Source organism: Amphiura filiformis, chromosome 5, assembly GCF_039555335.1.
Source record: "Amphiura filiformis chromosome 5, Afil_fr2py, whole genome shotgun sequence".
NCBI classification, from domain to species: Eukaryota; Metazoa; Echinodermata; class Ophiuroidea; order Amphilepidida; family Amphiuridae; genus Amphiura; species Amphiura filiformis.
This window is the reverse complement of record NC_092632.1, coordinates 24600937-24721822: the sequence shown is the minus strand read 5'-3', so window position 1 is coordinate 24721822 and position 120886 is coordinate 24600937. Positions and strand designations below refer to the sequence as shown.

General features: G+C 34.9%; 4 protein-coding genes and 2 long non-coding RNA genes across 6 annotated transcripts; 3 read left to right on the top strand and 3 right to left on the bottom strand.

Moving 5' to 3' along the window:
• Nucleotides 1–8012: 8012 nt before the first annotated feature.
• LOC140152083 (ATP-binding cassette sub-family C member 9-like) lies at nt 8013–45721 on the top strand. Its single transcript, XM_072174382.1, has 32 exons — nt 8013–8364; nt 18855–19048; nt 19764–19837; nt 20330–20507; nt 22573–22734; nt 23562–23730; nt 24236–24267; nt 24515–24649; nt 26844–27014; nt 28155–28385; nt 29609–29773; nt 30008–30086; nt 30221–30323; nt 30535–30633; nt 31223–31388; nt 31584–31721; nt 32067–32313; nt 32682–32887; nt 33089–33252; nt 34499–34566; nt 36341–36512; nt 37246–37338; nt 38157–38259; nt 38550–38666; nt 39759–39870; nt 40125–40252; nt 41796–41874; nt 42059–42167; nt 43097–43200; nt 43969–44102; nt 44653–44715; nt 45469–45721. Exons 1-32 carry the CDS (start codon nt 8013–8015, stop codon nt 45604–45606), a joined length of 4485 nt encoding a protein of 1494 aa, XP_072030483.1. The 3' UTR covers nt 45607–45721.
• Nucleotides 11018–14290, top strand: LOC140152847 (uncharacterized). The gene is made up of 3 exons (XR_011859051.1): nt 11018–11283; nt 13537–13624; nt 14137–14290. It is a non-coding gene; the product is annotated as an uncharacterized lncRNA (long non-coding RNA).
• A 7826-nt stretch (nt 45722–53547) lies between the features above and the next one.
• On the bottom strand, nt 53548–55853 carry LOC140152082 (uncharacterized). The gene has a single exon (XM_072174381.1). It carries the CDS (start codon nt 55804–55806, stop codon nt 53548–53550), a length of 2259 nt encoding a protein of 752 aa, XP_072030482.1. The 5' UTR covers nt 55807–55853.
• Nucleotides 55854–64123: 8270 nt separating this feature from the next.
• LOC140152080 (uncharacterized) lies at nt 64124–89029 on the bottom strand. Its single transcript, XM_072174379.1, has 3 exons — nt 88919–89029; nt 83972–88594; nt 64124–64139 (listed from the first exon to the last, which is right to left on the bottom strand). The coding sequence occupies exons 2-3, from the start codon at nt 88048–88050 to the stop codon at nt 64124–64126; spliced, it is 4095 nt and encodes a 1364-aa protein (XP_072030480.1). The 5' UTR covers nt 88051–88594; nt 88919–89029.
• A 1170-nt stretch (nt 89030–90199) lies between these two features.
• Nucleotides 90200–99005, bottom strand: LOC140151832 (uncharacterized). The gene is made up of 5 exons (XR_011858974.1): nt 98859–99005; nt 91826–91942; nt 91367–91483; nt 90938–91054; nt 90200–90614 (listed from the first exon to the last, which is right to left on the bottom strand). It is a non-coding gene; the product is annotated as an uncharacterized lncRNA (long non-coding RNA).
• A 3946-nt stretch (nt 99006–102951) lies between these two features.
• Nucleotides 102952–106754, top strand: LOC140151831 (multiple coagulation factor deficiency protein 2 homolog). Its single transcript, XM_072174159.1, has 5 exons — nt 102952–103039; nt 104082–104273; nt 104616–104702; nt 105148–105290; nt 105949–106754. Exons 2-5 carry the CDS (start codon nt 104122–104124, stop codon nt 106068–106070), a joined length of 504 nt encoding a protein of 167 aa, XP_072030260.1. The 5' UTR covers nt 102952–103039; nt 104082–104121; the 3' UTR covers nt 106071–106754.
• Nucleotides 106755–120886: the final 14132 nt, after the last annotated feature.

Below are 120886 nucleotides of genomic sequence, written 5' to 3'. Positions count from 1 at the left end.
ACAATGAACAATGAGAGGATATTTCTAAACCTCGTTGACTTGGGGATGATTTGAAATGACCGCCAATTATGACTGTTGGATATTTATTACCAGAAATGTAGAAAAAGAGACACATGTACAACGGATAAAAAATACAATTTTGTCGAAGGAACAGAGTTCAACAAATCATAACCCCGCTTTTGGATATCGTTTGAAGTCAAATGATATACCATTTTAAAGCTTATGGTATATATTTTCTAAACACGAAATAAAACAAGATTGACCGGGGCCGACTTTACGGCTGATTCGCCGCGTCCAGTCACATATGTATCAAAACTACTCCTCTTTACGCCAAATGCCAAGTGTTTCTGAAATACTGCTAAAGTAAGAAAACTTTTAATGCTAATGTATTGCACATTCTAGAGAAGCGTGGTTACCTTTTTTAATAAAAATTCCTTTAAAAGGAATAGGGTGGGCAAATGAAAAATTGTCAAGAGAAATGAAAGAATGAGTAAGTCAAGTTCACAATAAATAAAAATTCCTTTAAAAGGAATAGGGCGAGCAAATGAATTGTCAAGATAAAGGTGTAGTTCCATGTTGATAAGTCCAATTTTTTAAAAAGCCGAGTGAGAGGGTTTTCAATGAAATATTTTTAATGTCAAAATTGAAGCATCCTATGTATAAAAGAATATATGAATATTTACTGATACCCAATTGTGGCACATTTGATATCGTTTAAGAGGCAGAGAATTGTATTTCAATTTTATATACGCCAAAATATTTTTTAATTGAGCAAGAATAATGATAGAAAAAACGTTGAAAATTCTATGTAAAAATTACATTAAACCCCGCCAAAGATTACTGTTTCGTTTTTATGGTAATCTAATCTTTTATTTCCTGAAAAAAAATTGAGGTATAATGTGGATTTTTTATATAATTGATAAAAACATCGAACGTGTATGCAAGAAAAATGGTAGACTCCACTATAGTATTATACGGCGAGTCAAAATCGATATAACGTATTGTCCATGTAGAGGCCCATTTATTGTCGGATTTCTGTAAATCTCCAACATCAATTGAGCGCTATACACATTAATGTTTTTAAGCAAATAAAATTCCCAAATATGGTACGTTTTCTGCCTTTGCTTGTCACGTGGTAGGCCTATGTTGAAGTTGCGATTATATGTTCAAATAAGTTTCAAATAATAATAATAATAATAATAATAATAATAATAATAATAATAATAATAATAATAATAATAATAATAATAATAATAAAGCGCCCGTATGTATAGTTCATGATATGCAAAGAGTCAATTAAAAGCATTTTGGAACAAATGTGTTTTCAAATTTGTTTTGAAACTATACAAGCTCTTGGCAGAGTTTGCAGCTGAAACATGAAATGATCTGCTGCCCCACTGGTTTCTGGCAACTGTTTCTTGAAGAAGTCCTTTTGTAGCAGAACGGAGGTTACAAGTAAATATGCTGGAGCTGATATATACAAGATCTTGTAGACAAACAAGGCTATTTTAAACGTGATTCTTTGTTCAACTGGTAGCCAATGCAAGTCATGTAAAACAGGTGTAATGTGCTCATGTGGTTTTGTGTATGTTATACGTCTGGCAGCAATGTTTTGAATTCTCTGTAGTCTGTGCAGTTGGGTCTTTGTGATGCCATGAAACAGAGAGTTGCCAATGTCTATCTTGGATGTTATGAAGGCATGTACCATCATTTCGGCAGTCTCCCTGTTTACATGTCTACGAAAACGACCTATGTTTCTAATGGGCGCATATGCTGCTCTACACACTGTTGTAATATGGTATTCCATAGAAAGGGATGAGTCAAAAATAACACTCAGGTTTCGAACCTCTGATGACGGGATAACATTGGCATTTCCTACCCTGATATGTGCAACATGGACTTTTGCAGTTTGATATTTTGATCCAATTAACCATGAACTCTGTTTTGTCATCATTTAGTTTCAAGTAGTTATGTGACATCCACAATTTTGTGGCCGAGCGGTCTAAGGCGCTAGGCTTATGGAGTATCCATGATAGCGGTGCCCACCTCTGCCAAACTTATTTTTACTTTTTTTTTTTAATTTCATATTTTTGATCGTAGTCTTACCATGGATGAGCAAGTCAGCGCCCTGTGTCGTAGTATTAATTTCCACCTGCGTAATCTTACAAGAATACGCCGTTATATTGACCAAACCACTTGTGCACATGCAGTAAGATCTTTGATCCTTTCTCGGCTGGACTATGGCAACTCTCTGTTAGGTGGCCTTTCAAACCGTGGCATGCAACGTCTCCAAAAGCTTCAAAATCGCGCGGCGCGTCTCATTTTCCGAGTTAACAAGCGCACTAGTGCTGCGCCTCTGTTGCGAGAGTTGCATTGGTTGCCTGTCCAGCAGAGAATCGATTTCAAGATCTTTTTTTTTTTTTTTTTTTTTTTTTTGAAGTTTTTATTCCCTGTTCTTGGAACTGGTGGAGGGAGAAAAAACATACATAATGGGCCACCAGTTCCCAACGATCATGAATTAAATCATAATATTATAGTCAAAATTTTTAAGAACAGGTACAAAGGACAATCACAAATGAGACAAAGACGATGGACAAAGAGAACGTTCACTCTTACAAACAAAACACAAGCACCAGTCTTGTGTCAAACAAGTGCACACATTACTTGGTTACACCCATCTTGATCCTGCCATAATCAGTTTGAAAATAATTGAAGAAAAGGACAACAATTTAAGATGCTTCAAGATCAATGGTCCATTTTTGAAATGGAGCCGCAGTTTACCTTTACTTTCAGCAATTTTATACTCAATTTTCTGCTTCAATTTGACCATATTCAGAAAAGCATTGAAACTAAGGTTAGTCTGTTTAAATCTGCACTTATGAATGTAAAATTTAAGGCACAGAAAAAGGAAATTAATACAAAGGTCATGTTCTGAGGTATCCCTGATACCAAACATTTTATCAAATTTGGAAAATGTAAAAGAATCCCCAGTGACACTGTTGATATAAAAACATAGTTCATCCCACATGGGAGACACATTCTTGCATTCACAAAATAAATGCAAAATTGTTTCGGGCAATTCATTACAAAAGTAACAATTGGGTGAATCCACCCTACCAATTCTGTGAAGAAAATTATTTGTACAAATTGCCCTATGAAAAACTTTAAAATAAAAAGATCGTAACTGGGTTTCAATAGTACATTTAAAATTGCTACTATGCACACAGTTCCATTCAATTTCATCAAACACATCGAGACAATCAACCCATTTGTTTTCAGCTTCAACAGTGGCTTGGTTCCTAAGAGTTGAGTAGGCATGTTTTGAAACCTTCTTTGCATCTAAAAGCGAAGCAGAAATAGTATCAAAAATGTTTTCTTGAATGTTCTTAGGGTTCTGGAACCAATCCAAATAAATCCCATTCATTAAATAATTGTATTTTCTCCTGTCTTTAATGGAAATATCAAATTCTAAAACCAAATCTTCAAAGGTTTTAACTAAATTGTGACCCATATAAAGATCTGAAATGCAATGGATCCCTTTTTCATCCCAAGTAGGGTAAAAGAAAAACTTTTTTGTTTTTAACCGAACATCTTTGTTCCACCAAATTGGGTCCTGGAGATGGAAATCAGACCAGTTTAATTTTTCCTTCATCTTGTATTTGTATAAATACCATAATTTGATAGTCTCAATTAGCTGACAATTTCAAGATCTTGGTGCATGTGTACAATTGTCTTCACGGTTCATCGCCAATATATTTGCAGGACCTTCTTCACAAGTACAGTTGTAACCGTGGTGGGCTTAGGTCCATGCAAGATGTTACCCGTCTTGCAATCCCCAAAACTAAAAGATCTTATGGGGATAAATCTTTTTCTGTTCAAGGACCTAGGTTATGGAACAATTTGCCTTCCAATTTGCGCGAGGCTCCTAATGTGCAATCCTTTAAGAAACTTTTAAAAACCTATCTGTTTCCAAAATATTAGGTCTTTTTATGTATTTTCGTAGACCTGTTTGCAGGTATTCACTCCCATGTGTAGTTTTTAAACATTGCTTTTTGATAATAATATGTATTTTATAATGATATATGTCCCTATTTGGGTTCAAGTGTATTTTTAATTATTTTAATTGTGGTTCAGATTGCTGCGCATATCTGTTTTATTCAAATTTTGATGTAATTAGGAGTATATTTTACCATGCTGTGATATATTGTTGTTTTTAATGCCATACTGTGTATTTTTGATGTATTTTTATTTTCTTTGTACAGCGCATTGATCCATGGGAAATGCGCTTTATAAGTTCTTTGAAATAATAATAATAATAATAATAATAATAAATAATAAACATTGGGGAAATGTGGCTGGGAGAATTTATGTATGGCGTGGAGTGGTGTGTATCAAAACCAACCACTGCCGGCCGATAGAGTACATCGCAACATGTACAAATAAAAAGTCCTTTAAAAAAGGAATGGGGCGCCCAATGTGAGCTTGGTCGTGATGTGGTGAATTTCATGGTGTTTAGATTTGGTATTATTATCTCTTGCAAACCCGGTGACACCTCATTATAGAAATCAGACCTGTTGATATAGTTGTAAGAGGGGATAGCCTTTTCCAGGCACAAATTGCACCATATATAAAGGAAGTTTTGCTACTTTGCAACACAATAAAAACTTAAATGCAAAATGAGATCCTGTAGGTGGCTCCCGATGGGGGCTGAAAAACTAAATGCAAAATAAGGTTTTTAAAAAATATTGTTTTGCAGAGTCAATACGCAGATATCATTATTAAGCCTCATATCACTTATTTATTGTCGAATAAGTGCAGAGTAGGTTAGATATGAATATTAAATGTTAGACCAAAGTATAGCTCAAAGCACATGTACTATACACCTGATCCGTGAACTTGTCTTTTTTAAAGACAAATTCTTGTTTAAAAAAAAAAAAGAAAAGCGCAGTGATTTATAGTGCGCTACGCACAGGCACAACGCCTAGACGTTGATCCACAAGCCTCAGCACACTTTACAGGTTGTCGCTGACCACTACGGCCCCACATCATTCCACAAACCATTAAACAACAAATCAGGGACTTTGCTGCTTCAAGAGCGCACACCCTATACATTCCACAAATATCCATCGCAACCAGGATCAGCTCCCCTAGTTTCGTACGGGTTACAACGAGACAAATTAGCAGTGAGTTCCTTGTCCAGGGGAATTTCAAGCTAGCTCAATTTTTCCACGTGAGCGTACTAGGCACCGCCAGGGTTCGAACCCGCAACCTCTCGCACCACGGTCGAACGCCTTATCGATTGAGCTAACTTGACTGCTGTTTAAAGGTAGTTCTTGTTTCTGTTGAAAAGACAATATTGATGTCTAAGATCTTAATTATATCATTCATAGCATTTAAATTCAGGATATAATATTATCTATAAGACTTCCCCTATGGACAATGGATCTATTCCTGATCCAGCATGTCTGCAAAATGTATATCATTAGAATTAACACCTGATAACGACTGTTGACTAGTATTATAAAACTTCGAACATATTTCATATCTGCCTAAATTCTTCTGGTAGAATAAACAACCTTATCTCTGTTTCTGATAGCCAATTTATCTTGAAGGTCATCACAAAAATAATGCATACGTAGTGGTGATGATTTCTTGTTGGTAAGAAGAAAAGCCCAGCATTATTTCAAAAGAAAATATCACATTTTCATCAAAATGTACCAACTTTTAATGTGTTTGGTATCAATCTGGACTGAAATTGAATCATTCGCCAGATTCCGTTGATTACAGCAAAATTCATCCACAAATAAAAATCATATTATTGGGTCACCATATTGTAAGTTTGGCAACTGTAGTTTGACAATAACCACTATATGGATTTTATGGTAATTAACAAACAAAGGCCATCGGTTTAACCCCAATACATTTGTACATTCATTGAATGACTTTGAAACTTTGGGTACTAAAACTCATACTCTGCAACTTAGGTCAAATTTTGCACTATGATTGTTTAATTGAGGTTATTGGACTATGCCATTGAGATTAGGCTATTGTGGTCCATGGTGTTGGTCACCGTCTATCGGGTTCTAAGAGGCGGTAAACTGATTTTTAAACCAGTTTAAAAGCCTTACAAAGGTACAAAGGTCACGGATTATTTGGTGTTTTTACAAATCCATTAATTTTGTGTTTTAAACAAAGAATAATTATACGCACACCATTTTATCCCGTGCATAACAGAAAACAATAAAATAAAATCCAAGCATATTGTGGTTTTATTTCTGAGCAAGGGCATAATTTTAGCAAAACAATTGCGGAGTAAATCTAGTAAGAGTGAAATTAGAAGCTACTCACAAACTCATGCCTATATTGTGGGACGCCTCCGTAGAGGGCGCCCCAAAAATGCTGTCTGGGCATCGCAGGGTCATGATGAGGGTCAGTGGTTTCATAGATAATAACAATTTTTGTACCGACCAGCTGCGGCTGGTTTACTCATTGTAATTCATCTTTTTGCCGGTACATCCCTTTTAAAACTGGACTTCGAACTTTTTGCGCAAGATATATTGTGCAGTGGCGTTTCCATGCATGCGATTACAACCACGAAGAGATACCATCTATCCTTTCATTCTTCTTCTCAGATAAATCGACAGGGCTTTTATAGCATCACGTCAACTCAGTTGTGGGGTGGTCCTCCTTCTCTTTACGAATAGCTCTGACACTTTAAAGTGCACAGGGATGACTGTACTTGGAACCTACAGCTTTACGTGACTTCCGAACCACGTGACGTCGCGTCGTAACCTAGGCCTATATCTACTTGTGCTTAGCAGTGTATGGAGGTGAGAATAAATTCTACATTTATATTCTTTAAAAGTAATTGAACACAATTTCAGGATTTCCGACCTTATTAGTCTAGGAGCAAGGGGTTTTAAAAAAATGATCGAGTTCAAAACCCATGTCAACGAATCTTTGATACCATGGGGTGTTAGTATAGACACTCAAGCTTACTGCTGGGGGTGGGTGGGGTAAAAACGCAGTGATTTATAGTACGCTACTCACAGGCACAACGCCTAGACGTTGATCCACAAGCCTCAGCACACTTTACAGGTTGTCACTGACCACTATGGCCCACGTCATACCATAAACCATTAAACAACAAATCAGGGACTTTACTGCTTCAAGAACGCACACCCTAGACATTCCACAAATAATCATCGCAAACAGGATCATCTCCCCGAGTTTCGTACGGGTTACAACGAGACAAATTAGCAGTGAGTTCCTTGACCAGGGGGAATTTCAAGCTAACTCAATTTTTTCCACGAGAGCGTACTAGGCACCGCCAGGGTTCGAACCCGCAACCTCTCGCACCATAGTCGAACGCCTTAACGATTGAGCTAACTTGACTGCTAAGGTACCCTACAATTGGACTCCAATTGTATGGTACCTTATTTGCTAGAGGTCTTGAAAGGTCACACCCCAGCAAACACAAAACGTTTTCGACATCATCCGCAAAAAGTTAGAAAAGGTTGCCAGAAAACGTTTAAATGTCGGGTCATATAAAGGGCATATAAAGGATATAAAACATTCATATTATTGAAAAACATTTTTAACAACCTACTGCAAATGTTCTAATACAATTTTTTATAATCAATTTTTAATCATTTGCCATAAAATGTGTATTACATTGCGAATTTCAAAAATCAAAATTATTTGACATCAGAGGGACATTCTTCGTATTCAGAATGCAATTCGATATTTTTGATGTGCTCTAATGTCCCACAATATATACTGTCCAAACGTTCATACCCCATCCCTTAAATCAGAGTATAAAATAGCACAAATGTTTCCTTGGGTAAAAGGTACTTTCTGTGATTGGTTTTTCTCTTACTGTGTCGTACTTCTATTTAATAGTAAACCAAGACAATATAGGAATCATGGTAAATTACTGTTTGCCTGTCATAGGCTACACCTTCTATATTCTTTTCCTACTTCTGTTTTGGTGTATTTATAGGTCTACAAGAATGGCAACCGAGGAAGAGAAGAGATGGTCCTGGTTCTGCAAAGAAATCAATGATTCATATGAATCAGACGAAAATCCAGCGTATATGAACGAATGCTCGGTTAATTTTGCTGCCTTCTTGCTTCATTTCATATTCGCAATCATTGCTTGCTTAGTTTTAATCGGAAAATATTGGTGTACCATAATTGAGCCACCTTCAAGGTATCTTACAAAATGGACAGGGCATACATGCAGATGGACTATACTATTGTTGGTGATGTTATGTGCATTAGCCGGACTAGCCGAAGGCATATTAACAGAAATGCTAAGAAATGAACCACGGGTTCTACAATTACAGTTTTATCTGCCATCATGTATGCTTTTCATTGCAACCTTTGTTTCACTGATCTATTACCAATGGGCTGAAAAATGGCGGCAACCTCTCATGATTTGGTTGCTGTTTGTGTATTGGTTATGCTGCATAGCAATTAATGCTTTGAGAATAAGTTTACTCTTTCAAGAAAATGTGGACATCAGTGTGGTAATACTCTGGAATACATTCGTGATGATGGTCTTATACGTTTTCTTATCACTATTGGATTTGTATCTTATAGCGTTCAAGGTAATGTATAGTAACATAATTACCGACATAAATTGGTTCAAAGTTGTGATTAATAATTGCTTGATTTGTTTCTAATATAAATTTGACATCTACCCATTTCCGGACTGAAATATATAATATATATATATATCACTGAATAGATTCATCAGGTTTGTAGATATACATTAAGGAAAATTTTCATTGAAACAAAACCAAATAATTTACTCACTATTGACGGTTTCGCCTATCATGGTCGACAGGCATCATCAGAATGATGATGGATGATCCTTACTTCCGGTAGGACGAATCCCGACTGTAGAGGGTGTATTTACAGCCAGGAGAGGATCATACACGTGACTCAGGTAGTGGGCCCCTCGTCTCTGTTCATGACGTTGGTTCCTCTTCTCCTGATCCATATTGATTCTTTGACATGTCTTGCGTTAGTATCACACTCCTTGCATAGAACTTTAGCATTGTCCCAATTGATAACATGGTTTTGTTGTACTGCATGGTCTGTTATAGCTGACTTAGACTGCTCACTTGTGGATTGTTTACGGGTTTGCCGGGTGTAATTAGCTTTGGTTTTAGACACCCTGTCCGTTTCTTTTCGGTGCTCTTTTAGGCGTGTCTCAAATTTCCGACCAGTTTCACCAACATAGGAGTGATTGCAGTTAGCGCAAGGTATTTCGTAAACGCAGTCAGTAGTGTTAAGTGGATCTATTTTGTCCTTGGGATGAACTAGCATTTTGCGGAGCGTAGTGTTGGGCTTCATGGCAGTGGCTATTCCGTGCTTCCGGAAGATCCGATTGGCTTTGTCAGCGAGTCCCTCCACGTACGGGATCACCACAAAACCCTTAGTGGGATTACTAGTACTGTCTTTCTTGATGTTAGGCTTGTTCTGTTTGTTAGCCATTTTGTCTTTCACTTTCTTAAATGACCAACCGGGGTAGCCACAGCGCCCGAGTTCTATGCAAGGAGTGTGATACTAAAATTTTCCTTAATATATATATATATATTTGTTTATTTATTTCCTTCTTTTTTCTATGTGCAAATCATTCCATGATGCCCAGTGTAGTATACACAGCAAAAACACTGTTTAAAATGTCGCTGTTTAAAACGATGTTGTTCAAACTTTGAACAACATTGTTTAAAAGTCAGTCCTTGAATTTTAAACAGTGTGTGTTTAATTCATGAATAATACCAAAAAAGGAACGTTGTTTAAAAAATATCGAATTTTGCAAAAGAGGGGTTTCCTTCCTTGAAATCAGGGTCAGATTCATCATCATGGCGGATGACTATGTGATCGACTTGCTCCAAGTGGGAAATGCCAGACCTAATTGATACATTCAGGGGTAAGTGTTTGGTTTAAATATTGTTTGATGTGATAGAGTATTATATGAACACACAGTTGTGTGTTGTACATGCTAAATGATGCAAGATGTGCAGTAGTATATAGCCGTGACAAGTACAGTGTGAGTGTATAAGCTTAACCACATCAAACAATATTTAAACCAAACACTCACCTCTGAATGTATCACATTCACACTGCTCATGCACAGATGCATGGGGCTGATGTGCAGCAACTCAAAGCAAGTAGTTATTGATTTATTGATCAAATATTGGTTTTCCCTCATTTTTGACTGTAACTCCACAAATGTTGTCTGTGCTGAAATAAAATTTCCAGTGCAGTAGTTGTAGTCCTTGCCCCTATAATATACATATCTTACTTGTCCCCAATGCGCTATAATTTTTGAGAAAAATGCAAAATGGGCACAAAATTGGGCAGGGGTGTAGTACCCCCTTAATATAACTTTTAAATGCACCTTTCTATTTCTTGAAATTTTCACAGTGTGCAGTATGAACATGTAGATTAAAAAGTCCTATAGAATCCACAATAATGATAATAATAAGTGTGCATCATGAAAGAGATCATAACTTTTATGGTAAAATTTATTATTTTCAATATGAAGCTTTCCACTGAAAATATGGAGAATTTGCATTAACATAAAGCTTCAGAAAATATGACCTTTTATGATATTACAATTTTAAAATCTTTCCAAAGAAGAATTTATAACATACATAAACCTTCAGAGTTATTCCACAACATACATATGCAGCATTGTGGTAAAAATTTTATCGTAACGGTTTATTGTCATCGTCACGCATGCATGTTTTTTTTACATCGTTAAATCATCGATGTGTTTTAAAATGTAAATATTTAGTGAACTGTGCATACCGAAATGATAAATTGTGATACCACTCCATCATTATTATAAGCCAAACGATCTTCTGAATGAAGCTCATACAACTTCAAGTTCACCTGCCCAATGATCTTTAAAATATCAAAGTTTTTAAAATCATTATTATAAGATTCCCTACTAATTATAGGTGTGCAAACTTGATGGAAGACAATTGAATGAAGACCAGGGTCCTATTTCATAAAGCTCAACTTAGGATTCATCCTAAGTAACTCTTCCTAACTTATTTAGGAAGAGTTCCAATACAATTCATCCTAAGTCAGGACTTATGATTGATCCTAGGATAGGAAGAATCCTATTTTGATTCTTCCTAAATAGTTCAACAGTATGCCATGTATTTGTGGAAGAAGCTAATTTGCATATTCATGAGTTTGCTCCTCTAGAGAAGAAACCAAGATGGCCGCTTTTTCAATGTGCACACAAAAGTGAAAATGGTGAGTAAATTGCCTCAAATCATGGCTTATATGTATGATTTGAGGATTTTTCTTCATTTTTCTGCTAGTAAATGACATTATTTTACCTATGTGCTTTTGTCTGGCCATAAAAATGTCAGAAAACGTGAAATTTTAAAGGAAGTAAATCGGCGTCTGTGAGCTTCTGTGGAGGCACACGAAACCCTATGCAAATGTATAGGGGTAAACTTCAGCTTTTTAATGTCTTCACGGCAGACTCGTATTTATTGAATAGGCCTTTATTTTTGCTTAGACAGTTTACCATACACATCACGGTCAGGAATTGTAAAGTTTTCAGGCAGTAAATTGCGATAGGGAATAGGGGGGAGTAATTTAAAATATAATTTATAGGCTAGGCACGCAATGCATAATTTTGTACCGGTACTTGTAAGTTGTTTCAATCATGCATGTACTGCCATGTCCTTTTTCAATCATGCATGTACTGCCATGTCCCGACTATTGTTCCACCGATAGCGTTCACACGTACAATGAGAACTGTTATCGAGATTTTAGGCCTCGTAATTAGCTTTGAGTAAAAGCAACAGAACATTGAAATCAATTAAAATTGTCAACTTCAATTTTATTGAGAGTTTTAGTTTAGGCTTTGTAAAGCCCGGTGGGGTTACTCAACTTGCAATACTGACCGTCGATCGTTACCAAAATCGAGGAAAAAGGGGTCATTTTTGGGGCTTGTCCATGGACAAAATTGTCTGTGAAATTGGAAAAATAGGGGTGTTTTAGCACACAAAGGTCAGCGAAATTGAAATAAAGGCCAAGGGGTTCTTATTATTTTCTCCCGATCCAGTGGATAGCTGGCCAGATAAATAAATCACAGGAATAAATTTGGTTTCCTACTTCGTACTCATCCCGTGATCAATATTGTTCTCGGTTCTATTTCATGCGTAGCCTTAGCATAGATTTGGAGAAATTTTGCAATAATAATTGTTTGGTTTATTTCATGCTGTCAAAAACACCCAACGCTAACGGGTGTAAAGCTTTAAGTTTAAGAGGCCTAAAAATCTTGATAAGATTTTATATTTCAATGTTCCATAAATTAAAAGCTACGGCACATTGAAATCAAGGATTTTATCAAGATTTTTAGGCCTCTTAAACTTAAATTTTTTCAACAGTAGAATCAAGAATTTTAAACTCGTAAAAGTTTACAAAACCTAAAATCTTGATAAAATTGAAATTGATAATTTTAATTGATTCCAATGTTCCGTAGCTTTTACGCAAAGCTTTACGAGCCCTAAAATCATCAGTAAAATCAAGATTTTATTGAGATTTTAGGCCTCATAAACCTTTATGAGGCCTAAAATCTTGATAAAATTGAAATTAAGAATTTTAATTGATTTCAATGTTCCGTAGCTTTTGCACAAAACTTTACGAGGCCTAAAATCTTGCTAAATTCCTTGATTTCAATGTGCCGTAGCTTTTATGGAACAGTAAAATCAAGGATTTTATCGAGCTGTTAGGCCTCGTAAAGGTTTATTAGATCTAAAATCTCGATAAAATTGAAATTGAGAGTTTTAATTGATTCCAATGTTATGTAGCTTTTATGCAAAGCTTTAGGAGGCCTAAAATCTCGATAAAATTCTTGATTTCAATGTGCCGTAGCTTTTACAGGAACAGTAAAATCAAGAATTGTATCGAGATTTTAGGCCTCGCAAATCTTTATTAGGCCTAAAATCTTGATAAAATTGAAATTGAGAATTTTAATTGATTCCAATGTTCCGTAGCTTTTACGCAAACGTTTACGAGGCCTAAAATCTTGATAAAATCAGTAAAATCAAGAATTTTATTGAGATTTTAGGCCCGTAAAGCTTTATTAGGCCTAAAATCTCAATAAAATTGAAATTGAGAATTTTAATTGATTCCAATGTTCCGTAGCTTTTACGCAAAGCTTTAGGAGGCCTAAAATCTCGATAAAATTCTTGATTTCAATATGCCGTAGCTTTTACAGGGAACAGTAAAATCAAGAATTTTATTGAGATTTTAGGCCTCGTAAAGCTTTACTAGGCCTAAAATCTTGAAAAATCCTTGATTTCAATGTGCCGTTGATTTTAAATGTGCTTGTGTGGACATCAGCACATGAGTGAACACTAGCAATTAGAAGCTGAGCCCAATGACCCAGTGGGCAACTGGCAGTCGAGTTTTGAAGCTGCCCCTTATAAAGTTTGATTTCTTTTTAAAAATTAACTGATCATAATGCTTAATTGTGTGTTTGATTTGCAGTTGATGCTGGTTATCAATGTGTTAAGTGGATTGGTTTGATTTCTATGAAGAGTCTGTGAAGACGCAGTGGTCAGTGGATCTGTCAATGGTAAGTAGAATAATGAATGCAAACAGCAAACCCATGCAGATAAAAGATAACAGAGAATTTAGAACTCTTTATTTACATGTAATGATGAAATCCACAATATGAAGAAAAAATTTACCTTGTATTTCTTTTCAGTATCAGGTCCATGATTTAAATCAAAATTATTTTTAAAATTTAAAGAAATTCAAAATAAAATTAATTGGGATCTTTTAAAGGTAAACAGACTTCAGTACAAATTATGTAATAATATATGTGTCTGTGTCATGACTTAGAAAGTTGGTCGGTTATATTTTAAGCAGTACGTTTCACAGATTAGGCGTTGGAAAATAATTTTAGATGGTAATTAACTAATTTCATTCGATAAATTGAAATTCACGTTGGCAGAATTCATTGCAAATTGCATAATAGCTAGCTAGCTGAGACCCAGAGACCTAACCTATTTAGAAACATGTCAAAACGTTTTCCATTTAATTCACGCGTTGATATGTTCTTACTATTTTTGTCTTATTTTACAGGGGCATGATTTAAAAATCAACCTTACAGCTGCCATGGTTGCAGGAGAAACAACACAATTTGTGACTCAAGAGACTGATCATATTCTTGATGATTATGCAATCTACATGTCCCGGCTACATGACTGGTACAAAGTAAATTTTTAAATGACACTATAAATATTTTTATAAGGATTGGATAAATTTATCTCTAAAATTGGAAGTAAATGACAATACATATTACCTGACTATCTTTAAGATGGACTAGAACTTAAAGTTACAAATGTTATATAATTTACAATTGCAAAATGCACCTACAGGTAAGTGCAATAACACTGTTCATGTCCATGGTTACATGAAAAAATTGTTGTGATATTCTCTCAAGTGGCAGAGCAATTAGGGGCTGTGCAATAATTATGAGCTCTGGTGGGAGAGTAATTTTTTTTTTTTTTTTTGGGGGGGATATATTGGCGAGCCAGGGGGAGAAATTTCTGGCAAGCCAAGGGGGGGGGGATTTTAACATTCATGGGGGCTGTGCATGTGCAATGAAATTTCCGAACGGCTCTACAAAAATCACTTGCCCCCCTCACGGCCTGCCAAAAATCGCTTGCCCCTCTCAGCCTGCCAAAAAATCTTTGCCCCCTCCCCCCTTGTTCAAACCTTCATTGGTCTAGATACATGTTGCGAGCACAGCGAGCAGGAAAATTTGCATATTTAAGCATTTCCGAACCATTTCCTTTTTTTGGTGCCCCATGAATGTATGCCAAAAATCGCTTACTACCCCCCACTCGGCTTGTCAAAATTTGCACACACCCTCCCTTTCAGCTGGCCAAAATGTGTTGCCCCTCCCACCTGACCCACCAAGGCTCATAATTATTGCACAGCCCCTAAAAACAGTACGGAAACACTTAAATATGCAAATTTGTCCACTTTATACAGCAACACCATGATTTCTATTTTATTTTCACTCCTATCTTTTCTATGAGTAAAAGAATGGCACTCAGTATTATTTTGAAAATTGAATAGCTTTTTGATGGAGGAATTGTTGTTTTTACTAGCCGTGTGAACGGTGTGATAGAGGTAAGGCAGGTTCAATATTTTGAGTTGTGGATGCTGAATCATGCTGGCACATTTGCGGTAGGCCTATCCATTAAGGCAAAACATTGGACATTCCTACACACAGTTGATGATAGTAAAAACAGAAATTCATATAGTTTATTCTCATTCTTAGTCAATTGAGAGGGGGGTCCATTGGTCTTTGACACTGGTGTAGGAGGTCCCCGATCAAACACTAAGGCCACTAAGATTAGAATATTAGTATGTCTTCCTCCAATCCTCGCACAGAATTACTACATGAAGGTCCATGTCTATTAAACGGGGTCTGCGGCAATCATAACATTATGCCTTGTTAGAAAAATAATTATCAAGCATGAATCACATGGTTTTATTTGAAACAAACTCATATTGACCATAAAAACGAATAAAAACAGTCGGCTCTCAACACGCGATATTCAAAATTCCCACACCAAAATTATCTAAGTGCAATGACGTAATGGTTACTTGTGCTCCATTGTCGTCCGCCTTCATTGTATTACTGAGACGCCATTGCACTCGACGCTTTTATGGTCACTATGAGTTTGTTTTAAATAAAACCATGTGATTCATGCTTGATAATTATTTTTCTTATATATAAGGCATAATGTTGTGATTGCCGGAGACTTCTTTTAAAGAGGAACCCCCACCAGAGCAGTTCTTCCGGGTGAACCAAACCTGCCTGGTTATCAAATTAATCAGTGACAAGGTTATCTCTGAATTTGATAGGTGCTAATTGATGCAATTGCCAATAACATTAAAACATCAATAATTTTTAGCCCTTGTCAAATTCAGAGATAACCTTGTCACTGATTAATTTGATAACATTGCAGATTTGGTTCACCCCAGAACTGCTCTGGTGGGGCTTCCTCTTAAAGGTTATCATAACAATCAAAATGTGAAGCAAGTTTGTAGTGAACGTTTATGCAATAAATAAAATGATTTCCAAAATGTACTTATGATTTGAAGTTGCATTATGTTTTGTGTGTTTTAGTGTTTTTGATAATTGGTTTAAAAACTACTTAAGGTTATAGACCAAATCACCCACCACTAATTGCAACAGAATCCATTTTGCATGCATTGCATCCATCTCCCAAAAGCTAACACAAAAGCATATCAAAAGTCCCCAAAAATACAAGTAGTGGAACACGGCCTAATTTGCATAAATCCAAAATGGCCGTTTATGGGGGGGGGTGAAATTTCAAATTTGGTCAAATCTTGCTAAAACCACAATGTATTCCTCTCGACCAGTTGGATTAAAATTGGAGCATATTTCCATTGTAAACGACTGTGGACCCAAAATGTGACCTTTGACCTGTTTGCCTATAACTCAAGAACTTTATGTCAGAGACTGGAAAAACTATACTTTTCTGTATCCTTATGATGAGAGCAAAACATTGGTATGGTTTCTAACAAGATTTGATTTGACCAACTTTGAAATTTCACCCCTGCATAAGCGGCCATTTTGGATTGATGCAAATTAGGCACTGTTCCACTACTTGGACTTTTGATATTTTCTTTAATAATAATAGGCCTATACTTTTCTGAAATGAATGGTGATGGTGATTAAATGGTTTCTGTTGCAGTTAGTGGTGGGTTAAACCCTGATTTTCCTTAATTTGATTGGCCTATTAAAGAAGCCATCCCACTTTTTGTGTTCAAGTTCCTCCATGTCAATTATGTTCTCTACGATGAGAAAATTTTATCTCTCCACAAACAGCTTTTTTTTTTTTCATCCAAAATTTTTTTTCATTTTGGCTGTTTCTCATCAAAATGCCTGTTTTCTCATCATAACCAAATCTGTTAACACCAAAAAACCTTATACACAAAGTAAGGCTCTCACCTAACGGCTAATTATGTACTTGGGTACCGGATTGAATTTTCGAGCGGGCATCCAGGTCTCCCCCCCCCAAAAAAAAAAGAAGAAAAAATTACTTGTTATACTAAAAAAATCAAAGCTGGATAAAGTTGTATATTTAATAACTTTTGCTTCTATAGGGCCAGGGACACATTTAATTAGTATGCATTGCTAGGATTTTTTAAGTAGCAGAATTTCTACTTGGAACTAGCTTTGATCAACCTTGACACACCTGCAAAATTTCAGGTTCGAGTTCCTAAAAATAACGGAGTTAGACTCATTTTTGACCTAATTTGTGGATTTTAAACACGTTACCATGGCAACAGAAGATAACGAAAACATGTTTCACTTTACTCTACTGTTTATGGTTAGCTATTATCAACCTTGACATACCTGTAAAGTTTCAGATTTGAATTCCTAAAAATAACGGAGTTAGACTAATTTTGACCAAATCTGTGGATTTTAAACATGTTACCATGGCAACAGAAGATAGCGAAAATATATGTTTCCCTCTTTTGACAATATATGTATAGCTTTATGTTTCACTTTACTCTACTGTTTATGGTTAGCTATTATCAACCTTGACATACCTGTAAAGTTTCAGATTTGAATTCCTGAAAATAACGGAGTTAGACTAATTTTTTACCAAATCTGTGGATTTGTAACATGTTACCATGGCAACAGAAGATAGCGAAAATATATGTTTCACTTTCTTTGACTATATATGTATAGGTTTGATCAATCTTGACACCCCTGCAAAATTTCAGGTTCGAGTTCCTAAAAATAACGGAGTTAGACTCATTCTTTACCAAATCTGTGGATTTTAAACACGTTACCATGGCAACAGAAGATAACAAAAACATGTTTCAATTTACTCTACTGACCAAGTACTAGATGCAGTAGATGAAGTTTTGAATGAGAAAACGGACATTTTGATGGTTAGCTATTATCAACCTTGACATACATGTAAAGTTTCAGATTTGAATTCCTGAAAATAACGGAGTTAGACTAATTTTTTTACCAAATCTGTGGATTTTAAACACGTTACCATGGCAACAGAAGATAACGAAAACATATGTTTCAATTTACTCTACTGTTTATGGTTAGCTATTATCAACCTTGACATACCTGTAAAGTTTCAGATTTGAATTCCTAAAAATAACGGAGTTAGACTCATTTTTTACCAAATCTGTGGATTTGTAACATGTTACCATGGCAACAGAAGATAGCGAAAATTTTTGTTTCACTTTATTTTACTATATATGGTTATCCTTTATCAACCTTGACACACCTGCAAAATTTCTGGTTCGAGTTCCTAAAAATAACGGAGTTAGACTCATTTTTTACCAAATCTGTGGATTTTAAACATGTTACCATGACAACAGAAGATAGTGAAAATATAAGATTCACTTTATTTTACTATAGATGGTAAGTTTATATCAACCTTGACATATCTGCAAAGTTTCAGATCCAAGTTTTAAAAAATAACGGAGTTAGACTCATTTAAACCCTTTTCCCCCTTGATTTTCATCAAAATCACAAAAATCATGTTTTTTTTGACGTTTTAGCTAAGATAGGGACTCTAGGAAGAATCCCCTAAAGTTAGGACACCTCCTGACCCCTTCCTAAGTTAGGAAGAAACTTAGGAAGGATATTCTTCCTAAGTTGCTTTATAATATAGAAGATAGGATCAATCCTAAAGTTAGGAAGAGTTCAAGACTTAGGAAGAATCAATTCATCCTAAGTCCGACTTAGGATGAATCCTAAGTTTTATGAAATAGGACCCTGGAAGTCAAATTCCATGATATGAAATACACAGAAGACTATGTCTCGTTGCCTTACAAATTCACATTTTGGTGGATCAATTGGCTCTTCAAGCTTGGATTCCGATACCCTCTTGAACTGAAAGATCTTGGAACCTTGCCTGAAAATCATAGTGCGGAGCATTTATACCAAATCTTCAAAGAAGATTTCCAACAAGAAGTGGTATGTTACCTTGCTTTTTTCGTTAATATGGTCTGTTAACACTCGATTTAAATGAGATAATCTATATAGGTAAATGAGATGGTTTTAGTTATAGAGTTATTAGAGTAACAGTAAATGCAATGTGTGTACATGCCATGCGCAGAGCGCCAGTTGTTCAATATCTGCTACCACACACACGTGTGATCTGCTACAGTGTAGTAGCTTTGTTGTGTAGAAACTCAATTAGCCAGCAGGCACTGAGTTGAAAAATCAACGTCAATGATCGATGACTTGATACGTCAACATGGAATCGACGTCGATTCGATTAGTTTAGCTGCTAAGCTCCCAGATTTGTGATAAAAGTATGGGAATTTCCACACATGAAGTACATGGTCTAAAATTTATTTTAAGATGTAGAGCACGAAAGGTCACACAGGGTAAAAATTTGAGAATGCTCCAATCTTGTCGACAGAAACACCAAATTATTCGCCTGATCACAAGGATTTCAACAATTTATAGTTTGTGCTATCTACGAGCTATCGTTACAGTGTTATTCTACAAAAACCTAATTTTTAGGTCAAAACAGCACTTTTTTGGTTGTACAGGAGTGACAATTTCAACTTGTTCCGATTTTGCCAAAATTGATGGCAAATTGTTTGTCTTGACATACGAATCAAGAAACAGTATAGTACTTACCATCAAAAATGTACTCTTTACTTGTTATTTGCAATGGAAGTCAATGGTCAATAGGGCCTATGGCCAGGCAATGGCATTTGACATTTTTAACATCTATCTCAGAGGGTTAACACAGTAGATATGCAAAACTATTCTTTTTATGATTTGTGTCAGCTAAACGGACAATTTGCCATCACTTTTGTAAAAATCGGAGCAAGTTGAAATGTGTCATTTTTACCCCAAAAAGAGGTTTTTGTAGAATAACTCTGTAACGATAATTTGGTATATCTGTCGACAAGATTGGAGCATTTTCACATTTTAAGCCCTATGTGACCTTTCATGACCTCTTGAGGTCACTAGGGGTCAAATCCAAAATGGGTCTACATCTTAAAATAAACTTTGGATCATGTGCTTCATGTGTGGGCACTCTCATGCTTTTATCAGAAAGTGCACATTGACTCAGCTTAGCAGCAGTACAGATAGCGACTTGTCAACTTATTACCACGGAGCATTTGGATTTGATCTTGGGATTTGTGGATTTTATTTCGAAGAGTTTAAAAAGTTAAACTTCCAGCTTTTATACATATCCAGCAACCTTTAATATCTTTTTACTGTTTATTTTACCAGGATAAGAAACGTTCAAGCGGTGGAATTCCATCAGTATGGAAAGTCTTCAAGAGTATACAAGAAGGAAATCTTCTTTGCTGGGTTGAGTCGTCTTATGTATGATTTGTCATGTCTTATTGGTCCACTAGCTCTCAGTGGTATTGTAGACTATATCATTGACTATGGAGAACCAAAACAGGTAAGTATGATATCAAATCAAAGACCTTCCATATCTGCTGTTATGTCATTGAAATGTCTTGACAATCAGTATGTTTCGACTATATTATGAACACGGATTTATAAATACGCACTTGACCCATGGGAATTACATAACAAGACCAGCGAGCGTGACTAAATCCCCATGCATTTATTACTCTACAGAAAAGGATTGGAACTCTTTAGATAAATATCATCAAATTTAAGTATTGATTTAAGAGCCAGATTATTACACATGGGGGATTCCGAATTTATAATTATGTTATCAAAAACAACATTTTAAAAGTATTTGACGCCGGAAAAAATATTCAACGACGGAAACGTTTACAATATAATCACAAAGTTGAGCAAAATTTACAATTTTGCTGCACAGTAGTGTCATGTTGTTCCGCTTTGCATTCAAATGTATAGGAAGACCCGCTATGTAGAAGGTCACTTCGAGACTTACTGTCTACAAGCTATTATGGCAGCGCGGAGGTGGTCACGTGTGTATTTATAAAAAACGTATTTATAAATTTAGTCGAATCATACTGCTTTTGGGAACAAAACGATTCAAACCATATCAATTTGTAAGCGCTCTTTAGCAAAGTCATAGTATGACAAAACAGTTGCAAATTGTAACGTTTTGCACACGATTTGCAATTTAACATGTTTAATTGATCATTGCTCATTCTAATGACGCTAGCATATGGACAATATAAGTGTGCTTTTTCATTTAATGACATAAAATTTGAAAAATATTGTAAGGAACACTTGAGGTTTTATCTTTTAAAACCTACCTTTTGGTCAAAAGATGTGCTTGGATTATTTTCCACATTCGCCTTACTATAACATTGAATTGCGTTATCTCTTGACCTAGTGACGAACAGTGTTTTTAGGGGGAAGTGTTAGCTTTCGTTTGATATGAAAAAATTCTGATTGGATGAAGAGAACACTTGAGGTTTCGACAAAAACCAAGCAAAGGGGCCATTTTTCAGCTAGAAGCTCCACAGCTCTTACATTGCTATGCACTCAACCATGTAGTGTAATCAAATACTGTGCGGAGACAATTCACTGTTTGCTTGAGAGCTCTTGGACGAAAATGTGTGCTCAGGTGCATCGAAGTGGAAAAATACAACGATGTACTGAAGAGCTTTGTTGCCACTTTTTGACTTTATGAGAAAAACAGATATTTTTTTAATTGTGCAAGTATTACTTGTTCGATTTGATTCAATTTGGGTTCGGATAAAGTGTTGATAAATAGAAACTAAAAGAATAGGTTTGGTACCATTTTCGTATTTATTTGATTATTTCTCTTATATCGCGACTTTTGTGGATGTAAGGGCTTTTGCAACAAAATAAATTTACCCTTTTCTAGAAACCACATTTGCAATCAAATTTGAGCACATTTGTTTGCACTACTTTATGTAACTTGACTAATGCTATCAAAATCAAAAAGAAAAATTGAAATATATTATTTACATTTTTAATTATGAATTTTTGAGCATTTCCGAAGCTACAACTTCTGTTAATTACAATGATTTTTTTTTAAACATAGTTCCTTTTGGTTTTAATAGTCAAAGAACATTCAAGGATATTATTATACATCAAAAAATATTTTCCTAACATTTTATATTCATTTTAAGTTCAGATTTCCGGAAATTGTCTAAGATTTCTCAAACAAACAGGAAATATACGAAAGGGAACGTGGTATGAAGGTCAAACAACCACCAAAATGTGTATTTTTACCCACACTATAATGTCATGTCAATAACTCAATTTCAGCCAAACGTGGATGTAAGGGCTGTTGCAACAGAGCTCTTCAAATATAGATACAATTTGTGAGACCATATGTCAATTATACAAATATTACTACCTGTAGCTGCTTATTGCACACTGTTTCACGGAGATGTGACGGCCATAATAGTACATTCTACAGACAAATCAACATGGTTAGCTACCGGGTTAGTTAACAGAAGTCCTCATACTGGTAATTTTTTCGACGGTATTTTGTCACCTACTTAGTATGTTAACAGTATCTCTCTTGTCTTCTGTAATTTCATCAACAGGTAGACTCTTCATATCAGTACATAACATTGAAAGATTATTTCTCCAATGGGTACATTTTGGTGGGAGTCATCTTCTTTGCTAACATTATCCAGTACTTTTCATTCCAACAAAACATCTATCAGAGCAACGTGGTCGGTGTTCACATACGGACGTCACTCCAGGTTTGTTCTCCGTGGGGGTGTGTGGGCGTTAAGTGGTGTGTGAGGGTGGAGGTGTTTTATCTGTGCTTGTTTATCTGCATGTCTGTCGGTGTCCTGTATCTTTTTCGTTTTGTTTCACAAACTTCATTCATTTTAGTATTAAGCATAATAAACTGCCAGCGGCAACATCATCACCACATTGCAATGTGGCACCCAATGTGAGTAGTAGAATATGCATGGAATACTCTTCATCATCTCATGTTTAGAATCGTGCAACAGTATCCTCTCTTCCTCTGGAGGACAGCATCACATGTAAATTGCCGTCCTCCGTTGGTCAGCGTTACATTAACTGTACGAATGGTTTTGCTTTACTGCCCTACGGGGTATTTATATATTGGAACTCCTAACGGGCTTGCGGCCTTGATGTTTTTTTCTTGATACTTGACCCAGCCCGTCAGGGCTTAAAAACGCCAAGGATGTAAGCCCGGTAGGGCTGAGGCCAGAAACTCCGATAGTGAGGACTTGCAACTAAGGGAGTTCCGATATGTAATGGCCCAAAGGTGAATGCGTAACGAAATCAAATCACTAGTTTATAAATTTTATGGTGTCAAAACGTTTTAAATATGCACTAAATTTAATATACATGAGATGCTGTCCTTCAGAGGAAGATAGAATACTATTGCACGATGATGAGCAGTATCCCGTGTATTTTTGCATGTTCTGCTACTCAAATATCAACATATCACATACTACTATTTGATCAGTCCTGTTGCTTATCTCATAAATGAATGAACTGAAGATGTAATTTGCGATGTGTGATGCAGTCTCTTTCCTCTTTCCTGTTACAGACAATGGTGTACGATAAGGCATTACGTCTGTCCAGTTATACTATTTCCGGAGGGAGTATGACAGTTGGGCAGATCACCAATCACATGTCTACAGATGCTTTCAATATGTTCTTCTTTTGTCAAAGAATGCACTATCTATGGGCCATACCACTGAGGGTAAAAATAATATGCAACATGTTGTACATAATCTATTATAATCAGTGGTAATTATTGTACAATTATACCAGAGCATTTAATCCTTCCAACATTATACAAAACAGCTATATACAGGAATTGGTGCAAGAAACTAAAGAGCATTGAGAGAAACAATAAAGATCAAGAAATCCTTAAAACGGCCAATGAACTCTAATTTCTGATGATGAAACATCAATGACATCACAACTTTGCAATCTGTACACGCTTTTCTGAGACTGTGGGAACTATCAACATGGTTAATCTGGGCACATACACCTACAAGACTGTGCACGTCCTTAAAAAATGTTAATGCGGAACAAGCCAGGTAGTGTCCACACCCAACAATGGTTTTCAATTTTTTTAAAGATTGAAACTGTGGCCGGGTGTGGGCACTACCTGGCTAAATCTGCAACACATTTTTATTCTAATAAATATTTGGGGTTTGAAATAAATGATTAAAAACACTGCATTTTCATTTATTTCAAACTGCAAATGTTTAGATGAAAGCCGTAGGTCTGCAATTTCTATCAAAGTAAGTAGCAGATTTATATTGCACCGCGTTATTAACCCGAGATTTTCTGATAACATTTTGCATGTTTTGGGCGACTCTATTTGTTAGTTATAAATACTTAATTATTGATGTCTCATTTCATCTATCATCTCTTCCCTTCTCTCGGTATCATATTAGTCTTTTTCCTATTTTTAATATTTCCCTCATTCATTCGTTCCTCCTTTCATTTTCAATTTCATTCTTGTTTTCATGCTTTCTCTTGTACCAGCTTATCACAGTATCGTGTCTTCTATACCTCCAAGTTGGATCAGTTGCATTTTTAGCACTTGCAGCCCTTCTTATTGCTGTACCGTTTGTGTTGCTAACGTCTCGTCTCCAAACTATACAACAAGAAACGCTAATGGTAAGTAATTATCGGATGGTAGATATCATAGAGATTATTATATACAGCTCTATGATCTATACTGGATTCATACCAAGATCTTCATACATGGATGTCGCACGTCAAATGTCAAAATTCATCCGGTAAACATGTCATTATGAAAGTACACAGATCTTCAGAAAAATCCTTGTCAATATTGATGCCATGTAGTAAGGGGGCGGTCACTATTTACGCCAGGGGGGGGGATGGAGGATTTTCCAACTTTTCCCTCAAATTTTTTAATGTTCCCCCTGTTGGCTTCAGAAAAAATTCAGGTTCCCCCATCGATCAGGTAAAAAATTCAGGTTCCCCTCCCTAACAAAAACAATACTACGGTCTTCATGTATTTTTACTTCGTACTTTTATTGTCTCTCTTTTAAAATAATGAAATGCACTTGTGCAAGTCGATGAATGGATTGTAGACTTAGAGAAGAAAAAAGACTCACAAAAAACAAAGGGGAAAAAAAGTCAACACATTGACAAACTACTTTGCTTCGACAAGTAAACAAAATGAACATGAATCATGCTCAGATTCAGAAAGTTCAGATTCAGAAAGCTCAGCCTCAGATACAGACTCAAGTAGCAATTGAGAAAGGTTATAAAAAATAGTTAACAATTTTTGTGACATCCTATAACATCATAGGCCTACTTGGGTAAAAATTGCTATTTAAAAAATGGTCATAATCATCTTTATTATAAAGCAATTGTCTAGGATCAGGGACTTTTTTCCACCACAAAAATGGTTAGTTTTCAAGATATTGATGAAAACTGTCAAAATTTAGATTTGTTGATAAAACAATTTAAATTTTGCTTCTTTTTGGCCTATTAAGGCCAACTTAAATTAATTGTTTGTCTCAAAGCCCACCTATTTTTCAAAAACTTTATTGTTGTTGTTTTTTTAAGATTTTTTTCAAATGTTTTTTCAATTGATGTCAAAAGGCAAAACGTTTGGGTAAATTTTCAGTATTTTCGGGATGTTTGTAAAATAAAATTAAGAAAATTAAAAAGAAAACTTGGATTTGTGGGATATGAGACAAACATTTTTTAAATTTGGCCTAATTGGAAAAATCATTGGTTTGTGTGAAATTTGATGACGGAAATTGAGTCTAACACTCTTGCCCTTTCCAAAAATGTATGATTTGAGTACATAACTTTGAAAGGTAAAACTTGACAGCATTTTGTATTTTTCACAAAATTTAGGTTTGACGTACCCCATGCCCCAGCAAAAAGTAATTTACAAGCCAAGAAAAGTAGTGGGATCTGTCCTTTTGTCAAGATTAAAATTTGAATAGTAATAATTATATTTGTCTTCATATACTGGTTAAAAATTCAATTTACTTTTGGATCATATCAATAATACACATTTTTCATTCAAGAAAAGAGTTTAGAATTGTGGGTTAGTACATTGATACTTTTGTATATGATTAATATTTTCCTGGGTTAGTCAGGCTGTAAGACTTTTTTCTCCATCTGCTTTCAGATTTGCACATACATTTTGTATTTTGTACTTTAATGGTTTTGAAAGAGTGTACTGTACTGTTTTGTAGGTGTAGAATAGTAATAACAACATCTGTATTTGTAGCAAAAGCAAAAATGAAAATACTTTCAAATTTGTTTCGAAGCTTGTGGTGAAAGTGCTGGCTGCGGGGCCATGGTGATAATTGCGTAGCACCTAACATGCACGTACATTGTAAGTATTTGCACATTTTACACATTAAAAGAACGAGGCCCTGTAGCCTGCACTTTCACAAACCTGGGAACAATTTTGACTTTCACTGTAAAAATCAGTAGTGAATCAGCCTTGTTTGTACATTGTATTTTATGTTACATGTAATCCAAGAAAACATGTCATGCCACCAAGGCTGTCAAAAGATTAAATAAAGTAGTGAATATGCACATGCTTTAATATCAACATGTACTACCGCTCTGTCACTCTGCTTTTCCTGTTTTACAGTGTTTTTTTTTTTTTTTTAATATACTGGGGGGAAAATTCATGTTCCCCCAAAATGGAATAAATATAATTCGTGTTCCCCCCAATCATAATAGAATTTTTTTCGTGTTCCCCCCTTCAATCCTCCATCACCCCTCTGGCGTAAATAGTGACTGCCCCCTAAGAAGAACAATACTCAAGAATTGGAGCAAAGAGATAAAGAAATTTTCTTTCATTATATTGTAGAAATTTTCAGACGACCGTCTCAAACGTTCCAATGAAATGCTGCTAGGAATAAAACTGCTCAAGATGTACGGCTGGGAGGAGATGTTTTGTAAGGCCATTGAAGCCATACGGAAACTAGAGATGTCCTCTTTATTTCGCTATAATGGGTGTTATAGTTTCGGTGGTAAGTATGTATGGCATTAATGGCAATAATAGGTAAAATCTAAAGACAAGTAAACCAAGTTGATCTAATAATTTTAGCTCAAATCAAGCATAAAGGATATCATAGGTTCAACAAAGAAGTAATCCTCTATAGTCATGATAGTTATCATTATAGGTTTTAACGTAGTTTGTATTAATATCCCGTAAAGGTTATTCATCAGCCATTAAAGCTATGTAATTTATTGCCAACAAATCAACAATGCATCACAAGAATTCAAAATTATTAAATAACAACAAGGATATCAGTAATAAAAGAAAAAACACTGACAGAAGACACTGCCAGTCCTAATACCCCTAAGTCGCAGTTGGCTAACGTGGTCTTTTCCTGACAGTACAAACAGATTTAATGCTCCAGTTTCTTTCAAAGGTAATGTCTTATGGTCCAACAGTCCAATAAATAATTCATTGTCACGTCAAATTTGAAAGAATGGATAATTTTTCATTGAAATATGCAAAAAAGTCACGATTTTAGCTTTGTAATGCGTTTTTGACAATAAATCATATTGCCCATAAATATAGATAATTTGTGCATAATATCAATCACAAGTTATTGTCAAAGCTTATAATGCCAACTTTGATTTTATAACCTACGAGGTCCTTTCCTCCGAGAACATCCTTGAAGATATTAATTTTACTAAGTGCGATTTATAAATGGGTATTTTGAATTCGAATTTTTGACAAGTATACTCGCTCTTCTTTTACGATGCATATATTTCTGTTTTATTTCCTTTGTTTACTGTAGTGTTTGTTGTTCATTGTTCTCCAGTGCTCATGAACTTGGCGGCAAGTATTCAAATACTTCGCTTTAAATTTTCATTATAGTTAACTAATAATCATTTGCCTAACATTTTCCTAAATATATTGACTTTCTCTCCCTATAATTTGTACAATGGAAAGAGCTTTTATCTCACTGAGACTTGCTATTGAATTTGCATATACCATCCCTTTCTGTGATTTTTAATGCCAATGTATAACTACGGATCTCTATCATCAAATGTTGGTCAATTACTCAAAAGTTCTATCAAGTCCCATGGATACAGCCATAATTTATTGCCAAGAAAGTTACAGATATAAGCCTCCCTAAAGACGTTTCACGTGATTGCATTACAGGTGTTCATATCCTATCCCTATATAACCGGGAAACCATTGGAACCAACTAATACATTCACTGCGCTAGCTTTGATGAACTTACTCCTGGAACCGATGTACTACACGCCCATTGTCTCTTCACTCGCAGTAAACGCGTTCATAAGTACCAGAAGATTACAGAGATTCTTCATGACAACAGAAATGGAAACGTTGGAAGAGATTGTTTTGAAAGAGCGTTTAAAGGAAGAACGGGTATGTCAACATGTTAATACAATGTTTTTACTATTTTCAGATTTATTTCTGAGGTATAACGAAAAGTTGGACAAAATTAATTGGTAAAGGCGTAGCATGATGCAGTCATGTCTACAGTAGAATTCATCTCGACCTTTGCAGGACTTAACCCCATTAAAAGCTATTAAACCAAGATAACACTCATTGAAACAGCTCAACTGATTAAATCGGATCTTCTCTGGTTGTGCACAAGTGACTGTTTTCATGTGCGATATCGCAATAAAGCTGGTATTCATAGCTTCAGTTGGGTAACCGATTACAAAGGAAACGAAAGGAAACAATGTTATGTGTGGCTTTGTTCACGAAATCAGACAATGTCGTGCTTTTTTGTAAACCAGCATTCTTGAAAATGAGCAACATAATGATTTTTGACTTAACACGGTTTAGAAATAATTTCTTCATATTTTTGGTGTTATCTGTCGTTTACATGTCCTTCCTAAAACACAAAAGTACGACCCTCTCCAAACACCTAAATTAGCTAAAAATTTAGGACATGTTACAAAACTTTATTTTCTAGAACCTATTTAGAATAATTTAAATGTAGCTTTTACCGGTTTTTTGTGGCATCCTTCAGAAGTGAGCGGTCCGATACCAATATTTTCGGTCAAATCTCCATTCAAATAACACGGGGAGTTGGCTAGCTATGCCTTGCCCTCACTCATATTTTACAAAAGTACGACCATTTCTGAACATCTAACCTAGCTGTAATTTTTGGTCATGTTAGAGAAATATATTTGCTAGAAGTTTTGGAGAATAAATAAAATATTGGCTGGTTATTTTTCACACAGTGATGTTAACTAGGCAAGTGTCCATTCTCCCAACATACATCATTTGTAGGGGTCACGCGTCAATGGTGAGAGCACTGTGTATTGTGTATAGGAAAACGGACAGTAACTGCAGTATGGATGTTTTGGAAATAAACAAGAAGGGATATACATGTCCAATAGCTTCATATTTCCTGGTTCCGAATGTTCCAAGCTTACAGTCGTATCCATATTGCAGAGGAACGTGCCAAGGCGGATTACAAGCTAGCCTAGCTCGACACATCATGGCCCTATTGGTTCATTCCTCGCCATAGGCTTTGTTACGGAGAAGGCCAGTGGAAATCGTAACCTTGGGCTAATGCTAGCCCATGAATATTACAAATATTAGATAGGTATTTTGTTTTGCTTCATAATATATAGAAAGATAATTCAGGTCGATCAGAGAAGACAAAAGTTTACGACGAGAAAACTCCGCTTCTTCGCCATGTTCACGCAGATACTACCGAATATGAGAGTGTTTTGTCGCAAACAGATCAGGAAGCCACACAAATAGCTGAAAGATCGAAATTTGATTATGCGCTCAAGGTAACGTAATGCTCGGGAATGTGTCTCGTTTTTAATATTTTCCATATCTTCTATGTATCACCATGTCTATGTTTTATTTTTATACATTTCATCATCTTGATTGTATTTTAACTCGGCTCCTTCAAATTTTCCGTTGATGTCCTCAAAAGAATTTGTTTTAGAAACACACGTATTCAGCAGGTCTATTTGAATAATATTTTCTTCTTGCATAATCATTTTCATTTTTATTTTTAGATTGAGAATGGAGATTTTGCATGGGGTAGTAGCAGTTCTATCAAAGTTCTCAAAAATATAAATTTGGCGATATCACAGGGTAGGTAGGCTTTTAATATGTTAGTGGGGAGTGGTTCAATAAACTTTGCATTAAAAGCAATACATTCTAACAAACGTTAAGTATATAAACAGATTTACTAGTTTGTATCTTGTCCATACCATTTCTCTTTGTAGGGGAGCTAACGATGGTTGTGGGAGGTGTTGGTAGTGGCAAATCATCTTTACTCTCTGCCATTCTGGGCGAAATGACAACTCTTACAGGTTCTGTGGCACTTGGTGCAAAGGGGTAGGTTACAGACTCGTATTTCATATTTAATATAAATATAATCGATAACAAATCGATCGGTTTAACATAGACAATTAATTACAAGTTTGTCTAATTTAGAAGGCATAATAATATTATTATATCATCACTGCATGGATATCGTTAACATATTTTTAATACAAAGTATTTTGATTTTTTTTAGAAATAAAACTAATTTGTCATCTACATCGACGGGTGTTGCTTACGGAGCTCAGAAAGCGTGGCTAATGAATGCAACGTTACAAGATAATATATTGTTCGGACAGACCTTCAATCAAGGGAGGTGTGTTTGTTCTGTTGTTTATGTTGTTCTTTAAAACATTGCAGGGCGAAGGGATATCACAAAATATTTAGCTAATTTGTCTTCAATCAGTTAATGTATTTAGAAAGATAATGTTGAATGAAACATAAATTATACGTTTGTTAAGATGAATCCTCGTATTGTTCGAACTTTTTAAAGGTAATAGATTAAACATTTTTTTAATATGTTTAATAGAAATTGCATAATTTAATACATGGTTTGTACTATTGAAAAATCCTCTTAATTTATACTATTTATTCGCTAAAGAGATAGCCATAATTTAATATTTAGGTTTCTATGTTATAACTTGATATTTAGGTTTCTATGTTAATCTCACGAATTATTCTTGATTAGTGAGGGTCGTCGCTTTACAAAATTGCTGTTCCAGACTCCCGCCCCACCCATTATGTGGACATTCTTGCCAATACATTTTGGGGAGAGATCCCATGAAGAAGATTCTCCAGTCACAGATATTTCAAATATATTTCCAATATCTGTGCTCCAGTAGTGTATACTGCTATCGATATTACATAGGTATTATTGTGATATGCCTATTTTAACCCCTAAACAGATATCGCAAAGTAATAGACTCTTGCGCCCTGAAACCAGACATCGACATTTTACCGGGTGGTGATATGACAGAAATTGGTGAAAAGGGAATCAACTTGAGTGGCGGCCAAAAACAACGCGTCAGTGTTGCAAGAACAATATACTCCAACAAACCTATTGTGTTACTGGTAAGTAAAGGACTGCATTCACTATATTTTGGCAACTACAACATGCAGTGAATCATCATTTATCAATAGTGGATGATAGAAAAAAAGTGTCAGTATCCAAACCAATTCTGTACTGCACTCATTTATCATTCTCTTGCAGGTAGAAAAATTTCATGGCTATAACGCGTTTGAATTATATATATATATTCATTTTAGGACGATCCATTGTCAGCATTAGACGTAAATGTAGGAGGTCACTTGTTTCGTGAAGGCATCATGGGAAGGCTACGGAAGGCAAATCGGACTGTGGTTCTTGTGACTCATCAGCTGCAGTATCTTCAGCAAGCAGATAAAGTAAAATCAAAATTTAGTTATAAAAAATGAAAATGAAAACAACAGTCGGTGAACAATACAATCTGGCATTTACTATAATTGACTTCTCGCTTGAATGGTACGTTAGATAAGGTAATTCCAGAGAGGGTGCGAAATCTGGTATGCTATAGATAAATGAAAATAAACATTTGAATATAAGCCTATTGGACAATCTACGCTGAAAACAAAACAAAACAATTCAAATTCACAAAGAAAAACTACCAAATAAAATACCATCAAACAAGGAAACATAAAAACAGCTGTCCCGACGAAAAGTTTGTAGGACTATAAACCCATACCATTGGAACAATTTGTGTTTAATTCCAGATAGTGGTCATGAAAGAGGGCCAAATTAGCATCCAAGGAACCTTTGACGACATCGCACGCGCAGATCCAGATCTTTACCAAAGATGGCAACAAGATATAATCTCTGCCACTGATTCTGAATTATCGGATGGATTTTCAGCTTTTGAAGAATCGACGCTCGAGGAAAGAGAAACTCTAAGAAAGAGGGTTCAACTTTTGAAAAGTCAGGAGGATATAAGTATGAGTAGATCTACATTTTCTGTCGAAGGTAAATAACCGGGGTAAATAAGATCGACTCGACCTATTTTTGTTTTGTACAAGGACCTTGTAATCATCTTAATGTACAGTGCATTGAACATGTGTTTTAGTATCCTTGTGGATGACACATCTTACATATGAAGATACTTGACAGTTGTTAACCAAGACTAAATATTGCTTTACTCATTGCGACTTTATTCATAAATCTAAACAATTTTGCCGGATGGGCGGTGCAATAGCCTAAGAAATACAGTTTTCGCGACGCTTTCAATTGATAAATTTCCAAAAAAATAATCATCATAAGTAAATTTGTTCCTAAAAGTACTTTCAATAAAATGTTCTTACATTGTCTGCTTTATCTATGTATTTATTTTATAGAGTCAGTTAAAGGGAAGCTTATTCAAAAGGAAGATCTAGCCCGCGGTTCCGTTGCTGCCAGTACATATTGGTATTACTTTCGCAACATGGGACTATTGTGGGCGTGTTTGCTACCGTTCTCACGTATGATGTTGGAAGCACTTAAAGTATCCAACAATTTTGTGTTATCACATTGGTCTGAAGCGGGACTAATACCTAACAGAACGGTTAGTTTGGATGTCAACTTGTTATAGTTAAAAGTGGACAATCACTTTGGAATGTCTGTGCCTGGTTTAAGGGTTTATTACTTATCGATCAATCTGGTCTTTTAGAAGCGTGTCGTCCAAGTCAAATTTAGTGTTTCCTTCCTTCCTTTCTTTATTTCTTTCTAATTATATTAACACGTTATTCAATTTTTCTTTTTTAAGTTGGCAGATATCAGTAATGAGTTTGTAGGTCCATACGTAGCACTAGCCTGTGCTGGGTTTGTAATGGCGGCCATATCTGGTGCGAGTCTCCTGGTCTCAACGTGGAATGCGGCCAAAGCTGTATACTTACAAATGATACGAAGCGTAAGCAGATCACCGATGAGGTAGGAAGAATGTGGTGGGACGGCTTAAAGCTGTTCTCCTTAAAAACGTGCAGGGACTTAATTACCCAATAGTGGTGTGCCGGTACATTGTAACTCGTGCATTCTGCTATAGGCAAAATTGATTTTCGGCTTTAATTCGCCGAATTATCCGCTAAATATGAGAGAACATGCCTATTAAGAAGAGTGCCTTCATAAAAGCAAAATGAAGATCATGGATTTTACTTTGGAAGGTTTTAGCTCCCCTCCCTCCAAATGGTAAACTGTGAAGGTCAACCTTAACCATTATCAACACTTGACACTAAAATGAGCACAAGCAATGGGTATATATAATTAAGTTAGGCGGGCAGCCTAACTTATTTCTTTCTTGCCATTTCTTTCTTCTTTCTTCTTTCTTTCTTTCTTTCTTCTCACAATTCGCTACTACTTCCACATCGTTGATCGGATTTCGACCAAACTCAGTCACAAGCAGTATTGGGTAGCTGGCTACAAAAGTTATGGGTTGTTTAATGCCAGAGGTCATCCAATGGGTCACAGGGGTCACAAAAGGTCATTATAACTGAAAATGCTCCAATTGAGCTGAAATTTATATGCATTGATCCTTATGACATTCTAAACTTGTTTAAAATATTTTAATATTCATTTAAGGTCATTAAGGGGTCATAAAGGGATCAAAGGTCAAGTTTTTCAAAATGCTCCAATTGAGCTGAAATTTAAATGCAATGATCCTTATGACATTATAAACATTTCAAAAAGATTTTAAAATTCATGCAAGGTCATTAAGGGGTCATAAAGGTCAAAGGTCAAGTTTTCAAAATGCTTCAATTGCGCTGAAATTTAAATGCAATGATCCTTATGACATTCTTAACATGTTTTAAATATTTTAAAATTCATTTAAGGTCATTAAGGGGTCATACAGAGGTCAAAGGTCAAGTTTTCAAAATGCCAGCTTTCCACGATCAAGGTACATTAAAACGGCAATTAATGAAGTCTTATTAAAATTAATACTATCCAGCACAGTATTGCTGCTTGATCAGATCGTCACAGTCATCAGCAGCCTAACTTACCTCGTGCCCTTGCAAAGGGCACAGTTGCTCTAGTTGTGATTACTTTTAAAGTCATTTAGGTGTACGCCGGATGAAAAACCTTATTGGTTCAACCCGCCTCCTTCGTAGGCCGAGTTGGTTAAAGAAACTTTTTTTCTACATGTACGAAGTCAAGTTTTGTTTTTATAACATTTCATAAACAGGTTTTTCGACACTACACCAATAGGAAGAATAATGAACCGATTCTCTAGTGACGTACAAATAATAGATACGGTAGGTTGCAATACCATGAATAATGTTGCGAGAAAGACTCAAGGCCAAAAACACCTTTTACCCGAATTCACTTCAGAATGCACAACAAAACACACTGTTTGTTTGAATTATCAAAATTAGAATCTATAATTCAAAGTAGAGTATGATTAAACAACGATCTTGCACATGATAAACATAAATGCAAACAAATTACAATCTCTGTCCAGTGCTAGTGACCCGAAGAGACGGAAAGCTCTTGCTTGGACAACCTTCTGGAAATTTAATAGAGCACCTGTAGAAAAGTCCTACTATCTCAATTTCCACCAAGGTGAAACTGTTTCACACAACCTGCGTCACAGTTTTACTTTACTATACGGCTGTGAGTCGAGGGTTATCTCTAATGATATGGAAACTCGTTTGACACATTCTGCTACCGTATTATGCTGAACAACAAGAAAGTCAACAGAGTACCATATACTACAATCTGACAGAGACAGCATCACTTGTTGAGAAAGTCAGGAAGCCAGGACTCGCCAACTGAAAGCTGTAGGGAATATACTCCGCTTGCCTGACGATGAGCCAGTAAAAGAGTATGCATTGTATGTCTCAACTCATGGCAAGAGAAAACCCGGACGGTAACGAACCTTGTTCTGAGAATACACCCAGTGTCTTTTGAGGGTTCGAACCCTGGCGGTGCCTAGTACGCTCACGTGGAAAAATTGAGTTAGCTTGAAATTCCCCTGGACAAGGAACTCACTGCTAATTTGTCTCGTTGTAACCCGTACGAAACTCGGGAAGCTGATCCTGGTTGCGATGGATATTTGTGGAATGTATAGGGTGTGCGCTCTTGAAGCAGCAAAGTCCCTGATTTGTTGTTTAATGGTTTGTGGAATGATGTGGGGCCGTAGTGGTCAGCGACAACCTGTAAAGTGTGCTGAGGCTTGTGGATCAACGTCTAGGCGTTGTGCCTGTGCGTAGCGCACTATAAATCACTGCGCTTTTTCTTTTTTTTTGGGGGGGGGGATGTGGACAGCATGCCGAGTCGATGTCAACTATCAGCAATGGCTCAAGACTGATGTAGCTGGAGGAACCTTGTAGTCGCCTGCTCCGCAGCCGAAGGAAGATGATTTCACTCGTTGCTCTTCAAGAATGGATCTGCATTCCGTCCACTTGACAGACTTTAGAAGCTTGTTGACTCAGTTATCAGCATGACGACAAAAATCAAAATAAATCCCTCTTTTAGAGATGACTTCACAATATCTCCTCGCTTCTCCTTCGTTCAGAGGCTGAATATATATACCTCCACGATAACTCTAAATTGACAGATTCCAAGTATTCAACTTTATGAACACATTGCTGCGCTTTACATAAATACATCGCAGCTTCAGTACTTCATATTTATGAAAATCTGCCACGAATATATCTTGCTTTTTCTCTTTTATATACCAAACTTGTAAATATATAAATAGTTCATTCTGTCACATTCACTTTCTTATAGCCACCGGAATTTTCCATACTATTATCCAATACAATGAACATGATGAACATTCTAGAATATTCTGGAAAATTCTGGGGTTTTCCAAAATCTGTAAATAGACATGATGTAATTTTATATTCTGATCAATAGGATTCCCCTGGGCCTCACGAAAAAACAGATGAATAATTGTGTTTTTATCTGATTGGGAAGGAATAAAACTTTGTGTGAAAGAAGTGAAATAGTGAATCAAAAGAAAATAGGTATTTTTACCAAACATACCAAAATAACAACAACCAAAAACAATAATTGAAAACTTTGTTTTGTTTTCAGAAACTGAACATGACTATGTGGTCGGTTACTCATTTCATTTCTACAACTTCGTTTACAATAGTCGTGAATGTAATCATAACGCCTATTTTCTTGGTAGAAATTGTCCCCATTGTTATCGTTTATATTATCTTAGCTGTATACTTCATTCGAAGCTCTAGGTTTGTATATCTGTGCAAAGAACTAAAATGTTTTGTATATAATGTTATTTTGTCTTCCGCTGGCTAACTGAACCCCCATTGAACACTAGCTGTAATGCTATGCAAGTAATGTTAATCTTGATTAAAGAGTTTAACTTCAACACTACACTATTTTTAGCTCATCTGGGACGTTTTCACTAGTTTGACTAGCGTCTTCAGCAGATGATGATGCTGAATCTTGATTTTCATAATCACAGAACGACTGTAATCTGAGGTATATAAAAAGCTGCACAATAATGAAATTTGACAAATTCTTGAACGTTTGGGCGTTTATTTGTCTTAATGTTCGAACATTATGTGATGCGATCAAGCAACGTCAGTGACGTCGGAACTTGGAAGTATTGATTTTCAGATATAGCCAAATAAAGGAAATATTTCATATTTATTCCTCCTATTTTGCAAAGTCTTTAATTGCTCATATCTTTGGAACTGGTTGTTCAATTTCAATGGGATTTTCTGCAAAATCCAGCTGTGTAAATGCTTTTTACTATCCTATAAGAAACTGAAAATTTAATATTTCCGAGTTCCGACTGATTTTGCTTTATCTCATCACATAATGATTCTCATAACATCTGGAAAACGCGTTTTACTGCCCAATTCACTTTGTTCTCTTATGTTTTATGTTACGTTATGCTACGAGAATTGTAATTTTAATAATTATTCCTGTTTCATAATAATTATATTCCATCCATAGGGAGCTTCAGAGATTAGACAGTGTCACGAGATCACCAGTATTTGCCCATTTCTCAGAGACTCTAGGCGGACTTACTACATTAAGGGCATACAGGTATGTCTCAGTGATCATTACTAGAAAATAATATGTTTACATAAACAATAATATTTTTGACATGTTTTGAAATCTCTCGTAATATTTAGAACATATTTTAAATATGTACGCCTTGAATTTCTAGGTCATTTTAAGGGGGCTGATCAAAAGTTATGTAAAATTATCCATGTAAGATTATGTATTTAATTATACATTTTGGAAGAAAATAACCATTTTGGAGAAAATCACAAAAACCACAAACATTTTGTAACTCAAATGTTTGTAAACACACTGTAGGCTGTGTGCATTTTTTTGCAATCTATCCACTCTATTCCAGGAACTAGTGTTTTTTATTGTTTTTTTAAAAATATTTTTAACCAAATAAGGCCAATATTGGACTATAAGCTAAATACATTATAAGCCAAAATGATAAAAAGTCATTTTTTTTGCCTTATTTGGTCAATTATTGAAAAGATAAGACCAATATCCGAAAAACGGATAAAATCGTTCCTGGAATGGAGTGTATAGATCTTGAGGCAAAGCAGTTGCTTTTTATGATTTTCTCCAAAATATGTATTTGTACCCTTAAATCTGTGTTTATATTTAGTTTCCTTGACTAATTTTTCTAAATGTATACTTTTATATAATTATCTTGCATAAGTAATTAAGAAGTTAAAAAACACTTTTAACTAACTAGTCGACGTTACGTTTGTAAGACATCAAGTTTATGTCCTCGAAATGATACAATAACTGAGAAGTAGGTGGTATTTTCTTCCGTGCCATATAAATTTATATAATAAAAGTTTAATCCTATAAAAATATTTTCTTGTTATTTACAGAGAGCAGAAGCGATTCTTTTCCACCTTGCTTAAACGGATTGATACCAATAATACAGCTTTTCTATACCTACAAGCTGCATATGGATGGCTGGGGCTACAAATGGTATCATAATTTCAACTAAAAGCTGTTGTTTATTATTCATTCATTATATTTTCGAGGTTCTGTTGATAAGTTGCGGTACTTGTTCCTTATTTAATTTTCGTATCATACATATGAGCAGGAACTACTATTTGAATGAAATACTCGTAGTACTTGTAGTGGTATAAAAGTGGGCATAATGACTCAATGGTTTTTAAAAATGGGTAAACTATCCTCAATTTTGGAGGCAAAGGTATAGCTGAAAGATGTATAAAATTCCAAGCTTGTCATTCTCTACGGTTTTGTTCTTACAGAGTATCTGTGGTGGGTTCATGGTACTGATGGTTAGTTTAACAACGTTACTTCAAGCTACAATACTTGGCAATTTAGATTCCAGTTCAGTTGGATTATCTATCAGTTATGTTCTAATAGTAAGTACTATTTGTGAATGGTTGGTGGCCAATAAATAAATGCTTGCAAATTGCTAAGTCACGATATCGTTACATTTCACTTCCCGACCTATTGTATAAATCGCTCATTTTAAGATTATGTTTTCCTCAGAATTTCTATTTCTCCCAGATGAGATGAGGCAAATAAGATGAAGAATCTTGCTTCAACATATTCACCAAGAACAAAAAGTATTTACCTCTTTAAATAATGGTCCTAAACGGTTCCTAAACGGTTGCTTGTATGTCAAATTTGGGATATGCAGTCGAAGCAGAATTTAATTCTGCGCATTATGACACCTCGTTTGTTGCAATGGTCTCAATATTGAACAAAAGAAACCCAAGATTTGAAAGTTGCAGCAAAGTCCTATTGCCTTGTATTCATTGTCCATAGAAGGAAATGTTTTCGGCACTCATTGGATACTTGTTTCGTGAATATTTTGGAGGCCAAAACATGTAATAATCAATAAGAAAATGTCATTATTCACATCAGTGGTCATTGTTTACTTAACCCATATTAAAACATTGCATGTTTCCTGTGACCAAGAAGTTCACAAGAAGTGGAAGACCAAGGGTTACATCTATTTGTGAACACCTCCCAAGTAAGTAAATTTTGAATCTAACTTTACCACTGAAAGGATAACTTGCAATTGTAAGCCATTTAGGACCTTGTTTAGTCATTGAAATCTTCATGTTTCAATTTGACATCACGTGAATAATGATCACTGATGATGTGAATAATGACAATTGACTTGTTATTGATTATCATATGTTTTGATTCTCAATGCATGAAACAAAAAGAATAATCCAATGAGAGCTGAACAGATTTCCTTCAATGAATACTGAATACAAGGCAATAGGATTTTGCTGCAACTTTAAATTCTTAGGTATACCTTCATTAAAATATACGCCGTGACATCAATATAGGGACCATTGCAACAAATGAGGTGTCATAATGCGGAATCAAACTTTTAGGAATAATGGCCATTATTTAAAGGGGTTAATTACCTTTTTGGTAGATGGTTACATGTAGATAATAATTAAGGTGCTTCAACACTTTTGTGTGTTCACTTTTAGATATCATATTCATTGTTTGAATTGGTACGATTTTCCGCTGACACTGAGATGCAGATGAATCCTGTTGAACGTGTACAATTCTATGCAGATATACCAAGTGAAAATTATGAAGGTAGTAATGAAAAGGATAAACCCAACAACCACCCCCCCCCCCCACCCCCCCACACACACACACACACACACACACACAAAATCATGCTTGTTCTGAAATATGTGTAATTCAGGAAACGAGTTGTATCACATGCGTGCATGCAAGTGTTAGAAGTCCAATATACTTTTGGTTATTTCTCTCTAGTCCTTGCACATAAATCAAGTAAGGCTTATTCTTTGAGTTGCAATTTGTCCTGATGTTGTCACTTGTTACAGGTACGGAACCTCCATCTGATTGGCCTAGTCGTGGTGCAATCCAAATCGAACACGTATCTGTTCGTTATGCTGAAAATCTGCCACCAGTGCTACAAGATATTACTCTATACGTACAACCCGGAGAAAAGGTAGGCTCAATTAGTGGCGTAGAGCCTGATTAAAGGGCACCAGCTCTTTATTGGTATTTTCAATGGGATTTTTCTAAATTTTCACTTCCGATTCGGGAGCACGTGTAACCCTCCACCTGATCCTATTTACATTGGGATATTCCAGTTAAAATCCCTTTACACCCCTTATGGAAGACATTACCTTTATCTTCTGCACAGGGGTATAGATTTAATATGTGATCCCAATTAAATCACTCCTTGTGTGGACGGTTATGGACTCTTCTATATGAGATGTGTGAAATTCAACTGGAATAGCATTACATCGTTTTGTTTGATTTAGGTCTACGGGTAAGTGATTTAAATCTACGGGCAAATGATTTAGGTCTACGAATAAGTGATTTAGGTCTACGGGTAAGTGATTTTAGGTCCATGGATAAGTGATTTAGGTCTACGGGGAGTGGATTAGGTCTACGGGAAATGATTTAAGTCTACGAGTAAGTTATTTATGTCTATGGGTAAGTGATTTAGGTCTACGGGAAAGTGATTTAGGTCTAGGTCTAATGGCCTAGTGATTTAGGTCTATGAGTAAGTGATTACGGTATAAGGGTAAGTGGTATAGGTCTAAAGGTAAGTGATTAATGTCTACAGGTATGTGCTCTAGGTTTACGGGTAAGTAATTTAGGTCTACGGGAAATAATTGAGGTATACGGGTGAGTGGTTTAGGTCTACGGGTAAATGATTTAGGTGATTTTAAGTGATTTGGGTCTATGGGTAAGTGATTAAAGTGCAAGGGTAATGATTTAGGTATACAGCTATGTAATTTAGGTTTATGGGTAACTGATTTAGGTCTAAGGGTAAGGTCTACGGGTAAGTGATTAGGGTCTATGGGTAAGTAATTCCGATCTACGGGTACGTGATTAAGGTATACAGGTAAGTAATTTAAAGCCACATTATAACATTTGCTGAGGAAGACGCCCTCACTGAATTTTTAAAATTCCTTTTTTTACACGATTAAATTGTACTTTATTAAACCAATATACCCTGCAAATATCAAGACTCTAGGTGCTGTAGTTTTATCAAAATCCGAGATTTTGAATAAAACGCCAGATCCGGCGCTTTATTATTACGATGGAATTATATATTAGTCGAACGCATACACGATGTTCATAACACACAGTACATCGGCGTGCGGGACACAACATAGGGTCGTACCACAACATGACCAAAGGAGTGGTACGTATTCGGACATGTGCGCTGGTAGTAAATTCCAATTTTCTTTGCTTTGCTCAAAAATAAAAGGGGATATATCTGACAGTAAAAGCTAACATTTTATGGCAAAGAAATGCTAATCTACTTTGTTTGAAAATGTTATAATATGGCTTTAAGTCTACATTCAGGTCAACTGATAAGAGATTTATGTCAACGGTATATGCCCATATAAATATTTACAAACAGATAAAGACGAGTGATTACTTCTCACTTCAATTATAACCATTTTATCATTTTACAAGATCACATCTGCACGATTATAATATTTACATCTGTTTAATTTTCAATAAATTAGGTGGGAATATGTGGCCGAACGGGAAGCGGGAAATCTTCTCTAACACTTTCACTGTTACGATTGATTCAGACATATCAGGGTAAGCAAAGTAATTCACCTTTAACAGAATACACTCATTGAACCTGTTTATCATACAACTCCACTCATGGAACACGATCTGTCGACTGGATAATACTTTACAAATCTCCAGCATATCTAATAAGACATTATGAAATTGGACTAAAACTGTCAATAATAGATCCCTTTTTGTAATTTTCACTCAGGTCAAATTATCATCGATGGAGAAAATATCGCAGCGATGCCGCTGACAACATTAAGACAAAGATTGTCCATTATTCCACAAGATCCGATATTATTTACAGGGTCAATAAGGTAAAACGCTGGGGACTTGGGGTGCGTGTGAGGTTCGTAGGGGTGCTTGTGGGGGTATGTTGTGGGTGTGGTGGGTCGGCATGGTCGGATGTGCTTGTAGGTTTGTAAACCGTTCTGGTCGTTGACCAGATCATAGGCATGATAAGGTCTAAACTGACAAATCAAATATATGGCTTATTATTTCTAGTGTGCTCTTTTTGTTGCCAGATACGCCATGTGATGCCAAATTTGAAATTAATAAGGCGATTAATACTGACAGTCTGTTGGGCTATTCCGGAATTTGTTGGTACCATTCCCTAAAGAAGACATGGGAAAGTTTGATTTTCCCATGTCTTCTTTAGAGGGTAAAGAAGACATAGAAATTCCATGTCTTCTATAGGGTTAGTACCATTATTGTTTGTAATAGCCCATTGTAGCAATAAGGGGACTCAAATACAAGAGACTTGTTTCCGTATCTTCAGATTGTTTGATTAATAATGTGATCATGATGTTTTTTCACACTTGTGTGCTTTGGCTCCAACTTTATCAAAGATTGGGGAACTGATTAAGGTCTTTGCCTTTGGTGCAAGAGGTCTCGGGTTCATTTCCCCGGGACCAACAACAAAAATCTTATCCGCTCTCCCAATGGCTCATCTGGTAAATGGCGGGGCAGATGACCCATGATAAAGACCAAGTTACAGTCGGTTTCGATCAGGGTAACGCCCGATTGTCGGCTACACTTGCCTGTCCTGTGAAAATGCCCCGACCAGCTATCTATGGCGACCCCTTCACCAGGTCACTTGTACCTGGGCGAAGTTTCGTCAGCGTTATCTCCTAGTTTTCAGCTGCTAATACCTAGATATGCTCGATATAAAAAAGATCCCATTACTTTGTTATCAATGTACCATAAGTCATATTCGAGTTGAATTCATGTTTATATTTCAAAACAGGAGTAATTTGGATCCAACTTGTAGTAAGTCAGATCAGGAACTTTGGAATGCTCTAGAAATAGCACAACTCAAACCAATCGTTTCTCAGTTTGACATTGGTCTTGGTAAGCAGTAATGTTTTCACGACACATTCTTAGATATATATCAAAAGGATGTTAACTCTATTGGTTTAGGTGTGAAGTTTCTTCAAACGTATAATATCACATATCGTCCCCTGTATGCATCCAGGTATAAAGGCAGAACATTTTTTCAGCGTAAATGTGATTTATTGGTACAATTTATAGTAAGACAGCTGTTATGGTACATGGTGTACGCGCATTGCGTTGTGGTCCCGATTATCTGATCATTGTAAATAGCGAAACAAGCGAATATATGCAGCTGTACTAAACTTCATCTTACAGTTTCTTTTGAGAAGAAACAGTGATTTTATGTCAATATATAAATTGGCTGGACTTACCCACAATGCAAATGGGCGTGGGAAACTTCGTTAGCGTGGTTACCACAAATCGACGATTTTTTTTCACGATTTCTTGGGGAAATACATCGATTTTGGAATGGCAAATTTTAGTATAGGAATAAGAAAATGGGCCATCAAAATCTCATCGACAAAGGGGGTGAGCCTGTTGATCTTAAATTAAACAAGTCAAACATTAGCATTATAGCTATTCAACCAAGTATGCTACATGCTATGAAGGATGTTAGCAAGTGGACTAATGGGCAAGTTGCCAATCATGATATAACTCAATGCTCAAAATTAAATACTTCAACCTGATCGATCATAATACTATTATGTTATAGGCATAAGTGGCTATACATCTTCGAAACAATATCCCCCATTTATGCTACTATTTTAATTCAATTTATATTTGCAGACACCCCTGTGTCAGAAGGTGGTGAAAATTTCAGCGTTGGTCAGCGTCAACTATTTTGTTTAGCTCGAGCTTTTCTCAGGAATTCCCGCGTACTTATCATGGACGAAGCCACTGCCTCAATTGACTATGACACGGTACACTCACAGCTCAACCTTACTTTCCGACAATAATTAAGTAGATTGGGTCATTTTTGAAATTTTACCCAACCGACTGCAAAACCAGGCTGGAAAATTACTCGACAATTATGCTCAGACTTAAGCTTGAACAAATAACATTGACAATGTTTCAATTCTTGGTGGGATAAGACTTAAAGATAAATTAAACTTGCAGACATGATTAGGGAGAAAACTACACTACCAGATTCCGAGTGCTGCCGACCTCAGAGGTGCACTTCCTCCAGCTACTTTGTGGCTACAAAGTACCAGTGCAGTACCAATCCAGTACCAGTGTGTGTACGTTATGTGCGATTCTGGTGTGCGATACTCAGATATAGATATTCTAAAATTCCAGTACCAATGAAGTAAGTGGACAGCAGTGTACCTCTGGAGGCGACAGCTTTAGGAATCTGGTATTAACTGCACATTATATGACTATGGTCAGAATAAATGTTGTAGTAAGTATAGATCTATAGATGAACTGAATAAATCCTATTATGTTCATCTGTGCATTTCTTCTTGTGTGTAGGAGAAACTCTTACAAGACGTTGTTGCATCAGCTTTCACAGAAAAAACTGTGCTGACGATTGCTGTAAGTAAATTTACTGTCAAAATGGCGTCTTGGCAAGTTTTTTCAAGAGTGTCCTCAACAATAGAAAAGTTAAAATAGAAGAAGCATTATATGCCTATGTCTTGGATGAAGACACGACCTAGGACACGCATGTTTAATTGCGGCACGTCTAATCAGGTGACGCACAACAATGTGTCTCCACACCGGGTTCAAGTGACACGTCTTATGATGGGATATTCCAGTTGAAATCCATACTACATGTACACCCCTATGGAAGACATGACCTTACTCTCCCACACAGGGAATCACCCATTCAGGAAGACCCATTTGAAATTCACACTCCCTGTGTGGAAGATCAAGGTCTTGTCTTCCATAAGGGTGTATGGATTGAACTGGAATAACCCAATATGTGAAGCATGCAGGCATGACTCTGTTGAGACACGAGATGTCTTGCGCAGACGTGAATTTGTGTCTTCCTCGGGAAGCATCTCAAACCCGGCTTCACATGACTTGAGTGTGTTTTCAGGTAAGACACATGATTCAATTTTTTACGTTTTCTATTGTTGCATACATGTCCAATTTCTAGACACGATGGCAAAGCTTGCCAAGTTTTTACAGTGTATAAAAATCCGACTCACCAAAAACGCTAATAAGTATATTGAACTGTTTATTATAAATCGATTTTCAACTAAATTCATTGCTAAAAATCTTAATTTATGACATTTTGTTTTATTCGTATTTGACACAAATTCTCACATTTTATTTATATTTCAGCATCGCGTGTCCACCATTCGTGAATCAGACACAATCTGGGTTTTAGGTGATGGTGAGATCATTGAATGTGACAGCCCTGGAAACTTATTAGCGAGAGAAACTTCGGAATTCTATGCCATGGTTCAAGCTAACAAATAAAGTCGAGGGTTGAGAGCCAGAAAGCTCCAAAAATGCCATTTAGAGAAAACAAGTTTTCATATCATAAGTTAAACCTATTTACAACTCACAATGAAAGTTTTTGATTTCACTTAAATACGGTCTTGTAACCGGAAGTTGTATCCAATTCATTATGACAAATGTCACTTATGATTAAGAATAGTGGAATTTAAGATATTCTTTGGTATTCTTTTAATTACTGAGTTACGTCTTTACGGCGCTAACCTATAATATCTGAGTTTCGGCTTCTAACTTTCAAAAGCTACCTTCAACTATATTAAAGCACGTGTTTATAAATACGCACGTTACCCATGGGCACGACATACCAAGACCAGCATTAGCAAGCGTGACAAAATCCTCGTGCAATTGAAAACGATGGGAACTCTTTAGATAAACTAGTGCACCTGGGGCTGTAATGACCCTGTAGCTATTAGGGCACCAGGTGCATAATAGAGATACTGCTTGACCCCTGATGACCCTTTTGACTTTATAACATGTGCGCCTGTAGCTGTAATGGCCCTTTAGCATGTTCAGCTATTATTGGGGTTGTGGGCGCTTATTGGGGTATGTGGGCGCTTATTGGGGTATGTGGGCGCTTATTGGGGTATGTAGGCGCTCATTGGTGATTCTGGGTATTACAGTCCATTTCAAATTGGGCAAGTAGCCAAAAGCTGAATGAAACATGTACAGAGTTGTCTAATACACATCTTTGTATCCACTTGCTGTTGTTTTTGCTATCCAGTTGGGGTATTCCCCCCCTAGATGACCTTTGACCCGGGCTTTGACCTCGAGGGGGCTCTTCGAAAACCACCCGTTCCAACATGCTTTTCCCGTTACCAATCCATATCTAGTCCGGTAGGACCTGGATTTTTTCTTAGTTACCAACTAGACTCTAACTCTGATCGCTCAAGAAAGATTAACCACAAAAATCCACTAACCGCCCCTTTTGGGCGGCGCGGTCACTGGACTTTCGCGAATCGTCTTTCTTGCAACATGTGAGATAGTGATCATAGTGTGAAATGTGTATAGTCTGGTAACTTAGAAAAAAGGTCCTACTCGTCGGACTATCCATACTGATCCAAAATTTCGGCTTGATGCGTCGAAGCACGGCGGAACGCATAGCCGGACAGACAGACACACAACGGCTATTATTTTAGTAGTATAGATATCAAATTTTACTTAAAAGTATTAATTGTCAAATAGCGAAATTATTAGACGAGGATAATAGAAATAATTATAGGAGACAGTTGAAACAAAGCACAGTCATAAAGGTTTGTTATGAACTTTTAATAAAAATATACTAGTAAATACTATACAATACAATACAGGTATGAAAACATATTTTATTTTCCTGTTAAAATACAGGAAGAAAAAATGTATTGTCATTACTATTAGAATATTACTTCAAGTTTGTGAAAATAATCAACCATTTCAAACTTATATTATTTGTTTGTTTATTTCAATTCTCTGCACATTAGCTTAAAAAACAAGGTATAAAACTACATAGGGGAAACTTTAGTACATAACTAACTCATTTTAAGAGTTCCGTTGACATTGGAGATGTCTGTAATATAAAAAGTCTTATGAAATGTACAGGGTGTCCCAAAAGTCTCTTTACTATTTTAAACCGTCATATCTTTCACAAGGATTGGACTAGGGGAAATCAAAATACATATTTGGAAAGAGTCAACTCATACAACGAGTTGGTTTAGGTGGAGGAGTCTTGTGACAGAGCGAGCAGAGAATTGAAGGATGGAATATTAAAAGACAGCTTTTGCTGGCTTGATTGCTACATAAAACTATAAATCTTGGTGTCAGTGGCGTAGCGTCATAGAACACGGGGCACGTGCCCCCAATTGATCTTAAAATTTTGAAAGCCGCATATGAAAATTGCAGAAAAATGGCTTGCGCCCCCCCTAGATAGGTAGTGGATAAGATAACGTGAATATTTTGAGTCCGGAGATGCGTTGTAAAATTATTGTATGATTTTGTGCATAATGTTAGCTAATGTCCAAATGTTTCACCGTAGGTTATTTACTATTTCTGTAGGTTTATATGCCAAATTTGGAGTCCAAATTGCAAGAATTTTCTCTATGCAAATATACCTCTATGTTTGCCGTCGGTTGCTGAATAATAGAGTTGTGTACGTTCAAAATGGGAAAGAGACTTTTGGGACACCCTGTATTCATTTATATTTACTAACAAAACACATACACATACAAAAAGTGACAAACTGCACATGCATAATTTAAACTGCACATGCTTTTCATACGATAAATAACTGTTTACAATAAGCGGTGCATGTTATACAGCTACAATGCACGAAGTGTTTCAGGCGATTGGCTGAGCGCTAATAGCGATCAAGCTTTTGTATTGTTTTATTCTGTCAACATAGTGCGATATCACTGATTTTTCCAACAATGAAAAGTCGGTTTATACTATTTCTATTCGGCAATATGATCACAACAATACAAGTATGTGAGCCATTTCCGCCAAACCAAACAATTTTTTGAATTGATTTGGCTGTAAAGATTGGAAAATCAGCTTGAAAATGGGCTGCACCTCAATAACACAAGCTAACACCCCCCTACATCAATTACAATTGGCGAATTGATCCCGTGGTTTTCACCGTTTGATGATATTACGGGTATGTGCCACCATTTTGGAGTGCAGTCACGAATTTTGGTATAAGCGATACCTGGCACTTTGAGAGTTCTGCAGAGACAATCATGTACCACGATTACATGAATTGGGCGCATTTTGGCTAATTTCCCTCAAAAGTGCCCAATGTTGACAATTTTTGGGTGCTTTTTAGGTATATTAAGGGCTGGGGTATGAACGTTTGGACAGTATTTATTGTGGGACATTAGAGCACATCAGACATATCGAATTGCATTCTGAATACGAAGAATGTCATTCTGATATCAAATAATTTTGATTTTTGAAATTCGCAATTTAATACACATTTTATGGCAAATCATTAAAATTTATATTTTGATATTTAACAGTACTTGAAGTAAACTTTATAAATCTGATGATTTATACTTAAAGTGTATGTAGGTAGGATGAAAAGCTGATGATCAATTGAAAATTTTGACCTTTCGTATTTAGGTCTTTTTGCGAAAAAAATCCATATCTTCAATATGAAAGGTCAAAATTTTCAATTGACCGTCGGCTTTTCCTCCCTGCTTCATACACTTTAAGAATATGTCATTAGATTTATATAATTTACTTCGAGTACTGTTATATATCAAAAATTTGAAAAATATCAAATTTTTATAATTTGTCATAAAATTTGTATTATATTGTGATTTTCACAAAATGAAAATTATTTGATATCAGAAAGACATGCTTCGTATTCAGAATGCAATTCGATAGGTCTGAGGTGCTCTCATGTCCCACAAAAAATACTGTCGAAACGCAATAAACGCTCATTTTAGATCAACTAATGGGTCGTAAAATTTACTTATACATTGTAGGATAGAGAAAGTCAGAATTCCAGAGTCCAAAGAACACCATGGGCACTTCCCAGCAAACACAAAAACGTTTTAAAAACGTTTTAAATAAGTTATATTTTGGCTTTTGGTAAAGGTAAAAACGTTTTAATAACATTAAAATGTCGGGTTATATAAAGGTCATGATAACGTTTAAAACGTTTTGTATGAAAACACAGTACAACAATATTTTTAAATGTTTTCAAAATGTTATTGTAAACTATTTTTGCAAACATTTTTGCCAAATATTGTGTCAATACTTAAATAACATTATGTTAAAATATTTGAACCCAGCAAACACAGAAATGTTCTTAAAATGTTTTTTCAAAACCTTTTAATAACATTTAAATGTCGGGTTATATTAAGGTCATGAAAACGTTTTTAAAACGTTATTGAAAATGTTTTGAGCAAACATTTTTCGCAAAATATTTTTTCAACCCCAAAATAACATTCTGTTTAGAATGTTTTGTATCAAGTTTTCAAGAATGTTTTTGGAATGTTATTAAAACGTTTTTATTCCCTTTATGTAACCCAACATTTCAACGTTTTCTGTAAAACATTTTTGTTTGCTGAGCAGTAGATTATCAAAAATGTTTTTTAAGGTTATGAAAACGTTTTATACTCTTAATATACCCTTTATATAACCCGACATTTAAACGTTTTCTGACAACCTTTTATAACCTTTTGCGAATGATGTCGAAAACGTTTTGTGTTTGCTGGGTTGACACCACGTTTTACAACACATTACTACTATGCTAGATATAATAATTCTTTTATCACATTTCTACACACATTTTCATAAAACAACTGAAGATTGCTGCTGTAATGGAAGAAGGACCAAACTTACAAAATACTTGTTTGAGAAAATTAAAGGTTTGTTATTTATCTGCAGATTGAAAAGGATTTATTTTAGACTTTTTACAGCTATAGATTAATACCTTGTCACTTATTAATTATTGATTATTTTATAATTTGAGTTCTTCTTCCATTACAAATATAGTTCAAATTGGAAATAATGTAGTTTTCTCAAAATGTATTAACACTATATAAGTTAACAGTGCTAATATTTAAAATATCCAAATTTAATATTCCATTATTGTTATAATTTAACCAAAGTGCCTGATCATGGTCATTAAAGTAATTACTATATTTTACATCAGGGCGTGTATATACTATACATTTATTACATAAACACATAAATGCTATTAACTACTGTTTTCATCTACAATGTATATGCATGATTGGTCTTCAAATTCATGTTGATTGAAAGGGCTGCCGCTTGAAAATGCAACGTAAAGCAGTATACAGACTTTTTATTGTACGTACAATATTGTATGTACAATATGTACGTTATTTAATCTATTGCCATTCTATTTCCAGTACTGTTTAAGTTCTAACGAATGTTTGATGACGTAAAATCGATAATATATTTCTGCTAGATATTGTATGTAACATATTATCGATTTTTCGTCATCAAACATTCGTTAGAACTTAAACATTACTGGAAATAGAATGGCAATAGATTAAATAACGTACATATATACATACAATATTACGTACAATACTCGGAGTCTGAAGCGCGCTTAAGATACATTTCCAATTACTAGGATCCAGTCATTTGCAAGGCTGGATTTGTTCATTTAATAAGGAAATTTAATAGGAAACAAATGAGTACCAATCATATTTAGTGACATACAGGTTGCGATAAAAGTACGTTTCAAATAATAATAGCTATACTAAAAGCTTCTAAACACTGACATGTTATTTTTTTCTACAGTGCATTAGATTCAACAACCAAGTACGTAATTACATTAAATGCTCAAGTATTCCTCTGGTCATAAGGATTCAGAAAAAGTATAGTTTGACCTACCTGTGGCGTACGGGGTTCTTGAATTATAAGCAAAAAGGTCAAGGGTCAAATTGACAGAAGTCTTATAAGCAAAAAGGTCAAGGGTCAAATTGACAGAAGTCTTATAAGCAAAAAGGTCAAGGGTCAAATTGACAGAAGTCAACATCGTGAAACTCCTCCGATTTAAACCAAAGATGTCTCAGAGGGTATTGACCTCTCACCCTGTAACCTAATTAACGAAACATGTAAGATGGAATTTTTTTCTTTATTTTGAAATAATTCTGAGAGATTGTTCCTCTTTAAAAATCATTTCAAAATAAAGAAAAGTTTGCCATCTTACATGTTTCGTTAATTAGGTCACAGAGTGAGAGGTCAATCCCCTTTGAACTCCCTTTACCTATTTCCTACGTAAAATATGTAACAAAAGCCCCAGATGGCGCAAACTTCTTTCTTTAAATTGGTTTTGCAAGAGGAACAATTTGAGACATTTTTGGTTCAAATATGTGACTCCTCGCCACAACTGAGCCCGGATGTCGCCAGTGCCACTATTGAGATATGCTCCATCGAACTTAACAATAAACAATAGGAAAGAAAGGATTTATTGACTGTTTTATTGATTTTCACTACTTAAATGTCAAGTACTATAGACATGATATACATCATTTTAAAGCTAATTTCAAGCAGAATATTTTGGTTGAATATCTCAAAAATGATGATTGGCGACATCCGGGCTCAGTTGTGGCGAGGAGTCACATATGGGTATTTTTACCATTTTGTTAATAACTCAAAAACCGTACATCACAACAGGTAGGTCAAACTATACCTTTCTGGCCCCTTATGACCATAGGAATACTTTGGCGGGGTTTAAAATAAGATTGCTCCCATGTTGGGATTCCACAGAAGATTGATTTAATTGACCACCAACAGTTATTGCTTATGACCCATAGAAATACATATAATTATAGGGCAACCTGTTATAACACGCCATGTCACTTCAAACTTGAGGGCTTGGCTCTCTAGGTAGACTGCTTTGCACTCCCCCCTTTTTTTTTATAAACAAGTTATACCATTCCGTACATAAAACCGCCATTCCAATATCTGTGATAAAATTAACCCGTCCTCAGTGACCGCTCTGCCCAGAGAAAAAGGGGCTGCCAAAATTCTTCATCGTGAAAGTGGTAAGTTCCCAATCTGGATCAGGTGGCGCAACGAGCAAGCTATGAACAATGAGGGGGTGCAGCTTATTTTCTCAGTCATCGGCATACAACCAGCTTATCCAAGAAAATTCAACTAGCATCACTACAGCTAAGACAGCATGTGATAGTACTGGATACAGCTCCAGTCAAGATGAAGCAATGAGCCAGTGCGGTTGCAAAATGTCACTACTACTATTGTGAGCACCTGGATTTGTTATGAGAACTCTAGTAATAATGAACCACATAACGGGATATGGTTGTTTATCCTAAATCCAGCTCTTTGGTTATATTGAGAGGGAAAATGCACCTTTCCTCATCAAAGTGGGCACAGTGTTTTTATAGACATGATCAAAAACAGACACTGCTTCCTCTAAGCTGCGACATTATATCTAATAATAAACCATTCAACCAATGTGACTTTCCAAGTTTACTTAATTGAAAATGAGGACAACTCATATATCTTCGTTAGTTCAAAAATCATAATGATCAAGGCACAGATTAGTAAAGTATAATCATGCCTCGGTTGACTTAGTGGCGGGTGCACTTTGCAATGAGGATTGCTGTGACGTATCTTGATCAGAGAGAGCGATAGTTTTCATTTGCTTGTTGTGAAATTGATCGTTTTGTCCACGATTTCGAGGCTGTAATGGCCTTGGTTGCTGACCGTTAGCAGGTAACTGTTTTGTCTTCTTACGATAATCACTAATAATGGCCGTAATGGTGTACAGATATGGATTGATCGCAGAATTGATGGGCAAAATGAATGTAACTGACCATGCGAATACAGAAGAGGGCAATGTAATAGCGCCGAACTGCACCAACACCCCCATTAAAACGATCGGAGCCCAACAAAAGAAGTCTGTGAGGACTATGGCGGCAACTTTGACATTTAATCTGATCTGTTCTTTTACATTCTTGTTTAAACCTACACGTTTCGATGACTGTAACACAGTTCGCACAATTACTACATAGCATAACACTATGATGAAATAACAGATGCCGTTAAGACCAATAAGCACTGCTGTTGCGTAATACAAACCGGGAACATGGCCGAGAGATTCGGAATGAACAATGTACTTGACATATCTATAAGAACCATTCTCCGCGATAACTGATTCCTTCGACACATCCTTTGAAAACCTTTCAAGTTGAGCCAGAGGAAGGCCAATGCAAACGTGAGAGTTGTCGTAAAATTTAAAATTGTCACGAGCTATAATCGATGGAACCGTCACAGTCCCTAAGACGACAGAGATTAGCCAAAGTAGTGCTACTATTACAGCCGATGACTTTTTCCTTAGCTTGCGAAGAGAATATGGGAATCGAATGTTAATGAATCTGTCAATGCTTATAAGTGTTATAAAGAACACAGAAGCTTCGCTAGATATTAGTGACATTGCTCCAATAATTCTGCATGTAATACCTGATCTCCAGGTTTCAGCTTGCATCGGGAAATAGTTACCAAAGTAAATATCAGCAGATGCAATAGTAAGCAAATAGATCCCCATGAGTAAATCAGACATTGCCAGGTGACTAAGCAAAAATGATTGTACTTTATTCTTTTCACTTTTGTCTTCTTGCGAATCAAAACAAATAAATTACCGCCTATAGCACTCAAACCAATAAGCCACATCATCACCATCAACACTCTGTCTGACAATAATCTATCGCATGTCAAATACGGGGATCGCACATCTAAAGCAGTACAGTTAATGTCACTTGGTACGTAACATTCACAGATTTCTGTTGCGTTTACAACTATTTCAGTCTGCGTTGGGATATCAATAAATGTATACTTATCTATCATAGTCAATCTATTTCCTAGTAAGTAGATAGAAGCTAGTGAACTTATGTGATTAATATTTGGAATGTTTGATAATTGGTTCTTAGACAGGTCCAGTAAACGGAGATTCCTCATATCTGTAAATAGATATGTGTCTAATGAACGGAGTTTATTGTTATTCAAGTAAATACTTTGTAAGCTAGTTAATCCTGCAAATATACGGGGATTCAAATTTGTTAATTGATTGTAACTTAAATCAAGAAATAGCAAAGTGTTCAATTTCCAAAATAAATCATAATTCAATTCTTCCAACATGTTTGTGTGCAGAATGAGTACCTGTAAACTGTGTAATCCTTGAAACAAAGTACTATCTAATGTTGTCATTTCATTCATATGCAGGTATAGTTCAGTAAGGTTATGTAGACCATGGAACAATTGCTTTGATAGCTGTTGTAACTTGTTTCTTGACAGAGACAGAAAAGTCAGCTTACTAGTCTCATTAAACAAGTCCCCGTCTAGTGTACCTATCTGGATATCAGTAAGATACAACCTATCAAGGCGTGTCAATCCTTTGAACAACCCTCTTGGCAAAGTGGCCAGGCTGTTGCCGTGTAAATTCAAAGAATCCAGCTTACTAGTTTCATTAAACAAATTTACGTCCAGTGAGGTAATCTGATTTCCATAGAGGAATAACTCTTTCAGGTTAGTTAGTCCTTTGAACAACCGTTTTGACAAAGTAGTCAGGATGTTGTCATGTAGATACAAATAACCCAGCTTGCTATTGTCATTAAACAACTCCTCGTCTAGTGAACTGATCTGATTTCCAGCAAGGTGCAACGTTTCAAGGTTTGACAATCCTTTGAACAACCCTCTTGGCAAAGTGGACAGGTTGTTATCGCGTAGATTCAAATAAAACAGCTTACTAGTTTCATTGAATAAATCCTCATCCAGTGAACTTATCTGATTTCCAAAGAGGAATAACCTTTCAAGATTTATTAACCCATTCAATAACCTTTTCGGCAAAGTGGTCAGGTTGTTGCCACGTAGATCCAGGTATTCTAACTTACTGGTTTCATTAAACAACTCTCCGTCTAGTAAACTTATTCGATTTCCATCGAGGTCCAACTTTTCAAGGTTTGGCAATCCTTTCAATAACCCTTTTGGCAAAGTGGTCAGGGTGTTGTTACGTACATTCAGATAAACTAGCTTACTCGTCTCCTTAAACAAATCTCCATCGAGTGAACGTATCTGATTTTGACCCAATAATAACGTTTCCAGGCTTGGCACTCCTTTGAACAACCCTCTTGGCAAAGTGGCCAGGTTGTTGTCTTGCAGAGACAAATAAAACATCCGACTAGTTTTATTAAATATATCCTCATCTAGTGAACTTATCCGATTTCCAAAGAGGCGTAACTGTTCCAGGTTTGTCAATCCATTAAATAATCCTCTTGGCAATGTAGTTAGTAAGTTGTCACGTAGATTCAGATAAACTAGCTTACTGATCTCATTAAACAAATCCCCGTCTAGTGAACGTATCTGATTTCCACCGAGGTTCAACGTTTCCAGCCTTGGCACTCCTTTAAACAACCCTCTTGGCAAAGTGATCAGGTTGTTGTCTTGTAGAGACAAATAAGACAGCTTACTAGTTTCATTAAATATATCATCATCTAATGAACTTATCTGATTTCCAAAGAGGTATAACTGTTCCAGGTTTGTCAAACCGTTCAATAACCCTTTTGGCAAAGTAGTCAGTTTATTGTCGTCAAGGTTTAATCTAACTAGATCTTTTAATTCATCAAAAGTATCTTCAACAAGCGTATGCATCTGATTTCCATTGAGGTACAACATTTCAAGGCTTAACATACCTTTGAATAACCTTCTTGGCAAAGTGGTAAGTTTATTGCTGTCAATATCTACAATCCCGGAAAAAATGTGTTCGAACACCCACTGTAATTCCCATGTTCATCTTAGTATAGTGCGCACGCTATATGAGTCACTGGAAACTAAGATTTATAATAGAGTTCTCTCAATGTTCATCTTAAGCATATCCCTCCCTTTCCCCACCAATCAATGTTGGGAGAAGATATGTGAAGATGAGCATATTGGGTATGCCAACATTGTACGGGGGGTAGAAGGGGGACTATTTCCAATAAGGCCTTTAAAGTGTTCGAACAATATTTTCTGAGATTGTCTGAGGAATTCTAAAATCAGTGTTTGCTTTTTCACATTTGGGATCATAACTTCAGATCCAGTAGAGCGATTCAAATGAAACTTGGACATGTTAGTTTATATATAATAGGGAACACATACAATAAATAATATTACATTACATCCACAAATATTTCAGGGATGGGTCGCTTTAGACATATATTTTCATCAAATTTTGAATAATTTAAGTCGAATAAGACGTAAAATACCTGATACATATCCCCAAACAGTTTAAAACATAGCAATTTGAATAGCTAAAAAGTTGACAATGTTTTTGGACAATCATGGACCATCTTTTATATTTGCTATAACACTAAGGGCACCGTCAATCAAACATCACACGGATGTGGGATGCAAATTTGTTAATGCTATCTGCAGTAGATAGCAAAATAATGCAACGACATCTACCACCCTATGTCCAATGCATTGCCAAACTTCTCCTTCCAAACCAGTAATTCCTGACCCCACAAAAGTAAACTTCAAAGATTTCAAGCAAATAAAACGAAAAAGAAGTCATTAAAGACCCCCCACAAAAAATAATAATGAAAGATATAAGAAACAAAGAAACAAAGAAACAAAACCAACACAAAATAGGAAAGAAAATGCCAAAATTAAATAAAGGAAGATAAAACAAACAATCTAAGTAAAAGGAAAATAATGCATTAAGAAGAAGGAAGAATAAAAAGTGCAAATGTCACTTGCTGTTCAATATGTTTCAAGTTCAAGTCCAATTTTACATTAAAAGACACATGCGCAATGTATAGGACACATCAATCAATAATATTTTAACTAACATGGTCAATGATTGGTGTGCAAGTTCAGGCTTATTTCATGATTGTCATTATTTTTGATTTTTTTTAGAAAGAAAATATAAACAATTCAAAAATGTTGTTTTTCAGTTAAACACCGATCATTATGAGCATTATAGATAATGACCTTTATTATTAGGCCTATGCAATCTCAAATTGGCACATTTCATTAAACATGATTTGCGTTGTCTCTTCAGTGGGTATAACTGTGTACACTGAAAGTGTGAAAGCCTATTCATGGTAAAGGTAAATCATTGCACATCTCCCCATTGAAAACACACATTGTGCACGGTTGACCACAAAACATAAAGAATAATAGGATTTACTTTTCTATTATATGGTGAATCGTTGGAAATGCGTGCTTGTCTATGTGTGTAAATCGTTATGATTCACCATTTGACCATCCTAACCATGGTGTATTTAAAATGTTTAATGAACACAATTTCACACATTAGGCTGATTTTCTTAAATGTTGGTCAAGTAATGTTTTTAAAAACAATAAATGTGCATAGCCTGTGCGTATCTCTCCTTCCTATCACTCGCTCTCTCTCTCGTCCCCCCTCCGATTTATCACACAGTGGTAAATTTGTGACATTTAAATACATAACATTAAATTTACGAGTAATGTCTGTTTTTAGCTGAATATAAAATATTAACACCTTCTCTAAATTAATTATACCACATGTACATATGCTCAATAAACATGGCACATAAATAATTTAGGCCTGTATTTGTGTGTACAAAACGCTATGTTAAATCTATACTAACAGAACGCTATCAAAATATTCATTGATTTCCTCCATATTTTGTGGGATAATAGCAAATTATATGTCTAACATGTGTGCCAAATTGCATTAAAATCGATGGCGTAACTGCAGAGTTATTGTCCAAAAACTAAAATCAGATGATTTTGCTAAGCAATTTTGTAGACAATCCCGGAAAAAATGTGTTCGAACACCCACTGTAATTCCCATGTTCATCTTAGTATAGTGCGCACGCTATATGAGTCACTGGAAACTAAGATTTATAATAGAGTTCTCTCAATGTTCATCTTAAGCATATCCCTCCCTTTCCCCACCAATCAATGTTGGGAGAAGATATGTGAAGATGAGCATATTGGGTATGCCAACATTGTACGGGGGTAGAAGGGGACTATTTCCAATAAGGCCTTTAAAGTGTTCGAACAATATTTTCTGAGATTGTCTGAGGAATTCTAAAATCAGTGTTTGCTTTTTCACATTTGGGATCATAACTTCAGATCCAGTAGAGCGATTCAAATGAAACTTGGACATGTTAGTTTATATATAATAGGAACACATGCAATAAATAATATTACATTACATCCACAAATATTTCAGGGATCGGTCACTTTAAACATATATTTTCATCAAATTTTGAATAATTTAAGTCGAATAAGACGTAAAATACCTGATACATATCCCCAAACAGTTTAAAACATAGCAATTTGAATAGCTAAAAAGTTGACAATGTTTTTGGACAATCATGGACCATCTTTTATATTTGCTATAACACTAAGGGCACCGTCAATCAAACATCACACGGATGTGGGATGCAAATTTATCAATGCTATCTGCAGTAGATAGCAAAATAATGCAACGACATCTACCACCCTATGTCCAATGCATTGCCAAACTTCTCCTTCCAAACCAGTAATTCCTGACCCCACAAAAGTAAACTTCAAAGATTTCAAGCAAATAAAACGAAAAAGAAGTCATTAAAGACCCCCCACAAAAAATAATAATGAAAGATATAAGAAACAAAGAAACAAAGAAACAAAACCAACACAAAATAGGAAAGAAAATGCCAAAATTAAATAAAGGAAGATAAAACAAACAATCTAAGTAAAAGGAAAATAATGCATTAAAAAGAAGGAAGCGTAGGAAGTGCAAATGTCACTTGCTGTTCAATATGTTTCAAGTTCAAGTCCAATTTTACATTAAAAGACACATGCGCAATGTATAGGACACATCAATCAATAATATTTTAACTAACATGGTCAATGATTGGTGTGCAAGTTCAGGCTTATTTCATGATTGTCATTATTTTTGATACAAAAAAGAAAGAAAATATAAACAATTCAAAATGTTGTTTTTCAGTTAAACACCGATCATTATGAGCATTATAGATAATGACCTTTATTATTAGGCCTATGCAATCTCAAATTGGCACATTTCATTAAACATGATTTGCGTTGTCTCTTCAGTGGGTATAACTGTGTACACTGAAAGTGTGAAAGCCTATTCATGGTAAAGGTAAATCATTGCACATCTCCCCATTGAAAACACACATTGTGCACGGTTGACCACAAAACATAAAGAATAATAGGATTTACTTTTCTATTATATGGTGAATCGTTGGAAATGCGTGCTTGTCTATGTGTGTAAATCGTTATGATTCACCATTTGACCATCCTAACCATGGTGTATTTAAAATGTTTAATGAACACAATTTCACACATTAGGCTGATTTTCTTAAATGTTGGTCAAGTAATGTTTTTAAAAACAATAAATGTGCATAGCCTGTGCGTATCTCTCCTTCCTATCACTCGCTCTCTCTCTCGTCCCCCTCCGATTTATCACACAGTGGTAAATTTGTGACCTTTAAATACATAACATTAAATTTACGAGTAATGTCTGTTTTTAGCTGAATATAAAATATTAACACCTTCTCTAAATTAATTATACCACATGTACATATGCTCAATAAACATGGCACATAAATAATTTAGGCCTGTATTTGTGTGTACAAAACGCTATGTTAAATCTATACTAACAGAACGCTATCAAAATATTCATTGATTTCCTCCATATTTTGTGGGATAATAGCAAATTATATGTCTAACATGTGTGCCAAATTGCATTAAAATCGATGGCGTAACTGCAGAGTTATTGTCCAAAACTAAAATCAGATGATTTTGCTAAGCAATTTTGTAGACAATCCCGGAAAAATGTGTTCGAACACCCACTGTAATTCCCATGTTCATCTTAGTATAGTGCGCACGCTATATGAGTCACTGGAAACTAAGATTTATAATAGAGTTCTCTCAATGTTCATCTTAAGCATATCCCTCCCTTTCCCCACCAATCAATGTTGGGAGAAGATATGTGAAGATGAGCATATTAGGTATGCCAACATTGTACGGGGGTAGAAGGGGACTATTTCCAATAAGGCCTTTAAAGTGTTCGAACAATATTTTCTGAGATTGTCTGAGGAATTCTAAAATCAGTGTTTGCTTTTTTCACATTTGGGATCATAACTTCAGATCCAGTAGAGCGATTCAAATGAAACTTGGACATGTTAGTTTATATATAATAGGAACACATACAATAAATAATATTACATTACATCCACAAATATTTCAGGGATCGGTCACTTTAAACATATATTTTCATCAAATTTTGAATAATTTAAGTCGAATAAGACGTAAAATACCTGATACATATCCCCAAACAGTTTAAAACATAGCAATTTGAATAGCTAAAAAGTTGACAATGTTTTTGGACAATCATGGACCATCTTTTATATTTGCTATAACACTAAGGGCACCGTCAATCAAACATCACACGGATGTGGGATGCAAATTTGTCAATGCTATCTGCAGTAGATAGCAAAATAATGCAACGACATCTACCACCCTATGTCCAATGCATTGCCAAACTTCTCCTTCCAAACCAGTAATTCCTGACCCCACAAAAGTAAACTTCAAAGATTTCAAGCAAATAAAACGAAAAAGAAGTCATTAAAGACCCCCCCCCCCCCCAAAAAAATAATGAAAGATATAAGAAACAAAGAAACAAAGAAACAAAACCAACACAAAATAGGAAAGAAAATGCCAAAATTAAATAAAGGAAGATAAAACAAACAATCTAAGTAAAAGGAAAATAATGCATTAAAAAGAAGGAAGAATAAAAAGTGCAAATGTCACTTGCTGTTCAATATGTTTCAAGTTCAAGTCCAATTTTACATTAAAAGACACATGCGCAATGTATAGGACACATCAATCAATAATATTTTAACTAACATGGTCAATGATTGGTGTGCAAGTTCAGGCTTATTTCATGATTGTCATTATTTTTGATCCAAAAAGAAAGAAAATATAAACAATTCAAAATGTTGTTTTTCAGTTAAACACCGATCATTATGAGCATTATAGATAATGACCTTTATTATTAGGCCTATGCAATCTCAAATTGGCACATTTCATTAAACATGATTTGCGTTGTCTCTTCAGTGGGTATAACTGTGTACACTGAAAGTGTGAAAGCCTATTCATGGTAAAGGTAAATCATTGCACATCTCCCCATTGAAAACACACATTGTGCACGTTGACCACAAAACATAAAGAATAATAGGATTTACTTTTCTATTATATGGTGAATCGTTGGAAATGCGTGCTTGTCTATGTGTGTAAATCGTTATGATTCACCATTTGACCATCCTAACCATGGTGTATTTAAAATGTTTAATGAACACAATTTCACACATTAGGCTGATTTTCTTAAATGTTGGTCAAGTAATGTTTTTAAAAACAATAAATGTGCATAGCCTGTGCGTATCTCTCCTTCCTATCACTCGCTCTCTCTCTCGTCCCCCCTCCGATTTATCACACAGTGGTAAATTTGTGACATTTAAATACATAACATTAAATTTACGAGTAATGTCTGTTTTAGCTGAATATAAAATATTAACACCTTCTCTAAATTAATTATACCACATGTACATATGCTCAATAAACATGGCACATAAATAATTTAGGCCTGTATTTGTGTGTACAAAACGCTATGTTAAATCTATACTAACAGAACGCTATCAAAATATTCATTGATTTCCTCCATATTTTGTGGGATAATAGCAAATTATATGTCTAACATGTGTGCCAAATTGCATTAAAATCGATGGCGTAACTGCAGAGTTATTGTCCAAAAACTAAAATCAGATGATTTTGCTAAGCAATTTTGTAGACAATCCCGGAAAATGTGTTCGAACACCCACTGTAATTCCCATGTTCATCTTAGTATAGTGCGCACGCTATATGAGTCACTGGAAACTAAGATTTATAATAGAGTTCTCTCAATGTTCATCTTAAGCATATCCCTCCCTTTCCCCACCAATCAATGTTGGGAGAAGATATGTGAAGATGAGCATATTGGGTATGCCAACATTGTACGGGGGTAGAAGGGGACTATTTCCAATAAGGCCTTTAAAGTGTTCGAACAATATTTTCTGAGATTGTCTGAGGAATTCTAAAATCAGTGTTTGCTTTTTCACATTTGGGATCATAACTTCAGATCCAGTAGAGCGATTCAAATGAAACTTGGACATGTTAGTTTATATATAATAGAAACACATACAATAAATAATATTACATTACATCCACAAATATTTCAGGGATCGGTCACTTTAAACATATATTTTCATCAAATTTTGAATAATTTAAGTCGAATAAGACGTAAAATACCTGATACATATCCCCAAACAGTTTAAAACATAGCAATTTGAATAGCTAAAAAGTTGGCAATGTTTTTGGACAATCATGGACCATCTTTTATATTTGCTATAACACTAAGGGCACCGTCAATCAAACATCACACGGATGTGGGATGCAAATTGGTCAATGCTATCTGCAGTAGATAGCAAAATAATGCAACGACATCTACCACCCTATGTCCAATGCATTGCCAAACTTCTCCTTCCAAACCAGTAATTCCTGACCCCACAAAAGTAAACTTCAAAGATTTCAAGCAAATAAAACGAAAAAGAAGTCATTAAAGACCCCCCCCCCCCACAAAAAAATAATAATGAAAGATATAAGAAACAAAGAAACAAAGAAACAAAACCAACACAAAATAGGAAAGAAAATGCCAAAATTAAATAAAGGAAGATAAAACAAACAATCTAAGTAAAAGGAAAATAATGCATTAAAAAGAAGGAAGAATAAAAAGTGCAAATGTCACTTGCTGTTCAATATGTTTCAAGTTCAAGTCCAATTTTACATTAAAAGACACATGCGCAATGTATAGGACACATCAATCAATAATATTTTAACTAACATGGTCAATGATTGGTGTGCAAGTTCAGGCTTATTTCATGATTGTCATTATTTTTGATCCAAATAAGAAAGAAAATATAAACAATTCAAAAATGTTGTTTTTCAGTTAAACACCGATCATTATGAGCATTATAGATAATGACCTTTATTATTAGGCCTATGCAATCTCAAATTGGCACATTTCATTAAACATGATTTGCGTTGTCTCTTCAGTGGGTATAACTGTGTACACTGAAAGTGTGAAAGCCTATTCATGGTAAAGGTAAATCATTGCACATCTCCCCATTGAAAACACACATTGTGCACGGTTGACCACAAAACATAAAGAATAATAGGATTTACTTTTCTATTATATGGTGAATCGTTGGAAATGCGTGCTTGTCTGTGTGTGTAAATCGTTATGATTCACCATTTGACCATCCTAACCATGGTGTATTTAAAATGTTTAATGAACACAATTTCACACATTAGGCTGATTTTCTTAAATGTTGGTCAAGTAATGTTTTTAAAACAATAAATGTGCATAGCCTGTGCGTATCTCTCCTTCCTATCACTCGCTCTCTCTCGTCCCCCTCCGATTTATCACACAGTGGTAAATTTGTGACATTTAAATACATAACATTAAATTTACGAGTAATGTCTGTTTTAGCTGAATATAAAATATTAACACCTTCTCTAAATTAATTATACCACATGTACATATGCTCAATAAACATGGCACATAAATAATTTAGGCCTGTATTTGTGTGTACAAAACGCTATGTTAAATCTATACTAACAGAACGCTATCAAAATATTCATTGATTTCCTCCATATTTTGTGGGATAATAGCAAATTATATGTCTAACATGTGTGCCAAATTGCATTAAAATCGATGGCGTAACTGCAGAGTTATTGTCCAAAAACTAAAATCAGATGATTTTGCTAAGCAATTTTGTAGACAATCCCGGAAAAATGTGTTCGAACACCCACTGTAATTCCCATGTTCATCTTAGTATAGTGCGCACGCTATATGAGTCACTGGAAACTAAGATTTATAATAGAGTTCTCTCAATGTTCATCTTAAGCATATCACCTCCCCTTTCTCCACCAATCAAAGTTGGGCGAACCTACGTGAAGATGAGCATATTAGGTATGCCAACATTGTACGGGGGTAGAAGGGGACTATTTCCAATAAGGCCTTTAAAGTGTTCGAACAATATTTTCTGAGATTGTCTGAGGAATTCTAAAATCAGTGTTTGCTTTTTCACATTTGGGATCATAACTTCAGATCCAGTAGAGCGATTCAAATGAAACTTGGACATGTTAGTTTATATATAATAGGAACACATACAATAAATAATATTACATTACATCCACAAATATTTCAGGGATCGGTCACTTTAAACATATATTTTCATCAAATTTTGAATAATTTAAGTCGAATAAGACGTAAAATACCTGATACATATCCCCAAACAGTTTAAAACATAGCAATTTGAATAGCTAAAAAGTTGACAATGTTTTTGGACAATCATGGACCATCTTTTATATTTGCTATAACACTAAGGGCACCGTCAATCAAACATCACACGGATGTGGGATGCAAATTTGGCAATGCTATCTGCAGTAGATAGCAAAATAATGCAACGACATCTACCACCCTATGTCCAATGCATTGCCAAACTTCTCCTTCCAAACCAGTAATTCCTGACCCCACAAAAAGTAAACTTCAAAGATTTCAAGCAAATAAAACGAAAAAGAAGTCATTAAAGACCCCCCACAAAAAATAATAATGAAAGATATAAGAAACAAAGAAACAAAGAAACAAAACCAACACAAAATAGGAAAGAAAATGCCAAAATTAAATAAAGGAAGATAAAACAAACAATCTAAGTAAAAGGAAAATAATGCATTAAAAAGAAGGAAGAATAAAAAGTGCAAATGTCACTTGCTGTTCAATATGTTTCAAGTTCAAGTCCAATTTTACATTAAAAGACACATGCGCAATGTATAGGACACATCAATCAATAATATTTTAACTAACATGGTCAATGATTGGTGTGCAAGTTCAGGCTTATTTCATGATTGTCATTATTTTTGATCCAAAAAGAAAGAAAATATAAACAATTCAAAATGTTGTTTTTCAGTTAAACACCGATCATTATGAGCATTATAGATAATGACCTTTATTATTAGGCCTATGCAATCTCAAATTGGCACATTTCATTAAACATGATTTGCGTTGTCTCTTCAGTGGGTATAACTGTGTACACTGAAAGTGTGAAAGCCTATTCATGGTAAAGGTAAATCATTGCACATCTCCCCATTGAAAACACACATTGTGCACGGTTGACCACAAAACATAAAGAATAATAGGATTTACTTTTCTATTATATGGTGAATCGTTGGAAATGCGTGCTTGTCTATGTGTGTAAATCGTTATGATTCACCATTTGACCATCCTAACCATGGTGTATTTAAAATGTTTAATGAACACAATTTCACACATTAGGCTGATTTTCTTAAATGTTGGTCAAGTAATGTTTTTAAAAACAATAAATGTGCATAGCCTGTGCGTATCTCTCCCTTCCTATCACTCGCTCTCTCTCGTCCCCCCTCCGATTTATCACACAGTGGTAAATTTGTGACATTTAAATACATAACATTAAATTTACGAGTAATGTCTGTTTTAGCTGAATATAAAATATTAACACCTTCTCTAAATTAATTATACCACATGTACATATGCTCAATAAACATGGCACATAAATAATTTAGGCCTGTATTTGTGTGTACAAAACGCTATGTTAAATCTATACTAACAGAACGCTATCAAAATATTCATTGATTTCCTCCATATTTTGTGGGATAATAGCAAATTATATGTCTAACATGTGTGCCAAATTGCATTAAAATCGATGGCGTAACTGCAGAGTTATTGTCCAAAAACTAAAATCAGATGATTTTGCTAAGCAATTTTGTAGACAATCCCGGAAAAAATGTGTTCGAACACCCACTGTAATTCCCATGTTCATCTTAGTATAGTGCGCACGCTATATGAGTCACTGGAAACTAAGATTTATAATAGAGTTCTCTCAATGTTCATCTTAAGCATATCCCCTCCCCTTTCCCCACCAATCAATGTTGGGAGAAGATATGTGAAGATGAGCATATTAGGTATGCCAACATTGTACGGGGGTAGAAGGGGGACTATTTCCAATAAGGCCTTTAAAGTGTTCGAACAATATTTTCTGAGATTGTCTGAGGAATTCTAAAATCAGTGTTTGCTTTTTCACATTTGGGATCATAACTTCAGATCCAGTAGAGCGATTCAAATGAAACTTGGACATGTTAGTTTATATATAATAGGGAACACATACAATAAATAATATTACATTACATCCACAAATATTTCAGGGATCGGTCACTTTAAACATATATTTTCATCAAATTTTGAATAATTTAAGTCGAATAAGACGTAAAATACCTGATACATATCCTCAAACAGTTTAAAACATAGCAATTTGAATAGCTAAAAAGTTGACAATGTTTTTGGACAATCATGGACCATCTTTTATATTTGCTATAACACTAAGGGCACCGTCAATCAAACATCACACGGATGTGGGATGCAAATTCGTCAATGCTATCTGCAGTAGATAGCAAAATAATGCAACGACATCTACCACCCTATGTCCAATGCATTGCCAAACTTCTCCTTCCAAACCAGTAATTCCTGACCCCACAAAAGTAAACTTCAAAGATTTCAAGCAAATAAAACGAAAAAGAAGTCATTAAAGACCCCCCACAAAAAATAATAATGAAAGATATAAGAAACAAAGAAACAAAGAAACAAAACCAACACAAAATAGGAAAGAAAATGCCAAAATTAAATAAAGGAAGATAAAACAAACAATCTAAGTAAAAGGAAAATAATGCATTAAAAAGAAGGAAGAATAAAAAGTGCAAATGTCACTTGCTGTTCAATATGTTTCAAGTTCAAGTCCAATTTTACATTAAAAGACACATGCGCAATGTATAGGACACATCAATCAATAATATTTTAACTAACATGGTCAATGATTGGTGTGCAAGTTCAGGCTTATTTCATGATTGTCATTATTTTTGATTGTTTGAAGAAAGAAAATATAAACAATTCAAAATGTTGTTTTTCAGTTAAACACCGATCATTATGAGCATTATAGATAATGACCTTTATTATTAGGCCTATGCAATCTCAAATTGGCACATTTCATTAAACATGATTTGCGTTGTCTCTTCAGTGGGTATAACTGTGTACACTGAAAGTGTGAAAGCCTATTCATGGTAAAGGTAAATCATTGCACATCTCCCCATTGAAAACACACATTGTGCACGGTTGACCACAAAACATAAAGAATAATAGGATTTACTTTTCTATTATATGGTGAATCGTTGGAAATGCGTGCTTGTCTATGTGTGTAAATCGTTATGATTCACCATTTGACCATCCTAACCATGGTGTATTTAAAATGTTTAATGAACACAATTTCACACATTAGGCTGATTTTCTTAAATGTTGGTCAAGTAATGTTTTTAAAAACAATAAATGTGCATAGCCTGTGCGTATCTCTCCTTCCTATCACTCGCTCTCTCTCTCCCCCCTCCGATTTATCACACAGTGGTAAATTTGGGACAATTAAATACATAACATTAAATTTACGAGTAATGTCTGTTTTTAGCTGAATATAAAATATTAACACCTTCTCTAAATTAATTATACCACATGTACATATGCTCAATAAACATGGCACATAAATAATTTAGGCCTGTATTTGTGTGTACAAAACGCTATATATTAAATCTATACTAACAGAACGCTATCAAAATATTCATTGATTTCCTCCATATTTTGTGGGATAATAGCAAATTATATGTCTAACATGTGTGCCAAATTGCATTAAAATCGATGGCGTAACTGCAGAGTTATTGTCCAAAAACTAAAATCAGATGATTTTGCTAAGCAATTTTGTAGACAATCCCGGAAAAAATGTGTTCGAACACCCACTGTAATTCCCATGTTCATCTTAGTATAGTGCGCACGCTATATGAGTCACTGGAAACTAAGATTTATAATAGAGTTCTCTCAATGTTCATCTTAAGCATATCCCTCCTTTCCCCACCAATCAATGTTGGGAGAAGATATGTGAAGATGAGCATATTAGGTATGCCAACATTGTACGGGAGTAGAAGGGAGACTATTTCCAATAAGGCCTTTAAAGTGTTCGAACAATATTTTCTGAGATTGTCTGAGGAATTCTAAAATCAGTGTTTGCTTTTTTTTTTTTGGGATCATAACTTCAGATCCAGTAGAGCGATTCAAATGAAACTTGGACATGTTAGTTTATATATAATAGGGAACACATACAATAAATAATATTACATTACATCCACAAATATTTCAGGGATCGGTCACTTTAAACATATATTTTCATCAAATTTTGAATAATTTAAGTCGAATAAGACGTAAAATACCTGATACATATCCCCAAACAGTTTAAAACATAGCAATTTGAATAGCTAAAAAGTTGACAATGTTTTGGACAATCATGGACCATCTTTTATATTTGCTATAACACTAAGGGCACCGTCAATCAAACATCACACGGATGTGGGATGCAAATTTGTCAATGCTATCTGCAGTAGATAGCAAAATAATGCAACGACATCTACCACCCTATGTCCAATGCATTGCCAAACTTCTCCTTCCAAACCAGTAATTCCTGACCCCACAAAAGTAAACTTCAAAGATTTCAAGCAAATAAAACGAAAAAGAAGTCATTAAAGACCCCCCACAAAAAATAATAATGAAAGATATAAGAAACAAAGAAACAAAGAAACAAAACCAACACAAAATAGGAAAGAAAATGCCAAAATTAAATAAAGGAAGATAAAACAAACAATCTAAGTAAAAGGAAAATAATGCATTAAAAAGAAGGAAGAATAAAAAGTGCAAATGTCACTTGCTGTTCAATATGTTTCAAGTTCAAGTCCAATTTTACATTAAAAGACACATGCGCAATGTATAGGACACATCAATCAATAATATTTTAACTAACATGGTCAATGATTGGTGTGCAAGTTCAGGCTTATTTCATGATTGTCATTATTTTTGATCCAAAAAGAAAGAAAATATAAACAATTCAAAATGTTGTTTTTCAGTTAAACACCGATCATTATGAGCATTATAGATAATGACCTTTATTATTAGGCCTATGCAATCTCAAATTGGCACATTTCATTAAACATGATTTGCGTTGTCTCTTCAGTGGGTATAACTGTGTACACTGAAAGTGTGAAAGCCTATTCATGGTAAAGGTAAATCATTGCACATCTCCCCATTGAAAACACACATTGTGCACGGTTGACCACAAAACATAAAGAATAATAGGATTTACTTTTCTATTATATGGTGAATCGTTGGAAATGCGTGCTTGTCTATGTGTGTAAATCGTTATGATTCACCATTTGACCATCCTAACCATGGTGTATTTAAAATGTTTAATGAACACAATTTCACACATTAGGCTGATTTTCTTAAATGTTGGTCAAGTAATGTTTTTAAAAACAATAAATGTGCATAGCCTGTGCGTATCTCTCCCTTCCCATCACTCGCTCTCTCTCTCGTCCCCCTCCGATTTATCACACAGTGGTAAATTTGTGACATTAAATACATAACATTAAATTTACGAGTAATGGCTGTTTTTAGCTGAATATAAAATATTAACACCTTCTCTAAATTAATTATACCACATGTACATATATGCTCAATAAACATGGCACATAAATAATTTAGGCCTGTATTTGTGTGTACAAAACGCTATGTTAAATCTATACTAACAGAACGCTATCAAAATATTCATTGATTTCCTCCATATTTTGTGGGATAATAGCAAATTATATGTCTAACATGTGTGCCAAATTGCATTAAAATCGATGGCGTAACTGCAGAGTTATTGTCCAAAAACTAAAATCAGATGATTTTGCTAAGCAATTTTGTAGACATGTCTGAGGAATTCTAAAATCAGTGTTTGCTTTTTCACATTTGGGATCATAACTTCAGATCCAGTAGAGCGATTCAAATGAAACTTGGACATGTTAGTTTATATATAATAGGGAACACATACAATAAATAATATTACATTACATCCACAAATATTTCAGGGATCGGTCACTTTAAACATATATTTTCATCAAATTTTGAATAATTTAAGTCGAATAAGACGTAAAATACCTGATACATATCCCCAAACAGTTTAAAACATAGCAATTTGAATAGCTAAAAAGTTGGCAATGTTTTTGGACAATCATGGACCATCTTTTATATTTGCTATAACACTAAGGGCACCGTCAATCAAACATCACACGGATGTGGGATGCAAATTTATCAATGCTATCTGCAGTAGATAGCAAAATAATGCAACGACATCTACCACCCTATGTCCAATGCATTGCCAAACTTCTCCTTCCAAACCAGTAATTCCTGACCCCACAAAAGTAAACTTCAAAGATTTCAAGCAAATAAAACGAAAAAGAAGTCATTAAAGACCCCCCACAAAAAATAATAATGAAAGATATAAGAAACAAAGAAACAAAGAAACAAAACCAACACAAAATAGGAAAGAAAATGCCAAAATTAAATAAAGGAAGATAAAACAAACAATCTAAGTAAAAGGAAAATAATGCATTAAAAAGAAGGAAGAATAAAAAGTGCAAATGTCACTTGCTGTTCAATATGTTTCAAGTTCAAGTCCAATTTTACATTAAAAGACACATGCGCAATGTATAGGACACATCAATCAATAATATTTTAACTAACATGGTCAATGATTGGTGTGCAAGTTCAGGCTTATTTCATGATTGTCATTATTTTGATCCAAAAAGAAAGAAAATATAAACAATTCAAAAATGTTGTTTTTCAGTTAAACACCGATCATTATGAGCATTATAGATAATGACCTTTATTATTAGGCCTATGCAATCTCAAATTGGCACATTTCATTAAACATGATTTGCGTTGTCTCTTCAGTGGGTATAACTGTGTACACTGAAAGTGTGAAAGCCTATTCATGGTAAAGGTAAATCATTGCACATCTCCCCATTGAAAACACACATTGTGCACGGTTGACCACAAAACATAAAGAATAATAGGATTTACTTTTCTATTATATGGTGAATCGTTGGAAATGCGTGCTTGTCTATGTGTGTAAATCGTTATGATTCACCATTTGACCATCCTAACCATGGTGTATTTAAAATGTTTAATGAACACAATTTCACACATTAGGCTGATTTTCTTAAATGTTGGTCAAGTAATGTTTTTAAAAACAATAAATGTGCATAGCCTGTGCGTATCTCTCCTTCCTATCACTCGCTCTCTCTCTCGTCCCCCTCCGATTTATCACACAGTGGTAAATTTGTGACATTTAAATACATAACATTAAATTTACGAGTAATGTCTGTTTTAGCTGAATATAAAATATTAACACCTTCTCTAAATTAATTATACCACATGTACATATGCTCAATAAACATGGCACATAAATAATTTAGGCCTGTATTTGTGTGTACAAAACGCTATGTTAAATCTATACTAACAGAACGCTATCAAAATATTCATTGATTTCCTCCATATTTTGTGGGATAATAGCAAATTATATGTCTAACATGTGTGCCAAATTGCATTAAAATCGATGGCGTAACTGCAGAGTTATTGTCCAAAAACTAAAATCAGATGATTTTGCTAAGCAATTTTGTAGACAATCCCGGAAAAAATGTGTTCGAACACCCACTGTAATTCCCATGTTCATCTTAGTATAGTGCGCACGCTATATGAGTCACTGGAAACTAAGATTTATAATAGAGTTCTCTCAATGTTCATCTTAAGCATATCCCTCCCCTTTCCCCACCAATCAATGTTGGGAGAAGATATGTGAAGATGAGCATATTGGGTATGCCAACATTGTACGGGGGTAGAAGGGGGCCTATTTCCAATAAGGCCTTTAAAGTGTTCGAACAATATTTTCTGAGATTGTCTGAGGAATTCTAAAATCAGTGTTTGCTTTTTCACATTTGGGATCATAACTTCAGATCCAGTAGAGCGATTCAAATGAAACTTGGACATGTTAGTTTATATATAATAGGGAACACATACAATAAATAATATTACATTACATCCACAAATATTTCAGGGATCGGTCACTTTAAACATATATTTTCATCAAATTTTGAATAATTTAAGTCGAATAAGACGTAAAATACCTGATACATATCCCCAAACAGTTTAAAACATAGCAATTTGAATAGCTAAAAAGTTGACAATGTTTTTGGACAATCATGGACCATCTTTTATATTTGCTATAACACTAAGGGCACCGTCAATCAAACATCACACGGATGTGGGATGCAATTTATCAATGCTATCTGCAGTAGATAGCAAAATAATGCAACGACATCTACCACCCTATGTCCAATGCATTGCCAAACTTCTCCTTCAAACCAGTAATTCCTGACCCCACAAAAGTAAACTTCAAAGATTTCAAGCAAATAAAACGAAAAAGAAGTCATTAAAGACCCCCCCCCCCACAAAAAAAAAAATAAAAAAAAAAAAGAAACAAAGAAACAAAACCAACACAAAATAGGAAAGAAAATGCCAAAATTAAATAAAGGAAGATAAAACAAAAAATCTAAGTAAAAGGAAAATAATGCATTAAAAAGAAGGAAGAATAAAAGTGCAAATGTCACTTGCTGTTCAATATGTTTCAAGTTCAAGTCCAATTTTACATTAAAAGACACATGCGCAATGTATAGGACACATCAATCAATAATATTTTAACTAACATGGTCAATGATTGGTGTGCAAGTTCAGGCTTATTTCATGATTGTCATTATTTTTGAAAAAAAAAGAAAGAAAATATAAACAATTCAAAAATGTTGTTTTTCAGTTAAACACCGATCATTATGAGCATTATAGATAATGACCTTTATTATTAGGCCTATGCAATCTCAAATTGGCACATTTCATTAAACATGATTTGCGTTGTCTCTTCAGTGGGTATAACTGTGTACACTGAAAGTGTGAAAGCCTATTCATGGTAAAGGTAAATCATTGCACATCTCCCCATTGAAAACACACATTGTGCACGGTTGACCACAAAACATAAAGAATAATAGGATTTACTTTTCTATTATATGGTGAATCGTTGGAAATGCGTGCTTGTCTATGTGTGTAAATCGTTATGATTCACCATTTGACCATCCTAACCATGGTGTATTTAAAATGTTTAATGAACACAATTTCACACATTAGGCTGATTTTCTTAAATGTTGGTCAAGTAATGTTTTTAAAAACAATAAATGTGCATAGCCTGTGCGTATCTCTCCTTCCTATCACTCGCTCTCTCTCTCTCGTCCCCCTCCGATTTATCACACAGTGGTAAATTTGTGACATTTAAATACATAACATTAAATTTACGAGTAATGTCTGTTTTTAGCTGAATATAAAATATTAACACCTTCTCTAAATTAATTATACCACATGTACATATGTTCAATAAACATGGCACATAAATAATTTAGGCCTGTATTTGTGTGTACAAAACGCTATGTTAAATCTATACTAACAGAACGCTATCAAAATATTCATTGATTTCCTCCATATTTTGTGGGATAATAGCAAATTATATGTCTAACATGTGTGCCAAATTGCATTAAAATCGATGGCGTAACTGCAGAGTTATTGTCCAAAAACTAAAATCAGATGATTTTGCTAAGCAATTTTGTAGACAATCCCGGAAAAAATGTGTTCGAACACCCACTGTAATTCCCATGTTCATCTTAGTATAGTGCGCACGCTATATGAGTCACTGGAAACTAAGATTTATAATAGAGTTCTCTCAATGTTCATCTTAAGCATATCCTCCCTTTCCCCACCAATCAATGTTGGGAGAAGATATGTGAAGATGAGCATATTGGGTATGCCAACATTGTACGGGGGTAGAAGGGGGACTATTTCCAATAAGGCCTTTAAAGTGTTCGAACAATATTTTCTGAGATTGTCTGAGGAATTCTAAAATCAGTGTTTGCTTTTTCACATTTGGGATCATAACTTCAGATCCAGTAGAGCGATTCAAATGAAACTTGGACATGTTAGTTTATATATAATAGGAACACATACAATAAATAATATTACATTACATCCACAAATATTTCAGGGATCGGTCACTTTAAACATATATTTTCATCAAATTTTGAATAATTTAAGTCGAATAAGACGTAAAATACCTGATACATATCCCCAAACAGTTTAAAACATAGCAATTTGAATAGCTAAAAGTTGACAATGTTTTTGGACAATCATGGACCATCTTTTATATTTGCTATAACACTAAGGGCACCGTCAATCAAACATCACACGGATGTGGGATGCAAATTGGTCAATGCTATCTGCAGTAGATAGCAAAATAATGCAACGACATCTACCACCCTATGTCCAATGCATTGCCAAACTTCTCCTTCCAAACCAGTAATTCCTGACCCCACAAAAGTAAACTTCAAAGATTTCAAGCAAATATAACGAAAAAGAAGTCATTAAAGACCCCCCCCCCCCACAAAAAATAATAATGAAAGATATAAGAAACAAAGAAACAAAACCAACACAAAATAGGAAAGAAAATGCCAAAATTAAATAAAGGAAGATAAAACAAACAATCTAAGTAAAAGGAAAATAATGCATTAAAAAGAAGGAAGAATAAAAAGTGCAAATGTCACTTGCTGTTCAATATGTTTCAAGTTCAAGTCCAATTTTACATTAAAAGACACATGCGCAATGTATAGGACACATCAATCAATAATATTTTAACTAACATGGTCAATGATTGGTGTGCAAGTTCAGGCTTATTTCATGATTGTCATTATTTTTGATCCAAAAAAGAGAAAGAAAATATAAACAATTCAAAAATGTTGTTTTTCAGTTAAACACCGATCATTATGAGCATTATAGATAATGACCTTTATTATTAGGCCTATGCAATCTCAAATTGGCACATTTCATTAAACATGATTTGCGTTGTCTCTTCAGTGGGTATAACTGTGTACACTGAAAGTGTGAAAAGCCTATTCATGGTAAAGGTAAATCATTGCACATCTCCCCATTGAAAACACACATTGTGCACGGTTGACCACAAAACATAAAGAATAATAGGATTTACTTTTCTATTATATGGTGAATCGTTGGAAATGCGTGCTTGTCTATGTGTGTAAATCGTTATGATTCACCATTTGACCATCCTAACCATGGTGTATTTAAAATGTTTAATGAACACAATTTCACACATTAGGCTGATTTTCTTAAATGTTGGTCAAGTAATGTTTTTAAAAACAATAAATGTGCATAGCCTGTGCGTATCTCTCCTTCCTATCACTCGCTCTCTCTCTCTCTCGTCCCCCTCCGATTTATCACACAGTGGTAAATTTGTGACATTTAAATACATAACATTAAATTTACGAGTAATGTCTGTTTTAGCTGAATATAAAATATTAACACCTTCTCTAAATTAATTATACCACATGTACATATGCTCAATAAACATGGCACATAAATAATTTAGGCCTGTATTTGTGTGTACAAAACGCTATGTTAAATCTATACTAACAGAACGCTATCAAAATATTCATTGATTTCCTCCATATTTTGTGGGATAATAGCAAATTATATGTCTAACATGTGTGCCAAATTGCATTAAAATCGATGGCGTAACTGCAGAGTTATTGTCCAAAAACTAAAATCAGATGATTTTGCTAAGCAATTTTGTAGACATGTCTGAGGAATTCTAAAATCAGTGTTTGCTTTTTCACATTTGGGATCATAACTTCAGATCCAGTAGAGCGATTCAAATGAAACTTGGACATGTTAGTTTATATATAATAGGGAACACATACAATAAATAATATTACATTACATCCACAAATATTTCAGGGATCGGTCACTTTAAACATATATTTTCATCAAATTTTGAATAATTTAAGTCGAATAAGACGTAAAATACCTGATACATATCCCCAAACAGTTTAAAACATAGCAATTTGAATAGCTAAAAAGTTGACAATGTTTTTGGACAATCATGGACCATCTTTTATATTTGCTATAACACTAAGGGCACCGTCAATCAAACATCACACGGATGTGGGATGCAAATTTATCAATGCTATCTGCAGTAGATAGCAAAATAATGCAACGACATCTACCACCCTATGTCCAATGCATTGCCAAACTTCTCCTTCCAAACCAGTAATTCCTGACCCCACAAAAGTAAACTTCAAAGATTTCAAGCAAATAAAACGAAAAAGAAGTCATTAAAGACCCCCCCCCCCACAAAAAATAATAATGAAAGATATAAGAAACAAAGAAACAAAGAAACAAAACCAACACAAAATAGGAAAGAAAATGCCAAAATTAAATAAAGGAAGATAAAACAAACAATCTAAGTAAAAGGAAAATAATGCATTAAAAAGAAGGAAGAATAAAAAGTGCAAATGTCACTTGCTGTTCAATATGTTTCAAGTTCAAGTCCAATTTTACATTAAAAGACACATGCGCAATGTATAGGACACATCAATCAATAATATTTTAACTAACATGGTCAATGATTGGTGTGCAAGTTCAGGCTTATTTCATGATTGTCATTATTTTTGATCCAAAAAGAAAGAAAATATAAACAATTCAAAAATGTTGTTTTCAGTTAAACACCGATCATTATGAGCATTATAGATAATGACCTTTATTATTAGGCCTATGCAATCTCAAATTGGCACATTTCATTAAACATGATTTGCGTTGTCTCTTCAGTGGGTATAACTGTGTACACTGAAAGTGTGAAAGCCTATTCATGGTAAAGGTAAATCATTGCACATCTCCCCATTGAAAACACACATTGTGCACGGTTGACCACAAAACATAAAGAATAATAGGATTTACTTTTCTATTATATGGTGAATCGTTGGAAATGCGTGCTTGTCTATGTGTGTAAATCGTTATGATTCACCATTTGACCATCCTAACCATGGTGTATTTAAAATGTTTAATGAACACAATTTCACACATTAGGCTGATTTTCTTAAATGTTGGTCAAGTAATGTTTTTAAAAACAATAAATGTGCATAGCCTGTGCGTATCTCTCCCTTCCTATCACTCGCTCTCTCTCTCGTCCCCCTCCGATTTATCACACAGTGGTAAATTTGTGACATTAAATACATAACATTAAATTTACGAGTAATGTCTGTTTTTAGCTGAATATAAAATATTAACACCTTCTCTAAATTAATTATACCACATGTACATATGCTCAATAAACATGGCACATAAATAATTTAGGCCTGTATTTGTGTGTACAAAACGCTATGTTAAATCTATACTAACAGAACGCTATCAAAATATTCATTGATTTCCTCCATATTTTGTGGGATAATAGCAAATTATATGTCTAACATGTGTGCCAAATTGCATTAAAATCGATGGCGTAACTGCAGAGTTATTGTCCAAAAACTAAAATCAGATGATTTTGCTAAGCAATTTTGTAGACAATCCCGGAAAAATGTGTTCGAACACCCACTGTAATTCCCATGTTCATCTTAGTATAGTGCGCACGCTATATGAGTCACTGGAAACTAAGATTTATAATAGAGTTCTCTCAATGTTCATCTTAAGCATATCCCTCCCTTTCCCCACCAATCAATGTTGGGAGAAGATATGTGAAGATGAGCATATTGGGTATGCCAACATTGTACGGGGGTAGAAGGGGACTATTTCCAATAAGGCCTTTAAAGTGTTCGAACAATATTTTCTGAGATTGTCTGAGGAATTCTAAAATCAGTGTTTGCTTTTTCACATTTGGGATCATAACTTCAGATCCAGTAGAGCGATTCAAATGAAATTTGGACATGTTAGTTTATATATAATAGGGAACACATACAATAAATAATATTACATTACATCCACAAATATTTCAGGGATCGGTCACTTTAAACATATATTTTCATCAAATTTTGAATAATTTAAGTCGAATAAGACGTAAAATACCTGATACATATCCCCAAACAGTTTAAAACATAGCAATTTGAATAGCTAAAAAGTTGACAATGTTTTGGACAATCATGGACCATCTTTTATATTTGCTATAACACTAAGGGCACCGTCAATCAAACATCACACGGATGTGGGATGCAAATTTATCAATGCTATCTGCAGTAGATAGCAAAATAATGCAACGACATCTACCACCCTATGTCCAATGCATTGCCAAACTTCTCCTTCCAAACCAGTAATTCCTGACCCCACAAAAGTAAACTTCAAAGATTTCAAGCAAATAAAACGAAAAAGAAGTCATTAAAGACCCCCCCCCCCACAAAAAATAATAATGAAAGATATAAGAAACAAAGAAACAAAGAAACAAAACCAACACAAAATAGGAAAGAAAATGCCAAAATTAAATAAAGGAAGATAAAACAAACAATCTAAGTAAAAGGAAAATAATGCATTAAAAAGAAGGAAGAATAAAAAGTGCAAATGTCACTTGCTGTTCAATATGTTTCAAGTTCAAGTCCAATTTTACATTAAAAGACACATGCGCAATGTATAGGACACATCAATCAATAATATTTTAACTAACATGGTCAATGATTGGTGTGCAAGTTCAGGCTTATTTCATGATTGTCATTATTTTTGATTCAAAAAGAAAGAAAATATAAACAATTCAAAAATGTTGTTTTTCAGTTAAACACCGATCATTATGAGCATTATAGATAATGACCTTTATTATTAGGCCTATGCAATCTCAAATTGGCACATTTCATTAAACATGATTTGCGTTGTCTCTTCAGTGGGTATAACTGTGTACACTGAAAGTGTGAAAGCCTATTCATGGTAAAGGTAAATCATTGCACATCTCCCCATTGAAAACACACATTGTGCACGGTTGACCACAAAACATAAAGAATAATAGGATTTACTTTTCTATTATATGGTGAATCGTTGGAAATGCGTGCTTGTCTATGTGTGTAAATCGTTATGATTCACCATTTGACCATCCTAACCATGGTGTATTTAAAATGTTTAATGAACACAATTTCACACATTAGGCTGATTTTCTTAAATGTTGGTCAAGTAATGTTTTTAAAAACAATAAATGTGCATAGCCTGTGCGTATCTCTCCCTTCCTATCACTCGCTCTCTCTCTCGTCCCCCCTCCGATTTATCACACAGTGGTAAATTTGTGACATTTAAATACATAACATTAAATTTACGAGTAATGTCTGTTTTTAGCTGAATATAAAATATTAACACCTTCTCTAAATTAATTATACCACATGTACATTATGCTCAATAAACATGGCACATAAATAATTTAGGCCTGTATTTGTGTGTACAAAACGCTATGTTAAATCTATACTAACAGAACGCTATCAAAATATTCATTGATTTCCTCCATATTTTGTGGGATAATAGCAAATTATATGTCTAACATGTGTGCCAAATTGCATTAAAATCGATGGCGTAACTGCAGAGTTATTGTCCAAAAACTAAAATCAGATGATTTTGCTAAGCAATTTTGTAGACAATCCCGGAAAAATGTGTTCGAACACCCACTGTAATTCCCATGTTCATCTTAGTATAGTGCGCACGCTATATGAGTCACTGGAAACTAAGATTTATAATAGAGTTCTCTCAATGTTCATCTTAAGCATATCCCCTCCCTTTCCCCACCAATCAATGTTGGGAGAAGATATGTGAAGATGAGCATATTGAGTATGCCAACATTGTACGGGGGTAGAAGGGGACTATTTCCAATAAGGCCTTTAAAGTGTTCGAACAATATTTTCTGAGATTGTCTGAGGAATTCTAAAATCAGTGTTTGCTTTTTCACATTTGGGATCATAACTTCAGATCCAGTAGAGCGATTCAAATGAAACTTGGACATGTTAGTTTATATATAATAGGAACACATACAATAAATAATATTACATTACATCCACAAATATTTCAGGGATCGGTCACTTTAAACATATATTTTCATCAAATTTTGAATAATTTAAGTCGAATAAGACGTAAAATACCTGATACATATCCCCAAACAGTTTAAAACATAGCAATTTGAATAGCTAAAAAGTTGACAATGTTTTTGGACAATCATGGACCATCTTTTATATTTGCTATAACACTAAGGGCACCGTCAATCAAACATCACACGGATGTGGGATGCAAATTTGTCAATGCTATCTGCAGTAGATAGCAAAATAATGCAACGACATCTACCACCCTATGTCCAATGCATTGCCAAACTTCTCCTTCAAACCAGTAATTCCTGACCCCACAAAAGTAAACTTCAAAGATTTCAAGCAAATAAAACGAAAAAGAAGTCATTAAAGACCCCCCACAAAAAATAATAATGAAAGATATAAGAAACAAAGAAACAAAGAAACAAAACCAACACAAAATAGGAAAGAAAATGCCAAAATTAAATAAAGGAAGATAAAACAAACAATCTAAGTAAAAGGAAAATAATGCATTAAAAAGAAGGAAGAATAAAAAGTGCAAATGTCACTTGCTGTTCAATATGTTTCAAGTTCAAGTCCAATTTTACATTAAAAGACACATGCGCAATGTATAGGACACATCAATCAATAATATTTTAACTAACATGGTCAATGATTGGTGTGCAAGTTCAGGCTTATTTCATGATTGTCATTATTTTTGATCCAAAAAAGAAAGAAAATATAAACAATTCAAAAATGTTGTTTTTCAGTTAAACACCGATCATTATGAGCATTATAGATAATGACCTTTATTATTAGGCCTATGCAATCTCAAATTGGCACATTTCATTAAACATGATTTGCGTTGTCTCTTCAGTGGGTATAACTGTGTACACTGAAAGTGTGAAAGCCTATTCATGGTAAAGGTAAATCATTGCACATCTCCCCATTGAAAACACACATTGTGCACGGTTGACCACAAAACATAAAGAATAATAGGATTTACTTTTCTATTATATGGTGAATCGTTGGAAATGCGTGCTTGTCTATGTGTGTAAATCGTTATGATTCACCATTTGACCATCCTAACCATGGTGTATTTAAAATGTTTAATGAACACAATTTCACACATTAGGCTGATTTTCTTAAATGTTGGTCAAGTAATGTTTTTAAAAACAATAAATGTGCATAGCCTGTGCGTATCTCTCTCTTCCTATCACTCGCTCTCTCTCTCGTCCCCCCTCCGATTTATCACACAGTGGTAAATTTGTGACATTTAAATACATAACATTAAATTTACGAGTAATGTCTGTTTTAGCTGAATATAAAATATTAACACCTTCTCTAAATTAATTATACCACATGTACATATGCTCAATAAACATGGCACATAAATAATTTAGGCCTGTATTTGTGTGTACAAAACGCTATGTTAAATCTATACTAACAGAACGCTATCAAAATATTCATTGATTTCCTCCATATTTTGTGGGATAATAGCAAATTATATGTCTAACATGTGTGCCAAATTGCATTAAAATCGATGGCGTAACTGCAGAGTTATTGTCCAAAAACTAAAATCAGATGATTTTGCTAAGCAATTTTGTAGACAATCCCGGAAAAAATGTGTTCGAACACCCACTGTAATTCCCATGTTCATCTTAGTATAGTGCGCACGCTATATGAGTCACTGGAAACTAAGATTTATAATAGAGTTCTCTCAATGTTCATCTTAAGCATATCCCCGCCCCTTTCCCCACCAATCAATGTTGGGAGAAGATATGTGAAGATGAGCATATTGGGTATGCCAACATTGTACGGGGGTAGAAGGGGACTATTTCCAATAAGGCCTTTAAAGTGTTCGAACAATATTTTCTGAGATTGTCTGAGGAATTCTAAAATCAGTGTTTGCTTTTTCACATTTGGGATCATAACTTCAGATCCAGTAGAGCGATTCAAATGAAACTTGGACATGTTAGTTTATATATAATAGGGAACACATACAATAAATAATATTACATTACATCCACAAATATTTCAGGGATCGGTCACTTTAAACATATATTTTCATCAAATTTTGAATAATTTAAGTCGAATAAGACGTAAAATACCTGATACATATCCCCAAACAGTTTAAAACATAGCAATTTGAATAGCTAAAAAGTTGACAATGTTTTTGGACAATCATGGACCATCTTTTATATTTGCTATAACACTAAGGGCACCGTCAATCAAACATCACACGGATGTGGGATGCAAATTTGTCAATGCTATCTGCAGTAGATAGCAAAATAATGCAACGACATCTACCACCCTATGTCCAATGCATTGCCAAACTTCTCCTTCCAAACCAGTAATTCCTGACCCCACAAAAGTAAACTTCAAAGATTTCAAGCAAATAAAACGAAAAAGAAGTCATTAAAGACCCCCCACAAAAAATAATAATGAAAGATATAAGAAACAAAGAAACAAAGAAACAAAACCAACACAAAATAGGAAAGAAAATGCCAAAATTAAATAAAGGAAGATAAAACAAACAATCTAAGTAAAAGGAAAATAATGCATTAAAAAGAAGGAAGAATAAAAAGTGCAAATGTCACTTGCTGTTCAATATGTTTCAAGTTCAAGTCCAATTTTACATTAAAAGACACATGCGCAATGTATAGGACACATCAATCAATAATATTTTAACTAACATGGTCAATGATTGGTGTGCAAGTTCAGGCTTATTTCATGATTGTCATTATTTTTGATTTAAAAAGAAAGAAAATATAAACAATTCAAAAATGTTGTTTTTCAGTTAAACACCGATCATTATGAGCATTATAGATAATGACCTTTATTATTAGGCCTATGCAATCTCAAATTGGCACATTTCATTAAACATGATTTGCGTTGTCTCTTCAGTGGGTATAACTGTGTACACTGAAAGTGTGAAAGCCTATTCATGGTAAAGGTAAATCATTGCACATCTCCCCATTGAAAACACACATTGTGCACGGTTGACCACAAAACATAAAGAATAATAGGATTTACTTTTCTATTATATGGTGAATCGTTGGAAATGCGTGCTTGTCTATGTGTGTAAATCGTTATGATTCACCATTTGACCATCCTAACCATGGTGTATTTAAAATGTTTAATGAACACAATTTCACACATTAGGCTGATTTTCTTAAATGTTGGTCAAGTAATGTTTTTAAAAACAATAAATGTGCATAGCCTGTGCGTATCTCTCCTTCCTATCACTCGCTCTCTCTCTCGTCCCCCTCCGATTTATCACACAGTGGTAAATTTGTGACATTTAAATACATAACATTAAATTTACGAGTAATGTCTGTTTTAGCTGAATATAAAATATTAACACCTTCTCTAAATTAATTATACCACATGTACATATGCTCAATAAACATGGCACATAAATAATTTAGGCCTGTATTTGTGTGTACAAAACGCTATGTTAAATCTATACTAACAGAACGCTATCAAAATATTCATTGATTTCCTCCATATTTTGTGGGATAATAGCAAATTATATGTCTAACATGTGTGCCAAATTGCATTAAAATCGATGGCGTAACTGCAGAGTTATTGTCCAAAAACTAAAATCAGATGATTTTGCTAAGCAATTTTGTAGACAATCCCGGAAAAATGTGTTCGAACACCCACTGTAATTCCCATGTTCATCTTAGTATAGTGCGCACGCTATATGAGTCACTGGAAACTAAGATTTATAATAGAGTTCTCTCAATGTTCATCTTAAGCATATCCTCCCTTTCCCCACCAATCAATGTTGGGAGAAGATATGTGAAGATGAGCATATTGGGTATGCCAACATTGTACGGGGGTAGAAGGGGGACTATTTCCAATAAGGCCTTTAAAGTGTTCGAACAATATTTTCTGAGATTGTAGCCTTCTGAGATTGGGTAAATCATCGAAAATATGTTCATCTAATAGAGTAATCTGGTTTGCGTTGAGGTATAATATTTCAAGTTGTCTCACACTTTTAAACAACCCACTTGGTAACATGTTCAGGTTGTTATGATGTAGAGACAGTAAAGTCAGTTTACTTGTTTCGTTAAATATATCGCCATCTAATGAACTAATTTGATTTTTATTGAGGTTCAATGTTTCCAGGTTAATCATCCGTTTGAACAGCCCTCTTGGCAAAGTAGTCAGGTCGTTGTCATGTAGATACAGATGAACCAGCTTATTGGTCTCATTAAACAAATCTCCGTCGAGTGAACTCATCTGATTTCCATAGAGATACAACACTTGAAGTCTTGTCAAACCTTTGAACAATCGTCGTGGTAACCTTGCCAGATTGTTGTTACGCAAAGACAGTTCAACCAGGCTAATGGTTTCATTAAACAATTCACCGTCGAGAGAAGTTATCTGATTTACATAGAGATGCAACACTTGAAGGTTGGTCAAACCTTTGAACAAACCTCTTGGCAAAGTAGTCAGGATGTTGTCATGTAGATACAGATCAACCAGATTGCTGGCCTCATTAAACAGATTCTCGTCTAGTGAAGTTATTTGATTTCCATTGAGACTTAAAATTTCAAGGCTTGGCACTCCCTTGAACAGACCTTTTGGCAAAATAGTCAGTTGATTGTCATCAAGATCTAATCTAACGAGATCTTTTAATTCATCAAAAATATCTTCATCAAGCTCGTGTATCTGATTTCCAATGAGATATAACGCTTCAAGGTTTGTCAACCCTTTGAACATCTGTCGTGGTAATATTGTCAGATTATTGTTGCGCAAAGACAGTTCAACCAGGTTACTGGTCTCATTAAACAAATCTCCGTCGAGAGACGTTATCTGATTTCCATAGAGATGCAACACTTGAAGGTTTGTCAAACCTTTGAACAACCCTCTTGGTAAACTAGTCAGGATGTTGTCATGTAGATGTAGATCAACCAGCTTGCTGGTCTCATTAAACAAATTCTCGTCTAGTGAAGTTATTTGATTTCCATTGAGACTTAAAATTTCAAGGCTTGGCACTCCCTTAAACAGACCTCTTGGCAATGTAGTCAGTTGATTGTCATCAAGATCTAATCTAACGAGATCTTTTAATTCATCAAAAATATCTTCATCAAGCTCGTGTATCTGATTTCCAAAGAGAAATAACGTTTCGAGGTTTGTCAACCCTTTGAACAACCGTCGTGGTAAGCTTATCAGATTGTTGTTGCGCAAAGAGAGTACAACCAGGTTACTGGTCTCATTAAACAAATCTCCGTCGAGAGACGTTATCTGATTTCCATAGAGATGCAACACTTGAAGGTTTGTCAACCCTTTGAACAATCGTCGTGGTAAGCTTGTCAGATTGTTGTTGCGCAAAGAGAGTTCAACCAGGTTACTGGTCTCATTAAACAAATCACCGTCGAGTGAACGTATCTGATTTTCATGGAGATACAACACTTGAAGTTTTGTCAAACCTTTGAACAAACCTCTTGGCAAAGTAGTCAGGATGTTGTAAGATAGATACAGATCAACCAGCCTACTGGTCTCATTAAACAAATTCTGGTCTAGTGAACTTATCTGATTTCCATTGAGATTTAAAATTTCAAGACTTGGCACTCCCTTAAACAGACCTCTTGGCAATGTAGTCAGTTGATTGTCGTCAAGATCTAATCCAACGAGATTTTTTAATTCATTAAAAATATCTTCATCAAGCTTGTGTATCTGATTTCCAAACAGATATAACGTTTCGAGGTTTGTCAACCCTTTGAACAACCGTCGTGGAAACTTTGTCAGATTGTTGTTGTACAAATGCAGTTCAACCAGCCTACTGGTCTCATTAAACAAATCTCCGTCGAGAGAACTTATCTGATTTTCATAAAGATGCAACTTTTGAAGGTTTGTCAAACCTTTGAACAGTGATCTTGGCAAAGTGGTCAAAATATTGTCATATAGAAACAGATTAACTAGCTTACTGGTCTCATTAAACAAATACCCGTCTAGTGAACTTATCTGATTTCCATTGAGGTACAACGTTTCGAGGCTTGGCACTCCTTTGAATAACCCTTTTCGCAAATTGGTCAGTTTATTGTCGTCAAGATCTAATCTGATGAGATTGTGTAAATTATTGAAGATGTTTTCATCTAATATATTTATTTGGTTTGCATAAAGGTATAATATTTCAAGTTTATTTGTACTTTTGAACAATCCACTTGGTAAACTTTGCAGGTTGTTATCATGTAGAGATAGCAAAGTCAGTTTACTTGTGTCATCGAATAAATCCCCATCCAATGAAATAATGTGATTTTCACTGAGGTACAATGTTTCCAGGTTTGTCAAACCTTTAAACAATCCTCTTGGGATAGTAGTCAGGATGTTGTCACGTAGATTCAGATAAACCAACTTACTAGTCTCATTAAACAAATCTCCGTCCAGTGAACGTATCTGATTTCCATTGAGGTACAACGTTTCAAGGCTTGGCACTCCTTTGAACAACCCTTTTCGCAAATTGGTCAGTTTATTGTCGTCAAGATCTAATCTGATAAGATTGGGTAAATTATTGAAGATGTTTTCATCTAGTGTATTAATCTGATTTGCATAAAGGTATAGAGTTTCAAGTTTTCTTACACTTTTAAACAACCCACTTGGTAACATTTGCAGGTTGTTATCATGAAGAGATAGCAAAGTCAGTTTACTTGTGTCATCGAATAAATCCCCATCCAATGAAATAATGTGATTTTCACTGAGGTACAATGTTTCAAGGTTTGTCAAACCTTTAAACAACCCTCTTGGGATAGTAGTCAGGATGTTGTCACGTAGATTCAGATAAACCAACTTACTGGTCTCATTAAACAAATCTCCGTCCAGTGAACGTATCTGATTTCCATTGAGGTACAACGTTTCAAGGCTTGGCACTCCTTTGAACAACCCTTTTCGCAAATTGGTCAGTTTATTGTCGTCAAGATCTAATCTAAAGATATTGGGTAAATTATTGAAGATGTTGTCATCTAATGTATTAATCTGATTTGCATAAAGGTATAGAGTTTCAAGTTTTCTTACACTTCTAAACAAGCCAGTTGGCAAATCAGTTAACTCGTTATCATTAAGAAATAGTTTCGTAAGACCATATAAGCCATCAAACACGTGAGCGTCTAGTGTTTTTAACTGATTAACACGCAAGTCAAGTTCGTTAAGAATTTTCAAACCTGCGAATGCTTGAGGGTGTATTTCAGTTAATATGTTATAACTAATATCAAGCTCCAGTAGACGTTTCAGATTGATAAAGGCGTTTAGATTTATCTCTGCAATATTTTGTACTGAAATGTCTAATGTAATGACATTATCCGGATAAATTATCAGTGCTGTGTGACTTGGCTGGGAATTGTAACACGTTAACTCTGCATATATGTTACCTAGAGTGACTTCACAATTAGATGGAAATTCAAAATAGCACGTTTGATGAAACAGAGAACAAGTTATAGTGTGATTGAATTCATTCACATTGCAAGGTTTTGAATCCTGTAATCTGGAATCGTTGTTCATCCTTTCTGTATCAGTATTCTCTTCTAAGCACATGGATAGAGACTGGTTTATTGGAATTTCGCTGATGAAAATATTGGTATTACCATGTAGATATAACTGGAGTTTTGTGTGTGAAAATGTAAGGAAACACGGTTCATCTGTTACAATTACCACATATTTGTTTTCGCAATTCAGTATATCCTTTCGTTTTTCTACATACACAAATGCATCAGGAGGAAGTTGCTGTGGTATTTGTATCACAATTCCTGTTCCGACAGATGTTTCCAATTGTACACTGCAAGTTTCACTTTGGTCGCCAGTTAATGTAGTCGTGTTTTGTCCATCATTGTTGTCCATCGTGAGAAGGCAGGACTCGGCCATAACTTCTAAATTTGCAGTGGCATTTAGTTCCCGTTTACAGGCTAGCGAAACTACCAAAATAGTAGTGATGAGATTCTTGAGGAAAGTTTGATGTCCTTCCATATTTTGAGTTCGTTTCAATCAATTCGGTCAGTTAATAATATTATTTTGCACTTCAAAATGTTTTTGTTTTACTGGGCGAGCCCTCTATCGTGACTATAACAACTCCAGGAACTTAGAGACAGGTATTCGTGGTTGCTTGCAGCTTTCGGGTTCAACTGTGCGATGCAAATCAGCAATTGACAATTGACAATTGTTCTTGAGTATTGTTGAGCATGAGCACCATTGAACTTTATACAATGTGTTAATGATGATTGAACAAGAATCTGTGTCCGCAAAAAGTATGTCTGCACCTGATTTACAATTCTTTCAGATGTTGCGTCGTCTGTTGCTGAACACTGTTGCTGAATACAGTGACTAGTTTTGTCTGCTAATGCTTCAAACAGCAGCCAAAGTAGTATATCTTTATAAGAAAAGCAACACCCCTTACCAATAATGCAGCGGCGATTCAGACCGTCTGTGTTCAGACAAAGAAGATCGACTGATTGTGCTGAGTAGAGACTGGTCGTGTGGATTTAGACAACGGTTTCACAAGACATGGTGTAATCTGTCGAGAAATAATATCCGTGACAGGTAAATTACTTACGGCTTTGAAGTAGGCCCACAACATCATAATCATTGTTGAACCATGCCGTGTATGTTACTTGCTTACTAACTTGCTTACCAACTTGTCGACAAAAAATATCCATAACAGTTAAATTAATTACGGTTTTGAAGTAGGCCCACAGCATCATAATCATTATAATGATGTAAGTGTACGTCGTTTTCTTGCTGTGTACGGTGAATAGTTTTGTCTGCTAATTCTTCAAACATCAGCCCGAGTAGTAGATCTTATGAGAAAAGTTAATTGCTTTTAAGCAATACCTCTTACCAATAATGTAGTGGCGATTAAGACCATCTGTGTTCAGACAAAGAAGATCGACTGATGGTGCTGAGTAGAGTCTGGTCGTGTGGATTCATACAAAGGTTTCACAAGTCATAGTGTAATCTGTCGAGAAAAATATCCATAACAAGTAAATTACTTACGGCTTTGGAGTAGGCCCACAGCATCATAATCATTACTGAACCATGAAATGTTATCAGCCTATAACAGTGCATGTTACTTGCTTACTAACTTGCTTACTAACTTGTCGACAAAAATATCCATAACAGTTAAATTACTTACGGTTTTGAAGTAGGCCCACAGCATCATAATCATTATAATGATGTAAGTGTACGTCGTTTTCTTGCTGTGTACGGTGAATAGTTTTGTCTGCTAATTCTTCAAACATCAGCCCGAGTAGTAGATCTTATGAGAAAAGTTAATTGCTTTTAAGCAATACCTCTTACCAATATGTAGTGGCGATTAAGACCATCTGTGTTCAGACAAAGAAGATCGACTGATTGTGCTGAGTAGAGACTGGTGGTGTGGATTTAGACAACGGTTTCACAAGACATGGTGTAATCTGTCGAGAAATAATATTACTTACGGCTTTGAAGTAGGCCCACAACATCATAATCATTGTTGAACCATGTAGTGTATGTTACTTGCTTACTAACTTGTCGACAAAAAATATCCATAACAGTTAAATTACTTACGGTTTTGAAATAGGCCCACAGCATCATAATCATTATAAGGATGTAAGTGTACGTCGTTTTCTTGCTGTGTACGGTAAATAGTTTTGTCTTCTAATTCTTCAAACAGCAGCCCTAGTAGTAGATCTTATGAGAAAAGTTAACTGCTTTTAAGCAATACCTCTTACCAATAATGTAGTGGGATTAAGACCATCTGTGTTCAGACAAAGAAGATCGACTGATGGTGCTGAGTAGAGTCTGGTCGTGTGGATTCATACAAAGGTTTCACAAGTCATAGTGTAATCTGTCGAGAAAAATATCCATAACAAGTAAATTACTTACGGCTTTGAAGTAGGCCCACAGCATCATAATCATTACTGAACCATGAAATGTTAACAGCCTATAACAGTGCATGTTACTTGCTTACTGACTTGCTTACTAACTTGTCGAGAAAAATATCCATAACAGGTAAATTACTTACGGCTTTGGAGTAGGCCCACAGCATCATAATAATTGCTACACCACAGAGCCTGGCTACACCATATACACTCATAGAAATTATTCGTTGACATTACATTCGTTTCAATCAATTCGGTCAGTTAATAATATTATTTTGCACTTCAAAATGTTTTTGTTTTACTGGGCGAGCCCTCTATCGTGACTATAACAACTCCAGGAACTTAGAGCACCATTGAACTTTATACTATGTGTTGATGATGATTGAACAAGAATCTGTGTCCGCAAAAAGTATGTCTGCACCTGATTTACAATTCTTTCAGATGTTGCGTCGTTTGTTGCTGAACACTGTTGCTGAATACAGTGACTAGTTTTGTCTGCTAATGCTTCAAACAGCAGCCAAAGTAGTATATCTTTATAAGAAAAGCAACACCCCTTACCAATAATGCAGCGGCGATTCAGACCGTCTGTGTTCAGACAAAGAAGATCGACTGATTGTGCTGAGTAGAGACTGGTCGTGTGGATTTAGACAACGGTTTCACAAGACATGGTGTAATCTGTCGAGAAATAATATCCGTGACAGGTAAATTACTTACGGCTTTGAAGTAGGCCCACAACATCATAATCATTGTTGAACCATGCAGTGTATGTTACTTGCTTACTAACTTGCTTACTAACTTGTCGACAAAACATATCCATAACAGTTAAATTACTTACGGTTTTGAAGTAGGCCCACAGCATCATAATCATTATAATGATGTAAGTGTACGTCGTTTTCTTGCTGTGAACGGTGAATAGTTTTGTCTGCTAATTCTTCAAACATCAGCCCGAGTAGTAGATCTTATGAGAAAAGTTAATTGCTTTTAAGCAATACCTCTACCAATAAGGTAGTGGCGATTAAGACCATCTGTGTTCAGACAAAGAAGATCGACTGATTGTGCTGAGTAGAGACTGGTGGTGTGGATTTAGACAACGGTTTCACAAGACATGGTGTAATCTGTCGAGAAATAATATCCGTGACAGGTAAATTACTTACGGCTTTGAAGTAGACCCACAACATCATAATCATTGTTGAACCATGTAGTGTATGTTACTTGCTTACTAACTTGTCGACAAAAAATATCCATATCAGTTAAATTACTTACGGTTTTGAAATAGGCCCCCAGCATCATAATCATTATAATGATGTAAGTGTACGTCGTTTTCTTGCTGTGTACGGTAAATAGTTTTGTCTGCTAATTCTTCAAACAGCAGCCCGAGTAGTAGATCTTATGAGAAAAGTTAACTGCTTTTAAGCAATACCTCTTACCAATAATGTAGTGGCGATTAAGACCATCTGTGTTCAGACAAAGAAGATCGACTGATGGTGCTGAGTAGAGTCTGGTCGTGTGGATTCATACAAAGGTTTCACAAGTCATAGTGTAATCTGTCAAGAAAAATATCCATAACAAGTAAATTACTTACGGCTTTGGAGTAGGCCCACAGCATCATAATCATTACTGAACCATGAAATGTTATCAGCCTATAACAGTGCATGTTACTTGCTTACTAACTTGCTTACTAACTTGTCGACAAAAAATATCCATAACAGTTAAATTACTTACGGTTTTGAAGTAGGCCCACAGCATCATAATCATTATAATGATGTAAGTGTACGTCGTTTTCTTGCTGTGTACGGTGAATAGTTTTGTCTGCTAATTCTTCAAACATCAGCCCGAGTAGTAGATCTTATGAGAAAAGTTAATTGCTTTTAAGCAATACCTCTTACCAATAATGTAGTGGCGATTAAGACCATCTGTGTTCAGACAAAGAAGATCGACTGATTGTGCTGAGTAGAGACTGGTCGTGTGGATTCATACAAAGGTTTCACAAGTCATAGTGTAATCTGTCGAGAAAAATATCCATAACAAGTAAATTACTTACGGCTTTGAAGTAGGCCCACAGCATCATAATCATTACTGAACCATGAAATGTTATCAGCCTATAACAGTGTATGTTACTTGCTTACTAACTTGCTTACTAACTTGCCGAGAAAAATATCCATAAAAGGTAAATTACTTACGGCTTTGGAGTAGGCCCACAGCATCATAATCATTGCTACACCACAGAGCCTGGCTACACCATATACACTCATAGAAATTGTTCGTTGGCATTACCATAGATGAACTCCTGGATGGGGCAGCTTTAATTAGCATGAGGCCGCATTGATATGTAAATAGCGTATTGTTATTTAAATTTGCGCCCAGACGTATTGAGGGCGACAGTCATGTTATCCAGACGGAGAATGGCTGCATATGCCGGGCATGTCAATTTGCTGAGTGAAGGCTGATAATTACCTTTCTGTATAGGTAATAAGCTAGTATATTTCGTGTACCAGTTGGTTATAACAAAAAATTAGTATCATATTAAATATATTAAATGTATAAACTTTGAAATTTACATGAATTTGAAGAGCAGAGCTTCGAAATGTAGCTAAGTCAGGTGATGTGAAATTCTGCTGCGTGACCCCCTCTGCGTGGTAGAATTATATTCATAAAATATTGAATTTAACAGATATCGTGGGTAGCCAACCACGATTTATCAGCATTTAAAATATATGTTAATTAACAAAGATAAATAATAAAAGAGTACAAATGGCAATTAACTAGTAAACAAGCCTGAAATCTTAAAATGTTGCCACGTGATTTCCCGAACACATGATATGTTAACATGTGACCACTATTCAGATTTACCGTAAATATTTGGAGTATGCTTGCACATCATGCACATACACTGTGCATTTCTTTACTTCCGTATAAAATCAATAATTCATGCTGGGAGCCAAGTAACATTGTCTGCTCAGAGCAGATTGGTATTTTATTTTACTTGAGAGCATAATAGAAATACATAAAAACGAATAAGGCGCCATGATGGAAGGTCAGGTCGGGTATCAAAGGTTATTCATAACTTAAATACTACTTGTATTTCCCACCTTGCCTCTGTCACATGTTTCCTTCATATTATTGACAGCAAGTCCTAATTTTGACTTTGCTATTGCAAAATGTCATTTCATATCAAATTAGTAGACTTTCTTTGAAAAAACATATCACTGGTGCCTGATGGGAATACCCGTCCGCCATTTCATTAAACTGGATCGTTTTCGCCTGTTTTGCGCCCAGATGTATTGGGGGCGCGCTATACTCTCATTGAACAGGCAAAGTTCGCAAAACTAACAACGTTGTTATTTGCCAAACTCAATTAACATGATCCAAGGGGTCGAACATGAATTATTCATAACGAGCTATAACGGATCGATAACTGGCCTCACTTTCTTGCTAGTAAACCAGCTGAATTTTTCATAGATTTTGCGTCGCTAATAGAACAACCGTGAATTTAGTGTCACCCCCTTGGCATTACTCACTAAGTTGATGTAAGTCGTTGCGTCAACTTTCCGAGTAATGCCAACGCGTACAATTTTGAGTAACGCTGACTCGATATCATTATGTTGGTCGCACTCATTTGCACTTACTTTATTGAGTTGTTACAACTCAGAAAATGAAACTAGGTTAGCATAATTTTCTAGAGGTGTGCTATTATAGTATACAAAATTTTGCACTGATTACAAAAATAAATATTTGAATACTGCTAATTGTGCAGAAAATGATCCAATTACGTGAATTAAGTAACAAAGTACCAAATTGGAATAACTCAAAACAATAAGTACCAGTAACTTAATATGAACGAGTTACATCAACTTACATGTTCAGTTACAATAACTCAACTAATTGGTTCTTTGAACCTTGTTTATTTTTCTAAGTTCCCTGAACTTTATTTAGAAGTTGGCATTACTTATAAAGTTGACGCAATGACTTACATCAACTTTTAAGTAATGCCAACAAAGTTGATTAGTTGACGGAACTTTTTGAGCTTTTTCAGCATTTTTTAAGTTCGGATAACTAAAATGAATTTTGTTTTGGCAACTTTTACACTATTTTTGAGTTGTCCAAACTTACTCCTTTTGAATTGCGCCAACAAGGCGAACAAGTCATTTCTATGAGTGTATGTGACGTGTCATGTCAAAAGGAGACACTTTTGGGCAGGTTATCAATTTTGAGGTTTTTACATAATAAAAATATAGAGATATTTTGCTCCACAACGCCGTTTTCCCCAATGAAATCGGACATTCCTAAGCGAAGATATTGAGCTCGTAGGTTATGGTATTATAAAATTGGAAATTGAGATATCGGCCTTTAAACATATTATTGACAATGTTGAGAGTAGGAATTACCTTGAAAATGTCTCAAAAAATACAAGATGCCAGTTATATTCCGGTCTGAAACTATCAGACAATATTTTAAACATTAATAACAGCACAAATTCGCAACAAACCCAAATTGTTAAAAAATCACCCGAACAGATTTTTGGCTATTTCTCCATTTACGATCCTGCCCAAAAGTGTCTCCTTTTGACATGACACGTCTATATGGTCAATTCTAAGCAAGCTCGCCCAAATTGACAAAATAGAAAAATCATGTCAAGTATGTCATTTTGGTCTCATATTGTAGCTAAAAGTCTATATTTTCTGAACACGTACTTTTTTCTGATGAATTGGTGTTTATTGTTAGAAAAACATCATAATTTGCATAAATTTGCACATTCTTGACTACTAAAAGCAGCAAAACTAAAATAAAAACACAGCAGCTGCTCTGTACTAAAAATGTTGGAAACAAATTATGCATGTGAATATAAAGTATATATGTATCTTAAAATATAAACACCAGAATTTTTTATATTTTATAACGTGCATCTTCGTCAGCATTGTTTGAGTACCAAATTTACGATTAAAAGCATCATTCCGCAACGCAAAAGTATCATTTATTAGCACTGTAATTTTAAAATAAAGTTGATTTTCATTTAGAATGCAAATCAAATTTATTCATCCCTATCAAATGAAACAAAAATAATGGTCAAAAAGTCTAATTTGCGGAGGTAACGACTAATTAAAGTTACATCATTCCGCAGCGTTGCGGAATGATGCATAATTCATAATGTACCAGTTTGAAGAAAAAAAATTTACACAATTTTGAATTAAAATATTCTAAAATGCATTGCACAGAACTATCTTTACAGTAATTGATGTTTTACCACTGCCTGAACCATTTCCCCTGCAAAACCCCTTGCATCATTCCACAACACGATCAGGAATCATGGATTGCAAAGATATTAATTTTTGAATTTACGATAAAATAAAAACGGTGATTCATATTTCTTGATAGATGGTGATAGTTGTTTTGTTACATCCTGTAGCTAATATTATCGGATAAAATAAAATCGGTAATAAAATTGTTTGGATAAATACTGATATTTGTCAGCTTACATAAAACACAATTTACTCAAATGTATTGACATTTCTATTTTGATTTTCAAACATGGACTGTTTTTCATTTGGGATTTTATACAGAGCATCATTCCGCAACGCCCCTTGCATCATTCCGCAACGTGACCTACTGTTGGAATATTCGGCATAAAGAGACGATACCCAAGATTTTTTTTTCAAATGAATAATTGTTAGTTTACATCCTAAGCTTTCATTAAGTGGAAAATTAATATCGCAGATTACTAAGCTCACAGAGAAAAAAAAATGTTTTAGTGAAACAAATATTGCTCCCGTGCGCATCATTCCGCAACGCGAAGTTTGCATATGCAAATTAGGAAATTAGACTGGTTTGGAAAAGTTTCTCCTACCTAAATCATTCACTTATCGAAAATATTTTGCCATTATGCAATGTACCTTGTGCTGTTAATACATGTTTGGCTGCTACATTAAAAAGAATCGTACGAAGGCATTTGCATCATTCCGCAACGCTCCTTTTTTTGAGAAAATAAGTCGTTTAAAATTGATATTCCTCAAAAACCAACTGTAAGCGGTGAGTTCCTTCGAACAAAACAAATTTGACCTTGAAACTACAGTGATGTCATGTTATGAACATGGCCAACTTTGAGAGAATGGACTGTCAACACTGTCAAAGCACAGAACGTATACTGTTGTTTTTATCAGTAAAAAACTCTGAATAAAGTATTACAAATTGAATAGAAAAGGATTTAATATTGTATTTCTTTAATATGCAAATGACCAATTTCCACGGCATCTATCTATCGTTTGTGGCCTTCCCAATTTTTCGTGGTGAAGGACGCGCTTTACATAGCCTACAACAATGTACATCAAAGGAGTTCTCCGCTCCGTGTTTACGCGAGCGTGAGTCGGGACTTTATTGACGCGCGCAGTGACAAAAGCCGAATAATTTCCACCTTATATAAACGAACAAACTTTAAATTGTATGCATATCGCTATTCGTAGTATGTCTTGTTTGTACATCACATCAGCTGCGTGTAGTTACGCCACTACTGTCTGTTCAATTAGTTTAGATTCTTGTATTTTTAAGATACTTGAAGAAAAAAAAGGGTCTATGCCCTAAGTTGAGAATGGACCGTCCCACTCTAATTGTGAAAAGGTCGCGAACCCTTTTGGTGGTCCCAAATAACTGCCTAAAATGAGGCAAAATTGAAAAGAAACGGGGTTTTAATTGAACTTTGGAATTTGAAAAGTATAAATCACGTCGGGTCTAAGGCTGTGCTAACACTTTTCTTTGATGACTTTGACCATAATTTTTCAAATATCTCAAAAATACAAGAATATAAGTTAATTGAACAGACAGTAATCATGATATAAGCGCTGTACGTCGACTTGGCGCATAAACTGTGTGTATATCGTTATTCGTCTTATACGTCTTGTTTGAATCCCATCAGCTGCGTGAAGCTCCCGATAATCATGATAATTATAATCGGCGAGCTAAATACACGCATTGTAGGCGCTGGAATGAAATACCAATTTTCTTCGTTTTACCTCATTTGTTTGGCTCGAAATAAAAAGGGGCCAATGCGATCAGTAGCTATCAATGAAAACCAACATTTAAATAGAAATCTGTTTTTTTATGTAAATCACACATTATTGCTTTAATTGAAGGTCAGCTTTCTTCTAATTGCCAATTTTTGTCCACATTACAAATACACGTTTGATTTTATTAAAGATGCCTAAAAGCCCAAGGACTTTTTTCAAGGATTGTCTGGATGAGCTGCAAAAAAATATCCATCTGAAGTTACATTTTCGTCTATATCTTTAGAACGGAATGTCCGATTCACATGAAATGTTCACACATTGTTACTCTGTGTATATACTTTTTAATATCATTTTCACACGGATCGGTCTATGTGTACTATGAATTATTAAGATGCCAAAATAATGCAAAATATGTAAAAAGATGATATCTACTGAAGATAATACACGCAAAATTTAAACATCATTCAAATAATGTTTAAATTTTTCGTGTATTATCTTCAGTAGACAGCATGTAATGGCGATTGGCATCTTAATAATTAGTAATATTCATACACATAGACCGATCCGTGTGAAAATGATATGAAAAAAAGTTATCTATACGCTTAATTGTAACATGGATAAAACGGACAGTATCCACTAAAAACCTAGGCGTAGCAGCAACTTAATACGATCTTCCGTTTTTGATATTTAACAGAATTATTCCGTTTAGAGCCCTAATTACGAATTGTGTGTAATTTAGCGGAGGGCGTTTTCAGTGACAACTCCCTAAACAACCCAATTTCTTTATCACCATTTTTAGTATGATTCAAAGGGATATTATCTACTCCCAAATCGTGTGTAATATGAAGCTCATACGATATTTCGTTTTTGAGTTATGAGAAAAAATGAAATTTAGATGAAATATTTTGCATTCGACCCCCCCCCCCCACTCTCCCGTGCAGTGTTGAGACGCGCAAATGTGTCCAGTGTGTCTCCAAAGTGTCGCAACATTGAATGATGGGGGGGGGGGGGTGTTAATTGAAGGCCCAGCTTTCTTCTAATACCAAATATTGGAACATTTTTATTTGCGTTACAAATACACGTTTGATTTTATTGGCCAAACATAAGTATCTTGTTTTGCTCAATTATATCGTCTTTTTATCTGATGTGACATAATAGTCACGAATTGCTATTCCACATATTGATATCGACCAGTCCCTTATACATTATACTTTGCCGTAGTACAATGTTGTCCAATGCTACATAAATGTATATTGACATTATGCATGAATGTTCCAAACGGGATTTCAATATGTGCTTTAATTTTAGAAATATTAAAGATTCAAAAATTTAGATCATTATTATTTCACTTCATCTATAAATCCAGGACAAAATGCGTTGGATCACCCAAGGTGTTTTTGAAGCTTCAAATGACTTCACAGTCACCATGGAATTTGCTTATGAAACATGTTGATTTGTAAACGTAGAGCTTACACCAATTTAACAAATACCTATCCCCGACCCCCTTTCCCCAGTCAATGTTGGGTAGTTCCCTGGGTACTTCAATTATTGCCAACTGGGGGAAAGGGGGATCAATTAAAGTACATGCTAAAGGTGATACAACAATTTTGTCCCGGATTGTAGAGTTATCGACTGAGTAAAGACATTTTTCCAATAAATGACTGACTGAATACTGCAGTTTAGGGGTTTTCCCAGAACACGATCATGTCAGAAATTAATAATTTGTTCTGGGACTGATTAATCCGACTAGGTTTTCTCGGGGACCTTCCCCGGGTTATATTCCCGCGTAGACTGCGGAACTCAGTCCTCAATGATAGTCAGTCACTTATATTTTGGTCGTTATATGACTGTGAACCCGGCTCCATCAGTGGTAAATATACAATTATTTAGCTATTTTAAACTAGGATTGCACAACCTTACTTACTTTTGCTACATGGAATACAGTTGATATCACAACCGGATGAGAGACCATAACCCACAATGTATGAAGAATCTCACAATGAGAAGATGTCGTATAGTAAACCTTGCCCAATAATCCACACGGAAGTAAAAAAAAACTACAGTTTTTACCAGATATTACACCAGAGATGTGATTGAATATCTTCCCGGCTTGATTTCTCTGTCTGGGTAACAAAAGAAAACCTTCAAGCATCTATTGATATGGAAATCTCTTGTCATTTTCTTCTATTGATAAATTGCCGCTTGACTTGCTTATCAATCAATTATTGGTCAGCCCTGAGTTTACCCAGACAGTTTACCCCTGAAGTTGATATCTAAATTTCAAATAGGGACGCACCATCAAGGGGGGAGGGGCTGCAAGTTAACTCATCATAGCGTTTATTTTTCACTCCCAAAGGATCACATTAGCACGGTTTTCAGACCTTTTTTTTCGCTATAAACATCCTCCTGCTTCTAATTCTCCCATGATTTTCTTGGTTCAATGGTTCAACGCGGTTCTCGAAACAAAGTTGGGCCAATCAGTAAACTTACGAGCTCTTACCCCGGGGCTCTTACGGTAATTTAACTGATTGGGGACATAAAACTCGAAATGTTGACATTTTCAATGAATGAACAAAAGTTAGCGAACCCGTTTTCAAAATGTATTGTAAGCCTCAGTTACAACATCAGTGAAAAAAAAAACCCGTCTCGTTTGAATTATAAACTTTAGTGGCTATATATATATGGTCAATTCCAGCGAAAGCGGACAAAATTCTCTCTATGTTAACTTTCCACTTTAAAATGTCATTAATAAAGGAAATCACGTTATTGATGGAGCATATCATGTCACGTCCAATGTGCTCTTTTTGTGCATATAGGCCTTTACTAGCAAGTCATACCAGGGGACAAGTTATGATAGCTTAAATGAATTGGCGTTACCCACGAATTCAAAGATAAAGCACCATATATGTCATTGAATGTCCTTCAATCAAAATGAAATTATTACCGTTAGAAAGACGTTTGCATGATCTCTCATCATATGTAAAACGATTGAATTCCACCAAAGTTTGTGGACTCTAGAGGCCATTAAGTCAATTTGGCTAATAATTTTGTTACCCGCGTATCAAAAATAAAATGATTGTTCTGAAAAATGTTAAGTGTATATGCCATAAATGACTATATCATGAAACGAAGTTTCGTTCTATAATTCTGAGGTCCAAGTGATTATTTTATGCAAATACGTTTTACCCATAAAATTCCATAAAATCAAATTTGACGTTACCCACGTATCAACTGTTACCCACGAGTCCAGCAAATATAATTGCCATAACTTAAATTAACATTTAATGACTTTGGATACTGAATTTAGTTTGACAAGCGCTTAAAATTGTAAATCGTAAAAATACGTTCACCTCTTTAAAAAAGAATCTACGACGGTTTAAACTTTTGTTACCCACGAATCCCGAATAGATGCTAACCTTGAAAAATAAGGAGATTGTTTATTTTAAGTTTAAATCAGCACATATTCAAGCCATGGGTATGCTATAATTTTGACAGTACTTACAGTTTATACACCTAAGAAGCGCAAACCCCAAACGGTACTATAGTACTTATAGCTTTACCCACGAATTCGGCGTTACCCACGAATCCAAGGATTTACTCGTAAATTATATGTTTCTTATGCATCTTAACATTTTGAAAACATGCGAAATAGGTTCCAAAACAGTCCTGTTTAATAGCGTCCTCTTGAAGGTATACTGAAGCTGTATCATGAAGTTTTGACTGATTATCCTAAATTACCATTTTTTGGGTAAATGCAATTGGTTAGAGAAACGGGAATCATTGAAACACAATGGAGGAATAATATTTTCTATTTTGCCGCATACCAATACATACCTTCAAATATGTGTTACCCACGAACATTTTGGTTACCCACGAATCCCTACTTAAATTATAGTTAACAATGTATTGATAGTGTTTTAGTTCATAGGAACTGTCAAACACGAGTTAATAGAATATTGCTGCATGAAAATATGGAATGATTTTACTAAAATAATAATATAAAACTGTTTGCTCTGTCTATTTGAATTTGGCAACTTCATTATTCTCAACATTTTTATACCCAAAATGCAATAATGATCCATTCTAAATATTCCATGTAGTCTGTATTTTGATTAAAATTCATTTTAGTGCCATTGCAGCCTGAATTATTGACATACGGAAAAGTATTTTTTATTTTTATTAAAAAGAATTAATAGGAATTGCTATTTTCCAGACGCTGTTACCCACGAATCCATCCGAGATCCTCATCCTGCGACGAGATACAAACTCTAACTTTATATTTATATGAAGCATTTATTCTAATCTTTCGAAATAATACAGTAATGTTAAATGACAGCCACTTTGGAAAGAGTTCAAAGAATTGACACAATCTTAACTGTACACCTGGTTCTTTCTTAAAATTTGTAATAACCAAAATATTTCTTTGTAGATATATGTAATAAAATTCTATTTTACGTTCAAAGTCTTCACCGATTTCTAGTGTATATGAGTCACACATAAAATATTGAAAGATATTAAAGAAAGTGAAATTTTATGGCGTACAACAGGTGAAAAATGCTTGAATTCGTGGGTAACATGCATATGCGCATTTAACACTTTATTTGGTCTAGCAAGGAAAGTTATTTTTCAATCCGATGGCACTTCCACCTGATGATTCACTAGACATGATCGTCTCATTTGATAAGTCTAGAATTGAAAAGGAAAACATTTTCAAAATGGCCCCCAGAGAGAATTTTGGCCCGCTTTGGCTGGAATTGACCATATATATATATATAAATTTAAACCACGTAGGCCGCCTACTTATTAATTATTATTGAATTTCATTAAATTTGTGGTAGGTAATTATGGTGAACGTTTGTTAATTGTTTTTGACACCCCTATGGAAGACATGGAAATCTATTACCGGAATGGGCGACCGCCCATTTGAAATCTGCTCCCAGAAATAACGGGTGTACGAATTTCATCTGGAATAACCACGGCAACACTCTCAACATGTTTTTACAGCCCCATTTCGATTGAATACTGTGCCGGGATACTGTATGATGAAAAAAATGGGATAACTCACTTTAGAAACGTTTTGACAAAATCCAAAGATCTATTAAGAATATCAAACCTATGTGAAATTAACCCCTAGTATGGGTGTCGAGGTCTCTGAACCACCCTGTATGATTCTCTTTCAAGTATTTGTCAGTTGAAAATTATATATTTTGCTTTCATCTTAATTTAAAAAGACAATTATTCATTCAAAAAACAGCATTTTAATTAAGCAATAAAAAACTGACGCTCTGCCGTAACGTGTTTTAGATGGTATAGGCCCATTCTGCATGTTCAGAGACTGATGGTTAAGCCGAGTATTAAATATGTTAAAGGCAAAATAAGACATTTTACAGACTAAGGAAAATTGAAGGGAGAATTACTCCCCCCCCCCCCAAAAAAAAAACCCACAACAAACAACAACAACACTATTTCGAAGTTTACCGCGCCGGCTCTATGTAATACAAAACTGAGTACAAAAAGACTACAAAATGCTGGTTCAATTTGGAACATGTACACTAAACATTACAAAATCACCTTTTGAAATTATTCATCTTTTGAATTCACGTAGATGGATAGTTCTATATCCCAGCAAACATAAAATGTTTTACAGAAAAAGTTTCAATGGCAGGTTATATAAAGGATATGAAAACGTTTAATAACATTTATATTTTGCAAACCTTAATGTTATTGCCATTGGGCTAAAGTGTTAATGTTTGCCACTTTTTGCATTTAACATTATGATTGGGACAACATTTGATGTTCTTGTGTTTTTTGCCATAACATCATTACATTTATATACGGTAGCCTACCCGACATTTAAATATTAAAACGTTTTGACGAAAGCCAAAAACGCGTTTATAACAGTAACACGTTTTAAAACCTTTTTTTGTGTGTTTGCACGAAAGAAAACGCCAGTGAATAAATGAGTGGTTGGATGAATAAATTATGCAATTGACACGGTCTCTGGACTCAGTGTAAGTCAGCGCGCATGAGCGGTGACAATATAATCATCTGTGATGCTGAGCTGTACATAAGGATGCTTTCCTGCTGATGCTAGTGCTACCTACGGTAAGAATATAAAAATATTCTAAATTTGGGTAATTCTGTTATTTTCTTTTAAATTTCCATAACTCATCTTTAGTATTATTTTATTACAAATATTTCTGAAATAATCGGTGTAAAATCATTATCATGCGAGCGAAAATTACCATCAATTTGTTGTCATACTCAGCATATTGTAACAGATGGTTGCTTATCACTGTATATCAATGTGTAGTATTGTATTGATATAGCTCTTCGAATCTCATTCACAACCGGTTCAGTTGATAAAAGAAATATTATCATGATTATAATGCATGTTTAAGATATAATGGAAGCTTTCCCAAAGTGCAATAATATATAGACCCTACAGTGTGTTCGGTCTATGTAGTCTGCATACATACTAGTTAAGCTGATATATTTAATATGATTATATGTACACGTATGCAGATATTTGCTTCTCTGCAACATACATGTATTATATTAATTAATGATTGATTAATAAATTAATTAAATGCCTAGGTTTCTTGGGAGAATGTCATCATGGTCATATTACTTATATAATATGTAGCACGCTCCTGGAGCACGCTATAATTAATGCCAATGTGCGTACCGTACCCGCGCCTGCTGTCTTCAGTAGACGAATAATATTCTTACAAAAACACAATAACCTATGCATTGTGTGATTAAGGTCGTATCATGGTTACTCACTTTGAACTTATCATGCTTATAGCAGGGAGTTGTGCAGTGGCGTAGCGTGGGTCATCCGATTGGGGGCGCACCGGGTCTGATTGGGGGGCCCAAGCCGTTTTTTGGCCATTTTCCTATGGGATTTTTTAAAATTTCAGATCGATTGGGGGCACGTGCCCCCTGCCCCTATGACGCTACGCCACTGGAGTTGTGCTAACCGTACAGATTATGCATGCATCAGGTAACTGTTGAAAAAGGTCAGTTTCCTTTCAAATATGAAATTCATACTACTGGCGTTTACAAATGTTACTTTTTTTGTTATGAATTTGATATAAATGCGCATCAGTTGACACAATAATTAATCATGGACGTCTCCTTTCAGATTTTGTCTACATACACGTACACACATAACAGTCTTCACAATGAAATCGTCATCCCAATATTGGATTATTTTACTATACGTGATCTTGGCAACATGTTTAGCAGTAGTATTGTCACATTATAGTAATCCACCTTCCTCGGACTACAGTGATAAATCTAAATTCCACGATCCTGGAGTAGTACGAAACAAAGAGTAAGCTTTAACAAAGATTTATTTTATTTAAACATGTTGCCATTTTAAACTTCTGTTAAACTTTGAACATTTTATCTCATGTTATAGTTTTTTCAACACTTTAAGATGTTAGTGAAGATGTGTTGAGGTGATACAGAAAAGTGTTAAAATTATAGCACACGAACACGTTAAAATAACATTTGTATGTTAAAATTAGAGTCACACGAATATTAACATTGATAAAGTTTGTTTTAAACTGTTAATAAAAAAGATAAATGTTAAATAGACTATTGCTTAAAATATAACATTTTGTTATAAATGTATATTCAGTACGTGACGCGTGTTGACTGTTTTGATTTACAGACATGTTCAAGAACATTTAGAGGAAGAACGTGGTAAAAAGGACGAGGAAGACATGACTGATGAGGAACTAGAATTCCACTATTTCAAGTAAGTATAATGTATGTCAGAAATTTAGGCCATAATTATTTGGATTGGTTTTCGCCGATCATGTAAATAAAACTTCCTTTAAAAAGGATGCAGGGTCTGAATTACAAAATTGATTGATACGTTTCAAATATTTTTTTTATTGAATTAAAATTTAAAACAGCACCAAATACAGTTTACAATATTAAAAGAAAGTAAAGGTGGTGTTTTATAACCAAAAATCCTTTAATATTATTTTATTTGTTGCTTAAAAACGTGTCTACTTTGTATTTTTAAAGATTTTGTCATGCATTTATTTTAAAAAAACTTAACGATTTTAAATCAAATAGTGTTTGATGGCTCAAATCACACACAAAAAAACTATTTTGAAGAATACTGAAACCAATAAAACTGCTTTCATTGCTTTTATCCAATTTGTAAACACATTGTTTTCATTACCAATCTACAGATTACATGACTTTGATAATAACACAAAACTGGACGGATTAGAAATCCTAGCTGCTATATCTCATGTATTACCATATGAACCAGAAAATAAAGATGGCAAAACAGAAGATGATTTACAATTGGAAGCGCTAACATACTACACAGGTAATATTTTAGGACGTTTATTTTCCTAAAATTTCATATTCATTTCAAGTTCAGATTTCCGGAAATTCCCTTACATTTCCCAAACGGAAAATATACGGCATCTCCGGAAGGGAAGGTGGTATGAGGTCAAACAAACACCAAAATGTGTATTTATACCACACTATGTCATGCAATAACTCAATTTCAGCCAGAGGTAGATGTAATTGTAAGGGCTTTTGCAACAGAGCACTTCACATACTATCACAAGACCAGGTTTGAAGTTGATCACTTATTGCGTTTAAGCTGCAGAGTGGATTAATGGAAATGTAGGCATTTTATTAACATTCAAAGTTACATTTTGAAAATGCATATACATAAGCGGTTTTAAGTGTTAAGGTCTTGAGAGATGAGGTTTATGCAATCTAAATAAAAACTATGACTAACTTATGCCTTGGTATACTTTGGAACTGACCTCAATACAGAAATTAGGATTTATTCAATAACAATTACGTATGGACTTACCCTTACATTAAGTGTAGCGCACGTGTCATGCAGCAACAAAATTCACAAAATATACAACAACAAAAACGAAGTAAAATGTTCTAGTTATTGTCCTTTTATTCCTCTGATACAAATTTGTACAACCAATACAGATATTGTCAATACTTTCTTCCCACAGATATGATTGACCAAGTATTATCAGACGATGATTTTAATGGTGATGGATATCTTACATATTTGGAATATGTCTTAGCAAGAAGAAGAGCAGGAGAAGATATTGCTAAAGATCAAGAACTTTAACATTGGCCTTCAGATTTTTTACAACACTTTTAAGCTGATGCCTAACAAATGGTTTGACAGTTTTTCTTATTTCTAAACAATATTGCCAGACACTGATGAAAACTATACTTCTAAATAAAAAATGTGACAGAAAAAAATAAATACAAAGATTCTTCCAAACAAAACCAAATTTTACTCACCAGTTTGACAGTTTTGCTTTTCATAGTTAAAAGCACATCAGAATATTGATTGATGATCACTTCTTCCAGTTGGACAAATCCTGACCACAGAGGGTATAGAATTGTCACTCAGTAGAGAATCATATACATGACTTAGATAGTGGGCCCATCATCCCTATTCATGACGTTGGGTCTTCTTCTATGAAGTCCAATCCAGATTGATTCTACAAATCCAGTATGATTCCTTGATGCGTCTTACATTTGTGTTACACTCCTTGCTATCCAAGTCATGTATACGATCCTCTACTGAGTGACAATTCTACACCCTCAAATTAGTGAGTAAAATTGGTTTTGTTTAGAAGAATCTTTGTATTTATATATCTTCAAACCTGATGAATCTATTCAGTGAAAAATGTGACAGGTTTTAAGAATCGGGCAAACTGAGAATAGTTCAGTTTTCAGTTATAGTCAGAATTATATCTACAATAAGCTCTTCCAGGTATTATTGGCACCTCAGCAGAAGACATACAACAACACTTTCTTTTAGAGCCTTTAAAAATGTAAATGATTGTCCACTTTTAAACAGGAAATTTCCATTTTATATAAGTTATAACTGGAAATTTCAAATGTCAACAAAATATTGATATGGGTATTCCCATCATTTTCGTAGAAAATGAGCTGGTTTTTTTTCAGGTGTCAATAACTTAAATTAAATTTTTTAAGAGGGAAGATGTGTTTTTAGGACAATTATTGATTACTGGATATATTAATTTCCTATTGCTTGTATTAAAACAAGATGTACCAAAAACCCTCAGCCTATGAGCAAAATTTTAATTGCGCTTTTTTCACATGTCAAATTTGATTATGAAAATGAATTAACGCATATTTCAAAGTAATGTTAAATGTGTCAGAATTGGCAGAAAAAGTGGCAAAACTGTTGACTTGCTTCGCATCACCTTTATTTTTTCAGCAGAATGCAAAACTGGGGCAATCCAAACAGGATAGGAGAGCCGCTTCAATGCACATCAATCTAAACTTTTGTAGCTTGCATGAAAGTATACTAAATGGGCAACCGTTACTGTATATAGTAATACACCACAAAGGCGTGCCACCATTACATGGTGCATAACATATATTTTGCATGTGCTGAGTTGACCGTGGATAAGCATCTCGTTGGTTTTTATTGCACATTTCTATACCAATGTGCAGTCAGTGAATGATAATTTCTATTATTTTGCGGGCAGAGTACTTATCACACGCTCGTCGCTTGTGTGTATGTTTTAATAAACTATTGTAAGACCACGTCCACCATGCAACTTGATAGTCACAACTGTACTAGCTCAAATGCAATGATCTGAATTTAGTATCCTGTGTGAATCACCCTGATGTAGTAAGTACCGTAGTGAGGTATTCTTCACTAAATAACTACAATGTTTTTGCATTCTGTTGACTTATTTGGGTATAGCGTTACATGTTTAGAATAAGGGTTAGTCTTAGGTTTTATTTATTTACTGTAAAATGCTTCTTACCGGGTACATGAAAATATACTAACATATTGCTGATTTGTTACAGCATTTTGATACCAAATGTATTAACATAATACTAATACACAATTGTACTTGATTACCACAAATGGGAGAACATTATTACAAAATTTCCTTGGAATAAACTTCCTGGGTTCCACATATCTTCCAGGCCTGATGAACAGTATGTTATTTGATTTTATCCATAAAAACAATGGCTTAATACCAAATATAGAATTTTTTTAAATATATTAAGACAGGTCAAAAGTACTCGCATACAAAACCCAGAATTTTAGAGTGACTTTGATTCTGCTATATTTTGATGCAATTCAATGATTCAAGTGGACTGAAATGAAGTGGTGCTTTTATGGATGTACAGTCCGTAAGAGCCTAATGCTATAAAATCTTACAAAATCTTGCAAAGAAAACCACTGTGTGTGCATGTATGCCATGAGATTCCATTGCACAAATCACAAGTTATAGGCACCAAATTGCTGGCAGGGCTAGCGAAACACCCATGGAATGAGGTCAGCTATAATTAGGTTGAATATGGTAGATTGGTACATAAGAAAAATAAATGCATTACAGTAGAGAGGCCAACAAAAGTGCTCTATTTAAGGACACATGATTCAAATGGGCAAATCATATATTAAAATATTCAGAAGAGTCTGGAAAATCTTTTCTGCTTTGTTGTCAAATTTGTCCACATCTGTCCAATGACACATATATTTAATGGGGCTAGCCTCTCTACTGTTACAACTACAAATATGCAAGATTTGGCAAGTAGAAGTATATTTCATGGATTTTGTTAACTAATGAGGTTATAATTATATTGGTAGTAGACATTAAAAGAATATTAATTTCTAAGCTTACTGTAATCAATACGGTACTGTCATTAAAATAAATGAGGTAGATTATCATTCAGTCATTGTGCTACTTACGATTATGAAAAATATCACATATACATACTCTGGAGAATCATTTACGATATGATAAAACAACTGAATAAATCATGAGCTTTATACATCATGAATAGACTTAATCTGCTACAAAAATAGTCTGTGACAAAGTGCTTCAATATGTATAAAATGTGACAAAACTAGTTACTAAATGGTGTTTCTTTTTATAAATGGCGTTTCTTTTTCCCTTCAAATTTGTTCAAGAAAGTTGCCATAAAAGTGAATTGTTTTATAATATTTAATTTGATGGATTTATACAATGAGATTTCTGTTAAAAGTTTTAAAATACCCTACCACTTTTGTTTAATGCTCTGACGTTTCTACAACTTTATAACATAATTATCCTACATCTACTAATAAACAAAGCAACTCTAATAATTAGTTTCTAATAATTGTTTTAAACTGCAGTGGTAGAGTATTCTAATTGTTAACAGAATTTGGCTCATTTTGATGTTAAATATGCACACAGTGTATGAAATTTGGTGCTTGTTATAATAGAAGTCATTATGCTATATAATTTTGTATTACATTGTACACTGCCAAAAATGACAGTACACATCACATAGCCAAAGTTAATGTATCTTATATAAAATAGAAAGCCTGGGTATGAGAAAAATATCTGTAATTTTGTTTAAATATATAGAGTACATACATATTATAAAGAGTTCGGATGCAAAACATGGCATATCTAATGCCTCCCTTGTGTTAGTTCTGCAAATGAATATTGCGATTAATCTCTCATTCTTAAGTTTGTTCGGCTTATATAAGGCGGAAATTATTTGGCTTTTGTTACTTTGCGCATTAATAAAGTCCCAACTCACGCTTGCGTAAATTCACATGAGTGTGCGCCAGTCACACATTACGCAACACACAACTTATTTTTTCCATCTTATAAAAACCGAACATACTTTAATGGTACTCTTTTAATGGATATTTCAATTTAAATCTGTTATTAGTGAAGTCTTCTATTTTGATATTTCTTTGTGTTATACTATGAATATTAACATACAAGAAAACCACACAGGGGAGTGATGATATATCACTTTTCACATCTGCACTGTCCAATTATGATATATGAAAGACAGAGATAAAAGACTAAATCACGTCTGACATCAGGGTAAAGGCGCATTGTGATTGGTTGCTAACCTGCACAGTACAGCATTTTCTGTCTAGTTGTCAGAATTTCAGACGTGAACTAGTCTTTATCTTTGTCTTTCATTATAGTTGTAATGAGGGTAACAAATGATTCAGCATGAACATAGTAATGTTCTTAAAATAATGTGACGTGATCTGGTCCATGGAGGTCAAAGGCTGCATATTTAAAATTGAGATCAAGGCAAAAATATGGCGTAAAACACAACAAAATAAATAAGAAAATAAGACATCACAAAACTTCATAACTTTAGAACCAAGTATACTGGACCTTTGATGTTTACAGTATATGATAGCCTGATGTCTGTATTCATAGTAACTCAATTTTCTAAATGCTTCCTTTGAACTCCATGGACCAGTGTGTCACAAATGTACTTCCATTGTTTCACAAGTGATAAATTTATCATGCCACAATGCTCACCTAATTATTCTAATGCATGTTGGGATAATCTATTTACTCATTGATGCACTAATCATTACACAAAAATTTCATTTCAGCTTAATAAATTCTCTGAATCTATCCCCTTCCATTCTTGATAAGATGTTAATGACTGCACATCACTTGTATTGCTTGTAGTGAAATATCTAAACATTTTGCTTTAGAACCAAGGTATATCCTGATGGGTGCAGCTGCTATTTTCTCTTCCTAATCGTCCAGACTAACATTTTGCTTCTATTAATCACCAATAAAAACATTTCTTGAAACTTAGAAGTAGGTAGTATCCCAGCAATGACAAAAAAAAACCCAATCAAACACGTTTTGATAACATATATTATGTCGGGTTATATAAAAGGTCATAAAATGGTTCATGTGAAAAAACACAACATTATCAAAAATGTTGTCAAATGCTATTTTAGATATATTGGCAAACATTTTTTCAACACTTGAACATAGACCCTAGAAAGGAAAAATTATAGGGTCTATAACAAAATAATGTTAAAATGTTTTGCAGCAAGTTTTCAAAAAACATTTTTTGAATGTCATTATAACATTTCATACCCTTTATAGAACATAACATTTAAACATCTTCAAAATGTTTTGTGTTTGCTGGGTTAGAGGAAGTAGTTGTAGTTAGAAACACCTGTGCTTAAGCTACTAGGGCTATGCAAAGGGACTAGGTTTATAAAATCAGTCAGTATTTTTGTTAATTGGATGTAAATATGTCATTTGTGTAATAAATTATTTGGAATGTTGTTTAAACTGCTGTTGTAACTGCATTGTTTATTTCATATTGTCAATGACATCTTTCAAATTTTGCCTTAGTTATTATTATTACCTGAAATTTGATTTGTTAACAAAAAAATTTACTCTTGGCGGGTGACAAAAGTATACCTCCGGAATGTTTCTCATACACTAAAACTAATGCAAAATGATTTTTGAATTACAAGTCCATGCGATGCAGTGACAGAGGACATTAAGATAAGCATTGTTTATGAGATGATATAGATATGGTTCCGAGTCCGTGTATATGACCGGCCAATCGTTTTTCATTTCCAACCAAGAAAAACAAGTAAGGCCCACTATGATCATTTATCGTTTTCATTTCAACCAAGAAAAAAAGAAGAAAAAAAGAAAGAAAAGCCCACTATGATCGTTTTCCGTTGCAGGTAGCACAAGTATAAAAATACGAATACAAGAAAAACAAAAAAGGCATTCATTTATTGAGTTTTTCTTATTCCATTATCAAGTAAGAAAAAAGAAAAAGGCAAATAACTTTTGTTTTTTCCTTTTTCTAACACAAGTATGAAAAATAAACAAAGAGAAACTTGGAATTGGAAAAGCAATTAGGCCTATTATAGATACATTTGTTTTTCTCAATCCAATTGCAACTAACATCCAACAATGTTCACATATTCATTTTTCTATCACAAATGTGAAAAAGAAAAAGAGAAGGACAGAAAGGGGAATAATTTAAACATTTGTATTTCTTGCTCCATTTGCACACTATGAAAAAAGAAAAGCCAAAAATGTTAGTTTCTTTGTTTTCTAATACAATTATAAAACACAAACAAACACAGAAAAGGGCATGCACAGCGATGGGGGAGTGATTGAGAGGGTGGTGTTTCTGACCTATCAAGTCCTGTTCCTCAAACTGAGGACAGCCACTTCTGGTAGCATGCACAGCATTGGGGGAGTGATTTAGAGGGTGGTGTTTTTGACATATCAAGTCCTGTTCTTGAACCATCAAGTCCTGTTCCTGAACCATGAAGTCCTGTTCCTGAACCATCAAGTCCCTTTCCTGAACCATCAAGTCCCTTTCCTGAACCATCAAGGCCTGATGTTCATGGATTAGTCTCCTTGACACAACTACTTGCACATGATACATGCATGTAGCCAGTTTTCTCTAAGTTGACCAGCTCAACCACTCAGTGCTGTTCACTTGCCAGTTTCTCTCTCCCAGGCGCTAGCAGAGACTCAGGATCCTCAAGAAGATATTGACTATAACATTGTGGTGAGTTTTATCCATTTTGTTTATTTTTATGATGATGTTTTTCATTGTTTGCTTTATACTTCGGTTTCTTCTCTTTTGTGAAGATTGAAACTAGACGTAGATGCAGTATTATTAGGATTCCTCCTTTTACATATAATTTAACAGTTACAGCAGTTGCATCAAGGAACGGCTGAACAAACAAAATTTGAGGAAAAGGTTTGTAGAAAAATGATTGTATAATATATTGATTAAAAATTACATTATTTGTTACTTATATTGTATTATAATTATAATTTATTTGTTAATTATATTGTATTATATTTATAATTTATCATAAGGGTTGCCTTGTGCATTTCTGAATAAACTTTTCTGAACAGGATTTAAGAACTCGGTTAATATTTCCTTTTGAAGTAACCAATTGTGGGCCACAAATGAAGGAAAACTAATGGATTAACCAGCAAGTATTGTAACTTGTTCTTTTAGTTAACCTTTTGTATGTTCAATTATCTTAATTTGATCTGTTAAACACTGAAAATGCTAATAAGTATGTTTCAAAAAGGGTTAAAATTTTAGAGAGAATCTGAGAATCAATTTTCAAAGACTAGCTCTTCCAACAGATTTTGAGAATCCATATTCTCCTTCATGTAGATTTTAAGATCTTGCCTTGCGAGACAATAGGCGGAATCACAGATTATTGCACAATTCTTAATTATGAGAATCCATTTGGATTCTTGCAGATTTGAATGAAATTCTACCCCTTTCATAGAATTCTCATAGTTAGGTTTATATGTTGTTTTATCAGGCAATCCAGACGGACCTCACTGCAGTGGATATACAACTTATGGAAGAAAAACTAGCTGCATTTAATCTATAAAGTGTTGGAACATCATATTAGAATAACCATGAAGAACTCAGTTGTCATTGACAAATTCACTTCCCCCATGTCCAATGTATGGGTTGTTGACTGTATCATGGACAATCACCATGTGGGTGATATGGTAAAAGCTTCAAGAAGTGCATATCAAAAGAAACTACAACCTTGGCGGAAATTCGTTGCCACACCTGCACGTTCTGGTGTTAAAAGCACGCAATCGGAGCCAAATATGTGATAGTTCCGTATTATTTTGTATAATAGTTGCAAATGTACATGCAGCTTACACTCGCCCCTTCCCCACCCCCCATTTTTCAATGTTGGGAGACTGTAATGTAGAAATGATGACGATTTTGTCCAAATCAACATTGCAATAGGGGAGCGGGGAAGGATGTTGGCCAATTACCGCTCAGGTGTGGCAACCTTTTCCGCCAAGGTTGTCTGAGCCGAATGCAAAATATTTCATTTAAATTTCGTTTTTGTCTCATAACTCAAAAACGGAATGTCGTATGAGCTTCATATTGCACACGATTTGGGAGTAGATAATATTCTTTTGATTCATAATAAAAATGTTGACAAAGAGCTTGGTTTATTTAGGGAGTGGTCACTGAAATTACCCTTTATGCTAAATTACACACATTTCGTAATTAGGCCTCTAAACTGCATGATTTTCTGTTAAATATCAGTAACAGAAAATCGTATCAAGTTGCTGCTACACACAGGTTTTTAGTGGATCATGTCCGTTTTATCCATGTTACAATTAAGGGATCTAAAATGAGCGTTTATTGCGTTTTACGACAGTATTTTTTTTGTGGGACATGAGAGCACCTCAGACCTATCGAATTGCATTCTGAATCTGAAGCATGTCTTTCTGATATCAAATAATTTTCATTTTTGAAAATCACAATATGATACAAATTTTATGACAAATTATAAAAATTTGATATTTTTCAAATTTTTGATATATAACAGTCCTCGAAAAATTATATAAATCTAATGACATATTCTTAAAGTGTATGTAGCAGGGAGGAAAAGCCGACGGTCAATTGAAAATTTTGACCTTTCATATTGAAGATATGGATTTTTTCCCCAAAAGACCTAATTTTTTTTGTGTTTTGGGGAAAAAAATCCATATCTTCAATACGAAAGGTCAAAATTTTCAATTGATCGTCGGCTTTTTATCCCACCTACATACACTTTAAGTATAAATCATCAGATTTATAAAGTTTACTTCAAGTACCGTTAAATATCAAAAATATCAATTTTAATGATTTGCCATAAAATGTGTATTAAATTGCAATTTCAAAAATCAAAATTATTTGATATCAGAATGACATTCTTCGTATTCAGAATGCAATTCGATATGTCTGATGTGCTCTAATGTCCCACAATAAATACTGTCCAAACGCTCATACCCCAGCCCTTAAGTGTAGATAACTTTTTTCATATCATTTTCACACGGATCGGCCTATGTATATTATTAATTATTAAGATGCCAAACTAATGCAAAATGTGTCAAAAAACTTCTCAATCGCCATTACATGCTGTCTACTGAAGATAGTACACCGAAAATGTCATCATTTTTGAATGATGATGAAATAGCGTTAAGTTTAAATATTAGGCCAACAATAATACGAAGGATTAAAAGAGGAAAAATATTAATTTTTAACAAAACTAACAAAGGGATTCGAACCCGTAGCCTGTAGATTACAAATCGGCGCCTTTACCGCCGAGCCACGTAGAAGTGAATGAATTTTGTAGCCATATCTAATATATTAATGTTAGTTTAAAATTATGCAATGCATATGGTAGAAAATTGACCTGAAACGTTCCAAATACACATAATTTCATCGATTTACAATGATTATATATGTTGGCAATGTATTTAGGGTTATAAAATAAACTTGAATTTTGATTCACGCACTTTCCATACGTTGGACAAATTTTAAATAAAGAAAATAATCTAAATTTCTTTTAATTTGTTTGTGTCGACCGTCGACGTTAAACCATCAACCTCATCTCCATATGTGCAATAGGTTACTGATCTTAAATGCATGACATGTTCATTCTACTATGAGGTTATAACATCTCTATATTAGGTTAAACCAACCGGAACGGCATAACAATTGAAATTGTAGGTGAATGAGAATTAAATCACCTGTTTTAGTGTACATATGGTCGAATCCAACGAAAAGTGTACACGGCATGTTCAGAACCATAACTTAAAAGTATTAATCAATTGGCATTCGTTTTTGTATTGTGTTTATTAAGCCTTGATCATACGCTTACGCCATATATAAAAAAGACCCCTTCTGTGAAAAACTTAGACACAGAGACCCCAAAACATGCTATATTTACCCATTTTTTCAAAATATTTCTTAAAGTATTTTTAAAAACATCTAAATCAGTTTTGAAAAAAAGTCATTGGATTGAATCTAAATTGATTTCCTGAAAGGTGTGTATTCAAAGATTGCCTGTTCAATTTTTCACATATTTGTACATAATTATGAATTTTTTGTGATAATTTTTTGAGTGGTATTTTTTACATTACCTACGAATACAATTTTTCATAGCACTAGATATATCTTTAAAAATAGAAATCACTAATAAATGCGCAATTGATACAAGCTTTGATATGTCCAATACTGAAATGCATTGCATTCGGACATCTTTATTATTGTGTTTAGCTGCCAGAAATTCTAAATGGCATAAAGGTAGGTTTGGTAAAAAATATGCATTACCTCCGAATACATGTTAAAAGCTGTGCCATTTCCAGAAAGTGAGAGAATAGTAAACAATAGTTAAGCAATAGGTGCAGGGTAATACACTCTTTATTTCTACCAAGTTTCAATAACCTGCGCTTAAATATTTCTGAGATGTCAACAATAAAAGCAAGTATTCAGAGGTAAATTTCGGTAACCGAATGTTACCTACTGAATACACTTTGACATCATGACAGTATTGTGAAACACCGCCATTCATGCCAATGCCCATATTGGTACTTAACGAAGGCCTGTATGTTTGCTATCAAATCATATGTCAATGAAAGTTGCGAATTCACATACATGCCCACCATGCAAAACTGAATACGGTTTAATTGGTGAAAAATATGTACTGAAATAGACGACGCTCTGCTCATTTGAAAGAAAAATCAGATTCAAAGAAGATTAGAAGGGGATAAATACTTGGATTTGGCAACTGTCATGTGTGCTTCATTTTATATGTTTACCGACCTTCTGGTTTCTGAGTAATTTGTGTCCAAATTGATTTATTCGAAGGTAACTTTTGATGTTTTCGCTAAGGTTACCTACGAATACCATGGAAAAAAACGACTATTCTCATTGTCTCATGATCTAGACAACACATTGATTGACCCTGGTATAAAGCTAATTGTAGTTGCCCTCAAACGAAACGCCACAAGACGTAACTGACTCCAAGATGGACTTCACAAGTCTGCAATAACGGTTTTAAGCGATTTGTGTCCAATTAAGCAATTCAAAGTCACTTTAGTGCCTTTGTTTCTTACTTCAATCCTCTTTCAACCGCTGTGAACCGACATTATTAATACATGATAGGGTCTAAAGTATCAATAAACGCACATAAAGAAAATAATACATTCAAAGTGCTTTATAAAATGAAGTTTTGATTGCGATATCCACCAAACGTCTAATTCTTACCTACAAATACTGAAATGTTACTTACGAATACAGCATAATACATGACTTGTGTAATGAAGTGTCCCTACCAATGGAAATTAATTGTCAAAAACTTTAAGCGGTACCCCAGGACACTATTATTACCCATATACGGATTCATTCAACAATTATTTATTATGTAAAATTGCTGATTAACTACTTGTATATCAAAATGAAGTGGTCAAAATCTTGCTAAAAGCACCAACAATTTTTTGATGATAGGTAATAGCATTTATTCATTTGGACGTACCATCTGAAAGAGATCTAAAAACTACCATTTTATTAATTCATTACCATAATAGCAAAATTTAAACCTATAAACTCAATATAGATATTGTTAAATCGCTCATGTTACCTACGAATATCCGGGTTTCTTCACCTTTTTATTGTATAAAGCGTTAGGTGTATGCGTATAATTCCTAATATTCTTGAAAACATATATCATACTCGTTCTTATACAATGTGTAAATTGATTCATACTCATTTGATAAATAAAATACAGAAACTGACCTAAACTTCATTTTCAAAAATAAACTAGCATAAATTGACTAAGATCATATTGATCGCGTTATAAAAATAAAAACAAATATTTTCTGGTTGAGCTTGCATTTTCCTGACACCATGTGGTCTACATTACACGAAAAAAGCGTTAATGGGAATATTCCATTTGTTTTAGGTTGATTAGTATTGCGATAGTGATGTTTTCTTCACATATTTTGCATTATTTTGGCATCTTTATAATTAATAGGATACATAGACCAAGCCATGTAAAAATTATATGCGAATAGTTATATTCAGTATAGAGTACATAAACAGGCTAAGACTTTGTGAAAATTGCACGTGAATCCGACATTCCGTTCTAAAGATATGAACGAAAACGTAATTTCAGATGATTTTTTTTACATTTCATTCAGACAACCTTGGCGGAAATTCGTTGCCACACCTGCACATTCTGGTGTTAAAAGCACGCAATCGGAGCAAAATATGTGATAGTTCCGTATTATTTTGTATAATAGTTGCAAATGTACATGCAGCTTACACTCGCCCCTTCCCCACCCCCCATTTTTCAATGTTGGGAGACTGTAATGTAGAAATGATGACGATTTTGTCCAAATCAACATTGCAATAGGGGTGCGGGGAAGGATGTTGGCCAATTACCGCTCAGGTGTGGCAACCTTTTCCGCCAAGGTTGTAGATAAACTTAGAGCTGATTAACAAATGCTTCTCAAAAATAAGTAGAAAAGGAGGAGAGGAGAAAATTGAACAGCTAAAGAGATTTCAATTTCCCAGCTGCCAAACAACATGTGCCTCATCCTGAGATGACAGCAACAACTGAAACACAAACAGATAGTTGCTATAGATCCAATACAGTTCTGCTGAGCTCAAAAGAAAAAGGTCACAAATAGATTCAGAAGGAGAAAGAGCTTCGGACAAAAAAAAAAAAGAAATTGATTGAGAGTCAGTCTCAGGTGAAAGAGTTGCAGATCCAGTGTGAAACATTGAAGGCCAAACTAGATGAGAGTAAAGCGGAAGCACATGACTTGTTACAGGAGAATGAATGGTTGCAAGATATGGTCAATGACAAATTGGAAACAGAAGATGAAAACTACACAGACCAAGTGAAAGAATGTGTGTGCAAACTTATAATGTATCTACAGGTCAAGTGCCAAATGTGATTAAAGATATACTAGATATGGCAGGAGTAAGTGCAACAAATATTCCAGGAAAGTCTACAAAGACTACAATTAATGAGTGGAACATTATGTGGTTGTCTATATTACAAACACAACTGGATGAAGAAATAACAGAAACACCCCATGTTGGACTCCTGAGTGATGAAACTACCAAATATGGTAGAAAGTTCCAGAGTTTTCATGCCACTGATGGGGAAGGGCAAACATATGTTCTTGGTTTCAGGGAGATGAGCTCCAAAGCGCGAAAGGATATTATATCAACATTCCAGGAGATTTTACAACATAAGATCGGGGGACTGGAAGTGATGTTAGCAACAAGATCAAAACCAAAATAAAGAGTACAATGTCTGATCGGGCAGCAACTCAGATGAAGTTTAATGAGCTTCTAGAAGATTATCGGAAAGAAATTATGGCCCTCACCATAGACAAGTACGGTGAACTATCTGAGTGTGAACGCTCATTTATGTGCCAGTTATGCAACTTATTTGCGGATTGCATGCATTGGTGCACTTAGCAGAAATTGCAGCGCGAGAGACGGAGAATGCTTGCTTTACAGATGGAACTCCAATTCTGGAAAAATCTTTTAAGAAGAAATCTGAAAGCGGTACTGCTGAAGGTGAAGACGACAAAAGGGGTTGTCATTCATCTATTCTGGAGTACATGAGACAAGCTTTTTATGAAGGAAGATGGTTTCCAAAGATTGCCAATTGAGAGATTTAGAGGCAATACGTTCAATGTGTTGTTCCAGAACGCAGCAAGTGTCACCTTTCAGAATATCTGAAAACATACTTAAAAAAAGTCCCAGAATATATTGCTAGCTGCAAGGCATTAGGGTTGGTATCTTGCCTTGTAACTCTACATTCAATTGAGAATTCTACAATTTATATTCTTGACATTGGCAAGAGATACCAAGAAATTATTGATTACTTGGAAATGGCTACTAACCTAATGGAGGACTTCATGAATGGTGATCTTAGAAAATAGAAGCTCTATCTATGTCTGTGAGAGGGAAAGTAATAGAGCATGAAGACCAAATTTGAGCTTTAGAAGTTGATGTTCCTACAGTTGTCGAGGATGTAAAGAAATTGAAGAAAGCAAAATGGTGAAACTGGATAATTTGGAGAACAGATCTAGAAGATTCAACAATGTGGGTATTTTTGGTTTAAAGGAGATTTAATGGAAGGGAAGATATCAACAAAACCGTAAGTGACTTAATATCTTACCTTGTGAAATCAATGGGAACAGTTTCAGAATGTGTACAGCACAAGAACCAGTCCATGACAGCTGTCCTACTGAAACGGAATTGGGATCACCCTGTATGCTTTCACATGTTTTCACGGGCTAATTATTCCTGCCCTTATTTGGAAGGCATGTATATGGCATGTCAGCCAATCAGCGCGATTCCCGGCTGCGTGATCACTTTGCGCCACATGCACAGCGACCAGATTGTGTGCTGATTTTAATTAGGTCAAGGTGAGGTGACGGGATGAAAGGAGGTTGTGTAAGCTAATATTGTCAAAGATGTAGTATGCCTGGAGTATGGTGATGAATAAATCAGTATAGAAATATAACTGCTGCCGCTTTTGAGATACTCATTAGTTGCACCGAATCAAATGTGAAGTTCTGCCCTCCACATGATACCTACGCCTCTACCCAAAATTTCTGTGCCCTCTTTTGAGGGATGGTGTCACCCCGGCCATCCTGACATACAGAGCCAACCTTACAGAGACTTCCAGTTTAATTTTATCATATATTATTAGAGGCTAAGGGGTGTCAACCTCAAGCAGATAGCCGAGTTGTCTGCCTCACCGGGTCCACTACAAATTGGTGTCAGGAGTGGGCCTCGCCCTCTGCAATCTGGGTGTGGTGCTCCTCGTACTGAGGAAGATTGTAAGGGGAAGAGAGAAAGACAATGCAGAAAACGTCTGGTGGTGGGATTGGGCTACCAGGGTGTAAACAAAGCTTAACTAGCTCCAGAATCAGCATCAATTAGGGGCTGAGCGAAGAAAAAGAGAAATGAGAAAGGTGGGAAGTCGACAGGCACGGCTAGTGGTGCTCCACCTCTTGGTGAACCCAGCATGTCGCTAGATGTACAGCAGAGTCAGAGTCATGGCTTGAAGGGTATATTATATAGAGGTGGGAGGAGTTCCATTAAGCCCTATTCATGAGCCAAAGAGGACAAGAAAACTTAAGGCTGGTCGCACTACAGGAAAGAAACACAAGACTCAAAGAGAGAATTGGAGACGACAACAGCTGGAGGTGATAACAGAAGAACTGAGAATACCCAAGTCCAGATTAATAGATGTGGAAACAACGGAGGGTGGAGACCTAA

Coding starts and splice junctions, on each gene's coding strand:
- LOC140152083 (XM_072174382.1), top strand. CDS start 8,013: ATGGCAACCGAGGAAGAGAAGAGATGGTCCTGGTTCTGCAAAGAAATC. Junction 19,838..20,329: donor TATCTCAGAGGGTTAACACA/GTAGATATGCAA, acceptor TTATTTTACCAG/GATAAGAAACGTTCAAGCGG. Junction 30,324..30,534: donor ACAGGTTCTGTGGCACTTGG/TGCAAAGGGGTA, acceptor TAATTTGTCATC/TACATCGACGGGTGTTGCTT.
- LOC140152082 (XM_072174381.1), bottom strand. CDS start 55,806: ATGTTAAGCCTTGAAATGTTGTACCTCAATGGAAATCAGATGCATACG.
- LOC140152080 (XM_072174379.1), bottom strand. CDS start 88,050: ATGGAAGGACATCAAACTTTCCTCAAGAATCTCATCACTACTATTTTG.
- LOC140151831 (XM_072174159.1), top strand. CDS start 104,122: ATGAAATCGTCATCCCAATATTGGATTATTTTACTATACGTGATCTTG. Junction 104,274..104,615: donor GGAGTAGTACGAAACAAAGA/GTAAGCTTTAAC, acceptor TTTGATTTACAG/ACATGTTCAAGAACATTTAG. Junction 104,703..105,147: donor CTAGAATTCCACTATTTCAA/GTAAGTATAATG, acceptor ACCAATCTACAG/ATTACATGACTTTGATAATA.